The 138,071-nt window shown below is 54.2% G+C and overlaps 3 protein-coding genes and 1 long non-coding RNA gene across 8 annotated transcripts; 2 read left to right on the plus strand and 2 right to left on the minus strand.

Annotated features, from left to right (window-relative positions):
• The first annotated feature begins 4,434 nt into the window (after window positions 1–4,434).
• MYO7B (myosin VIIB) lies at window positions 4,435–76,408 on the plus strand. Of its 2 annotated transcripts, XM_060015739.1 has the most exons (47): window positions 4,435–4,452; window positions 10,234–10,347; window positions 11,371–11,523; window positions 13,427–13,611; window positions 18,069–18,190; window positions 19,199–19,341; window positions 21,476–21,589; window positions 23,625–23,778; window positions 26,229–26,305; window positions 27,388–27,507; window positions 27,796–27,938; window positions 31,864–32,074; window positions 32,698–32,833; window positions 35,944–36,107; window positions 38,671–38,808; window positions 40,605–40,757; window positions 41,334–41,432; window positions 43,081–43,175; window positions 46,050–46,134; window positions 47,735–47,953; window positions 48,793–48,963; window positions 49,829–50,038; window positions 50,173–50,340; window positions 53,315–53,392; window positions 53,541–53,668; window positions 57,730–57,856; window positions 59,906–60,025; window positions 60,408–60,581; window positions 61,169–61,396; window positions 62,692–62,859; window positions 65,939–66,056; window positions 66,144–66,270; window positions 67,329–67,507; window positions 68,484–68,665; window positions 69,486–69,616; window positions 69,934–70,091; window positions 70,250–70,403; window positions 70,921–71,076; window positions 71,936–72,041; window positions 72,826–72,939; window positions 73,161–73,248; window positions 74,144–74,250; window positions 74,744–74,929; window positions 75,156–75,272; window positions 75,490–75,573; window positions 75,758–75,877; window positions 76,289–76,408. In XM_060015739.1, exons 1-47 carry the CDS (start codon window positions 4,435–4,437, stop codon window positions 76,388–76,390), a joined length of 6,444 nt encoding a protein of 2,147 aa, XP_059871722.1. In that variant the 3' UTR covers window positions 76,391–76,408. The 2 variants fall into 2 exon arrangements, with proteins under 2 accessions (XP_059871722.1, XP_059871723.1); XM_060015740.1 differs by lacking the exon at window positions 53,315–53,392.
• Window positions 76,409–77,208: 800 nt separating this feature from the next.
• Window positions 77,209–112,552, minus strand: LIMS2 (LIM zinc finger domain containing 2). Of its 4 annotated transcripts, none has more exons than XM_060016980.1 (11): window positions 112,370–112,552; window positions 93,991–94,150; window positions 91,720–91,786; window positions 91,436–91,556; window positions 81,331–81,480; window positions 80,554–80,704; window positions 80,186–80,386; window positions 79,576–79,668; window positions 78,938–78,986; window positions 78,697–78,772; window positions 77,209–78,052 (listed from the first exon to the last, which is right to left on the minus strand). In XM_060016980.1, the coding sequence occupies exons 1-11, from the start codon at window positions 112,378–112,380 to the stop codon at window positions 77,905–77,907; spliced, it is 1,227 nt and encodes a 408-aa protein (XP_059872963.1). In that variant the 5' UTR covers window positions 112,381–112,552; the 3' UTR covers window positions 77,209–77,904. The 4 variants fall into 4 exon arrangements, with proteins under 4 accessions (XP_059872963.1, XP_059872964.1, XP_059872962.1 ...); XM_060016981.1 differs by lacking the exon at window positions 112,370–112,552 and adding an exon at window positions 100,075–100,414; XM_060016979.1 differs by lacking the exon at window positions 112,370–112,552 and adding an exon at window positions 99,247–100,006.
• On the minus strand, window positions 82,026–84,494 carry LOC132428704 (uncharacterized). The gene is made up of 3 exons (XR_009520180.1): window positions 83,555–84,494; window positions 83,351–83,436; window positions 82,026–82,141 (listed from the first exon to the last, which is right to left on the minus strand). It is a non-coding gene; the product is annotated as an uncharacterized lncRNA (long non-coding RNA).
• On the plus strand, window positions 84,446–91,429 carry GPR17 (G protein-coupled receptor 17). Its single transcript, XM_060016978.1, has 2 exons — window positions 84,446–84,488; window positions 87,547–91,429. The coding sequence occupies exon 2, from the start codon at window positions 87,612–87,614 to the stop codon at window positions 88,629–88,631; it is 1,020 nt and encodes a 339-aa protein (XP_059872961.1). The 5' UTR covers window positions 84,446–84,488; window positions 87,547–87,611; the 3' UTR covers window positions 88,632–91,429.
• Window positions 112,553–138,071: the final 25,519 nt, after the last annotated feature.

The following is a 138,071-nucleotide window of genomic DNA, read 5'->3' on the forward strand; positions in this document are numbered from 1 at the left end:
AGTGCAAAAAGTCAAAGACAGGATTTCTGTCTTTTGTTTCATTCCCTCCTGTCCTTCCAACTTTCTTCTCTCATATCAGCTATTTTCAGGACACTAGGACCGTAGCCCCTGGCAGTTCTGGAATCACATTTCAGAACTTTGCAACTAGAGAAGAAAACTAATCCCCAGCTTCAATTCAGAACATCTCAGAGAAAGCCCTTTCTTGGATTGCATGCCATCTTTGAGGTACCATGATTCATGGTTCCTATCAGAAACATTTTGGACAAAGGGAGGAGAATTTCCCCCAAAAGAAAATAGGGGACGGCACATCAGGCAGACAAAAACAACCAGCATCTCCCTCAGACACCAAGAGATCAAGGTGAGGGAAAGGGCCCTGGGAGGAGATTGAGGGGACCCCCTAAAGCAAAGGAATGACAGGGAAGTGTAGTCCTGCAGAAGCCAAGGGGGCGTGCTCAGGGAACAGGACATGGCTGAAAAAGTCCTGCCATGGACTTGGGCAATGTTAGCCCTGGAGGGGTCGCTGCAGCGTTTGTGGGTACGTGTGTGTGACCCAAGGCTTGGGAAGGCATGAAGGGTGAGATAGTGGAGGCAGCATCATGGGGCAACTCTTTCAGGCAGTTCAGCTGTGGAATAGAAACAAGAGGAGGGCAATAGCTGGAGGCGGTCATGAGGCCAAGAAAATTCATTTTAAGATAGACAAAACTTGGATCTCTATACAGGGAGGAAAACCAGAAGAGTAAGAAAGAATGAAGATGTGAGAGGGAGGGGTAATTGTATTAGTTATCTACTGCTGCATAACAAATTACTCCAAGATTTTGCGGCTTAAAATGACAAATATTTATTTCCTCACCCAATTTCTGAAATCCAAGAACAGCTTATCTGGGTGGTTCTGGGCCAGGAACACTCACATGGTTTATATTCATTTTCTAGGGTTCATTTATATTCAGCTTCTGGAGCTGGAAGTCTCAGACCGAAGATGTTGGCAGGGGTGGTTCTTCCCAAGGCCCCTCTCCTTGGCTTGCAGACAGTTACCCTCTTGCTGCTTTGTCCTCGTATGACCATCCCTCTGCATGTACAGCTCTGGTATTTCTTCCTCTTCTTACAAGGATATCAGTAATGTTGGATTACGTCCCACCCTCACAGCTTCAGTTTAACTTCACCACCTCTTCAAAAGGGCTTTATCCTCAAATACAGTTCCATTGTGAGGTACTGAGGGTTAGGACTTTCAACACATGAACTTGGAGAGAGGTTCACAATTCAACCCATAACAAGGTTGCAGTCAAGACGTTGGCTGGAGCTCTGGTCATATGAAGCCTTGACCACGGCTGGAAGATCTGCTTTCAAGATCACTGGCTGTTGACTGGAGACCTGAGTTCCTCACCACATGGGTCCTCCCTGGGGCTGCTTGAGTATCCTCATGACACGGCAGCAAGTTCCCCCAGGCCGAGTGATCTCAGACAGAGCAAAGAGGAGGACACAGAGCCTTTTATGGACTAGTCTCAGAAGCTATACTCCATCACTCCGACCTCATTCTAGTTGTTAGAAGGGAGTCACTAAACCCACATCCACAGTAGGGAGAATGAGTCTCCGTATTTGGAAGGGAGCAGTGTCAAAGAACTTGTGGGAGTATTTTAACCACCAGAGTAATCGATAAAGCAAAAGCCCTGATGGAGGAGGCCAGAGAGGGCAGGGCTGGAAGGGTTAGCGTGGGGCTGTCAGGGGGCCCCTTCCCCTGGGCAGTCCCTTAAATGTTCTCAGATATAGGGAAAGGCAGGGAGTGGGCAGAGCTGGAAGCTGAGGGTGATTTTTCTCTCTTTTTTCAATGACACAGATCAAGGTGTTCTGCAGAGTGAGTAGTGGGAGGGAGATTTGAAATAAGAGTGTCGTTGGGTTTTTTTTCCCAGAAAGAGCTGACCAGGGCCCACTCAAGTGTCCCTGAACATTTCTAAGGTCGTAGGGGAGGTGCTGGCCCCTGTCGTCAGGATGGTGTGACCCATCCTTGGTGGGCTCAGCTTGGTACTGGGACTTTGCAAGGTACAAGGAGGAGTCAACAACATTCACAAGACAAGGGTGGACCAGAGGGGGCCACATGGAGTGCAGCTTACCGTACTTTATTTTTGTATTCCGTTTATGGGTACTTATAAAACCATTCTGTTCCAGAAAAGATGTAAGTCAGTTTCCAGGCAGGTTGGGATAGAAACGAAGCTCGGATGCCTGGTTGATAGAATGGAGAGAAAAGCAAGGGCTGAGGGGTCGTGATGAAATGAGGGAACAGTTGGCCATGGGCAGAGGGCCTGGTGCTGGCCTGGGGTGTGGCTGGAGGGTGGCAGCTGGAGGACATGGCTTCTGAAGTGGAGAAGTTCTGGGACACAGGAAGACCAGGGCCAGTCGTGGGGGAGTGGAGGTCAGTGGAGTCTGGGGACCAGAGGAGTGGGAGTCCAGAACACTTGGCAGGTCCATCCCCCAGGGATGGCAGGACTGGTGGGGGGCACCTATGGGACACATCCTGGTGTCTGGAGAGGGATTATGTCCATGGAGGTCAGTGCCATGGGTGAGGGGGTAGAGGGTGACAGAGCTAAAGAACGTGGGTGAGCCTCAGATTCCTACCTGGGGTGGAGGAGTGAGGGGACAGAACCACAGTGGGGAGCAAGAGGCAGGCAATGCCCTCTGCGTCTTTCCCACCCACCACCTCATTGCAGTATGTGAGGCGCAGAGATGGACCAGCCTCCCCTTGAAAGAGCAGTAGCCTCAGACCCTTAAAAAGGAATCTCAATCTGATTACTACCGCCTTTTACATCGTAGGCACTCAACAAATGCTAGGAGGAGTAGATCGCCATAAACATATAAATGCTCACACACGAAAGAAAAATTGGAATAAGAAAATTCTTTGTCCAGCAGAACAGAGTGGCAAAGCTTCTCTGTCACATTCACCCACTACCTACACCTCCCAGCTTGGTCTGCTCAACCCAAATGTGCTGGCCCCTCACATCCTTTGCACTTTTCCCTCTGCCCTTGCTAAAGTTGCAGCATCCCTAGAGAATCGCTCCCCCCTCCCTTTTATTTTGGTCTCGCGTCTTGCAAGATCTCAGTTCCCTGACCAGGGATTGGACCCGGGCCACGACAGTGAAAGCCCTGAATCCTAACCACTAGGCGACCAGGGAACTCCCGAGAAGGCCCCTCTTTCCTTCCACTGTGAATTCTTACAAATCTGGCAAAGCCATTGTCAAAGGACATCCTCTCCAAGGGCTTCGTTCTCTGTTTCACTGAACAACTATTTCCTGGGTCCCTCCTTGGAGCAAGTCTGTGTTAGAAGCAGGGAGCATATGATGAACAAAAAAGCCAGTACCTGCCTCCCGCTGCTCAGTGGGGCAAGGCTGGGGATGGGTGGGGCTCCTCCTTGAGATCAGGGCCTCCACCCTCCCCTCCCTCCCCTCCCTCCCTCCCCTCCCTCCCTCCCTCCCTCCCCTCCCCTCCCCCACCTGCTGGCAGCTACACAGGCCTGTCTGTGTGCTCCCAGGGCACCAGGGAGGCCGCCAGGTGCTGCGGACAGGTTTGAAAGGAGGCAGGTCCAGGTTGAATTCCCAGCTGTGCTACTGATCAACGGGTCACCTTTCCTTTGTTGAGTCCCATGAGTGAAATGGGGGGTATCTGTGTTTTGGGGGTGTCCGTGAGGTTTATTTATTTATTCTTGGCTGCCTTGGGTCTTTGTTGCTGTGTGCGGGCTTTCTCTAGTTGCGGCGAGCAGGAGCTACTCTTCGTTGCGGTGCGCGGCTTCTCATCGTGGTGGCTTCTCTTGTTGCGGAGCACGGGCTCTAGGTGCACAGGCTTCAGTAGCTGTGGCTCGAAGGTTCTAGAGCGCAGGCTCAGTAGTTGTGGCGCACGGGCTCAGTTGCTCCGCGGCATGTGGGATCTTCCCGGACCAGGGCTCGAACCCGTGTCCCCTTCATTGACAGGTGGATTCTTAACCACTGCGCCACCGGGGAAGCCCCTGTCCGTGAGGTTTAGATCAAGTATGTTGTGTCTCTAGTTCTGCTGGCTGCTTCCCTCAGCACTCCGTGTGGTGTAGGGTGATGACTGGTATTCCCGGATGTCTGACCAGACACAGCTTGAGCTTCTGGACGGCAGGGATGGTGTCCTAGGGATGTTCAGAACCACCGCACTCCCAGTTGAGCCCAGTGCCAAGTGCAAAATAGACGTTCAGTAAAGATGAGATAGGATGGATGAAGCTGAGGGCGTCTCCTCTCACACTTGCGGTGGGACCATGGCTCATCCGTCCATTCATTGAAGAGTCATTTCTCGGCCCCATGCCAGGCGCTCAGAGCCACGCTGATGAACACACGTGGCTCCTGCCCTCCAGGGCTCCAACTCAGGGCCACAAGGACTGACATTCTGCTTTCTCTCTGCACACAGGTTGTCAGGAGTGGCTGCCTCAGGATGTCGGGCTTGAGACTGGTAAGAATGGCATCTCTTCCGTCGAGGGGTTGTTCGTGGGAGTTGCCACAGGCTGAGTCAAATCACTCCCAAGGAAAGAAGAAGAGAAGCAATGAGACCCTATAAGGAGAATACCGGAGACAGGGAGTTTGGAGGAAAGAGACAGATTGTATTACCTAAAGAAAATGACCTTGGCCAACCTTTGGGCTTTGGCAGGGGGACCACACTTGCACAGTAATCCCTCACTTATATTCAGGGCTTAAAATGTCCTGACAAAACACACTACAATATATAAACTAGGTAACCAACAAGGACCTACTGTATAGCACAGGGAACTATACTCAGTATCTTGTAGTAACCTATAATGGAAGAGAATGTAAAAAAAGAATATATATATATATGTATAACTGAATCACTTTGCTATACACCTGAAACTAACACAACATTGTAAATCAACTATATTTCAATAAAAATTTTAAAAATAGAATAAAATGAAAAATAAAAGAACAGAAAAAAAAATGTCTTGACAGGGTATTTCTCATTGGTTGGATCCTTCATTTATCTAAGTAAAGGCAGCACAGAGGCATCTGTAGGCCCATCTTTTCTATGGGAAGAGAAGACATGGCAGGTGGGCACATGGGATCAGGGCACAGCGCCCATTTCAGCCAATGTCCAGAAGAGCCAGCCCACCTCGGAAGACTGAGGATCAGGTCTCCCGGAAGTGGATTCTTCATGGCCTTGGGTCTTTGAGTTTCCTTGTAGTAATTTCTGTCTCAGGCTGGGGAAGGAACTTTCTGCATCATGGGTAGCAGCCAGTTGTCAGGTATTTCTTATCACAAAGAACAAGGAAGGTCACGTAGATCTCTGCTTTCTGTAATTCCTCCTCTGTTTCTTGAATCTCAACATAGACTTTACTTTCTTTGCAGCTGATAGCTTCTGCTTTATCTCTTCTCACTCACTCTTCTCCTGATTCAGCTGTTTCTGCACAGTCATCTTTTTCTTCCAATAGAGTTCATGAAGCAGCTCTATTTTCTGCGCTCGGCTTCTCATTTATTTCCTAGGAGAGCTTTGGTCAAATGCAGTGAACAAAAGTCATGTTCTAGCTCTTTTGTTTATCTTTCCAGCTCATGTTGGCCTGACACCTTATCATTAAGTGTGGACTGGAAATGGTCTTTCTCTTTTTCATCTCTGGTTAATATCAAGTTCACTGTGAGATACCCATCATCTGTCTTTTTATTTATTTATGTATGTATTCATTTATTTATTGGCTGCGTCGGGTCTTCGACGCACGCGGGATCTTCGTTGAGGCATGCGGGATCTTCCGCCGTGGCGTGCAGGCTTCTCTCTAGTTGTGGCGTGCGGGTTTTCTCTTCTCTAGTTGTGGTACACAGGCTCCAGGGAACGTGGGCTCTGTAGTTATGGTGCGCGGGTTCCAGAGCGCGTGGGCTCTGTAGTCTTCGGCACGTGGGCTCTCTAGTTGAGGTGCGCAAGCTCAGTAGTTGTGGCACTTGGGCTTAGCTGCCCCGTGGCATGTGGGATCTTAGTTCCCTGACCAAGGATCAAACCTGTATCCCCAGCATTGGAAGGTGAATTCTTTACCACTGGACCACGAGGGAAGTTCCCATCATCTGTCTTTGACTGATAATCTTCTCTCTTTGGTAATCTGCCCGCTGTTTCAGCTGCATGCCGCAATTTTCACACTGGAATTTTATCCTTGTTGTAAGAAAGCTTTTCTAGGTCTCTGAGGTTCCTGATGTGATTCAATTAGTTCACTGAATCTAGTATGTTTCTCAGGCTGGTCTTCTGCATCCTGTGGCAGCTGTTCCTTACTGTTCTTTTTCATTTCGCTTTTAGTTTTATTAAGTTGTTTTGGGCACACAGTTTGAAGAATCAGTCCCCCACTTCCTCTTCCAGAGAGGTGACCACCTCGACCTTCTAGTCGATTCATTGATACTTCCCTCTGTGTCTCTAAAGGACATGTGTACAGGGCTGTTTGAGTTTTCGGTTCCAGGCAGCACCTATTACTGACTTCCCACTAGGTGAGAAGGGCCTTAGCTCCTTGTCCCTAACGCCCGCCCACAGCACTCATATTGTCTCTCCTTCCTCCCGAAATTGTTAAATCCTAGCTTTCATTAGATCTACATACAGAGTTTACCTGTTTTATCTAAGAAAATGTTCCTCTCAAACGAAATTACGGTTACGGGGGGAAGTGACAGGGGTGGGGAAGGATAGTTAGGGAGTTTGGGACTGACATGTACATACTGCTATATTTAAAACAGATAACCAACAAGGACCTACTGTAGAGCACAGGGAACTCTGCTCCATATTATATAACAACCTAAACGGGAAAAGAATTTGAAAAAGAAGAGATACATGTATATACATAACTGAATCACTTTGCTGTACACCTGAAACTAACACCACATTATTTTTTTGTTGTTTTTGTTTTTATTTTTGGCTGCATCGGGTCTTAGTTGCGGCACGCAGGGTCCTCGTTGAGGCACGCAGGATCTTTCTTTGTAGCACGTGGGCTCTTCGTTGTGGTGTGTGGGCTTCTCTCTAATTGTGGCCTGTGGGTTTTCTCTTCTCTAGTTGTGGTGCACAGGCTCCAGGGTGCGTGGGCTCTGTAGTTGTGGCTTATGGGTTCCAGAGCACATGGGCTCTGTAGTTTGTGGCATGTGCACTCTAGTTGAGGCACTAGAGCTCAGTAGTTGTGGCATACGGGGTTAGATGCCCCATGGCATGTGGGATCTTAGTTCCCTGACCAAGGATCGAACCCCCGTCCCCTGCGTTGGAAGGTGAATTCTTCACCACTGTACCACCAGGGAAGTCCCTAACACAACATTGTTAATCAGCTATACTCCAATATAAAATAAAAAGTTTAAAAAAAGAAAGAAAGAAAATGTTCCTCTCGACTGAGCCCTGTAATGTATTGTAAATGCTGTGCTTCCCTTTGCTAGACTTTGTAATTGTCCTTCTGCCCTATCTGCTTTGTTTTCTCTGTACTTATGACGACATAACCTTCCCCCGACACCCGCCCCCCAGCTTTCTCCCAGATATGTCAATGTCCTCTCAAAATGATTCATCTGGGAGTTCAATCAGTTTCATCCTCAGGAAGAAGTTTCTGCCAGCGTTGCGGAGGCCGTATGTAAACCGGCATCTTCTACTTCTGAGGCACACATCTCAGAATTGTCCTGGGGTCTCCTTCACAACCACCCTGAAGATTTCTTTCACCTCTCCTTTGCACTGAATCCCTTTTCTTGGACCCAAGGTTCTTCTCTCTCTTGGTTTACTCCCTTGTTTTGATCAAGCACAACCTGTAATAGCTTCCTGAGAAAGGGTACATATGAAGTATTTTTAACAACTTGCATGTCTGAAAATATGTTTATTCACATTTGAATGTCAGCTGGGCATAGGATTCCATACTAGATGTAATTTTCCCTGAGAACTGTGAAGACATGTACTCCTTCTGGTTTCCAGCCTTGCTATGGAGAAGGTGGACAACATTTTAATTCTTGAGCCTTTGTATAAAACTTATTTTTCTCTCTGAAAGCCTTTATGATCTTTTCTTTGTCCCAAGTATTTTGAAATTTCTTGATGTGTGTGTTGGTGTGGACCTATATTCATTCTTTGCACTGTTGACTGAAGTTTGTCCCCTAATCGTTTTTTTCCAAAAGGCTTATGGGAAAATATTGTATCTTCAATAATGTTTGTTATCTTTATACTGGAAAGACAATTTGGCTGGGTAAAAAAATTATTGGATTTTTTTTTCTGTTTTTTTTTATTGTGGTAAAAAATATAACATTCAATTTACCATCTTAACCATTTTTAAGTGTACATTTCAGTATTGTTACGTATATTCACGTTGTTGTGCAACAGAGAACATTTTCATCTTGCACACTTGAAACTCTATACTCATTAAACACTATGTTCCTTCCGTCCTCCTCCAGCCCCTGACGACCACCTTTCTACTTTCTGTTTCTATGATTTTGACTACTTTAGATACTTTCCATGAGTGGAATCATACAGCATGTGTCCTTCTGTGACTGGCTTCTCTTGCTCAGCATAATGTCCTTGAGGTCCATCCACACTGTCGCACATGACAGGATTCCCTTCTTTTTTAAGGCTGCATAATATTCCATGCTGTGTAGTATTCATTGTGCTATATCATTTTATATAAGGCACTTGAGTATCCATGGATTTTGGTATCTGCAGGGGCTCCTGGAATCCATCCCCCAAGTACTTTTAGGGATGACTGCATGTACTACATTTTTGTTTATTTGTTCATCTGCCAATGGACATTTGGGTTGCTTTTACTGCTTGGCTATTTTGAATAACGCTGCAATGAACATGGGAATGCAAATACGTCTTTGATATCCTGCTTTGAATTTCTTTGGATATTTACCCAGAAGTGGGATTGCTGGATCATATGGTAATTCTATTTTTAATTTACTGAGGAAGCTTCATACTGTTTTCCCCAGTGGCTGCACCATTTTACATTCCCACCAACAGTGTACAAGGGTTCCAATGTCTCTACATCCTCAATAACACTTGTTGTTTTCTGTACTTTTTTATAATGGCCATCCTAACAGCTGTATTGCTCTCTCCCTGAGATCTTTGTAGGAGATGTTCGGCCCTCGTATATGATTTGAATTTGTCCTGAATTATCTCCTTATAAGTGAACTTGTCTTTTTGTCTGCCTACCCCTCAAAAAATTATTTCTTAATTTTTTAGTCCAATACCTTTATGTCCTAGCGTTGATTTTTCTTTGTCATTATTTCAAAGAAATTATGGTGTGTCTTCAATCCATAGATTCAAGGCTTCATTAATTTCTTGAAAGTTGTCTTGAATTTTATATTTAAGTAATTTTTCTGGTTTTTCCCCCGATTTTCTTCTTTGTGCACTTCAATTATTAGTATTTTTGTCCGCCTTCCATATCTATCCTTTTTTTCCTAATCCTAACTTTGAAAATTTCTCTGTCATTTTGCTCTTTTCTCCTCCTGTCTTCTATGATCTTTACTACGATTTTAGCAAGTGCTTATTCCCCTGTTGTTGCTTCCAGTTTTGCTTTCACCTCTGGCCCATGTTTACTTCTTTTCCTCCCTTTCTTTCTTGAGCTCTGCCAGTTCACGTCCCATCCTTTTCAGTTGTCTCGGCGTCTAATTTCTGAGCCCTCGTGCCTCAGCTCTACACCTCAATAAGTTTTTTGGAAATCATGGTGAGATACTTGGTCACAACTTTCCACTGCTCTGCGGCAGTTCGTTTCCCCCTGGTGAGTGTTATTCCCCTGCTCATTTCCTCCTTTTGAATGTCAGTATATTTGCATGTGGGTCTCTGCTTGTTCCTTTGGGATTCCTCCTCTTTGAGCAGGGTGAACTTTCCTGGATTAGAAAGAGGTTCATGTGGGTCAATGCCATGCTGCAGGCCAGGCACAAACCTAGTGAGATTTTAGTCTTTGTCTTTCCCCAGCCAGCGGGTTTGGGTGCTACAGGGCTATTCGCAGGGCAAAGACTCTCTTTTTGCACCTCACAGAGAGATACTTTCCTGCAAAAAGCTGGGCCGGGGAAGCTTCCCCTGCCACCTCCCATTAACTTCCCGGCAAGAGTGAGAAAGGGCTGGGAGCAGGGTAGGAGAGAGGGAAGAAGAAAAAGAAAAAGGAGGAGGAGGGGAAGGGGGAGAGAGCATGGCTCAGCCAGCGTGGGATCTCTTGGTTGGAAGGGACACCCCCCGGGGAGGTAAGTCCTGAGCAGGAAGGGGAAGGTGGATCAAGCGTCTGACCACCGACTCCTCTCTGCTCTCCAGGGCGACCACGTGTGGCTGAACTTCACCTCTGCTGACAAGACCAGCGTGCCCATCGGGGGCGTCATCAAAGAGACAAAGCCTGGCAAGATCTTGGTTGAAGATGATGACTACAAGGTCAGTATGGCCTCGCTCTCCTGAGGGGCTCAGCCTTCTCAGCCCCATCCCCCCACCCCTCCTGGGCCCCGAGCCCCCTCCCTTCTCTGGTGCTGCCCCCAGCACCAGGGATTCCAGAGCCCAAGTCAGGGACCCATGTGGCAGGACAGACTACAGGGAAGTCCCGTCGTGGTGAACGTTGTGTGTCTGTCTTGGGAACTGCTCCTATAGGGAAGAAGCAGGGAGTGTGTTGGCAGATGGAAAATTAGGACTATTAGGGGACCAGGAAAGCGTGAAGTGGGAAACGGGCTGTGATAGAGAGAGGGGGAGGGCAGGAAGATTGTTTGCAAAGTAAAGGAAGCTGAGCAGGAAGGACAGGAGGAGGGAGGGAAAGGTGAGAAGGATGCCTGGAGGGGAGGCCCTGGAATGTGAGATGGAGGAAGCCCAGCTCACGCTGAGCAGAACAGCCCAGAAGAGAGAGTAGGAAGCTCAGGGTGACCTGCTGGGAAGCGAGCTCCGTCCCCTGGGGGGCTGGGGAGCAGCAGGGGAGCGACAGTGGAGAAGGGCATGCAGAGTGAGGGGTCCAGCTGGTCATTTAAGTCCTCCTTGGGCAACCCTCTTTGCTGAGGTGCTTCAAAGTGAAGCATGTGGAGACTTCGCCTCCAAGGAGAAAATTCTAGACTGTGACCTGTGAGCCCCACAGATTGGAAGCCAGTCAAATGTTAACAATAATACCTTCTATTTGCAAAATGACGTCATGCCATTTAAAGAACACTTTCACTTGCACTCTTTTATTCCAACCATCTGTGAGGCTCCCCAGCTGCAAACGGCCCCTGACCCCAATCACTGACCCTCAGTGCACACTGACCCTCGGCCCTGGACGTGTGCTGACTCCAGCCTCGGATTGAGCCGATCCCTTGACCTTCACCACAGACCAAAGCCGGCCAGGTGCCGGCCACCAGATCGTCTGATCCATTGAGGACGTGGGGGACAGGTTGGCCCAGGACAACCCCCGCTCAGGAAAGCCTGTGCCCTTTGTTCCAGGAACACTGGATCCGAGCAGAGGACCTTGGCACCCTCAGCCCCATGCACCCCAACTCTGCTCAGGGCGTGGATGACATGATCCTCCTGGGGGACCTGAACGAGGCGGGCATGGTGCACAACCTCCTGATCCGCTACCGGCAGCACAAGATCTACGTGAGTCCCTCCTGGCCACATGGGGCCCCCTGGTGTGCTGGGGCCACACGTGCTGACTTGGCTGGGGAAGCAAACTATGCCCCGGGCACACCTGGCTCAGTCCCTACTCCCCACGCCCTCATAGCATGAGAATGCTCATCGATCTCTGCTCCCCAGTCTGAAAGAAGCAGGGGGATAAAGCCTTCAAGCGTACAGAAAGCTGACATGCAGCATGCCAGCTCAGTACCCGGCACATAGGAGGCACTCAATTACTGCTGCCTCTTCGCTCCTCTGTGGCTGAGCGGAAGGCCTGCTCTGATGGCCGAGGGGACTGAAGGCCATGGGGCGTAGTCTTCTGCCTGGTTCCTTCCTAGGTATGTGGCAGAGACAGGGTCACCAGGCAGAAGACCTCTGCCCTCCTATGAAGTAAGTTGCGTGATGACCAGGAGGGCCGCGTAGGTAAATGCGGGTCCTTCTCCCAAAGCCTAGCGGTGGATGGGAGGGTCTCATCCCTGTTCTAATGCAGACCTCCCAAGGGAGGTGGTATTCCAACACTGACACCGGCCCTGCCGTGAGTGGGTGTGACCCGGGGAAGTCACCACCTGCCTGGGCTTCTCAGAGGGAGGTGGCTCATTGACCTCTGACCAGCCCTGATGCTGGGATGCTCAGAGGAGTGGGAGAGTGAGCAGGGGCCCCCGAATAGAGGGCTGGGCTGGGAGAGGAGAAGGAGGAGACCCTCGGGAAGGAGATGGGGATGGGGCACTCTGAGTCCACTTTGGATGAGTGAGCCTCAGATGCTGGGACCAAAACCAGCGATTATCCAAGTTGAACGGCAGCTTATCTTTTCCAAAGAGCTTATGCTTGCATTCTTTTATCTGGTGGTTGTCATAGTCCCGAGCCAGAGAGATTATCCTCTCCCTTCCTAAAATGAAAACGAAGACACGACTTCATGACAAGTCATGAAAACATGACTGTTGAGGTGGCCGTCCCCGTCCCAACCCAGAGGGGCAGGCAGGCCCAGTGGAGGCTCCAGAGGAGTGGGAGGGTCCAGGAGGGGTCCAGGAGGGCTACTGTGGTGGCCCAGCCTCACGGAGGCCCCTGTGAAAGGCAGGTGAAGACTTGCTTCATACATTCACTCCTTTTTTTTTTTTTTTTTTTGGCTGCGCTGGGTCTTCGTTGCTGCACGTGGGCTTTCTCTACCTGCAGCGAGCCACGGCTACTCTTCATTGCGGTGCGCAGGCTTCTCATTGCGGTGGCTTCTCTTGTTGCAGAGCACGGGCTCTAGGTGCACGGACTTCAGGAGTTGCAGCACGCTGGGCTCAGTAGTTGTGGTACACGGGCTTACTTGCTCCGTGGCATGTGGGATCTTCCCAGACCAGGGATCGAACCCGTGTCCCCTGCATTGGCAGGCAGATTCTTAACCACTGCTGTTTTTTTGCGGTACACAGGCCTCTCACTGTTGTGGCCTCTCCCGTTGCGGAGCACAGGCTCCGGATGCGCAGACCCAGCGGCCATGGCTCACGGGCGCAGCCGCTCCGCGGCATGTGGGATCCTCCCGGACCGGGGCACGAACCCATGTCCCCTGCATCAGCAGGCGGACTCTCAACCACTGTGCCACCAGGGAAGCCCCATTCAGTCCATTTTTATCAAGCCTCTTCTGAATACCAGACAGAGCGCCAAACATTAAGCACGACCACCTCATTTAACGCCCCTGTGAATGCACGCCTGCCTGGGAGCTCTCTTTCCTGGTGAAGGATCTGAGCTGCTGAGGGTCTCGTCTCTCGGTCCAGAATCAGACCCCGCCTCCCCGCCACAGTCAGCCAGCCCTGGTGGCCCTCGGGGGGTGGCATCCAAGGCCAAGATCAGGGCCAGGCAGCGTTGATCCTCAGAGTAGGGGTCACTAACCACCTTCTCCCTTCCCCAGACATACACAGGCTCCATCCTTGTGGCCGTGAACCCGTACCAGGCGCTGCCCCTCTACACCGTGGAGCAGGTGCAGCTGTACTACAAGCGCCACGTGGGTGAGCTGCCACCGCACATCTTTGCCATCGCAAACAACTGCTACTTCAACATGAAGCAGCACAAGATGGACCAGTGCTGCATTATCAGGTGAGGTCCTGGGCGGGCAGGTGGGCCAGACACTGCCTCCGAGCATCTCATAAAGGAGGGCGCATCTCCTCTCCCAAAACCTCTCCCGAGTAGTGTGTGACTTAGGGCCTCCCGTTCAACTGCAAACACCCCCCTTCACGGCCACAAAGTCCTTCTGAGGCTGCCTTCCGTCAGAACCTGCTCTTCCACTGTATCATCAGGGCCTGGACCGCCCCAGCCTTCTGTTAATATTTCCTGAGACAAGGAAGGAAGGGTGGGGATCGGTTGGTTTACAAATGGGACCCAAGATAGGCACTTGGGGTGCAAGGATCCAACAGGTGAGGCCCCTCAAAAACAACCTCAGGGAGACTTCCCTGGCAGTCCAGTGGTTAGGATTTTGCCTTCCAATGCAGGGGACATGGGTTCGATCCCTGGTTTGGAAGCTAAGATCCCACATGCCTCAGGGCCAAAAAAACAAAACATTACACAGAAGCAATATTGTAGAAAGTTCAAGAAGGACTTTAAAAATGGTTCACATCAAAAAATCTTAAAAAAAAAAACCCTCAGGGCAAGTCTCAGGGAGGACAGATCGCAGGTACTTGGGCCCAGAAGGGATGTGTCCCTCTCCAGTCCAGGTGATGCTGCTGCTTCAGAGACTCGGGCCTGGCCTGGCTTCTCTGCCTTCTGCCCTCCTGGTACCCATGGAAGGGAGGCAGAGCGGGAAAGAAAGCGGGGAGAGGGAATTTGGCTCCAGGACACCTTGCTTAGTTCTCTAGTAGAGTCATCCATTCACTCAGTCACTCATGCATTTGTTCATTCATCCACTCATCCATCCATTCACCCATTCATTCACTCATTCATTCATTCATTCGAGGTTCTTTTGTGCTCCAATTCTGTCTCCTGTCCTGTCCTAACATGAGGAGACAGCAGCAAAGGAAAGGGACTAAAATCCCTGCCTTGTGGACCTTACATTCTAGAAGAGGAGACAGGCAATAAACAAGCGAATTGTTTCAGCGGGTAATAAGAACTTTGAAGGAAAATACTGCAGGGAAAGAGGAGAAAGAGAGTGATGGGGCCGCTGCTTTAACTCCTCTTGTCTTTTAACCCTCCTACTAGCTTTGTATGTGGTTGACTTACTACCTTTACTGTATATTTACCTTTAACCATGAGCGTTCTTCCTGTCATGATTTTCATGTGTCTAGTAGTGGCCTTTTCTTTTTTGCTTAGAGAACTCCCTTTAACATTTTTTGTAAAGCTGGTTTGGTGGTGCAGAATTCCTTTAGCTTTTGCTTGTCTGTAAAGCTTTTGATCTCTCCGTCAGATCTGAATGAGAGCCTTGCTGGGTAGAGCATTCTTGGTTGTATGTCTTCCCTTTCCTCACTTCAAATATACTGTGCCACCCCCTCTGGCCTGCAGAGTTTCTGCTGGAAAGTCAGCTGACAGCCGTATGGGAGTTCCCTTGTATGTTACTTGTTGCTTTTCCCTTGCTGCTTTTAATATCTTCTCATCCCATTATCATTTTAATGACAATGTGTCTTGGTGTGGCCCTCACTGGTTGATCCTGCTTGGGTCTCTCAGTGCTTCTTGGACCTGGATGTGTGTTTCCTCTCCCAGATTAGGGAAATTTTCAGCTATCATGCCTTCAAATATGTTTTCTGCCCCTTTCTCTCTTCCCCTTCTGAGACCCTTGTAATGTGAACGTTAATATGCTTGATGTGGTCCCAGATTAAACTGCCCTCATTTCTTTTCATTCTTTTTCCTGTTGAGCATCAGTGATTTCCACTACTCTGTCTTCCAGCTTCCTGATCCATGTCTCTGTATCATCTGATCTACTGCTGTTCCTTCTAGTGCATCTAGCTGATGGGTGGGGCCAGTTCCCGCCATGGCTAGCTGCAGGGCCTGGGGTGTCCCAAATCTGGCTTCGGCCTGTTGGTGAGGGGGGCTGGATCTCAGGGTGTCCTGGGGCTATTGCTGGCTCACTGTGGACAGAACTGGGTTCCCAAGGTGTCTCAGAGTTGGTGTCAACCTGCTGGTAGGCAGGGCCCGGGGATTTCCAAGGTTGGTGTTGGCCTGTTGGTGGGTGTGGGCTGGTCCCAGGGGTCCTGAGGTTAGTGCCGGCTCACTGGTGGGTGAGGCTGGGTTCCAGGTCCTCTGGTGGACAGAGCCAGGTCCTAGGGCAGCTGTCTGGGGGGTCTTAAGGCAGCCTCCTGCTGGTGGGTGGGGCTGTGTCCCCACCTAGCAGTTGCTTGGCCTGAGATGTCCCAGCACTGGCAGCAACAGGCTGTTGACGTCTTGGCACTAAAGAGCTCGAGGGAGGATTCCACAATGGCACCCCCCAGCCCCAGTGTCCACTTGCTCAACAAGCTCCCCAAACGGCTGCCACCAGTGTCCGTGTCCCCAGGGGGAGCTGCAGTTACCCCTTGCCTTCGGGAGACTCTCCGAGATCAGCAGGTCTGGCCCAGCCTCCTTTCAAATCACTGCTTCTGCCCCAGGCAAGCAGTGTGAGGTTTTGTGTGTGCCCTGCAGGAGGGGAGTCTCTATCCCCCACAGCTCTCTGGCTCTTCTTAAAGTAGGTCCCATGGGCCTTCAAAGGCAAACATCGTGAGGGTTTGTCTTCCTGGTTCAGGAGCCCAGTGCGGGGCTCAGACCCCTCTCTCCTTGGGGAGAACCTCTATAATTGTAATTATTCTTCCACTCGTGGGTCACCTACCTGGGGGTATGGGTCTTGACTGTACTGCATCTCTGCCCCTCCTACCATCTCATTGCGGTTCCTTCTTTGTTGTTGTTGGTTTAGTTGTTTTTTTGTTTTTGAGTTGATATAATTTAACTGTGAACTAAATGTATTTTATTCTTTAAACATAATGCCATTTAACATTTAGTCCCAAGACAATTAAGCAAATATTTTTGTTTGTTTTGTTTTGTTGTTGTTGTTGTTTTGGGGTTTTTGTCTTTTTAATTTTATTAGAGTTGATTTACAATGTTGTGTTAGTTTCAGGTGTACAGCAAAGTGATTTAGTTATACATACACATATATACATTCTTTTTCAGATTCTTTTCTCATGTAGGTTATCACAGAATATTGAGTCCAGTTCCCTGTGCTGTGATTCCTTCTTTATGTATTTAGTTAAAGAATTTCTTTTCCTCTAGTCGTCCAGTTTTTTCATCAATAATTTCTCTGTAAATAGTTGTAATTTGGGGGGACTTCCCTGGTGGTCCAGTGGTAAAGAATCCACCTTACAATGCAGGGGACGTGGGTTCGATCCCTGGTCAGGGAACTAAGATCCCACATGCCGCGGAGCAACTAAGCCCGCGCGTCACAACTACTGAGTTCACGCGCCTCAACTAGAGAGGCTGTGTGCCACACACTACAGAGCCCACGCGCCCTGGAGCTCAAGCACCACAACTAGAGAGAGAAAATCTGCCCACCACAACTAGAGAGAAGCCTGTGAGCCACAAAGAAAGATCCCACATGCCTCAACGAAGATCCCGCGTGCCGCAGCTAAGACCCGACACAGCCAAAAATAAAATAAATAAATAAATAATGAATAAATCTTTTAAACAAATAAACAGTTGTAATTTTGGGGGGCTCATGGCAGGAGGCAAGCTCAGGGTCCTCAAGGTCCTTCGCTAGCACTATCTTGACCACTGCACTGCCCTAAAATATGAAAAAAACTGGCTTTCATATTTTACCATTATGAAATTAATATATATTCACTATGAAAATTTTAGAAAATTTCAGAAAAATATTCTCAGCAAAAATATTGCCAGACATTTTTGGAAGAAAAAGCTTCCTCTACCCACTTGGTTAAAATTTGACTGAATACTGCCTACATTTACCACTTCACTTCACTAGTAAGCGTTGCTCGTGTGACTGCAGGCTCTGTGCAGACCTGGACTAAGTGGCTGCACAATGTTCTCTGACTGGATGGACTGTAACTAATTTCCCCCATTTTTGTTGCTTCCCATGTAATCGCAATGATAAATAAATAACACTTCAATGAGCAGGAAGCTTTGTGGAGAAGGCTTTTTCTGATTTTAGGAGTCTTTCCTTAGACTAATGGCGGAATAATTCTGAAGCGTTTTGATACCTATGCCAGACTGCTTTCCCAAAAGGCTCATGCAGTTCCCCCTCTGGCCAGCATGAGCTCACCGCTCACAGAGAGAACGTTATTATCAGGGCATCGCATCACCTGGTCTTATTCATTCATGGAGTTACTGAACACTGTGCCAGGGACCCTGGAATGAACCACATACAACCATACCTGCATAGTCGAGCAGGAAAGATGAACACACTAATAAACTAACACAGAGTAGGCAGGGGACGTCAGGGAGAACGCAGTGGGATTTCTGCACAGGGAGAGAGCATCCTTGTTCAGACCGGCCCAGAAAGCGGGCATGTGATGGGTCTGCAGGAGAGCTGACAGGTGTTGAAAACTAGTTGTTCTACTGACTGACGTTCCTGCATGCCCTCTTTGCAGTGGCGAGTCTGGAGCAGGGAAAACAGAGACCACCAAGCTCATCCTGCAGTTCCTGGCCACCATCAGCAGCCAGCATTCGTGGATTGAGCAGCAGGTCCTGGAGGCCAACCCCATCCTGGAAGGTATGCAGTCACCCACGGGACCAACCTCCTTTCCAGGACCTGTGGGCTGGCACCTTCCTGCCAGGGGGTGCCTGTGGGGAAGGGCAGGATAAGCCATACTCTTTTAGCGACTTCTCAGGATTTCAAAAGGGCTCCAAGGGACTTCCCTGGCTGTCCAGTGGTTAGGACTCTGCGCTCGTACTGCAGGGGAAGCGGGTTCGATCCCTGGTCAGGGAACTAAGATCCCACATGTCGCGCAATGCAACCAAAAACTAAAAAATAAGGGTTCCAAGATGAAATCAATTTGCGAAATGCTGGGAATGGATTATTGATACATGGAAGGATCCCAAAGGCATTCTACGGTTAAGAGTAGACAGATCCTCTATTCTTTCCAATTATGTGTGCAGGAGAGGATGTGTGTGCAAAGGATCTCTCTTAATGCAGTCACATCATAAAACCCTGCAGAAACGGCTCTATGGAATGTACTTTGGATCGTGCTGCAGCCCAAATGCCATCTGGTCTAAGCTCCTCATCTGCGCTCTGACCCGTGCCAGCTCTTGCCACTCTCTCTGCGAGCTTGCCCTCTCTAACCCAGCCTCCACCCTACAGCCTGAGCAATCTTTCTAAAATGTAAATCAGCCTCCACACTCCCTCAGAAGGTTTCCCCCTTCCCCCGTCACCTGTGGGACTAATGCCAAACTTCTCAGCTTGGCATTCAAGGCTCTGCGCTACTTGGCTCCGCCTGCTAACGGTTCCATCCATCTTCCACTGCTTTCCTCCTGTATCCTATGGTCCAGCCGAATTTCCCTCCCTGGAAGCACACCCCATGCTTCCTGACCTCCGAACCTTTAGCTGCACTTTGCCTTCCTCTTAGCGAACCCTTGGCTGCCGCCACTGTCCAGTGTAATCCTACCCATCCTTCGAGTCTGGGCTTGGCCACCTCCTCTGAGAAGCCTTCCCAGAGGATCCCAGTAAAAGTAAATTTTCTCTTCTCTGCTCCCGTCATGGGCATCATCCGTCGGCCCTCAGCCTTCGGAAATGCCAAGACGATCCGAAACGACAACTCAAGCCGCTTTGGGAAGTACATCGACATCTACTTCAACTCCAGTGGGGTGATTGAGGGGGCGTGCATCGAGCAATTTCTCCTGGAGAAATCCCGGGTCTGCCGGCAGGTAAGGCCTCTGCCTGCTGCACTGGTCCTGGTGGAACCTCCTCCCACCCCAGGATGGGAGTCAGGGGATTGGGGAGGCTTCCAAGAGGGGTCCCTTCCATCACTCTCACCCCTCCTTTCCTCCGCCCCAGACTCCCATAGGCCTTAGCTTGCTGTCATTGAACCCTGGTCCAAGACGGGCCAAGGACCCTTAGAATAGGATAATGATGGTCCTTCCCCAATATTCAAGGAAATGATTTATTCAAGGATTTTCTCTTTCGAATTTTCCATCTGTATAGTTGGCCTCATCCTTTGGTGCTTACTACTCTTCACCTCTACTAGAATTAATTCTGAGGCCAGGCCAGTCCCCATCTGGGGGTGGATGTATCATCAGGTGTGCTGGGGCCCCTGGCAGGAGGACCTAGATGACACTGTCCAAAAGACCACCTGCAGGAAATGAGGCAGCATGTGGTCTGTGTCGTCAACACAGGACCTTGTACTCGCAGGGGCCCGGTCTCGGTTTGATGCTTTGTCGTTGCCATCTTGAAATTCTTAATAACTCTTTAGCAAGAAGCCCCATGCTTTCATTTCGCACTGCGCCCCACAAGTCAAGGAGACAGTCCTGGGTAACAAGGAACCCAAAGTGTGGCAGCCACATCGGCTGAGTTAACACGGCTTTGTTGGGGGTAAGGTGCTCTCTCATATGATGGTATAACCCCTAACACGTGTGTGCACGAGCGCACACGTACCACACACACACGATGTTTCAGATTGGGGATATGCCACCAAAGGGACTGGCGCTGTGTGTTAGGACAGACAGACACCTGGGCAAGCTGAAGAAGGAAGCTCACCTTTAGTGACCCCCACCTGGTGCCAGGTGTTTCCCCTGCATAATCTCATTAGACCTTCACAACAACCATGAGAGACGGGTCTCTTTCTCCCCATTGTAGAGATGAAGAAACTGAGTCCAGGTAAGTTAAGTCACTTACCCAGGGTCACAGAACTAGTAGAAGGTAGTCTCTCCGACTCCAAAGTTTGCCCTTTCCAGAAGCCTGTAATTCTTCGCACGGTGGTTGGTGAATTCAGAGAATTTGTTCCTCAAAGAGGTACCCCAGAATGGACAGGAGACTTCTAGAGCAGATCAGAGACAAGTCCTGTCCATGAGAAGATTAAAAAATCTTGGCATATCTATACTGTGGAATGCTGGGTCAGCTAAAAGGCTGAGGAGGTGGGTCTGTGTCAGTGTAGACAGACGGCTAAGAGACCCGTTTAGGTGAAAAAAAGAGGAAGCTGAAGAACAACAAGTATGTTCTTGCCTAAAAAATAAACTTTTTATAGATATACTCTAAGTAAATACATTAGTGATGTCTGCAAAGGAACACAGACCATCAAACTGTTCTGAGGAGGTCATTTGAGGAGTGGCAAGTTGGGGCAGAAAGAAACTCACCCTTTAACACTCTATACTTGGAATTTCACAACGGGGATGTGAAATAAAGTTTAAAAATAATGTTTAGGGCTTCCCTGGTGGCACAGTGGTTGAGAGTCCGCCTGCCGATGCAGGGGACACGGGTTCGTGCCCCAGTCCGGGAAGATCCCACCTGCCACGGAGCGGCTGGGCCCGTGAGCCATGGCCGCTGAGCCTGCGCGTCCGGAGCCTGTGCTCCGCAACGGGAGAGGCCACAGCAGTGAGAGGAACGCGTACCGCAAAAATAATAATAATAATAATAATGTTTAAAAATGCAGAGGCCCAGCTAGGTAAACCTGTGGATGCCAGGTCCTGGGGGTCACAAGGTGAATAGGAAGGCTTCACCGTAGACTGTAAAGAGTCCGGGGTTCTGAGTCAGAGGGCCCGGGTCTGAATCTGGACTCGCTGCCTCACCTGTGACTCCGGGCTGCAAGGAGCGGTCAGGATGCAGGGAAGCCCCGGGGACTGACGAGTTCCAAGGGCAAGGTGGCCTTTCCACGCAGAACAGTCAGGATGAGCTGGCCTTGGAGGAGGACAGCGACCAGGCATGGCCATCCCTCAGGTCAATGCCGGAGCGCTACCCGCTGAGGAAGAAGGAAGCTGGGACAGGGGTGGGGGCAGGAGACAGTCCTGAGGCCCCGTAGCCTCAGGCGTGATGCTTACAAGCTCCCTGGAACTCCCTCCCCACCAGGCCCCGGAGGAGCGGAACTACCACATCTTCTACGGCATGCTCATGGGCATGAGCGCAGAGGAGAAGGACCTGCTGTGCCTGGGCGCGCCCTCCGAGTACCACTACCTGACCATGGTGAGGCCCGCCCTGCGCCTTCCCTCCTCCCCCCTCCCCTTCCCACCCTGCCCCCGCCCTGCCCTGCCTCTCCCTTCCCCTTCCCCCCTCCCCTTCCTACCCTTTCCCTCCTCTCCCTGCCCCGCCTCTCCCTTCCCCTCCCCCTCCCCTTCCTGCCCCTTCCCTCCTCTCCCTGCCCCGCCTCTCCCTGCCCCTCCTCTCCCTTCCCCTTCCCCCCTCCCCTTCCTACTCCTTCCCTCCTCTCCCCTCCCCTCTTCTCCCTGCCTCTCCTCTCCCCTCCCGCCTCTCCCTTCCCTTCCTCTCCCCACCCCGCCTCTCAGTAACAGTGAGGAAGACGGAAGAAGGGCCGCCTCCTGCTCAACGCTTGGTTTACAGCCTCATAAAAGCCCAAACTGTGGTCGGGCCCCTGGGCAGGGACTGAGGACTCCCCTTTTCCATTCTCCACTCCAGCCCTCCTGTGTTTGGCATCCACTTTACGGCCATCAGAGGCTTACCCTTGTCCGTGTGCTTCCTTGTTTCCTACTGAACCCATGGTCCCGCCCCACAAGCCTCAACTTTCTTTGGTCCCTATGGACAGAAGGCTCTGAAACCCTCGTTTCATTCCACTCACCGTCCTCGTAGGTGCCGCTAGAACTTGAGCTCCAGGAGAGCAGGGGCCTTGCTCGCTGCATCCCCATGCACGAACAGTGTAGCACAGGCAGCCATCAGGCTCACCTTGCTGCTGAGGGAATGAATGAAACCCACGTCTTGACCCTGTGTCCTGCCTAAGCCCTCTCTCCTGAGTCTCTGCCTGGAGGCCTTCATCATCTCTTGCCTAGACCATGGTGCTAGCTTCCTCCTGGGTCCCCCCCCTCTCTCCAGACTTGACCCCAATCTATCATCCAGCCCGAGACCTCCCACAGAGCAAGTCTGACAGACCACGTCTCTCATTACAGCTCTTCAGGGGCTCCTTGTGTCTCCTCGGCAAGGTTTCCAAGTCCCTCCAGATCCCACCATCCACCAACCTTTCCCCCTCAACGGCGACGCCAGGCTCCATGCAGTTTCCACCCGTGCCTCCCACCTCACTGCCCAGCTCTGGCCGTTTCTCCCCTGTGCTGCTGCGCAGCTCAGCCTGAGGGACCGCTCAGATGCCTCCTCCAGGAAGCCTTTCCCCAGCTCCCAGGAGGCCGGCCCAGCCCGCTTTGGTCTCAGCGCCTGTAACAGCCTATGACCCCGCCATTCTCTTTGTGCCTCCCCTCCTGGGTGCAAGAGCACCCAGGGCAGGGCCTGGTCTCTCCATTTCTGAATTCCCAACAAATAGCCCAGGGGCTGGCACACAGTGAGCCTTGGAAGGTGTTTGTTAAAGGAACGAACCCGTGATGTTCCCGCCCCCCACCACCACCACCAGAGGGTGAGGCAGGCGTTACCACGGATGGCTGACAAATAGAGGCTCAGAGAAGCCTAATGACTTGGCCGTGGCCACACAACTGTCAGGCTACCATAGCACGCTGCGTCTGTGTCACCACCGTTCCGCCTCTGTGTATTTTCTTTTTCTTTTTTAAAAATATTTATGTATTTATTTATTTTTGGCTGATTTGGGTCTTTGTTGCCGTGCACGGGCTTTCTCTAGTTGTGGCGAGCGGGGGCTACTCTTCATTGCGGTGCGCGGGCTTCTCATTGTGGTGGCTTCTCTTGTTGCAGAGCACGGGCTCTAGGCGCGCGGGCTTCAGTAGTTGTGGCACGCAGGCTCAGTAGTTGTGGCACACGGGCTTAGCTGCTCTGCGGCACGTGGGATCTTCCCCGACCAGGGCGCGAACCCATGTCCCCCTGCATTGGCAGGTGGATTCCTAACCACTGCGCCACCAGGGAAGCCCTTCTGCGTGTTTTTTGAGCTTGGGCCTCCAGGTGGCCCCTTGGGATCCACCCAGAGCCAGTGCAGGATCACTTACCAGGGCCCTTTGGCTGAATCCCTGATGCACCCCTGCCTTGCTGGCCCTACAGTGGAGGAGGTAGGGTGTGGGGTGGCCTCAGAAACCTGATGGGCCCGATCTTGCAGGGGAACTGTACCTCCTGTGAGGGGCTCAATGATGCCAAGGACTATGCCCACGTCCGCTCAGCCATGAAGATCCTCATGTTCTCCGACTCCGAGAACTGGGACCTCAGCAAGCTGCTGGCCGCCATTCTCCACCTGGGGAATGTGGAGTTCATGGGTAATGCTGTTTCCACCCAGAGTACACCCCCTGGGGAGGAAGAATGGGGAGACTGGGACAGAGGAGGAAAAAATCCCTGCGGGTCCTCACCCAAAGGACCCACCAAAGTCACGGCATCTTGGAAAAGTACATTGAAAATTTTAGCTATGATTTTGGAGGCCTTGTGGGGTTAGGGGGAAGATGCCAAAGCTTAGGGCCCTCCAAAGGTGAAGACTCTGATCAGTCACCCCCCACTTTTGGCTGGGAACACAAAGGGCGAACCAGAGCAAGCAAAGCCCCGCGTGAACTTACAGACCAGTTTGTAGGCGTCCAGTTGGTCTGCGGATTAAGGTGTCCTGGCTTGCTAGTGCCTCCAAGCGCCTGAGTGACAGAGTTGCTGACAAGCCTCTGTGGAAGAAAATAGCATCAACCTAGATCCCAAATTATTCCTTTAAACAGTTTCAAACACAACATCCAGCGTGCCTCCAAAAATAAACAAGAACAAGGAAATGAGATACCATGAGCGAGAATCAGCAGACATGATAGACAATAGAAACAGAGCCACGTAGATTTCAGAGAGTGGAATTACTGAGTGCGGACCACGAAGCAGCTATGCTTGCTTTGTTCAAGAAAAGAAAGAACCAAGCTTGAAAATTTAGACAGGGAACTGGAAACTATAAAAAAGTGACATTACAGATTTTAAAAGGAACCACATAGAAATTCTAAAGTAAAAAAAAAAAAAAAAACCAAAAACACCAAAATGAACTCAATGGATGAGTTTAACGGCCAGATTTTTTTTAATATATATTTTTTAAATTATTTATTTATTCATTTATTTATTTTTGGCTGCATTGGGTCTTCATTGTGGTGTGCGGGCTTCTCACTGCGGTGACTTCTCTTGTTGCAGAGCACAGGCTCTAGGCACGCAGGCTTCAGTAGTTGTGGCACGTGGGCTCAGTAGTTGTGGCGCACAGGCTTAGTTGCTCCACAGCATGTGGGATCTTCCCAGGCCAGGGCTCGAACCTGTGTCCCCTGCATTGGCAGGTGGATTCTTAACCACTGCACCACCAGGGAAGTCCCTAACGGCCAGTTTTATAATGTGAAAAAGGAGGAAATGTCAGAAGAAACTGTGTGTACAGCATGGAGAGATAAAAAGATGGAAAATATAAAAGAGAGAGTAGAAGACCTAGAAGATACAGTGAGAAGATGTAGTACACATTTGATTCGAGTTCTAAAGGAAAAGAGAAGGATGGGGCATACACAACATTTGAAGAGATTGTGGCTGGCTTTAGATCTAATGAAAGACACCAATTCATAGAGCCGTGAGGAAAAGATGGACTTTGCAATAAACTGTTCTAGAGCGATTGGGTATTCATATAGAAAACATGAACTTGAACCACTGTCTCACAGGATATGAGGAAATCTACTCCAGGCAAGTTGTAGCTAGGTGACCATGTAATGAACCAGACGTGGGTGCTGACGAGCAGGGGGCTTCAGGTCATGGAAGAGAATCAAATGTGGTATTGAAGAAATGAAGCCAAGTGAAAGAATACAGACAATTATAGATCACACTTACACAAAATTTTAAAACAGGTAAAATTAAATGCTACAAAGGAATGCAGGTGGTTAGATGACACACAGGTAAACAGGTAAAAGTAAATGCTGTTTAGGGATTCATATGTAGGTAGTAAAAAGATAAAGAGAAAATAGGGAACTGGTTTCCATGGAGGTCAGGAGAATACTGCCTCTTGTGGAGGAACTGGTCTGAGCAGGAAAGGATGTAGGAGGCTCCGGGTGTTAGCGAGGCTCTGGGTTTTGGCTTCAGTGGTCGTTACACAATGTTGACTTAATAATTATCCGTTATAACATGCCCTTGGATTTTATGCATTTTAAAAAATCTGTATGCTTTATTTTACAATTTTTTAAAGTTTAAAAAAGAAAACAAATACAGAAACAGCATTCCTTCCTCCCCCAGCTCAGCAGCCCTAAGGTGGAGGGACCCAAAAGGGGGAGACTTGAACTAGGAGGTGGGTCAGGAGACTTGCAACAGAGCTGGGCCCGGCTTCCAACCACTCCTCCTCTCAGCTCCGTGCTTGTTTGACCAAACGAATGAACACGCCTAGGTTTCTATGGACAGCAGAGTGGATGGAAGGGGACTGATGGCTGATTTTCTCCCTCAGTAGACCCCACATGCCCCACCAGCACCTTCTCCCTCCAATAACTTCAAACTCCCCTTTGCATCAGGGTCCCGATCTCAGCAGAGGGGGACATACCCTGTTAACAGTAGTTACAGCTAAGGTGTTGATAGGTCCCCAGGGAGGCCTCGGCTCTCAGAGGGGGTACTGGGAGAGGCAGTGCTTCCCTCCTGGGGACGGTTGTCTCTAAGTGTGCATCTGGGGCTGCCTTCCTGAGGCCTCTGTCCCATCACTTCAGGCCAATTTGCCTCTCAGGGTCATTGCTTCTCTCTGCAGCTACGGTCTTCGAGAACCTGGACTCCTCTGATGTGATGGAGACGCCCGCCTTTCCCACCGTGATGAAGTTACTGGAGGTGACTGGGCTGTTATGTCCGCCAACTTCCATTTTCGTGAGGAGCCCCGGGGGTCTGGGCTGACAGCCCTTCCCAGGCTCTAGTTCCTTCCTCCTACCCCTCTCCCAGGCTCTCCGCTCACCCCCTGAGCTCCCTCGTGGAGCGTTGCAGGCCCTGGGGGTAGGAATCAGGGTGGGGCCGTGGAGCTAACCATTAACCAAGTCCCGGAAATGATCAGTTTGACTTGAACGTGTGTTTCTTCCCTTTTCCCTGACCCTCCTGCTCTTCTGTGGCCTTCACTCAACTTTCCACCCCACCCAGACCCCAGGCTCTCCCCACTCACACAATCTGATGTCCTTACATCAGAAGGTCCCTGCCCCGTGTCCTGGTCCCCGAGGCTTCTCCATGAGTTGTGCTATTCTGGGCAGGTGGAATGTGCTCAGACCATTCACCCTACAGGTTATTAAGGAGACCACATAGAGCGTTGACTTGGAGGATGAGCGATGGGGCATTGTCATGTCCTCCACATCACACCCCGCTGGCAGGTCCAGTGGAAAATTAATAGAATCAGAAGGGGTGGGGGAAGCAATCACATTAGGTGGGCATGTTTTGCTCCTAATGTTCTTCATGTGATTCAGGGTTCTCAGAAACCTTCCATTTTTGCTGATTCAGTCTTCCCCGCATGGTGGGAGGGACTCCATCCAGACTCGTCTTGCTCCCTTGGGTCTTCAGCCTCCAGGCAGGAGTGGCGTCAGCTGGGGCGTATCCAGATGTCAATGGCCGGGCCTCAGAGCCCTTCCTTCCCACTGTTTCCCAGGGTCCACCCAATGGTGGACCCAGCCGCAGGAGACCAGCACAGGACTGGTCAACCAAGCAGCCAGCATGCTCGGGGCCCACCCAGCTTGTGCATCCTTCCCCAACACTGATACCCCAGTGCTCAGACTGACCCTGGACCGGGCCCTGCCCAGCATCCTGACTCTGGCCCTAGTCACAGGCATCTCCTACCCTCAGGCCTTGGGCGTAGGGTATTTGGTCATAAGACAAGGTGTTGGCGCCAGGCCCTGCTCAGTCAGCTGTGATGCCAGCCCCCACCCGCCTTCCAGGTGAAGGACCAGGAACTCCGAAACTGTCTGATCAAACACTCCATCATCATCCGTGGGGAGTTTGTCACCAGGCCCCTGAACATCTCCCAGGCTGCAGACCGGAGGGATGCCTTCGTCAAGGTGCAGCGCTGCGGGAAAAGGGGCCCGCGTGTCAACCTGTTGAGCCTTGTGGGTGGACAGCAGGGAAGGGCAGAGATAGCTGGGCAAGTCCCAACTCTGCCGGTCACCTGCCTGGTGACGGTGGGCTGCCTAGTCTCTCCAGGGTGGTTTCTTACCTTAAAGTAGGGATGATCTCCTTGAGTAGGTCCATGAGATCCAGTGTGCCTGCAGCCTTTCCAGGTGAACTGGAAAGGGGCAACCTTCCTCTTGTACATCATAGCCTGTGGGCTCTACCCCATGTCTCCACAGGGCATCTATGGGCACCTCTTCCTGTGGATTCTCAAGAAAATCAACGCCGCAATTTTCACCCCACCTGCTCAGGACCCCAAAAACGTGCGAAGGACCATCGGCCTCCTGGACATATTTGGTTTTGAAAATTTCCAGAAAAATAGGTATGGAGATCGGTGCACCTGCTTTTGGAAAATGGAAGATAAGCTTAGCTCTTCTCTGAGCCAGCTGGAGGGTAGCTACTCCTCCCCCTCTGGGCTAGGAGCAGGACCTCTCACCTCCGCTCACAGAAACCAGGGTGAGTCCCTCAGCAAGACTAGGGCTTTCCTCAGTGAGGTGGTCCGTGCGCATCCCCTGGCACCCACAACATGTCTAGAAAAAGCCACATAACTTAAAGCATCCCTGAGAGTCAGGCTAAAAGCACCTCAGCATTCATCACCCCTCTTGAGCCATCCACTCTCCTCATGAACTAGAGTGAATCATCACATGTGGTTAGGGTGAAAATGGAAATCAGTAACACTGATGCAACTGCATCTAGGTGGGATATCATACTGGGTAATGGGGTTTGTGGCCCATCACCGACTCTTCAGTTTGGCAGGGGTAAGGTGAGGCAGGACACTTCTGATCCAGTGTCCCAGTCTGGAGGCTGAAGATCTGGAGGCAGGAGGCAGTTCAGAGAAGTAATTCCCAGCTGAGACTGTGATGAAGGCTGGGAGTGGGGGTAGAGAGGGGTGGTGAGGGGAGCCAGGCAGTGGGGCCAGATGAGGACAGGTGTTGCTCTGGGGCATTATCCGGGGGCTGGAGGACGAGGAAATGAGGACTGGGAACAAGCAAGCAGGAAGCGTCCTACATGCGTGACCTAGCTTACCCAGGTGAGCCTGGTTCATTTAAAGGGATGGGCTGGATGGAGCCTAGAGTTGGTCCTATTACCGAACTGAATTCAGGTCTGCTCACCCAGTGTGCAGCAAAGCCAATCTACTGACACTGGGCTATAGTGAAGGAAAACACAGCATTTATTGCAGGGTCAGGCAAGGAGAATGGGCAGCTCATGCTCAAAACACAAACTCCTTGATGACTTTCAGGGAAAGTTTTTTAAAGGCAACTTTAGGGGTGAGGATCACAGGGTACGTGGTCAGCTTGTGGACTTTCTTCTGATTGGTTGGTGGTGAGGTAATGGGGTGAAGTTTCAGGTAGCTTAATCATCAATCTTCTGGTTCCAACCAGTCTGGGGTCTACATACTTGTGGTCAGCGTGTAGTCACCGTCCTCCACCTGGGCAGGGGTCTTAGTTTCTGTAGAAGAACTCAAAGAGATGCATCAGATTGTTATGTGTACCCCTTGAGGAAGAACTAGGACTCTGTTTTATCGTTGCATTATTGTTTCTTGACTGCATTTCCTCACTTCCCTAATTAGTAACTGCTTGAGTCTGCTCTTTGGAACTCAGGGATGGCCTAGGAGACTAAAGCCTTTCTCTACAAACAAGAAACGGGGGACGCAGGGGGGCTTTTGTACCCAGGAGGGTCCCTCAGGGTCCTGCTTGGTTTCAGTTCCAAGTGGAGGCCTCTGGGCACTATTAGAGGAGCCAAGGGGCTGTCCTGACCTTGGCATGCCCCTGCCTGAGGCCCTACCTCCAGCTGAAGTTTGAGAAGGTCCCTTTGTTGCAGGAAGGGGGACCGCTTCCAGAGCCCAAGTGTGGGCCCTTGTCTAACACTTAGAAATGAATTGTCCAAGGAGACACATGTGCTGACAAAGAAAGAGACTTTATTGGGAAGAGGTGCCCGGGTGGAGAGCAGGAGGCTAAGGGAACCCAGGAGAACTGCTCTGCCACATGGCTCGCAGTCTCAGGTTTTATGGTGATGGGGTTAGTTTCCGGGTTGTCTCTGGCCAATCACTCTGACTCAGGGTCCTTCCTGGTGGCGCACACATCGCTCAGCCAAGATGGATTCCAGCGAGAAGGATTCTGGGAGGTTGGTAGGACATATGGACTGGTGTCTCCTCTCTCTTTTGACCTTTCCCGAATTCTTCCGGTTGGTGGTAGCTTGTTAGTTCCACATTCCTTACCAGGACCTCCTGTTTAAGATAACTCATGCAAGTGGTTACTCTCGGGCCTGGCCAGGGCGGGCAGTTTCGGTCAGTGGTTTCCCTAACAACTTGGCCAGGATTGTCAAGATACAAGCCATTCCGAGTGCAAGCACACGGGGGTGACAGCCTCCCAGGACCAGCTCTCTGCAGGCAGGTGGGATGGGGTAGGGCTGGCAGAACTCAGCCCAACGTGATGCAAACTCTAAGTAAACTAAAAAGTGATTCTGATCATTGGTTTCTGGCCCTGAGAGGGGCCGTTGAGCAGAGCAAGCACACTGTTGGACCCTGTGAGGTGGATGAGTAGTTGGTTGTAGGGGATCTGGGCCACGAGCTGGGTTTGCGACAGGGCTGCAGTCCGGGGGCCACAGGGAGGAGCAGGGCCAGGTCACTCGCAGCACCCAGTCACTGGCCCGACCGGGTTCACCGAGTGCTCTTGTCGACTGAAAAAAAGTGCACAACCTCAAAGCTGAGAGTCATGTTTTATTCAGTGGACATTCTTAGGACTTGAAGCCCAGGAGACAGCGTCTCAAATAACTCTGAGAAAACTGCTCCGAGGAGGTGAGGGGGGTCCCAAGGCATATAAAAGTTTTGCAACAGAAGGCAGGTAGTTGGAACATCAAAAGATTATCGTTAATTAAAGAAAGTCGGACATCCCAAGTTAAGGCATTTAGTGCTTTTCTGTGTATGGGAAGATGCAGGAGTCTGGGCTCGTTGAAATCATTCCTTTGATACGCACCTCAGCTCTCTGGGGCCAGGATCCTGTGCTTCTCATCCTGAGTCTCCTCCGGGTGCAGGGTGCATCGTTGCGGGTGGCTGCAGTCTGATGACTGCTAGCTAGATGGTGGTCATTCCTTGTCTCCATCCTGAGTTCCCTCAGGGCTCGTAGCTGTGACACCCTTTGTTTACTGATATGACAGGCAGCATTCTTAGTCCACACTCTGCAGGCAGTGTGTTAACTCTCTTGGGTTAACAGACCTCGAACAACGAGTCCCGGGTACCATGCGGCTTTGCATAAATGGGCAACCCATCCTGAAAAAGAAATGCCTAAGTGAGACCCAGAGGGTGAGCAGACCAAGCAGGTCAGAGGAAGGAGGGGAGGGGCTCACACGTGTGAAGAAGTCTCGGAGGTAAGGAGGGGCCAGTTGCCTTCCCAGCATTGTGAGAAGTCCACGGTGCCCCTCAGCCGCTCCCTGGCAGAGACGGGCAGGCTTTCTACTGTGTCACTGTCTGTCTGGATCCCAACAGTGGGCACCCAGATCCACGAGGGTTCGAAGTAGGGGGAGAGCGGGATCAGATGTGCTCCCTATGGTGGCTGTGGAGGGTGACTGGGGGGTGAGGCTGGAGGCAGGGAGAGCCATGAGGACGCTGTCACCGTGCTCCAGGGTAGGAAGAAGGGTGGCCTGGATTAAGGTAGCAGCAGTGGCGGTGAAAAGAAGTAAACAGGTCTGTGTTGGAGGAAGCGTGGACCAGACATTGGCAACTGACTGGAACTGGGGAGGAGGGAGAGAGGGGTGTCAGGCATGACGGGCTGGTTTCTGACCTGAGCTAGGGGCGGTAAGTGGCGGACCCATTTCCCAAGGTGGGGAACCCGGGAGGGAGAACAGGTTGGGAGGATTGGGGTGGGGGTAGGGAGTGTGTCTGGTTGATGCAAAGGAGCCCAGCCAGAAACTCATCTTAATACCAAAGCCACTGCCCAAGGCTGCTCGGGTGGCTACAGGACACTTGGTCCCCCAGGGATTGTCTCCGTGTCAGGATAGGCAGGCCTGGCAGAGGAGCGCAGGGGACCGGAGGGAGACAAAGGCGGGGGCCTGATGATACACAAGCCCCCTCATTTCTCTGAGTCTGTTTGCTGTGGGGTGGAGGAGGGGATGGAGGCGGAGGTAGAAGAAGAGGGAGGCTGTGTGTCAGCGTGCGCATGTGTTTGGGGATGTGCAGCTGTGTGCCAGTGGCCGGCTGCAGCAGCGATCGAGCCAACCCTTTCCCGCCCGGGGTGGCCCTGTCCCCACAGCTTCGAGCAGCTCTGCATCAACCTGGCTAACGAGCACCTGCAGCAGCTCTTCGTGCAGCACGTGTTCACCATGGAGCAGGAAGAATACCGCACCGAGTGCATCCCCTGGGACTACATCCACTACAACGACAACCTGCCCACGCTGGACCTGCTGGCCCTCAAGCCCTTGAGCATCATCTCCCTCCTGGACGAAGAGAGCCGCTTCCCACAGGTGCACCCCTGGGCCCGCCGCCCCTCGGGTGGAGACCCCACACGTGGGAAACTCCAGGGCTGCTGGAACCTCTGCCGGGAGTCAGCAGACAAGCCCCAGCCTTCCAGCCTTCCTCTCCTTCAAGGCCTCCTGCAGGGAGGCACCTGACTCTACCCTCACTCCCACTCCCCAGAATGCATTATTTAGATTCAAGAACACACCCCAAGAGGGGGCTTGTTCAGCCTTGTAGGTCAAGGGCTGCAGAGGGTTCAAGACAAGGAAACACTTTCATTCTCACTTTGGAGGACTCTGCCTGTCCTTGGGGAGATGGATTCTCAAAGGTAGTCAGGAAGAGCTGTGATCTACGGAAGGGAGAAGCTCTGGTCCCTGGGCAGTTGTAGGGAAGGGTAGAGCAGGACGCTGGCAGTGAGGATCGCCCGACCCAGTCTCTACTCCCGCCTCTGTCCTCGCTCACCGCAACAAGCTGCCGCCACCTGGGCATCCGTTTGCTGTCTGTAGAAAGGCCCTCAGTCATTCAGTTGTTTTGCCCCCTTGAGGGAGCCCCTGAGACCTGGGAGTGTGCCAGCTGACCTCCCAGTGGCTGGACTCTGGGACCTCAGCCCATAGGGTGTCCGTTCTTCCAGGGGACAGACATCACCTTGCTGCAAAAACTGAAGAACATCCATGCCAACAACAAGGTCTTCCTGCAGCCCAAGAACATCCACGATGCCCGATTTGGCATCGCCCACTTTGCCGGCGAGGTGTACTACCAGGCAGAAGGTGGGTGCAGCTCCTCTCCACAGCCCCTTTCTTCTAAATCCCGAGCACTCCAGGGAGGCCAAGGAAAGAAGGCTGAGGGGACTAGGTCATTTTGCAGAACCAGCAATGGGACAGAGGGAATGGAATGGACCAGGCATGTTTGTTTGTGTTTTGTTTTGTGGGTAATAGTTCTATTGAGAGATAATTCACATACCGTAGAATTCAGCCATTTGAAGTCTACAACTCAATGGTTTTTAGTATATTCACAGAATTATGCAGCTGTTGCCACAATTTTTTAACTTTTCCATCACCCCAGAAGAAACGCCCATTAGCGGTCATTCCTCATTTCACCCCAGTCCTAGGCAACCACTGATTTCTGTCTCTATGGACTTGCCTGTTTCGGACATTTCACATAAACGGAATCGTACACCATGTGGCCTTTGTGACTGGCTTCTCTCACTTGTCATAATGTTTTCATGGTTCTTCCACGTTGTAGCATGTGTCCGTACGTGTGCAAATATTTTCTCCTATTCTGTGGGATATCTTTTCACCCTCTTGGTAGGGAAAGTGTATACGCTGAGATAAGGTCAGGCATGGTTTTGCCTTTGTCCAAGACAAAGATGTCGGCAGGACTGGTTCCTTCTGATGTCTCTCTTCTGGCATCTTTATTGTCTCTGGGTCCTAATCTCTTCTTCTTCTTTTTTTTTTAATAAATTTATTTATTTTTATTTTTGGCTGTGTGGGGTCTTCGTTGCTGCACGCGGGCTTTCTCTAGTTGCGGCGAGCAGGAACTGCTCTTCGTTGCGGCGCGCAGGCTTCTCATTGCCGTGGCTTCTCGTTGCGAAGCACGGGCTCTCCACGCACAGTCTTCAGTAGTTGTGGCGCACAGGCTCAGTAGTTGTGGCACAAGGGCTTAGTTGCTCTGCCGCATTTGGGATCTTCCCAGCCCAGGGCTTGAACCCGTGTCCCCTGCATTGGCAGGCGGATTCTTAACCACTGTGCCACCAGGGAAGTCCCTTATCTCCTCTTCTTATACGACACCAGTCAGACTGGATTAGGGCCCACTCTAACAGCCTCATTTTATCTTAATTATCTCTTTAAAGGCCCTTCTCTCCACATATAGTCACATTCTGAGGTACTGGAGGTTAGGGCTTCAACATATGGATTTTGGGGGCAAACAGCTCAGCCCATACATTGCCCTCCCTGATTTCTGGAGGCTCAGTCCTTAGGCTGGAGGGCCCTCTGGCCCTAGAAAGTCCTTCCAAGGCCCCAGAACAGGGCTGGTAGAGGGGCCCTGGGGTTCCCAGGCCCTCAGGGTCTCCTTAGTGAGTGACAGACATGCTTCGTTCTTAAACCTACTCTGTCCAAGCACACACATATGCTCACACGCATGTGCGCACAATGCCTATGGGCACACATTCATTTCCAAGACGAGTGCAGTTTAAACTTATGATGAAGAGGGAAATATGTCTCAGGACCTCATAACCAGTAAGTTCCCCCTGCCCCATCCTTGAAGTCAGGAAGCCAAATGGTGTTTAATTTCTTTCGTTTCCCCGTTTTGGGCTTCCAGGAAGAGCAAAGCAGCTTCTGTCCCCACGCTGCTTCCACAGGGGCGTTTTGAAGTGGCCGTTCCTGCACAGACCGGCCAGCTGGGAAGGGTGGGCCTCCAGGTGGGAGTGCCCAGTCCTCTCCAGACTGCAAGCTGCCTGGACGTGGCCAGGTTGCCAGATTTTCAGGGATTATGAGGGGTGGGGAGGTTTCTGTACTTTCTCCTTTTCCTTCTCTTCTTCTTTTGGCCCCTTTATGTAAACACGCAGTTGCCTCGATCATACTTGCCCAGGGTCCACAGAAATTCAGAGCCCTGATGAGAGCCTGCTGGCACTGCCCTCGGCGAGGTCTAAACTGCACATGGAATGGACACTCCGTCTGCTGTGCTGCTAGTGGGTTCCTGGGTGTATGTGGCAGTGACAGTGGTGGCTGGGATTGCTGGGATGTTGAGGGGCATGGACTCGGTCTTGCCCGTGGTCCACCCGGGGAGCCGTGGCTGGTGGAGCAGATGGGAAGTCCTCAGGCCACCCCTGAGCCAGGTGACAGGACGGAAGGGAGCCCCAAGGAGGGCCTCTCGCCCCACTTGTGGCACAGGAGAGCCTCCTGGAGTAGATGACGGTTGAGCTGGCCTGAAGCACAAACCAGAGTTGGCCTGGGTGGGACGGGAGGGTAGAGGGCCCCAGAGAGCTCGTGGAGGCTGCAGGCCCCCCTGGAAGAGATGAAACCCCCTGGGGGGGGGACACAGGGCCTGGGGGAGAGATGAGGTTTCCCTGGGGTAGGGTGCAGGCCCCAGGGGAGAGAGGAGGGAGAAGGCAGGCACTGGCAGCAGAAGAGCAGAGGAAAGGTAAGAGGGGTGACGGGCGATGTGCCCTCTCAGGAAGGTCCCTGGGGGCAGAGGGGCCAGGCAGGCAGGGAGGGGCAGGGGGCGGGCAGGCTAATCAGGCGGAAGGACTGGTGGCGGCTTGGATGGGGGCGGCAGTGGGGATGGGGGCTAGTGCCGGCCGCGGGATGTGGCTGTGGCCGTGACACCGCCCGGCGCTGGTCCCCGGTGATGGGGGCAGGCCTGGAGGGGTGGCCTGCGGGACTCCTGTCGCACCGCGCCCGAGCTGGGTGGGGGACTCTGCTTCCCCATGTAGAGAAATAACTGAGGACATGGAAGGAGACGTGCCCCATGAGTCCCCCCGGCAAGCTGGGTGCGTGCGAAAAAGCCAGAACTGCAAGCAGTCCTGAGTGCTTTGGGCGCTGATCCATGAAATGTCCTCAGTATAATCAGAATAATGGGAACACAAGGAAATGTCCTTGCGTTGCTTTTGCGTTCGAGGACGAAACAGGGCACTTCTTAAGAAAGCCCACCGTTAATCAGTAAAGCATATCTGGCTGCTTCGGTATTTCTGGAATGTTGAGAAAACAAGTCTTAAGATGTAAACATAGGTAAAGCTTAAATAAAAGCCCCCACAGCAGGACGAGAGGGCGCTGTATCGCCTGAGAGAGCAGCAGCCCTCTACTGTTGTGTTTCTGCACAATTCATCTCGTGTGGTGAGCTTACTTTCAACCCTGACATAAGAAACTACAACGCCCTGCAGGCTTCCTGGAGAAGAATCGGGACGTGCTGAGCACGGACATCCTCGCCCTGGTCCACTCCTCCCGGAACGAGTTCCTGCGGGAGATATTCGGGCTGCAGTCCTCGGAGCACAAGCGGGGCCGAGGGACCATCGTCCGGGTGACGGCAGGCAGCCAGCTCTTCAAGGTGGGCTCGGTGGCCCTGCCCAGCCGGGGGCCTGGGTTCTCGGGTCGGGAATCCTCAGGCGGGGGGCAGAGGTGACTGAAAACGGGGAGAGGGGCTTCAGGGGCAGCGGGCGGGGCGGGGTTGGGGGAACGGGACTCCGCCTGCTTCCCAGTGAGCGGTGGACTCTAGACGGCCCACCTGCTTTGGCTTCTCTTGTTTCTTTCTCTATCTGTCTCTGTGTGTGTTTTGTGTGGTGTGTGTCATGTGGTGTGTGTGTGTGGTGTGTTTGTCATGTGGTGCGTGTGTGTGTGGTATGTGGGGGGGGTGTGTGTGTGTGTGTGGTATATGGTGTGTGTGTGGTATGTGGTGTGTGTGTATGTGGTATGTGGTGTGTGTGTGTGGTAAGTGGTATGTGGTGTGTGTGTGGTATCTGTTGTGTTGTGGTGTGTGTGTGTGTGGTATCTGATGTGTGTGTGTGTGTGTGTGTGTGGTATCTGGTGCGTGTGTGTGGTGTGTGTGTGTGTGCGTGTGGTATGTGGTGTGTGTGGTATGTGTGGTGTGATGTGTGTGTATGGTATGTGTGGTGTGTGTGTGTGTGGTATGTGGCGTGTGCGTGTGGTATATGGTATGTGGTGTGTGTGTGGTGTGATGTGTGTGTGGTATGTGGTATGTGGCGTGTGCGTGTGGTATGTGGTGTGTGTGGTATGTGGGGTGTGTGTGTGTGTGGTATGTGGTGTGTGTGATGTGTGTGTGGTATGTGGTGTGTAGTGTGTGTGGTGTATGTGCGTGTGTGTGTGGTATGTGATATGTGGTATGTGGTGTGTGTGGTGTGTGTGTGTGTGTGGTGTGTGTGGGGTATGTGGTGTGTGTGGTGTGTGTGGGGTATGTGGTGTGTGTGTGGTATGTGGTGTGTGTGTGGTATGTGGTATGTTGTGTGTGTGTGTGGTATGTGGTGTGTGTGTGTGGTATGTGGTATGTGGTGTGTGGTGTGTGTGTGTGTGTGTGTGTGGTGTGTGTGGTATGTGGTGTGTGTGTGTGGTATGTGGGGTGTGTGTGTGGTATGTGGTGTGTGTGTGGTATGTGGTGTGTAGCGTGTGTGGTGTGTGTGTGTGTGTGTGCTATGTGGTGTGTGTGTGTGTGTGTGTGTGGTGTGTGTGTGGTATGTGGTGTATGTGTGGTATGTGGTATGTGGTGTGTGTGTGTGGTATGTGGTATGTGTGTGGTATGTGGTGTGTGTGTGTGGTATGTGGTGTGTATGTGTGGTGTGTGTGGTGTGTGGTGTGTGTCTGTGTGTGTGTGTGTGTGTGTGTGCGTGGTGTGGTGGCAGCAGCACTGAGGCTCCTGGCCAGGGAGGTGGGCAGCAGAGAGCCCCAGGTGCTCCTCAGAGCAGCCTAGGACGCCCCAGCAGGGTGCGGGTCTGCGCACCCCCAGCAGCCATGCCTTCACCCCTGCACAGTGACTGTTCCAGAAAAGCCCTGTGAGTCACCTGGCGAGGAGCTCCCCCACGCCCAGGCAGGGAGATGAGGCCGGCTCAGGGGCTCAGGAACTGTGGGTGCAGCAGAGGACACCCCTTGTCCTCTCCCCTGCATGCTGCACAGTCAGCTCTGGCCACACTGAGGTGCCCTTGACCTCTCATCATCCCAATCCCCACCTCTACTCCTGAGGCTTTAGCGCCCAGGGCCCGCAGCACAGCCACGTGCAGAGCCAGCCCAGGGGGGCACCAGGGAGCCGCGAGGCTGTGCAGGAATTGCCCAGGTCTGGAACCAGGCGGAGCTGGGCCAGACCCTCTGCATTCACAGAGCCAGCCTGGACGTCACAGCGGAGGCCGGAGCACAGCCTACTCCTGGCCCTGTGGGGACACCAGAGCATGTCCCACAGGTTTCAGGGAACAGAATGACAGTGGAGGGAAATGCACATTATTTTATAAGCCAGGACAACAGGAAAATGCTACCCATCGTCATTAGGCCCGCCAGTGATCGCATCCTGCTTTCAGAGGTGTTAAGTGGTGAGCTCGTGTCTCCAGACTGATGCAATTTGGCAGTACACACTCGAGAACATTCGACCTTGGAAAGGTTTGATCAAGGAGCATTGTCCAAGGCCAGCATTGCACAAAAACACACGCTACTCTTGGCCCGGGGCTTGGGCTCTTGTTTTCTCTTGCATCCATCATTTTAATACATGTATTTTAAAACTGTATACATTTACTATAATGCTTACAGTGTACAGTATAAAACATTCAAAAAAAGCATATAAAACCGATACAAACACTGAAAATGTAGAATGGTGAGGTAAAGCATTCGCTCCTCACCCTGGTGCATCATCTGTGCGCCCCACTTGGGGGGCCCCACCCCTAGACAGGAGGTTTGCCCTGTCTTACTTGGCTCTGGGTCCCCAGTGTCTAGCTGGGCACCTGCACACGTAGGCACTTGGGGAACCTGTGCTAGATGAATGAATGAGCGATTGGATGAATGTAGCCCTGCCCACCTGCGGGACCTCGGCAGAAGCCCTCACTGTGCCATGGGTCAGCTGTGCCCCAGGCCAAGCTCCCCAGCCCCCCACCTGTGCCCTGTGCTTTTGCCTGCAGTCTGCAGACTCCAGCAAGCGGCCCTCCACCTTGGCGGGCCAGTTCAAGCAGTCCCTGGACCAGCTGATGAAAATCCTGACCAACCGCCAGCCCTACTTCATCCGCTGCATCAAACCCAATGAGTACAAGAAGCCACTGGTAATGCGGGGAGGGAGAAGGCCTCTACTGGATGAGTCTGATGGCATCTGGGGTCATGTCACTCACTCCCCGCACGAGTGTCTGGGCAGCTTTAGAGCTAACTGCCCCCATTTTACAGATGTGGGTACTGAGGCAAGGTGACCAGTCTATGCCATTTGAAGGTCTGTGACCTTCAGGGCTTTGGATCACCCGGACCTCAACTGTCTCAGCCCTGCCATTCGCCTGCCATTGGCCAGGTGTGTTGCTTCTCTGAGCCTCAGTTTTCTCTTCCTTAAATTCAGGACCTGCCTACCTGCAGGCGGCAGCAAGGATTGCACATGACGTTTTTGCCACATCTGCATACGTAAACCACACTCCATAAGGGGCAGCAACCAGTACTGTGATTTTAGAGACTGACACCAACTGCTGGTCACCGAGACCTGAGGCCATGCAGCCCTTGGAAGGCGGCTTTATCTGCTTATGTGTGGGGCGGGGCGAGAGCCTGCTGCCTGCCCAGCCCCTGACACGTGGGCTTGGGAATCCCACCCAGAGGCTGCAAATACAGGACTCCAGAAACTCGGAGATGCCATCTGAGAGGAGATAACATGATTAAAAAAAAAAAATCTTAAGAAAAGAAATAATATTACATTAAATGGGGTGCCTTTTTGAAAAGTATAAAATCATATGAAATTCAGGCTGGCCCAGGAGATCCAAAGTGTGTCTTCCTTAAAGGCACAATGCACAGATGTTAGAGAGTAACTGTGCTCCCAGAGGTCCTCTACCCACGCCCACAGGTGGGGGCCTGAGGGTCATTCTCAGGTCTTGTGGGTGCCCCCGGCTGAGACATTTCTGGGAGTTGGTAGCTGCTGTGCGGGTGTAGGGGAACCCAGGCTGAGGGGCCAGGAAGGCTCAAGGTAGGAACCCTGGCTCAGCCACTCAGGAGCGTGGCCCTGAGCCTCAGGCAGCTGGTCTCTAAGTTGGAGCTGAGTGCCACACCAGGTAGGGCTGTTGTAAAGATTAAAGGCAAAGCACAGGCCCACCGGAAATAATACATGGGAGCTAAGGAGTTGCCCAGAACTAACTACTGTGCGGCCCTAGATGCCACAGGCAGTTGCCTCTGTGGCCCTCTGTGTTTCCAGGTGTTGGTGGGCTTGCCGGATTGGAGGGCTTGCCCCTAGTCCCCAGACACTCCTGGTTGGAGGTGGAGGGGGGCTCTCGAGGGTCCCAGGCATGCAGAGTCTTGGGGCCATGGCTGAGACCCCATACCCCTGTGCAAAGCATCGTGGCCAAGCTCCTGTCCAAATACCCATCTCTGGAGGATGGACAGACTAAGTTTAGAATATTTTCTGACTCAAAGTAGGAAAGGTACTTATTCCTTCCACTAGAGTGTGAGAGGCACGATGGAGGCCCAGCCCGAAGGACTGCAGGGGCACCGGTCACCCCGACACAGGCAAAGCCAGAAGGAAGCCGTGTTCTTTGGCACCGTTGCTTGGGGGCGCTTCAAAAAATGTTAAATGTGGCATATATGCAAAAACACTTCGATACTCCTCATACTTTGCATATTCTGAAAATGCGGGAAGCATCTGGTGTTCTTGTGGATGTCCCAGTTCGTATGTTATCGACTGTTGAGCTCCTCGGAAAATACTTCCAGGACTTTGCAGCGACTTCAACCAAATATCTCCCTTCAAAACAGAACGTTCATGAAACCAAGCGTTTGCTTGGTTCTCCTGCATCTGGTGGACAGCCGAAGGGTTGGTGGCAGGGAGGTCCGGAAGGGGGAGGCCCGCGCCATCAGCCCCTCTCCTCTGCGCCCGCAGCTCTTCAACCGGGAGCTATGCATCTGGCAGCTGCGCTACTCAGGCATGATGGAGACGGTGCACATCCGCAAGTCCGGATTCCCCATCCGCTACTCGTTCGAGGAGTTCTCGCAGAGGTTCTGCGTCCTGCTGCCCAGCGCCGCGCGCAGGGAGGTGTGTGTCCCCGCAGCCCGGCACACGGGCCCCGAGAGGCGGCGTGCGCATCCGCAGAACCCAGCCGCCTCTGGGCGCCCACACGGCCGCCGTTCCAAGCGGGCTGCCCACCTGATGCCCAGGGCCCCTCCCTGGACTCCAAGCTTTGAAATGACCCCCGTTCCTGCTTCCCTTCTCTAGACGAGGCTAGCGGCTGAATATGTTCCTTCTAGGAGCATCCGCAGTTAAAAGCAAACACTCTCTTTTACGTGGCAGAATGTCACAGAGATGATAAGTGGCCAGGGAGCAGGACACTTCCTGCTTCCTAGCCTTCCCCGAACACTCAGCCATCCTGAAGTTTGGGCTGCCTGTGTCCAACGGCCACACTGAGGCCCCAGGCCCTACAAGGTGTGGTGGCCTCTTGGGCCCCTGGGCCCCACCCTTGATCCAGGGTGCCCAGTGCCTGTGCCCCTGCCCAGGAGCCCCTGACGGCGCCCTCTGTGGGAGCAGAAGGACCCCGCTCCCTAGGAAGCCCCCGAGGAGGGACCTCAGGCTCCGGCGTGACTCCACAGAGCCAGTCCTGTTTCTCTTCGGCAGCTTCGGGGCAAGTTTCGCCAGATGACCCTGCGCATCGCCGAAAGCAGGCTGGGCACAGACAAAGACTGGAAAATGGGAAAGACCAAAATTTTCCTGAAGGTGAGACCCTGAACGTGCTGGTCCTCAGCCTCCGGAAGCCTGTGTGGCTGGTCTGGTGCCCGTGGGCGCCTGCGCCGTGCGTGGCCCCTGCCCTCAAGAAAGCCACGCTAGGGAGGAAGGGAGGAGGGCGCCACGGGGAGAGCACGGCCGTGAAAGCCCGGGGGCTTCTCAGAGGAGGACATTTAGGGCAAGGCCTGAGGAGAAGGAGGGACTGCCTCCAAGCCACCGCGGGAGAGCAAGAAGGAGCTGAGGGAGGTCTCCCACTGTCCCGGAGCACAGCCCTTCAGGCCCGGGGCCACAGTCTGCAGTCAGACCTGGGGAAGCCCCGCCCCTGCCTCCCTGGAGAGGCGGGGCTTCAGGCAGGAGGCAGTGTGCCCCCTCCCCCCATGACAGCTCCTTGGCCGGCCAGTACAAGCAGCACCATCTCCCACCTCCCACCTCCCTCGCCATCAACTCACAGGGAAGCTCAAGGTCACGCAGAGCCACAGGGAGAGAACCTCTGTGTCTCCTAGCCTCACACGACTTGGGCAGGTCAGCAGGGCGAGAAAGAGAAGATCAGGGCTAGAATCAGGGCTCTGCCAGCCGGCCCCGCACCCCACCTCGTCCCCACTGCCCTTCCTGAGGCCTCCACTCTCTCCTCCTCCCCCGTAGAGCCTGCCCAAACGTCCTTGTCTGTCCTCCCAGCCCCAGCTCTCCAGTCGGTCTGTCCGTCTGTCCATGCGTTAGTCAGGTCTGCCTGTGCTGGGACTCTGGGGCTTGACAGGAAGGAAGAAGCAGAGGGGCTTCAGACCCCACTGGGGAGGTGAGGCTGGCAGAGGGAAGAGGTCTGGAGAGTCCCAGGGCCGCTGCCCAGGAGGGTGCGGTATGGAGAGGGGGGTCAGCGTGGATGGATGGCCAAGGAGGAGAGGTGAGTGCCCGCCCCTCCATCCCTCCCCCTCCCTGGCTGCTCCCTGAGGCCACAGTCGGGGGTCTAGTCCATCTCTGTGTCCCCAGGGCCCACCCAGGCACACGCAGAGACCCAGTGCTTGCTTGATGCAAGACTGATGGGGGCAGGAAGGGCCACCAAGCCCCTGGCCTCTGCTCATCACTTACCAAAGGGCCGTGCTGCGCTCTACTCTGCAAAAACAGTCCCTTCCTTCTGGGCCCGGGATCCAGGGGGAGCAGGGAGGTGGGCCAGGGAAAGTCACCGCTCAGGGATGAATACGGCTCATGACCTCAACACTCTGAATTCTATGCAAAGGCTGGAATTCATGTTTATATGGAAACAAGCATGCATCTGTATTACAGCTGAAGGAGCGTTGCACATGAATTTGGGGAAATAAAATACAGCTTTGGGGAAATGTTTTGCCCCCTCTTGGGTTCTCCAGAGCAGAAGTGAAATTTCCCAGATCGAATCAACAGAAGAAAGAACTAAAATGGGAAGTTCTTGGATTGGGGCTGGGGATGTAGCTGCGGTTCTCTGCTCTGAGCCACATCGGTGGCAGCATGAGGGCCCCTGCCCCTGCCCGCCCTCCTAGGAGCCCCCCTTCCCCTGCCCGCCCTCCTAGGAGCCGTGTGGGAAGAGTCTGAGACACCCTGACTTCTGGCTGCAGGTGGGCGAGTAGGGGTGAGGCAGGGCAGCTGCATGATGAGATCTCTCCCATCCCAGGAAAACCAGGAAACCCTGCTGGCGGTACAGAGGAGCCAGGCCCTGGACAAGGCTGCAGTCAGCATCCAGAGAGTCCTGCGGGGCTACAGATACAGGTGCCTGCCCTGCCCCCTCCCAGCCCATACACCCACCCACCATGTACCCCCCAAGGGCCACATGTTCCCGCTGGTCCCCCTCTCGGGGTAACCGAGGCAGAAGCACTGTCGGGACCTCCTGACCAGGGACGCTGCAGCCTGTGTTGCCCAGAGAATTCTAATACATTATTTGAATCTTTGGGGTGGAGGGCAAACTCCACCACGGAAGCAAGAGCCCAGTGAAGCGTCAGCTCTGGTTTCGACTATATCTCGGCGTTCTCCTTCAGTTGTCTTAGAGAATGTATGGGTTTGGTTTTATGAGGTGGCTGGTTTTGGAGAGAAGGAAAGAACTGTCTTTGACTCAGTTCCCTGGTCAGTAAGAAGATAACGCTTGAATTTCAGTGCAGGTTCAGTAAATCAGCCATATTACCGCCTCCCTCCCCCTCACCACGTCCAGGGGGCTCAGCAGGTCCCATGGTGCCATTCCCTGCTATCCTGTCGGCCTGTTGCCAACCATAGGAAGGCCTGGAAACCCAGATAGGACAAAATGCGAGAAAGTGGCTGAGCCACGGGAATAGCGGCCATGGGCACCAGCAAGCAGGGTCATGAGGCGGGGAGGTGTGGCTTAGAAGGCCATACAGGTTCAGGATTCCCCAGTGGTCTCCACTGCCATTGTTGGGGGTGAGCTCATTACTACCCATCAAGGATGACTTCCTACACAACCCAGGTGAGGGTGGATGTCTAGGCTTTCCACTGGGAATCTTCTGGTGTAGGTGGGGGAACCACAGTTGTTTACATGGTGTTTCACTGGAGTAGACTTGGTTATTATCTAAAAGTTTTCTGCCTTGCTAAACTGCCCCTTTCTTGATCCTTTCGGTAGAGAGAAGCCTTTTCTTGGGGTCTTTCTGGTCTGTGCCCCTTGTCATTTCTGGATTGCCTACTTCTTCAACTCCTAGTCTGGGGTATGTGAGGCAAAAAGAAATCCAGAGAAGTTACCACCGTGTCTGAGATCCTTAGCTGGTCTTCCTTCTTCTCTCCATCTTTCAGAGTCTTCTTAATGTTTCTTTTATATAATGTCTAGGGGGTTTTAGTTGTAGTTAACAGGAGGAGTAAGGGAAAGTATGTCTACTCCGTCTTCCCAGAAGTGATCACCATTGGTAATTAATGGTGTTCTTGCTGTTCTGGCCAATGCAATTTGACAAGAAATTTAAAGAAAATATAGAAATCAGGGTTCTTCAACTCCAACATTATTGACATTTTGCTTGGATAACTTTTTGTTATAGGGGGCTGTCCTGGGCCCCTGGGCGGGATGTTTAGCAACATCTGAACTCTACTCCCTAGATGCCAGTAGCATCCTCCTCCCCAACCCCCGGTCATGGCAACCAAAAATGTGTCTAGACATTGCCAAATGTGCCTGGGGGGCAGAATCACCCCCAGTTGAGAACCACTGGTATAAATATTAGAAAGGAAACAAATTCTCTTCATTTTTAGATAACTCAGTTGTTTACTTTGGCTTTATATTAGAATCATCATGTGAGTGTGTGTGTGTGTGTGTGTGTGTGTGTGTGTGTACACGCACCAAAAAATATTGAATAGACAGATATACAAATATATATTGTCCACCCATCAACAAAGATTCTGACTTAATTGGACTGGACGGCACCCAGGCATCAATAAATATTGAAGTTCTCCAGATGATTTTTTTCTTGTTCTTTTTTGTTTGTTTGTTTTGGTTTTTGGTTTTTGTCCCCCAGTTTTATTGAGATATAATTGACTTACAGTACTGTACAGGTTTAAGGTGTACCACATAATGATCTGACTTATACATATCATGAAACGGTTACCACAATAAGTTTAGTGAACATCCACCATCGCATACAGATGCAGAAACAAAAGAAAACAATATTTTTTTCCTTGTGATGGAAATCCTTCTTAGGGTTTACTCTTTTAATAACTTTTATATATACCATAGAGCAGTGCTAACTATAGTCATCATGTTGTACATTACATCCCTAGTACTTAATCTTATAACTGGAAGTTTGAACATTTTGACCACCTTCATCCAATTCCCCCTCCCCCAGCTCCCCGAAGATGATTTTTAATATGATTGAGATCTACTGTCCTAAACCTAAGAAAATACCCTGAAAAATTATTAGAAGTGTTAAGAAAACTCAGTTAAGTGTGGGAGAAAAGGTACATCCCTATGCACCTCTGACTCCCCAGAGGCGAGGTTTCAGGTTACCTCCTCCAGTTTTCAGCCCTCGTTCCTCCGTGTGGAGGGAGCAGTCTGCTGGAGCTTGCCAGGCTGCCTGGGTCTGGGGGCAGCCCTCTGCTTTGACCTGCCCCCAGAGAGGAGCTCTGGTCCTGAGACTTCTGACCTGATTTCTGGTAAACCCCTGGGCTGGTGGCCAGAGGAGGGGGCAGAGTCTGACAACGAAGAAAAAGTTGGAAATGGGTTTTATCCCTTCAGAGATCTTTGGGGGAAATGAGGAAATTTACTCTCCTCGCTCTAAAAACTGGACGGTCCTCGGGAATTCCCTGGAGGTCCAGTGGTTAGGACTCCTCGCTTCCACTTCAGGGGGCACAGATTCAATCCCTGGTTGGGGAACTAAGATCCCGCAAGCTGTGTGGCGTGGCCAAAAAAAATAAAGAAAAAAAAAAAGAAAAAAGATCAATTTAAATAAATAAATAAGAACTGAACTGTCCTCATTCACAAATTTAGTTGTTGGCAGTAGATTTTAAGTTCCTAACCTGTCTGTCTTTCAGCCTATAAAGGCTTCTGGAAAAGAAATATTGTAGGCATTCATTTCCTCTCTTCCTTCAAAATCAGTTTTTCCCCCCAAAGGCTTTAAAATGTCTGTGGTTGTTACCACTGACTTGCATTTCCGCTTGTAGGAAGGAGTTCCTAAGGCAGAGGCGGGCAGCTGTGACCCTCCAGGCCTGGTGGAGAGGCAACTACATCCGGAGGAACTTCAAGCTGGTAAGACACTCACGTGGGAGGCGGAGCCTGCAGGAGCAGCCGTCCAATTAGAAACGAATGTGGACGTTTGTTTGTGACTGTGAGAGCTGGGGCAGGAAGCATCCCACCAGCCACAGGCACGATCCAGACCTCAGCACCCCACACACTCTTCTTAGCATAGCGTCAGGTCACACAGTTTGCAGGTTTCAAAGCGTTCTCCTGCAGAATTGGGGGCATCTCCAGGGCTAGAATGAGATGACCTGCTCTGAAATTAGATGGTGGCTTTTTTTCCCAATTTCCAGGCAACAGAATAAGTTAATGGATTGATTATTTTCTGTTTCAAGCATTTTTTCCTCATTTTTTCCTCGACCCCAGGCACTGCTAACGAGTGTCTGCGCAACAAGCAAACCAGAGCAACCGTGTCCTGTGGGGCCTGTTTGACTGCTTGCCTTGGTCATGGCTGCGACTGTGATTGGGACATGCCGTGGTCACGTCAGCAAAACTGACCCACACCTGTCCTCATTCCGTGCTCACAAGGGCACATTGGCAACTGACATGGATGGAAAGGCTCCTTGGGGCCTGTTGCTCTGTGTGCGTCATTTTATTTTTTTTCCTAAATTTCTTAGGCGTAGTTTTTTTTTTAATACATTTATTTATTTTATTTATTTATTTTTGGCTGGGTTGGGTCTTCGTTGCTGCGCACGGGCTTTCTCCAGCCGTGGCTCGCGGGCTCTAGAGCGCCGGCTCAGTAGTTGTGGTGCACGGGCTTAGCTGCTCCGCGGCATGTGGGATCTTCCCGGACCGGGGCTCGAACCCGTGTCCCCTGCATTGGCAGGCGGATTCTTAACCACTGCGCCACCAGGGAAGTCCCCATTTTATTTATTATTAAGCCAACGCTGTATGCCGAGGAACCGAGGCATAGAGAAATTCATTTCCCCAAGAGCACGCAGTCAGTAAGCAGCAGAGCTGGAGTTGGGAGGTGTGTCTGTGTGACTTCCAAACCTGTAAGATGAAGCATGACCCCTCACACCTGGCAGCCGTTAGGCTGGTCTTTCAGAAGCCAACAGGAGCCATCCCAGAGGCTTAGGGACTGCTGTGACCTAGGGTGTGTTTGCAGCATAGAAGCAGGTACTCATAGTTTATCATTTCCTCTTTATTTTCAAGATCCCTGAGGGATTAGCTTGATGGAGCCGGCCATAGGCCTCCACACAGGTACTCCAGCTCCACACAAGCTGGCTGGACTTGGCGGCAGGTGTGAAAAGCAAGGCCTCTGGAATCGTATCACTCATGTGACACGCAAACCAGTTCTCTGTTACTGGTAGAACTCCCAGGAAACTACTTTATTATTGACACCATTTAAAAAGACTTCGTTAGCACTAATTTGATGCCAGGCTCTGTTCTAACTGCTTTACAAGTGTGACTAACTCATTTAATATGCTTGTACTCACAGGCACATACAATTTTAGCACTAGCGCTTATGCCGTAAAGCAGGTAACTGTAAAGCTAATTTGTGAGGACACCTTGCCCCTTGCTCTCTGTCCCCTCGGGAAGGCCTTTCTCTGCTCTGTGCCCTGCTGGGCCCAGGCCTCTCTGTGAGTGCCCGTCCTTCTTGCCTCCGCAGATCCTCCTGGGTTTTGAGCGTCTGCAGGCCATTACCCGGAGCCACCTGCTGGCAAAGCAGTACCAGGACATGCGGCAGAGGATGGTCCAGCTGCAAGCCCTCTGCAGGGGCTACCTGGTGCGCCAGCAGGTCCAGGCCAAGAGGAGGGCAGTGGTGGTCATCCAGGCGTACGCCAGGGGCGCAGCTGTCCGGCGGAACTTCCGGCGGCAGAAAGCCAATGTAGGTGGTCACTGCCCTCTCGGGCAGATGGGAGGTGGCTGGGCCCAGGTGAGGGAGGGTAGGCGGAAGGAATGGGCAGCAACATAGGGCTCTCGCCAGACACTTCTGCCCCCTCCAGGTCCAAAAATACCAAGAAATACCAAGAGGAGCCTTCAAGAGAGTCCTGGCAAGAGAGGTGGGAGGGCAGGGAACAGGGGAGCGGCGCCGAGATGCATATCCCTGCGTTTTGAAATTTCACCCTTGCGTGATCCCATTTCCTCCATTCGGAGAGCATCTGAGACTCTGCCTCACTCCTCAGAACTTGCTCATTTGGCAGTGGTGATAAGGAAAGAGGGCCTAGGATGAAGTCTTCCCCTGCTCCGTAGATGAAAATGGGTCCACGGGGCACAGTGCTAGTACAGTGGCCAGAGCAGGAAAGAGTGCAGAGCCCCAGACACGTCAGCAGCGTGTTCCTGCCCCCACGTGGCCCCGGACGGGCCACAGACCAGGGCAGGCCCAGGGCCCCCTCCCAGGGGAGCCTTGGTACTCTTTGTGAAGGGACCAGGTGGGCCTGAGTGGGTTTTGCAGCTAGGTTCTGGGGGTGTTCGGGCTTTGGCGTGGTACCCTGTGTGGACAAGCAAGCACCCCCCCTCTCGGGACCTCTAATTATCCGCTGGGAAAGGAGAAGCCCAGGCTGGTGGATCTCCAGTCCCTGTCGCTTTTAAAACCTAGGATTTTAGAGGGAAATGTATTGATTTGGACAAATATGGCAGGAGGGAGGAGGTTTATTTGGCTCCCGGGAGGGGCTTGCCCCAGCCGGGCCTGTGCTAACCGTGGCCCCCCCCGGGGTGTCTGTGCAGGAGCCGCTGGTCATCCCTGCTGCAGAGCAGAAAAGCCCAAGCGCCGTCCCCAGCAGGAAGCGTAAGTCCATCTACGACACTGTCACCGACACGGAGATGGTGGAACAGGTGTTCGGCTTCCTGCCTTCCCTGATGGGCGGGCCGGAAGGCCAGGCCACACCGCACGTCGAGGTAAGATAGGCTCTGCCGGCCCAGCAGCGAGGGGGGCTGTGTCTAGGGGCCAACCTCTAGGCTTTCCTGAAAAGCCAAGACTCAGCTCGGGGAGCCGATGGAGTAGGTAGGTGTTGAAGTGAGTTCTGCGGTCCTGGGCGAAGATGCAGGGAAAACAGGAGCTAGGGTCTCTGTGGTCAAACCCTTTCAAGTTGAGCAGGTTTCTTACCTGCAAGACTTCCTAGAGCCTTTACTGCGCGAATGTCATTGGACTTTCAATCGGGCAGCGTTTCCCGCGTGCGTTTGGCCCCCGTCACAGAGCACGTCACTGCCGCTCTGCAGTATGTGACCTGGGGACCCGAGGTAGAAAACGCACGGCAGGAGGAGGGTGTGTCTGATTTGGGGGCAGCTCCGGAGCTGTCCCGTTGACTCGCACCGCATCTTGCTCTGGGCCAGTGACCTAGGGGCCCCCCAAGGTGCTCCTGCCTCCCCCTCCCCCCGCCCAGGCTCCCCCCCCCACCAACACAAATCATCTGTGCAGTGTGGCCAGCCCGGCCCCCCTCCACTGGAGGAGCATTTGACAGAAGCAAGCAGGAAGCGGGTGGGGAGTGGGGGGTGTCTGGAGAGCCCAGGTCTGCAGGCAGAGGGTGCCAGATACCTGGGGCTTTCACACCGAGGCCTGCCCAGCACCCGGCAGCCCACCAGGGGCCCACCGAGGGTGAGGGTCGGGGAGGTCCCCAACACAAGGGGCAGTGGATAATTCTGCACCCCGTCAATAACCAGACAGACCCTTCTTGGGGCTCCCTGGCCCCCAAAGATGCACACGCTGCCAGGTCACATCTGAAAGGACAGCAGACCCTTGTCCCTCTCTCTCACTGGCACCCAGGATCTGGAAGAGAGGACCCAGCAGCTACCCGAGGTTGACCTGGACACGGTCCCCATGATGGAGGAGCCCGAGGAGGACGCAGATGGCCTGGCCGAGTACACCTTCCCCAAGTTCGCCGTGACCTACTTTCAGAAATCAGCCAGCCACACACACATCCGGCAGCCCCTCCGATACCCTCTGCTTTACCACGAGGAGGATGCCGACTGCTCGGTACCTGGTTCTCTGGTTTCTAGTGGCTCAGGCCTCCCCCTGGTTCAGCGGGAACCAGGCACAGACGGGGTTCTGTGGGCTCCCCGCTGCGTGGAGCTGGCTTCCAGCTGGGCACTCTGTCCCCGTCTCCCCAGGCCGCCCTGGCTGTGTGGAACATCATCCTGAGGTTCATGGGTGACATCCCGGAGCCCGTGCTCTTTGCCAGGAACACCCTGCGTGGTGGCTCGGTGATGCCGCAGACCCATGACACCCCGGGCAGGGAGAGCGGCGCCCAGCCTCCGGCACACGGCGGATCCACACAGGTGCGCAGTGGGCGGGGGCACAAAGGGCGTACTCCCTTCCGGGGTCCCCAGGCCCCGGAAGCTGGACTGGAAGGGGGAGGCAAGACGTGGAGTGAGCATCGCCTGCTGGACCCAGGGGCCCCCGAGGCTTTTCAGTCTTGAATGGCGCTCAGGAACTCACGAGTCAGGCATCACACCCAGGACTTTGTGAATTCATACAGTCATCATAGGAGAGGATCTCCCAGGTTCTGAACACTGGGCTTGACCTGAACATTGGACAGTAATACTAACAACAGATGTTATGACTGACTGGCGACGTGCTATGTGCCAGTTGCTTGTCTTCAGTTAATTTCCAGTGGAGCCATCCCTACAAGGTAGGGATCATTAAGTTTATTGTAGCTAGAGAAACTGAGAAGTGAAGTGACTTGCCCCAGATCACAGTGAATACGTGTGACACAGCTGGGCTTTGAATCCATTCTGCTGAATTCAGAGACCAAATTCCTTACCCATGTTCTGCCCTGTCCTCTGATGGAAGGTTAATTCACATCCATGTTTGGTCAGAAGTCCTTCCTAAAGCCCTGGTTTCATGATGTCATCTTAGTGGAATTAACCAAAATAGTCCAAAGGAATGACACAGCAGTGATAGCACTCGGGCCCACCAGCATTAGGAGTCCCACGATTGCCTATGATTCTGACACCAGTTCCAATGTATGTGGACTTTTCCCCACACCAAGACTTCTCAGTACCAGCTGGGTGTCCTTCCATTCAACTCAATCCTGACACTATCTGTCTGGAGATAGCGTCTGATTCCACAGATGAAGGGCTCCATCCTTCAAGATGGCCCCTGCTTCAGCACAAGTCCAGATTGTTCCTCATTTGCTGACCCACTGGCTATAATCAGAGGTTCCCACGACACCCTCCTTGGGTTTAATTTGCGAGAGTGGCTCAGAGAATTCGGAGCAATATTTTACTTACTACATTACTGGTTTATTATAAAAGGATACAACTCAGAACAGCCAGATGGGAGAGAGGCATAGGGCATGGTGTGGGGAAAGATTAAGACGCTTCTATGGGGAATTCCCAGGTGGTCCAGTGGTTAGGACTCCATACTTTCACTGCCGAGGGCCTGGGTTCAATCGCTGGTCGGGAAACTAAGATCCCACAAGCCACACGGTGCAGCCAAAAAATAAATAATAAATAATAGGGAAAAAAAAAGCAGCTTCCATGTCCTCTCCAGGCACCACTCTCGCTAAATCTCCAAGTGGTCACCAACCTGGAAGCTCTCTGAACCCTGTTCTTTTGGGGTTTTCCGCAGGCCTCATTACATAGATACGATGGATGAAATCATTGGCCGCTGAGCCAGCTGAACTCAATCTCCCGCCCCTCCCCCCTCCCCTTGTCCCCTGGCAACCAGACCCACCCTTAGGTGCTTTCCAAAAGTCACCTCATTAACATAAAAAGACACCTTTATCATAGGAAATTCCAAGGGTTTTAGGAGCTCTGTGCCAGTAATGGGGACAAAGACCAAATACATATTTCTTATTAGAAATCACAGTATCACAGTGCCCCATACCTCAGCTCAGATAGCTGTGAGGTCCTGTGTGCAGACCAACTGCATAGACGTCTAAGGGAGTCTGCAGCCTGGCATCACGTGGCCAGATCTGGTCCAGGGGTTACATGGAAGTTGCCCAAACTCAAGCCCTGACTCCCTGACCTCTAGAGATGTGGGCTCTGCAGAGTGTAATAGTCATTCATTGCTGTGTAACAAATTACCCCTTAAATTTGACAGCTTGAAACAGCCCACATTCGTTATCTCAGACAGTTTTTGAGGGTCAGGAACAGCTTAGCTGGTTAGTTCGGGCTCAAGGTCTCTGGTGAGGTTGCAGTCAAGCTGTCATCTCCAAGCTCGACTGGGGCTATGGGATCTGCTTCCAAATGGCTCCCTCACATAGCTGCTGGCAGGAGACCTCAGCTCTGGCCACCTGGGCCTCTCCGTGGTGCTGCCCGAGTGTTCTCACATATGCTTCCTCCACAATGAGTGACCTCAGAGAGACAGCAGGAAGGAAGCTTCAATGCCTGCATGCCACGGTGGGTGAGAATGTCAGGAGGCAAGGGCCACTGGGGGCCACCTTGGAGGCTGGCCACCTCTCAGGGAGGGGATGCTGGGAGGTGGTCCAGCCACTGGCACCTCTGGAAGGTGAGCACAGGGAGGACTGGCTTCCCAGAGGTCAGATCTCGAATGTTCCTTCCTGCACACTTATTAAGCACCCACTGTGTGCCCCCCGAGGAGGAGCAGTGGGCTGAGTGAGCCTTGCCCACCCTCGCCCGCCAGCCTACCATGTTTTATGTTTGTCCCCTGTGTGGCAAACCAGTTTTAGCCCAGCCAGAAGCTGGTGCCCAGCCCTGGACCCGGTCCCACATTGAGCTCTAATTTTGGCAGGAACTTCTCATGACACCATCAGGACAGGGTGTGACCCCTGCCTAAGGAGACCAGCAGATCACGATGGCTGGGGGCAGACCCCTCCCCACCCAGACCAGGCCCCGCAGCTTAGAATCTTCTCATCTCTGGGAAAGCCCTACCTTGCAGTGGGTGGAGTGTATTCCAATTCATCCACCAAATTGTCACAGAGAATGACCATAGCCTGGGGCTGTCCTGGGCACCTGGGCTCAGACCCAGCCCGCTTGGCTGGCGAGAGGTCCAAGCTTTGGAATCAGGACAGTCCTGAGCCCTCCCAGAGGGCGGGTGACTGGCCGAGCAGCTTTTGTCCAGTTTCTCACTTTCCCTCGCCTGTTTCCTCACTCAGCTGTGAGGATGGCAATGCACACCTGTCAGTGTTGCACAGCTCGGTCAAGATGAGGGGCTGCTCGGCGCTTTGTCAATCGGCTGGGAAATGGCTGGGGGATCTGGAGACTAGCCCCACCCTAGGCACTGTTGGGTCAGATTGGGAGGTGCTACCCCAGCTCACCATCCCTCAAGAACTGTCTCCATCCACAGAGGCCCAACCTCAGGGACAGAGGGACCAAGGACATCTCCTCCATGAAGCTGAAGCAGTCCTCCAGGGTCACGGGCCAGGTGAGCCCAGGGACAGGGGACCTGGGCCTGTTCCCAGCTCTGCCGCCCGCTGGCTGGCCTGCGGCAGCATTCCAGGCTTCCGCCCGGTTTCCTCCTTTGCAAATGGGAAGAATCTCAGCTGTCCTGACTGCCGCCTTTGGGTTTCAAGGTGGCCAGCCAGCTGAATATCAGGGAAGAGGCATTTGATCCTGACGAACCCATCTCAGACCGACCCATGTCCAATCTGGAGAAAGTGCAGTTCATTGTGGGTTATGCCATCCTGCGGCCCAGCCTCAGGTCAGTCCCCACCCCCGTCGCACCCCATTCAGAACATGGGACCCCTCATTGGCTCTCAGCCCATGGCTGCAGCCCTGTCCTGCTCCCTACCCTGGGGCCTGCAGCCTGGGTCTCAGGACAGCAGACGTTATCATCAAGGGTTCTCTGTTTGCTCTGGGTTAAAACCCCTGGGTGAAACCCAGTTTTAGGAAGACAAATTCATCATGGGCTGGTGATTCATTTGATAACCAGCTTTAATGCAAGTCCATTTAAATGGGCAAGTCCCTCATTTATGTTATATATATTTTACTTTATATACAATTTGCTTTACAGGAATTGTGTTTTTATAGAAATTTAAAGAACCATGTATACTGCTTTCAGGGACAGACTACTGTATCTCAAGGGTTCACATATTTTAAGTTATTATTTTTAACCAAATTGGGGGAATTTGGGGCATTATTTCTTCAAATGTTTTTTTCTACTTCATTCTCTCTCTCTTTTCCTTTGAACTCTAATTAAACCTATGGAAGACTTTTATATTATCCCTCACATCCCTGAGGGTCTGTTCATCCCTGCTTTCTTTTTTTCTCTTCTGTTCTTCAGATTGGATAGTTTCTATTAATCTATCTTCACATTCACTGATTTTTCTTTGGTCTTCCCCAGTCTGCTATTATACCCATCCAACATTTTTTTAAAATTTCAGATGTTATATTTTTCAATCCTAGAGTTTGCAATTGGTTCTTTTTTATAGTTTCTGTTTCTCTGCCAAGATATCCTGTTTGTTCATTCACTATGAGCATAGTGTCCTTTACATCTCTGAGCACAGTTATGGTAGTTTTTAAACCTTTTCTGATAAATCCAATATCTGGTTCATCTTGGGGCCAGTTTCCACTGATTGCCTTTTCTCTTGAGAATGGTCATGTTTTCCTGTTTCCTCATATGTCCAGTACCTGACTGTTATTTTCTTAGAAATCTAGTACTTCGGGGTTGTATCCTAGACATTTGGGGATGATATGTTTAGAGACTCTGGAATCTGTTGTATTCCTTCAGAGAGTGTTGACTTTTCATTTTGGCAGACAATTAACTTGGGTGGATTCAAACTCTGCCTCCCTTTGGTGAGCAGCACCTGGAAACCCTGTTCAGTTATTTTAGCCTTTGCTAGACTACCTGGAGTCTTCCCCACACATGTGTAGATCAGGGTGAGCCAGAGATTCAGGAAGATTGTATATGCAAAATGTAGGACTCCTCTTCTTTGGCTGTCTTCATTACAGGATTTCTCTTTTCACTTTCAACTGCTGTGGGTACCCAAACTCTGTCTTCTGGTTCTTCAAGCCAGTAAGACTAGCGTTTTAGCTGCCTGCATGACACTAACATGGCAACTCTTCCAACTTAGTTGGTTCTACTGGTAATTCTCTCATGGTTAGTCCTCACTGGCCACCACACCCTCCAACATGGCAGACCCATATAAGATGATTGTGGGTTCTTCAGATACCCTGTAGGCACTTCCGCACAGTCCTGACCCCAGCTGGGGCCAACACTGTCTCAGGGACCCCTTGAGGTTCTCTGTCATCTCTAGACCCTAATGGAACATACCACAGCCTCTTAACCACTGGGACCCTCTGGAACGATGGTTGGCCTGCTTGTGTGGATCCCAGCAAGATGCCTGAAGCCCAGCTCCTTCCATGGCCTCCTCTTGGTCAACCGACACCCATCCACGCTTGCCCCACCAAACTGTACAAGTGCAGTTCTCAGCTCTTGACTGTTCTTTCTCCATCTTGCCCATCAAGGGTGGCTTAGACTTCTCTAGCAGGAAGCAGACACTAGTCTCTTGTTCATGGAGACCCCCAACTTGTATCTCCAGGGGACACAAACGAAGCACTCTCAAGAGCTCTGTCGTCATGCCCCATTCCAGTACCCTGGGGTGGTCCAATGGGCTGCTGGGGCTCATCATGCCTCAGATGGGGAGTGAGATGGGTCCCGTCTCTAGCAGACGGTCCCCATCTCCATTAGCAGTTCTCCTGGGTCCCCCCTCACTCCCCCTCACTTAGATGTAGTGAAGATGAGCCAGAGATCTCTCTACTCCCATGAAGTTGCTTCCAGGAATCACCTTTCAAATTTCTCACCTTCCTTTATGCAGGCTGGAGATGGCGTGTGGCTGGACTGGTTCTGCCATCTTTTAGTAAATCCTACAAGAGAGTATCTCTTTAGAATATTGAGTATTATCATCTGTTTATCCTTGGCTTTGGACTCTTAGCCAAATTCCAAGACAAAGCAAATGCCCCACTTCACATCCAGCCACACGTTTGATAAATGTTTATTAAGTACCTGCTCAGGGCCAGGCCCTGGCCTGTGGGCTGGGGATGTAGAGATGAAGGCAACGTGTCTCTTCCTCAAGGAGCCCATCCTTTAGTTGGGGAGCATGGGAGGACCCGGAGACCCACAATAACTGCCTGTGCTAAGGTGGTGATCCAGTGGGGGTGCCAAAAAAGAGTAGGGCCAGGTGGGGTGGGAAGGAGGAGGGGTGTTCGCTAGACAGAGGGAGAGGGTGATCAGGGTCACAGAGTTCTGAAACAGCCTGAGGGTCTGGAATTCCAGATGATTTGTCCCAGCTGGGGCCCGGAGTTTGAATTCAATCCTTAGAGCACAGGGAAAAGCTTTAAGAGTAGACCATGATCATAGATGACTTCCAGAAAGATCTTCCTGGCAATGACATGGAGGGATGGAGCCTGGGGGTGGGAGGCCAGGAGAGGGCTGCTGCAGAGCTGATGAGGGAGCCCAGGGAGCAGAAGTGGAGAGCAGGGGACAGAGAAATTTTCCAGGAGACAGATAATAGGATGTGGTGGCTGATGGGTGGAGTCTGGGGTGGCCCCCAGATTTCCCATCTGGGAGAGTGGTTGATGGCAGTGCCTGCAGAGGCTGCAGAAGGAGGAGGTCTGCTGGGACTGACTGTACTGGCCCAGGAAAGCTGGCCGTGCACATCTCCTCTGAACTCTGTGGTCAGCAACGTGACATTGGTAGCTTGAAATCAGCACTGGTGGGAATATTTACACCACAGAAATTGGCAAATGCAATGAATTTCAGGGCTCTTTCCCCCAGTAGAGTTGGTTGTTAAACATTTAGGAGCATACCGCTGTGTAATTAGGGGAAAGATGCTGGTCTCTGGATGTGTGAGGTTGGAGAGGCTAATGTGACACTTTTATAAGTCGATAGAGGCTTGAGTCAGCAGGGAAGAGTGGAGGAAAGCCCCTTCCCCAAGAGGACACAGAGAAGAGAGGCTCATGAACCTGTGGGAATGGGAACTGATCAGGAGGTGAGGAGTTGAGGGGTTCTCCCTTGAAGTCCCCACTCTCCTCCCTGCAGTGGCGGGGTGGGGGGTGCTGCATTCAGGGGAAGGGGGAGGACCTCTAGGCAGAGGGAAAGGTTTGAAATAACTGTGAGGTTGGGGAAAGGAACAGATCAGATTGGGCTGATCTACTAGGAGCAGGGCTTTGGCTGGAGACCCCTCGGCCCTCCCTGTAGCTGTGACCCACAGCTGGAGGGTCAAGGTGCTGTGAGCAGAGTGGGTGAGGGCGGGAGCAAAGGCCCAAGGGGCCGAGATGACTGACTGGGAGGACAGAGGGCTGAGGTCTTGGGAAGACAGGAAACAAGGGCTATCAGGAACGGGGGTGCAGAGGGACTTCCCTGGTGGTCCAGTGGTTAAGACTCCACGCTCCCAATGCAGGGGGCCCGGGTTCGATCCCTGCTCAGGAACTAGGTTCCGTGTGCCGCAACTAAGACGCAGCACAGCCAAATAAATAAATAAATATTAAGGGAAAAGAAAAAAGGAGTGGGGCTACAGAGCCCACTGGGGAGACATTGGAGGGAGCACAGTCCTGGGAGATGACAGGGTCCACGGTGGGCCTGGATGTGAGGAGGTGAGGGTGTGCAGCAAAAGCAATTGGAGGCGAGGAGGCTGGAGGTCCCCCTGCAAACATGTCTGCCCCTAGGGGTGCAGAAGGAGCTGTGTGCCCCTGTGCCCCGTTCTCCTCTTCTCCCCCAGAGCCAGCCCCCTGCCTGGCCTCCCAGCGCTCCGTGTCTTTTAGGGACGAGATTTACTGCCAGATCTGCAAGCAGCTCTCGGAGAACTACAAAACAAGCAGCCTGGCCCGGGGCTGGATCCTGCTTGGCCTGTGCCTGGGCTGCTTCCCGCCCTCCGAAAGGTTCATGAAGGTGGGAAGGGCCGGGGGCAGGGGCTGAAGGCGGGGGCAGCACGGGTGGGCCCGGGGCCCTGGAGCAGGTCCAGACATCCTGACGCATGCATGGCCCAGGTCTCCTGCTACTGCAGGCCAGGATGGGTATCAGTGCCTGGGCTTCTTTGAGGCTCAGTTTCCCGTCTGCAAAAAAGGATGCTCCTTCCAACCTCTAATCAGGATCTGCAGAGTCATCTTACCTGGGCTCAGTCACCAGGAGACAATGAGACAATCAATGGGTGCAGTGGGCATTGAAAAGGCAAAGGGGTCTGAGGAGTGAGCACCAACCAGAGATTGGCTGCAGCGTCTCTCTCTAGGCCTTATAACTAACAAGGGAGGTGCTTTCAAGTGTTGGAGGCCCCAGCCTTTGCTACTCTAATATACCTTTCGGTTCTGATGATAAAAGTAATATGTAGGGGGCTTCCCTGGTGGCGCAGTGGTTGAGAGTCCACCTGCTGATGCAGGGGACAGGGTTCGTGCCCTGGTCCAGGAAGATCCCACATGCCGCGGAGCGGCTGGGCCCGTGAGCCATGGCCACTGAGTCTGCGCGTCCAGAGCCTGTGCTCTGCAACAGGAGAGGCCACAACAGTGAGAGGCCCGCGTACCGCAAAAAAATATATATATATGTAGGATATGAAGAAAATCTAGAAAGAAAATAAAAGTCATCCCCACACCCAGAGGTAACTTCCATTACAATTCCTGGCCTTTTGTGGTGTGATAGGGTCATACTTGGAATCACATAGAAAACAATATCACTACCTCTTGTCCCTTCAGGGACAGCAGGAAGTGTGGTCACCCTGGCCATCTGCCCTAGGCCCTGGGCCACCCTTGACACCAGTAAACCCTTGCAGGCTGCATCTCCTCAAAGAATCTCTCTGAGAGACAAAAAAGTTTTCAATGCCTTGTTTCAGCATCCTATCAAACATATTTTGAACATCGGCTCTCCTGCAGCTTTCACTTATCTTATGTGTCTTCTCGTGTCATAAACTGTTCCCAAATGGCAGTGCTAATGCCATCTGTTAGTGCTGTCCCAGCGCGTATTTCACTCATTGATGGACATTTAGGATCCATCTTCCAATTGCCCATCACCATAAACACCACTATGATTAAAAACTATAGGGACTTCCCTGGTGGCACAGTGGTTAAGAATCCGCCTGCCAAAGCTGGGGACATGGGTTCGAGCCCTGGTCCGGGAAGATCCCACATGCCGCGGAGCAGCTAAGCCCCTGCGCCACAACTACTGAGCCTGTGCTCTAGAGACAGCAAACCACAACTACTGAGCCCACGCACCACAACTACTGAAGCCCATGCGCCCTAGATCCCATGCACCACAACTACTGAGCCTGCATGCCACAGCTCCTGCAACCCGCATGCACTAGGGCCTGCGTGCCATGACTACTGAGCCCACGTGCTGCAACTACTGAAGCCCGCGTGCCTAGATCCCGTGCTCTGCAACAAGAGAAGCCACCGCAATGAGAAGCCCGCGCATCGCAACGAAGTGTAGCCCCTGCTCGCCACAACTAGAGAAAGCCCACGTACAGCAACGAAGACCCAATGCAGCCAAAAGACTAAATAAATTTAAAAAATGAAAAGCAAAAAACCTATATATCTCCCTTTATCATAGGTTTGAATTATTAAGTCGAAGAGTGTACTTTTTAAACTATGTACTATTTAAAACATATTGACAAATGACTCCTCAGAAATGCCGTGCAATTGATATTTCTTCTCACAGTGTGAGAGCCCCATGTCAATGCACCTTTGCCAACACTATTATCATTTTTATTTTCATTTAAAAATTTTTTCCAGTTTTACTGAAATATAATTGACATATAACATTGTTCAAGTGTAGGGTGTACAGTGTAGTGATTTTAGATAGGTGTGTATTGCAGAATGATTGCCAAGTAAGGTTAGTTAACACATCCAACATCCATAGTTACAATTAGTATCACAGTTTCTAGAATCTGGACAGTAAGTAGAAAGTGTCCTCTATTCTAAGTGTCTTCGTCCCCTTCCCTTTCTCGCCCACCAGTATCTGCTGAACTTCATTGGTCAAGGGCCAGTCGGCTACGGGCCCTTCTGTGCTGAGCGCCTGAGACGCACCTGTGCCAACGGGGTGCGCACGGAGCCGCCCTCCTGGCTGGAGCTGCAGGTAGGGGCGAGAGACGGTCCATGTGGGGTGGTGCCAGCCGTCATGGCTCTTCCAGCTCATGGGGCTGCCGGCAGGAAGTGTGCACTCCGGGCCCGTCCACCGCCTTCTGTGCCTGTGGTCCCTGGGCGCGGCCCTGGCCCAGTCTGTCAGTTCAGTAGCAGATGCCCGTTGGCCAGGACTTTTGTTAACTCCCTGCCGAACCGGGTGGGGCTTCAGAAGGCTCCTCCCCCTGGAACCCACAGGGATGAGCCAGCAGGGGCAGCGTGTTGAGAAGAGGGGATGGTGGACCGGCCTCCCATCCCAGGGTTCCGGGAGCACCAGCGCCGGCAGCTGAGTCCAGGAGCCTCCCGGGTAGAGGACCTGAGTCTTCGTCTGTCCCCAGGCGGTCAAGTCCAAGAAGCGCGTCCCGATCCATGTGACCTTGGCGACTGGAGAGAGCCTGACCGTCTCGGTGGACTCAGCCTCGACGTCTCGGGAAGTCTGCCTGCACATCGCCCACAAGCAGGGCCTCAGCGACCACGTGGGCTTTTCCCTGCAGGTTGCCGTGTACGACAAGGTACTGGCCAGGGGGTCCCATCCACCACCCGCCTATCAGCCTAGCCACCGCTCGCCTTGCCGGCTGCCAAACAGATACGAACACAAACTCCCGCTCACAGACATGCCTCCTAACCAGGCAACGTGCCCTCCTGCCCCAACACTCATGCGCTCAGCCCAGTGGCTGTATCTCGGCCCCAGACGGTGTCACAGGCACACTGGTAGGTCCCCCCCCACATCCTGCTCCAAGCCCCCCACGCTGGGAGCTCAGACTCCCATGTAGCAGTGCGGAGGTCACACCAGCACTGCCCCACCTGAACCCCACATCGTCGCCCCCCCAGATGCCCTGACGCCCATGCCCACAGCCTCAGACCGAGACGTGCTCACGCCAACCAACCAATCAGTGTTCCGACCCCATCACGTGGGCATGTGCCGCCTGTGGGCGGGGCGGGCAGGGGGACAGTGTTGGGGGGGTGATTGACAGTCCACGCCACGTGGGGAGGAGTCCCTCGGGCGTCCAGCGGGCTCTTGTCCTCCGTGTGCCAAGGGCAGGTGGGGCAGCCTGACATGCAGCAGTCACTCACCCCTGCCGCCCGATTCTGGCCTCAGTTCTGGTCCCTGGGCAGCGGGCGCGACCACGTGATGGACGCCGTGGCCCAGTGTGAGCAGCTGGCTCGGGAGAGGGGCGAGAGCGAGCGCCAGACGCCCTGGCGCCTCTACTTCCGGAAGGAGTTCTTCACCCCGTGGCATGACTCCCGGGAGGACCCGGTCAGCACCCGCCTCATTTACCACCAAGTCCTCCACGGAGTCCGGTCCGGCGAGTACAGCTTCGAGAAGGTGAGGGGACCGCGGCCGTCAGGGCCCTGAAGACCCACCCATCAGACAGCCTGAGGAAGCGCCCTGTTCCAGCGCAGGGGTGGCGGAGACAGAGCAAGGGCAGCTGGGCTGCGGCCACCAGGGATGGCCGTGGGGAGCTGGAGGGCAGGCGGCCAGGGGAGAGGAGCGGGCCCGGGGGTGCGTCCGCCAGTGCAGGTCCCTGGGCCCCTCTGGGCGCAGCTGTCCCTGCCCGGCCGCCTCCATCTCTTCCCTCAGCCATAGGTTTGCTCAAGCCGCTGGGGTTTGGGGCACCTGCAGCAGGTGGGGAAGCCCTCCCATCAGCCCCGAGCCCACCTGGCCTCACCACGGCAGCTGCTTATGGGGCAGCAGGGCCTGGGGGTCAAGAACATGGCCTTGGAGCCCCAGCACTTGAGTTCAGGTCCCACCTGTGCCTCTTCCTGGCAGTGTGACCTTGGAACTTCAGGTCACCTCTCTGAGCCTCTGGCCCTCACCTGGAAAGTGCAGAGTCATCTGAGCTTTCTGTATGTTTGTGAGACTCGAGGGAAGGGAGCTTGTGCACCGGAAGCCCTAGGGCAGCACTGCACCTGTTCGGTGGGTGCAGACCTCCCGGGCCTGAATCAGAGGATGTTGCCCTGGAGGGTCGGAGGCAGCCATGGCAGCCCTGGAGGCCTGCCTGGAATGGGGCAGTGGGCAGGGAGAGTCAGGGGTGAGGGGAAAAGGGGGCCCGGAGGGCAGGCAGCTGGGTGGCCGGGCAAGGTTCTGGTCTCCTGGGAAGCCCTGGGCTGCTTGGAGCAGGAATCCTGCTCTGTGCTGTGCATGCTGGGGTCTTACACAGGCTTCCACCCACATGAGCCCTGCAGAGGCCATACAGGGGTGGCCACTGGTCACCTTTGCTCAGTGAGGACTGGGGGAGACAGGGTGAAGGCCTCGCCCACACTCACCCCACTCAGACAGCAGTGTTTGGGGCTCCACCCAGGCCTCAGAGCTCCCTCCCACACATTCTCTGGCTCCGGAGGGCTGAGAGAGGGGCACAGGGGATCCCCCCTTGTCCTCAGGCAGAGGCCCCGCAGGGCTCAGGCCAAGGCTGCCGGGAGGTCCCTGCCTGCCAGCCGGAGCCCAGCCCGCGTCGGGGCCCAGTCGGGGCCCGCGGAGGTTCTGCTGTGTTGGGGGAGGGGCAGGTCCTGCCTAGCGGAGGTGGCTGGTCACCTCTGCTGCGCCGGGGCGAGAGCGTCCTGGGGGAGGGTGGGCTCTCAACGCCCCCCCTCCCCCCGCTGTGTGTCCCCCGGGCTGTGCAGGAGAAAGAGCTGGTGCAACTGCTGGCCCAGTGCTGCGCCGTGCAGCTCGGCGCCTCGGTGAGGAGCCAGGCCGTCCAGGAGCTGCTGCCCAGCTGTGTCCCCCCCAAGCTCTACAGGACCAAGCCCCCAGAGAAGTGGGCCAGCCTGGTCACCGCCGCCCTCGCCGAGGTCAGCTCCCCAGAGCCTGTGCACTCGGGCTGTGCAGCTCTTTATGGGGGCCCTGGGGGCCCTGGGGTGTGTAGAGCGGGTGGAGACCCCGTGACGAGTCCCCACTCATGGGGGGTTGGGAGACTAACTTGCCGCTCAGCAGAGCCCTGTCTCTTCAGGTTTAAAGAGTCTCGCTCAGGTCCACTCCCTCTGACAGGCCCGTTCCGTCTTCCCTCCTCCTTCCACGGTGGCATCCTGCCATAGCTCAGGGCAGCTCAGCCCTGCACTGGTCTCCACTGCAGTGTTGGGCTGGGCCCTGGCCTTCCGGCGCGGGAGGGCATCCCCAGCTGCTGACCGCGAACGAACCCTTGCCTCGGCACCAGTCCCGCCCTGTGAGGCCCCATCCTGGCCCCAAGCCTTACGGTGTCCCCTTGCTGGGCCCTGTGTGCCCGGGGCTGGCTCTGGACAGCAGGGAGGGCTGCCCCTCTTCTACCCCTGCTTGGTCAGCCCGCACCAAGTGCAGGCGGCTCCCGGAGGCTCACAGCCTCGTCCCCTAGCCTCTACCTGCACCTCCCAACACCCACTCATGTTCTCGGGATCACCCGCACCAGCGGAGGTTTCTGCTTCTCCTAAACTTCCACCCCAAGAAGGGACAAAGACAGGCTGCCTGATTCAGTCCCCCTGTCTCTCTTCCCCTCCCCACAGGGCTGTCCCAAACCCGGCCCTCTGTCAGAGTCTCCTTCCTCATAGGGTGCTTTGCTCTGCAGCGTGGCCTGAGGGTGCAAAGGCATCTCTGAGGACCTGGCGGGCTGGTGCAGCTGCTGCAGGAGCGCTGTGCACGGGGGGTTACTGAGGATACAAGCCTTTGGTTAATGCCTCCCCTGCATTAACTTGCACTGGGGGCCAAGAAAGAACACGACAAGCAGTGGGAAATACGAAGGCAACATGGCGCTTGTCTGTCAGGGGTTGAGAGCCCAGTGGCAGGGGGATAAGCCCCGGGGGAGTGGCAGCAGGGGCCATCCGAGTGCGGAGAAGGGCAGGGAGGATGACCAAGCAACACGCTTTCCATTCTGGCAACACAGGAGGAGGTGCTCAAAGTGGGTCCGTAGACAAGGGTCCTGTACGCCTGCGGCAGGGGTTGCAGCTTGGTCTTTCCTGCTCTTCGTGTGTCACAGTGCACAGCCCTTAGGAAAGGCTCTAAGAAGTCCTGCAGGACAGAAGCCTGATTGTCTTACCCAATGTTCCCCGCACAAGCTTGACCGCATATGCTCTGTTCCACAAGGCAGTGGCTAGCATCCCTTGGGGACAATCCTTGAACGGGAATTTGGGGAAGCAAACCCTGTTGGTTGTTCCTGTTGTTTCCCAGCCTGAGTGGATGTGTTTACAGGGGAGAGACCATGGACGTTTTAGGGCTAGTACGAGACGGAGGGGAACGAGAGATGCACACAACCCCAGATGAACATGAGTGAGAAGTGGCTTCGTAATTTGGGAAGGGGGAGTTGGGGTGAGAGTAAAGAATTAGGAAATTCACACCACACTTTTTCCAAAGTGGACATAGTTTCACTGATTTTTTTCCATTAAACACTTAAAACCTGGGCATTACCAAATAAACCAGAAAATACAGACAAATACAAAAACAACAGGGAAATCACCCATAATGTCACATCAAAGAGCTCATCCCTCTTAAGCTTGTGACATGTGTCCTTCTAGACTGCCTTATTCACATGTACACAATGGAGACATGCATATGATTGGAGTGAGAGAAACACGCCTTTTTTTTTTTGGCTGTGTTGGGTCTTCGTTGCTGCACATGGGCTTTCTCTAGTTACGGCGAGCGGGGGCTACTCTTCCTTGCAGTGCGCAGGCTTCTCATTGCGGTGGCTTCTCTTGTTGCGGAGCACGGGCTCTAGGCACGCGGGCTTCAGTAGTTGTGGCACACGGGCTTAGTAGCTGCGGCTCACGGGCTTTAGAGCGCAGGCTCAGTAGTTGTGGCACACAGGCATAGTTGCTCCGAGGCATGTGGGATCTTCCTGGACCAGGGCTCGAAGCCGTGTCCCCTGCATTGACAGGCGGATTCTTAACCACTGCACCACTAGGGAAGCCCAAAACATACCTTTTTAAAAAATAAAAATAGGATTATCATTAGATAACTTTAAAACATGCTTCTTTACTTCACTTAATAGTTTGCGGCCCTACTTCTGTGTCACTAAATACCGATCTCTGTTTTGAAGGGCTGCATAGTACTGTATTCATGAGTTACAATTCACTTTACTGATTCCTACTGATGAATGGTAAGGTCATGCCTCATGTTTCACTGTTAAAACAGCAAGGTGAACCTCTTTGTAGATACACCTTTTCTACGTTTGCCAGTTATTTCATCAGGATCGATTTCTAGAAAAGGGATTTCGGAGCGTGTGACTGTTCTAAAATCCCTGACACCCGTCGCATACTGCCAGGTCTCAGGTGGGATGTATCAGCTTACATCCCCCAGTCCAGTACCTGAATGTTACCCAACCACCTTTTAAAGTAGGAACCAGAGAAATGACATTTTATTCAGCAAATTAACAAGAAAGCTCAGTTGGGTGTTACAGGCAGCGATGAGCACAGAGCAGTGAGATGGGGAGAGGAAAGGGTGAAGGTGGGGGAAAGCCGAGGACCCTGAAAGACGCCTCCCGAATGTGCAGACGAAGAGCTCCGCAGAAGAGAGGCAGAGGGGCACCGGCAACACACAGACACACACACCGTGGCTGGCCTTGGGCACGGGGCAACATGCAGCCCCTTGAGGCCAGTGTTGGCGAGAGACGGGGGCCTGCAGACAGGGGCCCGCAGACACCTGCACGTGACCCTCACAGGCTTCCAGGCTGAGGCAGGAGCCTGGCCCTACAGCCTCTGGAGCTCTGATGCTGAGGAGGGGAAAGCCTCCCTTCCTTCTCAAGACCGCCCGCCAGAGCCTCCCACCCAGCCCTCGCCGGCACTGGCCTGCCTTTAGGCAGAGGCTTCCCAGAATGATCCAGCAAATGAGCACCCTGGGCGCTGGGTGAGCAGTTAGGTGGGGGATGATGAGCGATGGAGGTGACACGTCACCATGTCCTCCGAGCAGGCACCATACACCCAGAAGCAGACGACGCCGCTGGCCGTGCAAGAGCAGGTGGTGAACACCGCCTGCCTGAAGTGGCCGCTGCTCTTCTCCCGGCTATTTGAAGTCACCACACTCTCAGGTAACGGTGTCTGACCGGGTACGAGGGTGCCGCTGGGCCCACACCTCGGGCCAGCCCAGGCTTCACACTTCTGTCTCCTTCCGCCAGGCCCCCGACTGCCCAAGACTCAGCTGATCTTGGCTGTTAACTGGAAGGGGCTGTACTTCCTGGACCAGAAGGAGAAGGTGCTCCTAGAACTCTCTTTCCTGGAGGTCATAAGCCTGATCACCAACAGGTGGGTGCCCTGAGGGAAGAGGCCCCAGATCTCTCTCTCCCCACAACCTCAGCCCTTGGGGGCTCCAGGAGAGACAGGGAGAGGAGGAGGGACATCGTCCCTGGGAGCCCGGCTGGCTCATACCACGTCACACGCGTGGTGTGATGGCCGCTGGATCGGGACCCAGCTTCCACTGTCCCAGGGCCAGCACTGTGCACATCACGCATTGCCTTCTCAGGCTTCCTTTAGAACGCAGCCCCCCTGGAAAGGGGCACATAAGCTTGCAGCCTCCAGGCTGTACGTTCACTTACAGGCTCCTTCCCTTCTCACGGGGCGGGGGAAGCACTCACTCGGAGGTACCAGCCGTCTGGGAGAGGGAGCGAGGGACAGGGCTGCGTGTGCAGGGCACACAGCAGCAGGAGGGCGGCCTTGCACGCCTGGTGGGACCTCGGATGCCCTGTCCCTGTGCTCTCCACGGCTCTCACCTTCTGAGAAGGCCTCCATGCCCTTCGGGAAGGCCTGCTTGTGCCCTGCCAGAGCCCCTGTTTGGTTAAAGCACAGCCCGGTGTGGCCACTGTGGTCAATACCAGTGTGTGCAGGGCGCAGGCTGGCCACCACTTACTGAGGCTGACCGTGCTGGGTGCTCTCTGCCATGCCAGTAAGTCCCCCCAGCACCCCCAGTCTGCAGATAAATAAACGGAAGCACATAGAGGCTGGGTAGCTCGCCCAAGCTCACCCAGGCTGGCGCTCCATCTCAGCGCCACCGTTCTTTGCGGTGGCCCTCCATGCTGGCCACCACCTTGCCTGCCCGGAGCTGACCCCACAGACTGGGGCTCAATACCACCACTGCGTTTGGAGCCCATGGGAGCCTAAGCTCTGGCCCACCTGCCCACACACACAGCGGGGCCTGGGACCGGGGCAGACCTGCTCTCAGCCCCTGGCCCTGCCATGGCTCTGGACTCGATGCTCGGTTTCTTCATCTGTAACTCAGGCGGGTCACCCCGCCCAGGCTGTCGAGGGGCTGACCCAGGGGGAGGGTGGAGTAGACCTCTGGTCACATTGCCCCCTTTCCCCCTCAGGGAGGCCCAGGGTGGGCAGAGGCTGGTGCTCTTGACGCTGCACGAAGAGGAGTTCAAGTTCAGGTCCCCCAGCAGCGTGGCCATCGCCGAGCTGGTGGCCATGTTTCTGGAGGGCTTGAAGGAGAGGTCCGTGTTCGCCATGGCCCTGCAGGACAGGAAGGCCACAGATACCCAGCCAGGTGGGGAGGGGACCCGGTGAAGGTGGGTGGCTTGCTCGTGCCAGGTCCCGGTGGTGACGTGGCAGGCGGGGCACAAGGACTCGAGCAGAGAGAGGGAGAGAGGCCACCAAGCCCTCGGGGGGCAGCGGTAGGCAAGGCCTTCCCACGTGCAAGATGAGGAGAGTCCAGGAGGGGTCTCAAACCCTCCAAAGTGAAGTGCGCTGAAGGCTGTCCTCGTGCTGGAAGCGTGGGGAGGGCCAGCGCCCTCACCTGCAGAGAACAGCTGGGCCACCCGCCCGTGCCTTGCATACCATCCCCACAGCTGCCCTGTTGTCCCATTTTACAGGCAAGGACTGGAGGCTCAGAGAAGGGACACAACTTGTCCAGGGCCACACAGCTCAGGAGGGGGGTTGGGGGCGGGGTGAGCCCGGGCAGTCGAGTCCTCGGCCACGGCTTCCCTGAGCACGGCTGGAAATCAGGCTTCAGGAGGGAGGTAGCAGGGGAGGGCTGTGCACAGGGTCTTAAGTGCAGTAAGAAACGTCAGCGGAAGCTTTGCCCCTGGGGCCCATTCCATCCTCACAACAGCCCCAGGAGGGAGGGATGACTTTCTTCATTTTACAGTTGAGGAAACAGGCTCAGAGAGGTCACCCAGCTCCCGGGCAGGCTTGGTGACCGCCAGCTGGTATTCTGTTCCCTTGGTCCACCTGCCTCCCGGCTTGCGAGCCATCTCCTTGTCAGGCGTCTGAGCAGGTCTCCCCAGCTCCTGCCACCCCAGGCTCTGTGCCTGTCCAGGCCCCCTGAGGGCCAGAGCTCTGGGAATCCCACCACCAGCTCACTGTCAGGGTGGCCTTGGGCCCACTGCTCTGCATCTGCGTTTCCCCACCGGTCAAAGGAGATGGCCCACAGGGTGCCAGCCCAGCCTGTGGCCTCCGCTGAGCCCTTGGGAAACGGCATCTTCTCTGCCCCGTGTGTGTGTCCGTGTGACCTGGATTTGTAGAGGATGCCGCCCTCCTGCCCTTCAAGAAGGGGGACTTGCTGATCCTGACAGAGAAGCAGGGGCTGCTGACCTCTGAGAACTGGACCCTGGCCCAGAATGACAGGACCAAGAAGACGGGGCTGGTGCCCACGGCCTGCGTCTACACCATCCCAACGGTCACCAAGCCCTCGGCAGAGCTGCTGGTAACTCATGCTCCCCTGCCCTCAGCTGGGTACCCGTGGGCACCTGGGGAAGTGGCCGAGATGCCCGGCCTGGGGTCCTAGCTCAGGGGCCCGGGACCCACCTCACGGATCCCGGGCAATCACGTCAGCTCTGCCGGCCCCATCGTCCTTCTGGGGTGACGGAGAGGCAGGAAGTGCTTGTGCAGTGAGTGCCTGGTGCAGCGCTCGGCATTTAGTAGGTGCTCAATCAGTGGGCATTCCTTCCACCCCTCCCACCAGGGACTGTCCTGGGGATGCATCCGTCCTCGTCTCAGCCACATTTAAACCCTGACCCGGGGGGCCACCCCACCCCGGCGCCCAAGACCAGCCCCCCAGGGGGACAGGACAGACAGGCCTTCCAGCGTGCATGTATTGAGCGCCAACTGCGTGCCCCTCGCCTGCAGTACAGGATTGAACACAGTAGTGTCCCCGCCCTCAAGGAGCACTGGGACGAATGACGACTTGATGGCAAGCGAACGGAGTGCCACCAAGGAGGAGTACCTGTTGTTATGGGAGCAGATCCTAGGGCGGGGGTCTGCCCTGTCTGGGAAGCCATCCCTGAGGGACTGGCACTTGTGCTGAGGCCGGAAGCAGTGGGCCTGAGAGCCCGCTTAAGGGAAGGGAAACAGGCTCAGAGACACTGAGTCACTGATCCTGGGTCACACAGCAGGTGACACAAGAAGGGTAGACCCAGGCCTATCCAGCCCCGTGGTCCGGCCCCTCCCGAGTCTCTGAGGCAACTAGGCTAGGAGGAGCTAGTGGGCAGGGGCTCCTGGACACCCACAGACCCGTGCCCTCACAGAGCTTGCTGGCCATGCCACCAGAGAAGCGGAAGCTGGCAGCCCAGGAGGGGCGGCCCGCAGAGCCGGCCCCCGAGGAGCAGCCTGAGGAGAAGCTGCACACCTTGGAGGAATTCTCCTATGAGTTTTTTAGGTGACTGCCCTGCCCACCCCCAGAACCCACCCCAAGCAGCCTCGCTCTCCGCTCCCCGGGGGCTGGAGGCCATGAAAGCAGGTGCGCTGCCCGCCTGGCCTCTCTGGGCAGGGAGGGGACCCTCTGACCCTCCCCCCACCACCCCGTTTCTGAGCTGAGAGCTGTGGGCACAGAGGGCATCCCCGTGGAGACCTGCACCGGAGCCCGGGGCTCTCTTGCCACTTTGTGCGTGGGGCTCATGGTGGGGAGGGGACAGAGAGGGGCACGGGCAGAGGAGGCGTGAGGAGGGCCCTCACCCCCGCCTCGATCCCTGACAGGGTCCCGGAGAAGGAGACGGTCAGCAGAGCCGTGCTGCCCCTGGCCCGGCCCCGGGGCCGCCTGTGGGCCCACTCAGCCGAGCCGCTGCGGCAGCCTCTGCTCCGGCGCGTCCACGCCGACGCCGAGCTGCGGGATGTCGCCTGTCGGATCTTCATTGATATCCTTTCCCGGCCAGCCTGCCCCAGCCCCGCAGCCCGCCCGCCAGGGGGCCGGATCTCCCAGGGCACAGCGCTGCCCCGGGGTCCGCGCGGGCCTAGGCTCGGGGGTCAGCGGTGACAGGCAGCCCCGCCGGCGCATTCTCCTTGACGGCTGCACCCGTCCTCAGGTACATGGGCGACTACCCCTCTCGGAAGGCCTGGACCTCCCTGGAGCTCACCGACCAGATCTTCTCGGCGGCCCTGCAGGAGGCGGCCCTGCAGGACGAGGTTTACTGCCAGATCCTGAAGCAGCTGACGCACAACACCAACAGGTCTGCGGGGACCAGGGAGGGGCAGAGGGCACCGCACGCGCGGGTTGCCATGCCCAGGGCCCCCTCAGGCCTCGCCCCAGCCCCCGAGGCTGTGTCCACTGTTCAGAGGGGGAGGCGGCCCCTCATAAGGGCGACCCTCGCAGTAACGGTGGGAAGGTTGGGACCCGGTGTGTCCCTGACTTCCTGGGCTGGCCAGAGCCGGGGGTGGGGGTGGGGGAGGCAGACCTGCCCTGGGCCCTGCCTCTCCCCCTCTCTCCTTTGTCTCCTGGGCAGGCCCTAGCCTCTCTAAACCTCAGCGCCCTACTCCACAAAATGGGCACGATAGCATCCCCTCCCCTTCTCGTGGGCAGGGAAGCCGGTGGCATTGGCAGCAGGGCAGCGGCTGCCTTGCCCAGGGCCTCAGGCAGGCCTCAGCTCATAGCATAAATCCTACAAAGCCCCATCTCCCCGAGGTGCCTGGCTGGCCCCGGCTTCCGGGAGGGGGCCCTCCCGGGCTGACCGGCACTTCCATCTGCAGGCACAGCGAGGAGCGGGGCTGGCAGCTGCTGTGGCTCTGCACCGGCCTCTTCCCGCCTGGCAAGGCGCTGCTGCCCCACGCCCAGAAATTCATAGACACACGGAGAAGGAAGGTGCTGGCCCCCGACTGCAGCCGCCGCATCCAGAGGGTCCTGAGGTGAGCCTGACAGCTCCGAGGCCCCCGGGAATGTCGGCTTGGGGATGCCGGGGGGCCCCGCAGGTCCTCCAGGAGCTCATGGTCCAGTGCGGACACCCGCCAGTGGAGCCAGACTCGGCTTCCTTTCTAGAAGCTGGTGTCAGTTTGTGGAGGCGGGACCAGGTCCCAGCAGCCGGGGAGGAAGATGGAGAGTGAGGCCCCAGAGGGTTGCAGGGTGGCCAGGCTGGTCAGTGGAGGTTTCTGGCCATGAGCTCCTCCTGCCCCTGTGGCTGCCTGTCCAGGGCAGAGAAGGAACTACCCTGAGGCCAGAGGAGGACCTTGATGTCCCCAGCCACCTGTGTGTCCCCCTAGCCCAGCCCACAGTAGTTGAGCTCAGACCCATCCCTGCCAGCCCATCCTGCAGTTCTTCCCTGGCTCTGCCTGCCCTCCAGCCCTGGCTTGGTCTCCTGTGTCTATGCAAGAGGGTGGGGTGACCTGGTGAGCAGACGTGACAGTGAGTGGCAGCCTGGGTCGCAGTGGGGAAGGTGGGTGTCCCCATCCCCAACCCCCTGCCCAGCTGTGTGGGAATGAGAACATGACTCACCCTGCCTACTGGTGCCGGGCCCAGGACCCCTGGCCAGCCTGGGTCCCTTCCCCATGTGTGTCCTCAGAACCTCGGGGCACCTGGGAGTGAGGCCAGGCTGGCCACTGCTGCCTCCTCTAGGCCATGTGCCCAGCACCGCAGGCAGGGCAGCCCCCCAGAACGGCGGTGGTCTCGGGGTTGGCTTCTGTTTTGTACCTGGCACAGAGCTTAGCTTAGAGGCTGGGCCCAGGTGAGGGTGTCGGGTGGCATGTGCAGCACGTGCACTGTCTGCTCCAGGACGGGGCCCCGGAAGCAGCCCCCGCACCAGGTGGAGGTGGAGGCCATGGAGCAGAACGTCTCCCGCATGTGCCACAAGATCTGCTTGCCCAACAACACGAGCGAGGTGAGGCCCTGCGCCCCCCGGGGACCCGCAGCTGGAGCAAGGTCCCTCCCCACGGGGGTCACCCGAGGAGAACCGGGAGACACCGCCCGACACGGCTGTTTCCAATATAGAGTGGATGGTCTCCCCTTCAGCGCTCTCCTAGCCCTGCCCCGTCTCCCCCGAAACTACCGCTTCGCCCCACCCCAGTCCCCATGAGCATGAACTGAGTGCTGGGCGCCCTCAGGTGCTCCGGGCCACACAGGGGAGGGATGGGCCCCGCGGAGGCTGGAGTGCAGTCGGGAGTCTGGACGTCCCAAAGGTGTGGGGGGCATTCCAGGCTGGGCACAAGGGAGAAGAGGCCACAGGGCTGGGGGCCCCTCAGGCTTCCGACCCAGCCCCGGGACATGGTGAGCAAGGGCCGCCATGGGGTGCCTGCGGACAGACCCCAGTCGGCCTCTGGGGACGGCGGAGGGGACAGGTGGGAGGCGGGAGACCCTCGGCCAAGGGGCAGCAGTGGAGCGAGGGCGCCCTCACAGCCCTCCCCAAGCGGACTGTGGCCTTGACGAAGTTCCCGCAGTATGGCTGCAGGCTCTCAGAGCAAGTTCAAAAGGCTGGGACTCTTGGGACCCCAAGACAGCGCGCCCTGTGACCCAACAGCGCATACATCCGGCCAGGTTTCCAGAGGGGGAGTCTTGCCCTTCTCAGGACAGGGCAGGCGCGACCCCAGCCCCAGTCAGCAGGCTGTTGAGGGTCACCCCGGCCCGAGCCGCGTCCTGAGACGTTCCCCTGCCCCCTCTCTGCCCAGATGGTGCAGGTGGGCACCAACACCCGGGTGCGGGAGGTGTGCGACAGCATCGCCGCCCGGCTACAGCTCGCCTCCTGGGAGGGCTGCAGCCTCTTCATCAAGATCGCGGACAAGGTGCGCGGCCCAGCAGGCCAGGGGCCTGGAGGGAGGGCGGGCGGGCGGGCGGAGGTCTCCCACGTGCGCTGGGCCAGGCCCCCCGCGGCACACAGGGTGAAGGGACGTAGGCAGGAGGGGTCGGAGCCCCAGTGCGGCACCTAGCCTCCCAGGCCAGAGATGGGTCCCTGGATGCCGCACACCTGCATGCCTCCCTGTGCCCTCCTCTCCACCCGGCCCAGGTCATCAGCCAGAAGGAGGGAGACTTCTTCTTTGACTCCTTGAGGCAGGTGGCCGACTGGGTGAAGAAGAACAAGCCCCAGAAGGAAGGTGAGGGGAGGGCTCTGTGGGGCAGGCTGGGGCCAGGAAGGAGGGGAGGGGCCGGGAGGTAGGGGTGGGGCGGGGAAGGAGGGGAGCGGCGGGGCCGGCAAAGAGGGGAGGGGCGGGGAAGGAGGTGTGGGGCAGGCAAGGAGGGGTGGGGACGGGAAGGAGGAGTGGGACGGGGAAAGAAGGGAGGGGCGGGGAAGGAGGGGAGGGGCGGGGCCGGGAAGGAGCGGAGGGGCGGGGAAGGAGGGGTGGGGCCGGGAAGGAGGGGAGGGGCCGGGAAGGAGGGGTGGGGCCGGGAAGGAGGGGTGGGGCCGGGAAGGAGGGGAGGGGCCGGGAAGGGGAGGGGCCGGGAGGCCGGGAAGGAGAGGTGGGGCGGGGAAGGGGCGTTGCAGGGATGTGAGGCGGGGCAGGGCTTGTCTGACTCCTGGGCCAGGGTCAGGCGGCTCCCCGGGCCACTCCTGCATGGCTATGCCCATTCATTTATTCATTTATTCTCATTCCCCTTCATGTTCCCTGGGTCATGGGTAGGCCAGGCCTGGGGCCAGGCGGTCAGGCCCTGCCCCTGGAGCTCTCCCAACTCCGGCAGGGGCCGGGCATGCGGCAGGCCTAGAACACATGGCGGGACTGCGGGGTGATGGAGGGTGCATGGGGGCAGAGAGGGCGGAACGGGGCCTGACCCCACGGGGAGATCCGCGAATGCTGCTGGAAGAGGGGGCTTCCACACTCATCTTGAGGGATGAGGAAGAGCTGGGGCCCAGGGAGGAAGAGGCATGGAGGCTGTCCAGCTGGGGAGGCCGCAGTAACAAACAGCGGCGATGCGAGGGGCCAAGGGGCAGGGTGCGGGGGTGGCGGGCAGCGCCCCGGGCCTGGCTTGGTGCTCACTGCCGCCTCTATCCAGGGGCTGCTGTGACGCTCTCCTACCAGGTGTACTTCATGCGGAAACTGTGGCTCAGCGTGGCCCCAGGGAGAGATGTGAAGGCAGACACCATACTCCATTACCATCAGGTACCCGGGCCGCCCCTCCTGGTGGGCACCCCTCCTGGGGCCACCCTCGCTCCAGCCCACACCTGCCCTGAGAGTGGAGCTCAGCCGCCTCGCCCCTGGGCACCCAGCTCCCGCCCAGGGCCTCACTGTGGGCTCGCCGCGCCCCTGAGGGTTCTGGAGCCAGGAGGAGAAGGACAGCGGCATCTGGAGACAGCGGCCGCACCATCACCTGCAGCATGCCTGCCTGCCTGCCTGCCGGGGCGGGGAGGTGCGCAGAGGGTCCTGCAGCCCGTGGAGCACTGGCCCTTGCCCTGAAGGGGTAGAGCAGGCCTCGGCCTCCACGGCAAGACAGCAGGGAGCCCTGCCTCCATTCAGTGGCCTTCCCTCTGCTGGACACCTTACCCTGATGACCTTAGCTTTTTGCAGCCTCGGTTTCCTGGATGGGGGCGGGCTACTACATGAGCATGAAGCCGGGCGTGGCTGCAGCCTGAAGTCCAGTTTGTCCTTCACCCAGGAGCTGCCCAAGTACCTGCGTGGGTTCCACAAGTGCTCACAGGAGGATGCCGTCCACCTGGCAGGCCTCATCTACAAGGCCCAGTTTGGCAATGACCGGTCCCAGTTAGCTAGCATGCCCAAGGTCCTGAGAGAACTCGTGCCTGAGAACCTCACACGTCTGATGTCCTCAGAGGAATGGAAGAAGGTCTTTGGCAGGGGCTGGGGAGGGGCCCCTCGGCTGCTGTCCCCACAGGGACCCCGCCCAGGTGCCACCGTGGGGGGTGGCCTGGGTCCGCTGTAGCACCTTCCCCGCGCTGTCCACGGCCTCAGGCAGTAGCTGCCGCTCTGGGCCAGGACCTCGGGGCCTTGTGTGGCAGCCCGGTCGGGCAGTGACCTCCACTCAGGCCCTCACTAGCCCTTGCTTCCCCCAGCGCATCCTCCTGGCCTGTGACAAGCACAGGGACATGACAGTGGAGGAGACCAAGGTGGCCTTCCTGAAGTGGATCTGCCGGTGGCCCACCTTCGGGTCTGCCTTCTTCGAGGTGAAGGTAGGCCGCGCCCCAAGCCCGGCCATCCTGGCCACGCAGGCCCCGCCCGGCTCTGGCCCCAGCAGCCTGAGCTTCTCCCCAAATCACGCCACGGGCAGGGCCAGCGGCCAGGTCTGGGGGAGCAAGTGTGCACATGTATGCGTGCGTGCGTCTCGGGGAGGGGCCGCCTGGCCTCCCAGGCTGGGCTGTGATCACTGTGACCCCCCTCCCTCCCCAGCAAACCTCGGAGCCCTCCTACCCGGACATCATCCTCATCGCCATCAACCGGCACGGGGTTCTGCTCATCCACCCCAAGACCAAGGTAGTGGCAGGACCCCGGGGACTGCGCCAGGGTCCTTGGGCCCCTGCGCAGCTGGGGCTGCCCTCCTGGGCTCCCACACATGGCCCCATGGGCTCTGGAGGACCCCGGGCAGCAGCTCAGACTCAGGGCCCCTGGGCCGTCTGGGCTTTGATTGGCTTCTACCCACCGCCCACTGTGCCCCCAGGACCTGCTCACCACCTACCCCTTCACCAAGATTGCCAGCTGGAGCAGCGGCAGTACTTACTTCCACATGGTGCTGGGGAGCCTGGGCCGGGGCAGCCGCCTGCTGTGTGAGACCTCTCTGGTGAGCCCGAGGCCCGGGGGCCTTCTCCCAGCCCAGACACGAGGGACCCAGAGGCTCCGGACACTGGGTTTCCCCGACCCTGACCCAACCCCCTGGCCACCAGGCGAGTTGCTCCCTGGGAGGACGTGGCCCCCATGCCTGGGGTGGGCAGGCCAGGCTGGGCCAGCGGAGGAAGGAGGTGCAGCTCAGGAAGGGCTGGGCGTGTCACCCAGGGGGGCAACAAGGCCTGGCAGGGGGGCCTGTGGTCCCAGGGAGGGAAGGGGACTCGGGGCCCAGCCGCAGGAGCCCTGTTTCTCTCTTCACGCCCTGCCCGGTGTGTCACTGAGGCAGAGGTTGGGCCCCGCAAGCTCTGGCCCAAGCCCCGCTTAGCTGTACCCCTCAGACTCCGACCCCACCCTTCCCCCCGTCCAGGGCTACAAGATGGACGACCTGCTGACCTCGTACGTGCAGCAGCTGCTGAGCACCGTGAACAAGCAGCGGGAGCCCCGGACCTCAGTCCCGGCCAGTCCCTAGCAGTGGGGCCTCGTGCCCATTCAGCCTCCCTCTGCAATCGGAGGGTCCTGGCGGTACTTCCCGAGGACCTGCCCTCTGGTGGCAGCCTTTCAAGTCACCCTCTCCCCAGAACCCCCAGCACCACCACCCTGTGGCACCCCAGGGCCCCCCCCACCGGGTGCTGACTCTGAGGGCCAAAGGGCAGGGCCGGGACTGGCAGGCCTCCAGGCCGACGGACGGATGGCGGGGAGGACTCCCCCCCAGGAATGTTCAATAAAAGTTCTGCAGAACAGTGGGGAGTGTGTCAGCGAGAGACGAGGGTCGGGTTGGGGCTCGGGTGGGCAGCAGGTCCAGCAAAGGCTTCCTTCCAGAGAAAGCAAAAAGCACTGCGGCCCGTCCAGGCCCAGCAAAGGACAGCTCCGTCCTCATGGTGTGACTTCCTTCGTGTCTCCCTCCTCCCTTTCCTTCCACCCCCACCCCTTCCCTTCCTCCGCCTCAGACTGCAGAGACGCTTTCTACCGGCCCCTCTGCACACCTTTCCTCCTTCCCCCGCCCGGCACCGGACACGGGCTGCCGCCAGGAGGGTCTGCTGGAGGTGGCTGCTGGCTTCGCTGCCCCGAGGGCGGAGCTGCACGCGGGGCCTCGGAGCCTGGGCTGGGCGCCCACGGCCCCCGCCAGCCCTGTCGGAGCCTGTCCTCCGACTCCACCCACCGGGCCAGGCTTCAAGGACTGAGGGTTTCTGTCGGCAGCCTGGCCCTGGGATGCCTGTCTGGTCTGGCGTCTGTCTCCCTAACCCTGCGGCGGCATATCCGCTGCAATGTCACAAACCACGCAAGCGCTGGGGTCGTGTAGAAAAGCCTTCATTCGTTGTGCAAGTGTGAGTCCCAACACCAGGGTCCCACGCTGTCCTCCCCGGAGGGCAGGAATGAGCCGCCCACCAGAGCCCACCACCTCCTGGCCCCAGGCTGCACCGGGGAGTCAGCGGGTGCCCTGGCGGCGGGGCAAGCGGGGGCCCTCCCGCTGCTGCGTGGGCTGAAGAAGCGGGACTCGCCGGCCTGGCCTGGGCACGAGGCTCCTGCTTGGCTGAGCACGTGCGTGGTCGGGGGACTGCAGGGTGGCTCCCCGGGGGCGCCCACCCACATGGCCCTGGGGTCCGGGCGGCCGCCTGGCCGTGGACTGCACCTGTGCCACGGGGGGCGGAGGCTGGCCAAGCTGCCACAGAATGCGAGCCACGAGGCCTTCTGCGGGGATGGGACAGGTCAGGACAGGCCGGCCCAGGTGACCCTGGCCCTACTTGCTTCTGTCCCTGGAAGACCTCGGGCCGAAGCTGTGGACGAGGATGTGTCACAGGCTTGCCACGCCCAGGCCCCTGCCCCGTGGCCTCTGGCCTCGTGGAAGGAGGGAGGGGAGGGACAGGACGCCTTGGGGGGGATGCTGAGTGGAGAGACGGCAGGGAGAAGCCGCAGGTTCGGGCAGCGGGGGGGGGCGGCGAAGCAGGGGGAGCAGGAGGACGATGCGGGCGGCGGGCGGGCCTCTCAGGCGGGCTGGAGGCCCGCGGACTTGGGCTGCGCCCTGCGGGCTGCCAGCTCCGACAGCTTCTTCAGCCGCTTCTTCAGCTCCAGCGGGAACTTCTCGTAGCACCTCTTACACACGGGCTTCATGTCGAACTCCACAAACTTGTTCCTGCAGAGGAGGGGCAGCGGCCAGGAGAGCCGGGGTCTCCTCGGACCCCCAGGCCAGAGCCCACCACCTCCCCTACCCCAGCCTGTCCCCCCCCCCCAGCCGGCCAGGTCCGGGGGGCACCTTCTGGCCGGACGCCATGGGAGATGAGGAGACGGGCCTCCAAGCCTCCCTTTCTGCCTAGAGACTTCTCTGGAATGCTGAAACTCCAGAACCTTCCCTCTTGTCCTCAGACGCCGGGCCGCACCTCACCTCACCTCACTGCTCCAGCTGTCCTTCCCCTCTCAGCCTCCTAGGTGAGGTCTGGCTCCTTTGGCTCTGAGCGTGTTTCCTGCTCCCTGAGCCGGAGTGTCCTTCCCTCCCCAGAGGCCGGCGCCCTTCCGAGTGCGGAGGCTAGTGTGACTCTTCCTCCCACCATGCCCCGGGGGGGCCCCTGGACCTGCCTTCTCGGGGCTGGGGCTGCCCCTGCTCCCACTGCACCCCCAGGGCCTGATAACAGTGGTCGTTCAGGGAGGGTCGGACGAAGGCTAGAGCCCGTGGCAAGCCGACTCCAACGTGAGCCCCTGACGGGCTCCGGGGTGGGGGGGGACGCCCTGCAGGTCTCTGCCCTCCTCGGCCCCCGACCCCTGGAAGCCAGCACGACTTACTTCAGGGTGAGCCGGCTGTTGCAGGTAGAACAGGAGAAGCAGTGCACACACCAGGCCTTGTTGAGGGCCGACACCACTGTGAGGGGCAGATGGGGGCTTAGCGGCCGCCCCCCAGGCCAGCCAGAGGCCCAGCTGTGCACACGGAGGGCCAGCTGGGCACGCAGCTGCAGGACCCACAGCCCAGAGAGTGCGGGGGAACGGGGCCTGGGGCAGGAAGGGGGCACAGGGACAGGGGCCTTACCATCGCCCTCGATCACGTGGCTGCAGGTGTAGCAGACGTCCCCAAAGAGCTGTGGACAGAGCGGGTGTTAAACATGCTGCAGGCATTCATGCCCCAAGCTCAGAGCCAGGAGTGTGGTCCCCACCCGCCCCCCGAAGGGCAGCTCTCAGCAGCCACCTGGGCCTCCTGCCAGGGCACAGCCTCAGGCCCGAGGGCCCATCAGAACTCCCCTCTGGGAAAGACAGCAGGTGGAGGCATTGCTCCCCCTAAGGCCCCTCTGCTCCCGCCCGTGTCCTGAGAAGTGTGGGCAAGGCAGTAACCCTGTCCTCTGTGCCAGAAAGGCTGGGCAGCTTCGCCAAGCCTGGCAGGGGGGAGGAGATGGTAGTATATGTCACCCCAAGAGCCCAGGACTTAACACTGCCATCTCATTCAGTGCCCGGGGCAGGCCTGGGCCACAAGGCACGTTTCTCAAATGGGGACGCTGAGGCCCAGAGGGCTGCCCCGGTCCCGAGACCCTGAGCTCACAAGCCTGGCCTCAGCACCCACGGCGGGGCCCCGGGGGCCGCCCCGTGTCCTCTCCTGCCATGCACACAGCCGCCTTCCCAGCCCGCGCCCTGCCGGCTCCCCGCAGCTCCTGCCTCCCCTGTCCCGGGCCCTACCTGGTTGTAGTGGGTCTCACAGTAGGCCAGGCCCTTCTTCTCATAGTGCCGGTGCCCCAGGAACGGCTTCTCACACTTGGCACAGACAAAGTGCTGGGGTGGGGGGTGGGGGTGCAGGGAGGGCAGCGTCAGGCCTGGAGCGACCTCCCAGCACACAGCCAGGAAGCAGAGGCTGGTGGGTGGGGGGCCTCGCTGGGCTGACACCTCCACGGACTGCTCCTGGCCAGCAGACCCCACTCCTTCCCTGATGCCCGGTGGCGCTGCATCCTCCCCGGGCCCACGGGGCACCCTCGGCCCCCGTGTCGGGGCCGGCGAGGTGCCCGGGCCGTGGCGGGTTGCACCGCCTGCCTCTGGTGCACACCTCTACAGGCCCAGAGTCACCGGGCACACCTTCCGCCCGTGGAGGCCGTGGCGTGTGAGGATTCACCCTCCCCCGGGGGGCCGGGGGCTGTGCCAGGACCCTCGCCAAGAGGCCGCCCAGGGCAGAGACTGTGGGACACAGAGCTGGCCCGGTCACAGGCTTGCACGCCTCCCTGCCAGGTGGTGTCCCTACGGCCATCAGAGCCCCCGGCGCAGGGGTGAGTGTTCCCGGACAGCCAGTCGGACACACCTGAGCACCTCGCCTGCAGGTGGGCCGGACACGCAGCCGCTTCCGCCAACCGCAATCCCACAGGGCACCCCGGGCCAGTGTCCCCAAGGTGTTCTCATGACTTTGGAATCCTCTAGAAGGCCAGGATGGGGAGGGAGGGAGGGGGTGTGCCTGCCCAGCCAGGGCCTGTGGGCTCAAGTCTGCCGGGTCCCGTGCACAGACCTGTCCCAGACCAGGGGTGAGAAGGGATAGCACCTACGAGGAAGGTCCCCGCTGGGAGCCGGCCACATGGCCTGGGGGCTGGAGGGCGTGTGGAGGGGCTTCGGGGCCAGGCTGGCTGGGGACGGGAGCCGGGGCGCCCACCTGCTGTCCGGGCTGGCCTCGCTCACCTCCACGTGCCACTGCTTGCCCAGCGCGTTGACCACACGGCCCTCGATGGGCCGGCGGCAGGCCCCGCAGATGGGGACACCCATCTTGTCGTGGCAGGGCAGGCAGTAGAGCTCGCCCTTCAGCTCGCGGGCCTCTGCAGTCAGCTCCTTCCTGGAAGACAGCGTGAAGCCCCCAGGTGACCGCCCTGCCCTTCCGTGGCCTGTCGTGCTGGGAGGGTCACCCCAGCCCCTCCAGCGCCAGGGAAGCAGCTTCCTGAGACACACCGCCACCTCCACCCCCCACCAGCTCGGTCCCAGCAGAGCACCCGCCCGGAGCAGGCGTGGCTTTCATCTCTGCTCTCTTTGGAGACTTCCTGTGCCCCAGACGGGCCCCAGGGCACAGGATTCCCGCCCGGCCCTTGCAGAAGGCGGCCTGTGTCCGGCACAGATCTGTTCCCTGGGCCCCCGCCCTCCAGACCAGACTGGGCGTCTGGGACCAGCACGAGGGCATGGCTCCGTGGCCTCTCCTTCCTCCCTCATCCGCTCCACCTCACGCTCACCCTCCGCACCTGGGATTCCCTCCTCTCGGCTTCACCGGCGGCGGGGGTGGGGGGCAGCCCTCCCTCACCCACGAGTCCCTCCCGGACCCATTCTACCTGCCCCTGCACCCCACTCTCCGGACGCCCCTCTCTGCCCCGCTGGTGTTCCCCTCCCGCCCCATCACTGCCCCGGGGCGGCCGGCCCACCTCCACCCGGCTCTCCCCTTTCCCGGCCAGCCGGGCCCGGCTGTGCACCTACCCACAGTGGGTGCAGCTGAAGTGGTCTGGGTGGTAGGCGTCGTTCCTGAACATGAGGGGCTGCTCGTCGATGACCAGGTGGCAGCGCTGACAGACGTACTTGCCCAGGCCCTTGGCCTTCTCACGGTTGTGGCAGGGTCGGCACAGGTGCCTGTGAGGAGTGAGGTGGGGGTCAGGGGCAGAGCCACTCTTCCTGCCCGGGCACCCTGGGCCACCTCCCTGGAGAAGACGCCCCCCGGCCCCCGCCCGCAGCTTGAACGAACGCCTGCTGGGAAGCCTCGGGGGGCTCAGCTCGGTGGTCCAGAAAAGCAAGCTAACAGTCCTGTGGCCGGGAAGGCCACGGGTGCACCCTCTAAAAGGAGCCTCTGCACGGGGCAAAGACCAGGAGGAAACACAGCAGCATGCCGTGTTTGGACAGTACGGCAAATGTGGTGTTTTTCTTCTTTACGCTTTTTCTGAGCCTAGGACATCGTGTGTGGACGAGAGCAGACACTTCATGGGCATTTGCTGAAAATTTCATTTTATTTTTCAAATGTCTTTTAACACACACGAGTGACCGTATAGTGACTTTCGTGCCCAGCCCAGGGGCCAAGGAGTGCCAGGCCCGTTGGGCCTGCACGCCTGCTTCCTCAGGGGTCGGCCCGACAAAGAGGAACCCGGACGTCTACAGGCTCTCTCTGTCTCCAAAGACAAGTGCAGCTGTGTCAGATGGAGGCCCCCAGACCCAGGAACTGTCATTACAGAGTCTTTTTTGTAAAGACCTCAGAGTAATTTCTGATGTTACTCCCTCCATTGGGCCACAGCTGCGGTCTCTACCGAGAGAGAGAAATCAACATGGTTTCTGTTTCCTTGGGCCTCAAAGGCGGCAGGAATTTAGATTCAGGGTCCCCGGGCGAAGTTGCACAAAGGCCCCAGTGCACTGCTCCCATCCCCCACCTGCCACCCCGTCTGCAAGTGCTCTCAGCATCCGGGCCCTCCTTCCCTCCCTTTCCAGGTCCCCAACCCACTCTCACCAGCCTCCCGGCCACCTGATACCGGTGCGGGCCTCTTTTAGAGGCAGGTCAGGGAGTCCACTTAAGAGAGTAACTCTCAGGAACCCCCAAGCAGGTGTGGTGGGCAGACCCTAGGTGCCAGGGCAGCCGACTCCATGGCCTTGACCGCAGTGCCTCCTACCGCGTTCGGGTCTGGACTGCCCTGTGCTTGCCCTGAGTGTGTCCTAGCTCCCCGGGGTGAAGGGCAAGGGGCCCGAGGGAGTGCCCAGCAGCCACCTGCTAAGCTGCTGACCAGCTCCCAGCTGTGCTCTTATGGACCCCGTGTGCCCCACACAGGGCAGCGGCTCAGGACACGTCTTCTGAGGCGTAAGCGGGTGAATGATTGTAAAAGACAAGAAGGGAAGGACGGCGGGCGTCATCGCCCACGACGACGTGGCCACCGAGACTGGAAGGTCGTCTCCTGGCCTGGGACCCCCAGCTCACTCTACCGGCCCAGGGGCCACAGACGTGGCCTGTGGCTACAGTCCCCATCTCCCTTCCGTCCCCAGATCCCTGAAGCCCAGCGGGCTCTCCCCGCCCCACTCTCCCCCAGACACCCCGTGCCCCAGCCCCATCCCAGGCCTCCTGCCATGGCGGGGCCACTCCCACCGCCTGCCGCCTGCTGTCTCTGCCACAGACAGGGCATTTATTCCCTACAACCCCACTCCAATCCTGGTGACTCGTCTTTAGCAGTAGGACAACATGCAACCCATACGGAACGGTTTTTGTTTCCAAGATATAGAAATTAGTGCAACTCCTCAAAATTCTGTCGCAACGGTCAGTGCCCTTAAAACCACTGCCATCAGTCACCCGACAGAAGCCAGCCAGACTCCCACATTTCAAGTCACCGTGAGCCAGTTCTCCCAGACAGCCACCCCGGGCCACAGCGGGGAGGGGGGCCGCACACCCCACCGGCTCCCAGGCATGACAGAACTGAGCAGTCCCGCTCTCTTGACGGAACCCCAGACGGGAAACGTCTTTTCAACACACCTGATCCCAGCGCCAGATCTAAAGGCAACCCGCAGAATTTTTTCCCAGGTAGAATGAAGATGGAACCTAAGAATTTTACCACTGAGCTGCAACAGAAGAGAACAAAACACACACGCATACAGCCTGAGTTTTAGAGTGACGCACGCTTGAGTCCAAATGTGGGCTCGGCCACCCCACTGGTTTGTCGTGGGCCAGTTACCTCACCTCTCTGAGTCCCAGTTTCCCCGTCTGTAATATGGGCAGTGATCCCAAGTGCACGGGTTTGTGCGAAAGAATTTCAGACTTGTGGCAGGTACTTCCCAGGGATGGCTGTGTACATCTTTCAACGTTGTAACTGAAAAGTTTTCCCAGACTCCCAGGAGGAGCTGTGGGGCAGGTGGGCGGCGGGCCGCAGCGACCCTCTTCCCAGGCTTCCCGTCCAGAGGAGGAGCCCACACAGGCGAGGGCCAGGCCTCCGGGTCCCCACAGGCACAGACAGCGCCCCATTATGAGGCAGCCTGCAGCTGCGCCCCGCTCGAGATAAAGGCCGCGATTTATTCCGCACACCCAAACGGGGCCCCATTATACGGGGCAGGACACAAGGACCCTAAGCAAGTGTCCTGAAAGGGTCCCCTCTCATCGGACCGAACAAGACTCCTTGGCCTCCCACCCTCCCCATTCACGAGACCCCCCTCTGCCGATGGCCAGTGCGGGCTTGGGCGCCCAGGCCCGTTGCCATGGCGGCCAGCCCCTCCCTGGCCCCCTCCCCGCCTCCCAGGAAATGACTCTGATCTGAAACGTCCTGTTGTGTCTGTCGGTCCCAGCCAGGCCTCCCACCCGGCCGGCGCCCACTCTGCGGCTTCGAAGACGGTCGCACACTCGGCCTCTGTGCCGCTCGGTGGCCCAGCTGGGGGCGGGGGGTGGGGGGACGGCTGGGACACACTGGAATATTCACGGCCCAGCGGCAGCAGAGGCAGCCAGAGGAGTGGCCCACCACACAGGGGACCCCTCAGGAATGAAGTGGCCTTTCAGGGCCCCGAGGGGCTGCAGCCTCGCCTCCCCTCCTTAAATAGCCAGCCGGCCTCCACCACAGCTGCGCGGAGCCCACCACCCACCCACAGGCTGCAGCCCACCTGCCGCCCCAGACCCGCCGACAGAGGTAAGGGCAGGGCCTGGCGGGGCGGGCGGGGAGCTCAGGCCCAGCAGAGGCGGAGGCAGAGCAGGGAAGTGACGCGAGCCCAGCCCCAGCCCCAGCCCCGAGACGCCTCTCTGCGGTCGGGCTCCGACCTACTTATCCAGGCCGCCCCGGTCTGAATGAGAGCAGCGCACAGGCAGTGTTCCTGTCTCCCTGTCGGGGCTTTTAAAGGAAGAGTGAGCGCCCGGCCTGCGGTCCCACGGCTGCAGTGACAGCCCCCGTGCCCCTCACCTCGAGCCAGGCGGCTCCGGGAGGGGCCAGAGGAGGAGTCGGGAGGGAGAGGTGCTGGCGGCCGATGCCCGGGAGACGGCCACCCCCCGCCACCAGGCCCGCCCACGTCCCCTCTGCGGAGGCCAAGTCCTGCGCCTGACCCACGGCCAGCCGGGGCCCCAGGGGGAGGGGAGAGGAACCCCGGCAAAGCAGAAGCGAGCCTGAAAGAATTCTGAAGCCAAGTCTGCACCCCCGGAGAGAGAGCACGGCACACGCAGCCTTCAGGGCGGGGAGGCGGAGGGCACGGGGCGGGAGCAGAAAGCCAGGCGCTGGCCCGCCCCCCAGGTGCCACCTGTGCGGGCACGCGGGGCCCACGCTCGGTTCGCTGCTCTGCCGTCACCATTGTGCTGCTTTTTGAACAAGGGGTGGTGCCAACAGTATCGATGGTCCTCGGGCCAGGCCCCCGTGGGAGCCGCTGAGCCAGGGAGGAAACTCCAGCACGAGCTCTAGCAGCCGGGAGCTGTCAGCCTCCCCGAGAAAGGCACGTGGAGGTGTTGGCTGTCCCCGCCGGGTCTTCCTGACCTGACTTCCTACTCCAAGGCCGTCGCCCGGCCAAGTGCCCCTGGGCAAGTTAGCTGATGCTAAGCCTCCGTTTCCTCATCTGTAAAATGAGGCAACTGACGCCTGCCCCTCAGGACTGGTGTGCGGTGTCCGGGCAGGCCCGCCGCCTCATGCCGGCCAGAGGAGGTGGTCAGTACCTGGAAGTGGCCCTGACGGAGGGGCCGGGTGACGACTGCACCGCCGCGGGGCACAGCCCGAGGTCAGCCCAGAGCGGAGGGCACCCAGCTCAGCCCCTCCCCAGCCCCAGGTTTGCAACAGGACCCCTCCCTCACTTGGCCTCCAGACCACCCCCCTCAAGTCACACACACCTGGACCAACAGGCAATAACCCCTGTAGTAGAATTTCAGGCAGCCTGAGCCACTCTGGAGCCAGGAGACATCATCTGGGCAGGGGAACGGCCCTGGACCCCTTCAATAATTAAAATGTGACACGATCGGGCAAGCGCCCGCCCTCGGCTTGAGGACGACGGGCCAGATGCTCTCTGCCACTCACCCGCGGCCATCTGTGGTGGTTAACGAGGCACGAAGCTGCTGCCGGCCCGACAGCCCCTCGTCCCCGCCGTCTGGACCACCCTCCCTCCCTCTACTGTGGGAACCCGTGCCTGGGGACGGCACCCAGCCTCCTCCTCAGGGCTGACGCGCCCATGCCCATGGGGCACCTGTCAGCCCTGCCAGGGCATGAAAGGGGAGGGCTAAGAAGCTTGCAGGCAACCTGCTCCGGGTCCTGTGGCTCGGCCGGGACGCAACGCCGCGCAGGCTGCCCCGCTTCCTGCTGCTTCCCGCCTCTCCTGCCCCCCTGCAGCCCAACCGCACAGGCAGGGAGTGGAGGTGTTGGGGGGCGGGGCTTCAGGGGAGCCCCAGAAGCTGCGCTGCAGGCAGGGGCGCGCGAGGCTGAAACCGAGCCCAGCTCGGGACTGTGGACTGTGTGGGGTGTGGACAGAGGGCGCTCTGGCCCGGCTGTCCTGCCTTCTCCTGCCCACACCCCCGGGTCCCAGGCCTGGCGAGGGAGGCGGGCTGTTAGGGACCTTCCCTCTCCTTTGTGGATCTCCCGAGTTGACCAAAATCAAAATAGGAACCTGTGACTCTGTCTGCTGGGGCGGCAGCAAGGGTCACCCACTCAGACCTGGGGTCGGCAGACAGAAATGGCTTGTTAGCAAGGCCAGTAGGGCTCCGAGCTGCACGGCCCCTCAGGTGTAGGTAAACCAGGCGGGCGAGGCCAGGCGGAGACAGGCCGCCTCCCTGGGCCCCGGGCCTCTCCGGGGCTGCAGATCTTGGCCAGAAAACCCTGGCAGGTCTCTCTACCTCTGGGAGAAATGGCTCTTCCTCTCCTGGGAAAGAATCCGCCTCTTGGTAGTTCAACTACCCTGGGTGGTCAAATACCCCCTGCAGGCCTGGGGCCCAAGGGCTTTCTAAACCACAGGTCTCCACTCGCTAAGATGCCTACCGTGGGGCCGGTGGGCTAAGTCCAGAAAGTTCAAGAGACCTTGGGACCCAGGCCCGGATGGCCTTCAGGTGCCGGCAGACAGAGCAGGCCTCTGCCCTCCCTGACACTGACACTGCATTCCCAGCCAGGCCCTCCTGTGGCGGGTGGCGGGTGCCGGGAGAACTGGGGAAGCCGGTGGGCGGGCGGGTCAGGGAGGGGTGCGCAGGGTTCTCCCGAGGCTGCGGAGAAGATGGCCGAGCTCTACGCACGGGGCCCTCAGGAACAGGTGACCCGCCCATCCACCCATGAGAAGTGGGGCTCAGGGGCCCCATGCACCCCGCCCCTCAGACAGCACACAGGGGAAAGGGACAGAAAACATGGGGCTCCGCCCCCCGCCCTCGCACCCCCCAGAGCCTCAGACAGACGGGTCACCACGCTCTCCCTGTGGTGCTGACTCCATCCCCCAGGCCTGAGAGGTGGCCTTCCGGATCACCAGGGTCCAACCAGGGCCTTCACATGCCCTGTAGGGACGTGGCTGCACAGTGGGGAGCCGGCCCCAGCAGCAGCTTAGCACCCAGTCCCTGGTTTTGGTTTTGCTTCCTGCTGAAGTTCAGAGAGCCTGTGATGCCTGCCCACCCCCAGATGGACCCAGGAGGTGTCCTCAGTGGCCCCCGAGGCAATGCCGAGCGTGGAACAGGGTCGGGGTCGGCAGGCACCGCAGGCTTCCGAGGGCTCACGTCTGCAGAGGGTGACGCCCCGCCGGTCGCAGGCTCTCCGGGGCCTGTCTGCTTGTTCCCTCCAGGCTCAGCGCCGGGCTCTCCCTCCAGCCAAAGCATGAATGGCCTCGAGGTGGCTTCCCCAGGCCTGATGGCCAACTCCTCCCTGGCCCCCACGGAGCAATGTGGCCAAGAGACACCACTGGAGAACGTCCTCTTTGCCTCCTTCTACCTCCTGGATTTCATCCTGGCTTTTGTTGGCAACTCCCTGGCCCTGTGGCTCTTCGTCCGGGACCACAAGTCCGGCACCCCTGCCAACGTGTTCCTGATGCACCTGGCCGTGGCCGACCTGTCCTGCGTGCTGGTCCTGCCCACCCGCCTTGTCTACCACTTCTCAGGGAGCCACTGGCCGTTTGGGGAGATCCCGTGCCGGCTCACCGGCTTCCTCTTCTACCTCAACATGTACGCCAGCATCTACTTTCTCACCTGCATCAGCGCTGACCGCTTCCTGGCCATCGTGCACCCCGTCAAGTCCCTCAAGCTCCGCAGGCCCCTCCACGCCCACCTGGCCTGCGCCTTCCTCTGGGTGATGGTGGCCGTGGCCATGGCCCCGCTGCTGGTGAGCCCACAGACGGTGCGGACCAACCGCACGGTGGTCTGCCTGCAGCTGTACAGGGAGAAGGCCTCGCAGCACGCCTTTGCGTCTCTGGCTGTGGCCTTCACCTTCCCGTTCGTCACCACGGTCACCTGCTACCTGCTCATCATCCGCAGCCTGCGGCAGGGCCCGCGCGTGGAGCGGCGCCTCAAGAACAAGGCGGTGCGCATGATCGCCGCCGTGCTGGCCATCTTCCTCGTCTGCTTCGTGCCCTACCACGTCCACCGCTCCGTCTACGTGCTGCGGTACCGCGGCCACCGCGCCTCGTGCGCCGCCCAGCGCGCGCTGGCGCTCGGCAACCGCATCACGTCCTGCCTCAGCAGCCTCAACGGCGCTCTCGACCCCATCATGTACTTCTTCGTGGCCGAGAAGTTCCGAGACGCCCTGTGCAGCCTGCTGTGTGGCAAGAGGCTCCCGGGGCCGCCCCCCAGCGCCGACGGGAAGACCAACGAGAGCTCGCTGAGCGCCAGGTCGGAGCTGTGAGCCGGGGGCCACCGGTCTGAGCACCGCCTCGTCCACAAGGACCGGCCCTCAGACTCACCACCAAGGAGGAGCCCGCCTCCGTCCCAGCGGCCCCGAGAAAACACACTGCAGGCTCAGCGGGCCGCCACCACCTGCTCCGAGGCCCGAACTCGTCACCCGGCGCTGAGTCCTGTCTTCTCTGCCACGCAAATCCCTGAACGGGGAGCACAGAAGGGACCAGACGGCCACCCCCCTGCGGAGACTGGCCCTGCTCACTCACAGCTACAAGACACTCAGCAACGTCACCCCCTGCTGAGGGGGCAAGGAGGCCAGAAACATTCCCTGAACAATGAGCGTCTTTCTCTCCCAAGGGCCGCCTGCGAGGTTCCCAGCCTCCTTCCCCCGACAGAAACGCGCTGCGGTGAAGCTTTGCAGAGAGGATGCCGGAGACAGCTGCAAACGGCCCACGGGAAGAGGGGGCACTGGAAGCTGGGCGGGGGCGGGGGGGGGAGTCTAAAGGTTTTCTCTCAAGTGCAAGGTGCTTTGAGGTCCCTTTGTGGCACCTTTGCCAAAGGACTCTGCATTTAGGGGACACAAGCTATACATTAGAACCCAACACTGGAAGCACATTTCAGGGTGGTCGCCAGGTGACAGCCAGCAACACGGGCGGGGCCCGTGAGGCACATCAGCTCTCCATCCCTCCCGCCAGAAACCCACACACAGACCCGCAGGCGCCCGACAACCCCCAGGGCTTCTCAGCAGCTGCCCGGTCCCTCCCGGGTCCCCGTGGAACACACACTATGGGTGGACGGCCACAGGGAGCTGAGCCTTGTCGCCGCCGGGGGGCGGGGAGGGCAAGGCCCAACCTGCGAACCCGGCTCCCACCAACCCAGACCCAGCAGGGGCAGAGCCCCACTCCTTCCCAAGAGGCTTCCACCAGTCCCGGCGGGCCAAGCTTTGAGCCGTTTTGCTTATAGGGTGGCCTGATCGCCCTCACCGGTCCTTTCTTGTACTTGATTACACTGACCATAAACATAACTGTACTTGAATAACTGAAGGTTATTCTGTTTGGTTAACACAACTCCCTCCCCAGAACTTTTCTTCCCTCTGACCCAAGAATGGCAAAGCGGAGGCAAAGGCAGCAGTGTGGACTGTGGTTCTGGTGGCCCTACGGTGGGCCTGCCCCGCGCAGACTCTGAAGTTCTGCCCCGTGGGCTTCAGAGCGCCGACCTGGGCTGGAGGGTGTGCGTAGGGCCCCCGCACTCCTTTCATCACAGTGATACTTTACTTTCCTGAGCACGTCCAGCCTCTTCCGGATTTTTCCAGCAGAGCACCGGAGTAGGGGTCCCAGCGTGAGCTGCGGCTCAGGCCCACACCCGGCAGGTGACCCCACGGACCAGCATGGGACCCCCCCCCCGCCCCGCTGCACTGTCTACCCCCCGATGGTCTCTCAGATCCGCACCCAATACCCAGGCTGCTACTGAGTGCTCTGCAGACACCAAGACGGACAACACGCGTCTCTGGTGGCGCAGGCAGATGGGCGAGACCACGACGGCAGCGTCAGGAAGGGGTGCTCGACAGGCACCAGAGAATGTGACAAGTGCCCAGACGGGAGGGCATGGGAGATGGACAGCTAGGGCGCTGCGAATGAGGCAGGCCTGCTCTTCCCTGAGGCCTGGCTGTCGGCAGAGGGGAAACTCGGAGTCGGTTGGTTGGTTGGGCTCCGTGGCATTTGGGGTGCCCTCTGGGCACCAAGTGGAGCTGGCACGTGGGCAGTGGGGTACTCTGGGAGAGGTCTGGGGTGGAGGCGGACATCTGGACTGCCCAGCACACACTCACCATGTGAGGCCCCGGGACTTTGGGCCCGGTGCAGAACCCCAGAGGAGCCCAACGTGGAGAGACGGGTGGAGGAAAGTGAGCCAGGAGAGGAGAGGGGCAGCGCAGCCGTGAAGTAGGGGGAAACTCCCAGAACACGGGGGCCTGGGTGCCCAGAGAGGAGCGGGGGCTGCCGTGAAGGCCGCGGAGACACCGACCAGCCTGGGCGATGGGGAGCAGACGGGAGGACGCGGCTGGTGGGCTGGGGAGGGCTGCAGGCAATCGCTGTGGAAAGAAGGCTCAGAGGGTGCTTTGAACCCTGGGGGCCACCAAGCCTGAGCCCTTAGAAAGGGAGAGAGAGCGGACCAGAGCCATGAGCCCCTGCTGGAGAGGGTGTGGGGGGTGAGCAGGGCTTTGGGGTGCAGGGACACAGCCCCCACTCTGACAAGGCAGGGGGGCAGCACAGATGCCGGGCGGCAGGGGTGCCCATCCGTCGGGGAGGGGGAGGGAAGGTCCTGGCTGTGGGTGTGATGGTGCAGGGACAGTGGGGGGTCGGGTAGGAGGCGGGGAGAAAAGAGCAAGTCTTCGTGGAAGGTGACAGCTTAGCCTGCTGAGGAAACCTGGGCCCCAGCTGAGTGCTGTCCCTCCAGCAGTGCTCGTGGGGCGTGAGGACGGCGGTGGACGGCCGGGGCCAGCACTGGGGGTGGCCGGGCAGGCAGGAACTTGACTCAAAGCTCCTCATCCTTCCGCTGCACCAACTTGGGCCGCTTGGGCACCCGCTTGGGCCGCCTTCCTCCTTGCTGTATGCTGTCAGCCTGCTCCCAGGAACAGCCTCGAGCCTGGGGTGGCCCCCGACTCACCATCCCTCACTCTCTCCAGGCTCCGTCCTCACCCGTACACTGGACAGGGCTCTCCCGTCCACCTCGCAGGGACAGGGCCGCACGGCAGCCCCATCCGCAGCCTGCAGCGCCTGGACCGGGCCTGGACCCGTGATGAGGGGCCCATCTCACCTGCCGGCGTTCTTCACGAAGCCCAGGTCGGCCAGCTCCACGTCGCACAGCTCGCAGCGGAAGCACCCGGGGTGCCAGTTGTTGTTCATGGCCTTGATGACGCGGCCGATGATGAACTCGCCTGGAGGAGAGAGGTTCCTGCTCGCCTCGTGCCCTGCCCCTCCGCGGGCCCCTCCCAGAGCCGGGAGGGTGGCGCCCGTGGGAGCCCAGGGCCGATGCTCTGAGGGGCAGAGCTCTCTGCCCACCCGCCTCCCAGGCAGCGCCGAGGCCTGTGCGGCCCTTACCGCAGGTCCTGCAGCATGGAGCGAACAGCATCTGGAAGTCGTGTTCGCAGTACTTCCGCCCTTCGAGCTGCAAACGGGGCCAGCAGACAGAGGACAAGGAAGGCACTGTCATCCCCCGAGCTGCGCTGGCCCGTCTGCTGGGTGAGGACCTGCCCTCGGGGACGCTGGACAAACACCCCACTTTGTGCACCTGCTACCACCACAGGAAGCTGGGGGGGGCGGTGCGGGGAGGAATTCCAGACAGTGAGCTGCCGTGCAAGGCCTGGAGATGGAACGGGACTGGCCTGTTCGACTTGGGGAGAGTGCAAAGCGCGGGGCCTCGAAGAAGCCGGCAACTCAGCAAGGCCAGCCCCGCAAAGGGCCACGGCTGCTTGCAGAAGATCTCGGCCCTGCTGGTCTCAGGAACGAGCTGAGGGCTGGGGGCGGAACGTCAGGCTAGGGAGGGCGGGGATCGAGTTTGACTTCTGTGTGTCCCTTGGCCCTGTTTCCTGTGTGAGAAGTCCATTCCCCCAGCGGCCACAAAAGACCCAGGGAAGGGACACAGAAGGAGGGACACAGGAAGGGGGGCAAGGGAGTCCTGCAGCCGCTGTCCCCATCTGTCTGGGCAAGGAGGGCCCTCACACTGGCCCCAAGTGTGGCCCCAAGAAAGCCCCTGCTTTCTTCTCCCTAGATAATTGTATTTGGTTTTCCCCTGTTCTCTAAAATGAGTGTCTTATTAAGCTGCACCTGGCTAGAGCCCTAGCCAGTGACCTTCAGAGGCGGCAGGAATTTAAACTGTCGTAGGCACATCCACAGCGCCCTGCCCACATCTCCCCTCCCCCCACCCCCGCCTCCATCATCGGCCAGCATTTCCCAGGAGGCACCACAGGCAACAGCAACTCCTACTCTGCCAGGCAGATCACACACCCCACAGCCATCTACCAGCCCGTCCCATCAGCTTGGAAATCTATCCAGCCTCTGAGCACTGCCCTGGTGTGCTGGTAAACATTTCACAACTGGCTCTGAGGCTGCCTTGTAGCGTTTGCCGATTTCTATGGTATAAATATTCCCACCCGTGGTCAATTTCAAGCTACCAACAGACCTCCGCATGGAGCTGAGAAGAGACGTCAGTAGCCACCACGGTACGGTGTTTCCAGCACACAGGCATAATAACAAATCATAACCTCAAAGGCATAGCTGATCGTGAAATGTAATAAAGTAATTAGGAAGTGGTGAGTTTTGAGTATCTGTTACCTTTGTTGTTTTTTTTAATTAATTTTTATTGGAGTATAGTTGCTTTACCATGTTGTGTTTCTACTGTACAGCAAAACGAATGTTACCTTTGTTTTTAATACAGTTTTATCTCATTGTATGTTTATATCATTTAACTTTTAGTAATGGCTGTGTTTAACAACTGGCTTGCAAGGCTGCTGAAAATTTAACGATCTGCTCTTGTGACCCAGTGCAGCCCAGTGTAGGCCCCTTCGCTTCCATCTGGATTACCGAAATAATCAGCTTCTGGTCCCACCTGTTCTCCTAGCTTCTGTCCCCGCCGCACACAGTCTCTCCTCAGCATAGCAACCAGAGGTCCTTCTCTAAGGTCAGACAGACGATGTGACCCCTCCCCTCCAGACCCTGCAGTGGCTGCTGCCCCTCCCAGGAGGAAAGCCTGAGGCCCCACGAAGGCCCACGGGGCCAAGCAAATCTGCCTCCCCACTCTCATCTTCTTCTGTTCCCTCTCCTTTGCTCTGCTTCCATCACACCGGCCCCCCACTGCTCCTCAAATACCTGCGTGCTCCAACCTCAGGGCCTTTTTGCCCTTGCTGTGCCCTCTGCCGAGAGCTCTTCCTGCAGGTACACGCTGCTCTCTCACCTCCTTCAGGTCTGCTCAGACATTCCCTTCCCTGATCACCACCCCGCCTCCCCTGAGATGCCTTACAACCAGAGCACTTAGCGCCATCTGGTACACGGGGGTTACGTTTACTGCATGACCCCAGGGAGGGTTAAGTGCCACCACGGCAGGGCGTTTGCCCCCCAGGGCCCCCCAGCGTCTGCCCAGAGGTGACAGGATGAACGGCGACTCTCCTTCAGCACCCACGGCCACCAGGAGAACACTGTTCACATCTCACAGGTAAGGGATGGGCCCCGAGGTGGCCAGCAAGGTCCTCAAGGAGCACCGCTCGGCTTGAGGGCTGGCGTGTCTGCCTCATTCTTCACAAGAGGACCACGGCCAGGCGTGGCCCACAGGCTGCCCGAGGGCAGAGCCTGAGCGGGGTCCGGGAGCACGCTCACCTCGTAGAAGAGCCCGTCGGGGAAGGGCCGGAAGCACTGCGCGCACACGAAGCAGTGCTCGTGGTACAGCTCGCCGCTGCTGTTGACAATCCTCTCGGCGGGGGCGAAGCGGGCCTGACAGCGCTGGCACACGGCATTGGCCAAGGCGTTGGACATGTTACTGGGCGGGAAGAAGGAACGGGCAGGTCAGGGCCTGGGGGCCGCACTCGATGGACACGCTTTCTGGGGTGAAGACAGCGCTGTGCTCACCCCGGGTCGGCCTTGGCCCCGCAGGGACTGAGCCACGCAGGCGGGGCCACGCTGCCCGGCACCGGCTTGGGTCACCCATCCCTGCAGCCACCTTGTGCCTCGGGCACGTTGGGTGCCAGCGCCTGCCAGGCCACGGTGGCCTTCCCAGGTGGCAACCCTGCGCGGCCAGCGCAGCACCTCCATCTCCCAGGTGGACAAGCGGAGGCCTGGAGAGAGTGACCCGCCCACCACCAGGGCCACGGTGGGCGGGGGCGAAGCCTACATCAGAACCGGTCCCCCGCCTGACTCTGGGGCCCCAACCTTCCCCCACACCCTGCAGCCCCCGGTGCCCTACACAGGGGCTCAGGCGCAGGCCCGGCCGTCGCCGGGCTCACGCCGGCCAGAGCAGTCACGGCTCAAGTCCGTTGCTCTCACTCACAGGGCGGCCGGGGCTGGCCCTCGCTCTCCAGGCCCAGACGCCCAGCCGTGGAAGGACCCTAATCACGGCCGTGGCCACGGGTTACAGGCTGTTAGATGACGGACACACAAGCTTTCAGCGGGGTGCCCGGCCCACTGTAAGCCCACAGCGGATGGCGCTGTGCTTGTCAGTGTCACTGACCGGGCCCCCAGGCTGCTCAGTCACGGTGCTGGGCCGTCTCTCGAGGTGTCAGGGACACTCGGCAGACACAGGGGAGTGGCTCGGGGTTTACACACGTATTTAATCCCCGAGGCCACCCTGCTTTCCTAAGGCTCAGAGGGGTTAAGTAACTTGCCCAAAGTCACAGAGCAGATGACAGCGTCCAGATTTGAACACAGATTGGTCCGACTTCAATGGCTCTTTCCCCTGCACCACGACTTAGTTTCAAATCACCTGCACCCCCAAAACATATAACCACCCTACCATGGGGAAGGTGAGATTGTGAATATTGGGGATGGGAGCAGAGTGGGGAGCGGACCTCCTCATCCACAGAGGGCAACTGCTGTCCCCGGGGAAGCGGCAGACATCCCGCCGGGAGGCGTGGAATCCGAGCTAAACTACAGGGGAAATGGCCACACAGACAGATGTGTGCTGGCTCCAGGCTGGGGCCCCAAGGCTCAGGCCGGAGGAGCCTGGCTGTCCGCCCCGACAGTCTCTACAAACGCCCAGCACCCTGCTGCCTGTGCCTTCGGCTACAAGGGCGGCAAAGAGATTTTGTCTCGTGTCAACTGGGTGCGCACAGAAGGTCAGGCTCAGTGAGGAGAGATGTAACCAGTTGGCAACATCGCGTAGACGCGTGCGCTGGCACGCGGCACGTCTCCTGAGAACATCTCTTCAGCCTGTTCCGCCTCCCGGGATGCAGAAGCCCACCCCTCCCTCACGGCCACAGCACAGGGAGGAGAATTCTCAAGCGAGCAATGCTCGTGCTGGGGTCCCTAGGCGCGATGAGCCCAGGAGGTGGGCGAGGGCTCTGCCTGTCAGGGGTCTAGGTGTGGACAGCGGGTCTAGCGGAGGGCCGCTGCCACGTGGACACGGTCTGGAAGCCGGGCTGGGGCACTCTCTGCGCTGTTGGAGGAGCCCTCGCGGCAAGGGCAGGGCCGGCAGGCCCCTTGGCAAGCCTTGCCAGGCAAGTGCACCTCTGCATGCCTCTGCCTGCCCCCAGGTTACTTGGGGGACCAAAGCCGTCTCCTGCACCCATATTTAAGCCAAAGGGGCAAGGAGGCAGGACAGTGGCAGGAGGGATGGGCAGAGCCCAAGATGACAGGGAGGCTCTGCACAGTGGCCACCACCCTCCTTTCCAGCTCCCTGCTGATCGCCACGAGGCGATCGGTACCAGTCGCCATGGGCTGGGCTGGACTCTGTCAGCACAGGCATGGTTTCCTGTCCCAAGAACACTGTGAACCTGGAGGCCTTGTTCTCCCCAAACACACATACCCAAGGTGGCTGGGAGGAAGTTCCAGTGCCTGGCCATGAACAAGACCTTGGCAGGTCTTGGAGTAGTCAGAAGTCAACAGGAAATCCTGTGACTCTTGAGCCTGGAATTCCCCACTGAAAGGACCCAGAAAATGAAGCCAAAACAAGAATTCAAGCGCAGCCCCAGGCTTCCAGACTGTTCCAGACCTCTGGACCCTAACCAAGCGAGTGCACAGCAGGCCCATCTTCGGTTTGCCTCTCCAGAACTCCGGCCTCCCCGCAGGGCAGACGTTCGGGGACTGCGTCTCCACGCTGTCACCACAGCAGCCGGCCCCCAAAAGAGCAGCTGGCCCTTCACTGGTCTGGGTCTAGTTCCCTGGCTGGGTCCCTGGGAGTCTCAGGTCAAGGATTCTGCCGTCTGTCCCCGACACACCTCGCAATAAGCCCCGGCACAGACGGGTGGGGTGCGGGGGTGACCACCTCCCCCCTGCCCCACCAGCTGCCCCAGCCCAGGTCTCGGGTGCACCAGTTGCACCCCCGGCGTCACTTCTGTGGCTGCGTCCCCACGGCCCCTGCTCCGGACCGCAGAGAACACCCCAGCTCACTGGCCGAAGGCAGACAGATGGGCCGACGTGCTCATGTGCTGGACAGCTGGCCCACAGGCCCGTCAGAGAAAATGCCAGCTGTCCCCTGCAGGAGGAGGCCGCTCTGGGCTCCACTCCGCGAGGTTAAACCCTGACAGCCCTAGCCCCCAGCTGTGCACCTGGAAGAAGGCGCCAGCTCCTCGGGGCCTCATTTCCTCATCTGCAAAGAGGTCCCCAGAGGAGCAGGACCAGCCCCGCAGAGCTGAAGCGAAGAACTCGCTGCCTGCAGCGTAGGTACAGCGCGTGGAGCACAGGGCCTGGCAGGCCAAGCGCTGGATACAGAGTGGTTGCTGCCGGCAGCTCAGGGACCCCACCACCACCCCCCCCACCCCCCACCCCCCGCTGCCCCAGCCCAGCAGCGCTCCCTGCAAGGACAAAGGAGGGAGACGCGCATGCTACATCCTCCTTCGCACATTCCGCCCGAGAGCCTGCCCGGTTACCTGCAGGGAGACACCGCCGCCCTGCCCCGGCTGGACAGCACACAAACACTGCCGAGGGCACGGCCACCACCTAGAGGCCAAACCCCAGAGCTGAGGGGCGGGGGGGGGGCACACCTGTGCTCCCGAGCAGGGGCCATGGGGATGCCGTCACAGAAGTGCCCGCTCCCTGAGACGGGCTGGGGCAGTCGGTGGGGCAGGAGGGAGGTGGTCACTCCCACCTACCCTGTACCCTTCTCCAACCCTCCGTGGCACCCCAAAGGCTCTCAGTCTTGACAGCCAACGCAAGCCTATTTGTTGCAAGACGTCACTGAGCTCTAGCCTGGGGTGGGCTGGAGGGAGTCCTCTCCGAGCCAGGTCCTCGGGAGGGGAGGTTGCTGGTTCCAGATAAGGAAACTGACGTGCAGAGAGGGTCAGAAGCCTGCTGAGGTCACACGGGGTTGGACCCGTGCTCTCTCGTCCCCTCAGCTCCTGGTGGCATCACACAGGCATGACCGTTCACGACTGCTTTTTCAACAGCCCCAGACCATCCCCCACTCCAGTCTCCCACCCACCAGAGCCTAGAAAGCCAGCGTGAGGGCCCAGGAACAGGCAGGGGCTGGCCACAGGGGGCCTTTGCGCACTCGAGGGTGAGTCCGTGTCGCTGAGGCCAGGTGATCCCGCAGTCAGTCACAAGCCAGAAGCTCAAAGAAATACCAAGCTGAGGTTAGCACATGAACGCATGTGCGTGCGCGTGTACACGGGACTTTCCTGAGGCCTGATCTTCGCTGCCAGCCCTGCCCTCCTTTCATCCGGCTCGAGTTCTTGAGCTGCATCCATACAGCGCCGCCAGCCTCCAGCTTGGCCTCTGGCCCATCAGGGCCCTGGTCGCCCACTCCCGGCTCACTCCACAGACGCCCACGGTCACCCAGAGGCCAACCGGTGAGGGTTCCCGTTCACTCAGGTAAGTCACTTGGCCTCCCGCGCTCCAGATTCCCCACTGGAGCAGTGGGCTTGTCCAGTGCCCATCCCGGTGTGGCCCCTGGTGAGGGACCTGAGACACGGATGCAGGTGCAAGCCCGGCTACAACAGGTATCCCGCGGGTGGCCCTCTGCAGCCTCTGCTCCCTGCCCCCCACCTGACGGCCTCCCAGACACCTTTGAGGGCTCAACCCTCAGCCCGGCTCCGGAAGGCTGCCCTGGCCATGCGCGCACCGTGAGCACACAGTGGGGCGCACGTTTACCGCGGAGCATCAGCCTCTGGGTTCGCTCTCCTCCCGCAGCCTCCAGGCTGCCCACCTCTGTGACTGCTGCTCTGTCTCCTCCCTGAATCCCCACCCCCTCCTTGCAAACCCCATGTCCTTCCCGCAGCTCCTCCCCCACGCCTCCGGGGGTCCCACCTGCTATTTTGATGCCGAAGACCCCAAGCCCACAGCCCTCACCGCTCTCACTCCCTGCAACTTCGACATGTCCAGGAGCCCCTCCTCCAGCCCCACCCTCACTCCGGGGGGCTCCACTATCTAAGTGCCCCCTCAGGTCCTCCCCACCCCAGGCTAACTCATCCTCGAGATGCCCTGAGGTCCATCCCGTACCCACAGGTTCCCCCTCCCAGTCCCAAAGGAAGCTCTCCTCATTGCCTCACTGGCAGTTCTCCCCGGGATAAAGCAGTTCAGGCTTCAGAGTCAGTCCACCCTGGCTTCAAGTCACAGCTTAGCCATTTTTTGGATGGGTGATGTCCAGCGCGTTCCCTGACCACCCAGGGTGCTCATCTAGAAAGCGGCCAGAAAGCGATCCGAGTCTGAAAGCGGTCGTGGAGGTTACCTCGGGCAACTTATCTGAGCGCCCCATCCTCAGCGCCCTGCCCAAGAGTGCTGATCCCAGGACAGCAAACCCGGCTGGATTAAGCCGCGCCCTGCCCCCCATGGCCGCCACGCCCGGCGCCGAACTCACGCCCGGGGCAGCCGGGCCGCCGCCGCCGCCGCCGTCGGAAGGGCCAGGCGGGTGTCCGAGGAAAGGCCCGCGGCGGCAGCTTTCCGGCCATTGTCTCCCGCACCCCCGCCCTGCCCCCGGCCACCTACCCGGGCGCGGCGGGCGGCGAGCTCTGCCGGTGCTGGCGCCGCCGGTAAAGCCCCGACGCGGCGAGCGCGCCCAGCCGGGCGGCCATGGCGCGGGCCTCCTCCTGCCGGCGCGTCGCGGGCCGCCTGCTCCGACCGGCCGTCGGACCCCAGCCTCGGAGGGCAGGTGCGGCGGCGGGCAGCCACCAACGGCCGGGCTGGGCCGCCGGACTCCCGGCGTGCGGGGGGCGCCTCGGCCCCCACCCCTCTGCACAGGAGCTCACGTTACGCACTGCGATCTCCAAAGGGCAGCAGAGTCAACTCCGAATAGAAAGGATATTGTTCCCGCGGCGGGGGCAGCACAGTGAAAGCTGAGGCTGGCAGGGTTGGGTCCAGGCTGGGGAGGGAACACGCTGGGAAGATCCCAAAGTGCACCGAGGTGAGAGGTCTAGTCCACAGTGGCAGGGCAGGATGCCTGGAGATCCCGGGTTGCCAGGAGCCTCCGAGGAAACCCTAAGCCCCCTGGACATGCTGACGATGGTACAGTCATCTGAGGAGGGCAGTATGGGACTGAGCCAGCTTAGGAATCCTACAGTCAAGAAGCCGATGAGGGATTCCCACACATGCCCACGTTTGCCTTGTTCCCTTCCCTGAGAACCTGCAGCCACCTGGGAGACCCAGACCAGGGCAGCCCGGCCCCTGGATCTGGCCAACAAATAACCATCCACCCCAAAAGGGGTCCACACTGTCAAAAGCTAGAGGGCAGGTAGCCCCCCAGCTCACCACGGCAAGCAGAAGCAGCAGCCTCCGATGGAAGACCACCGGAAAGGCAGCGTTTCCATGCCTTCTTACCTAAAGAGACTGGCGGGGTTACTGTGATCTAAGTGCAGACACCCGCGGCCAGCATCTCAGCTGTGGCCACTGCTGGCCAGGCAGGCACCACGCGCAGCGTTAAATAAGGATCCAGAGGACTCGCAGAAATCTATAACTTAGATTCCATTTCCCTGGAAAACCTTGCTAGCGGGATCAAGGAAGCGTGAGCAGGATCTTCCTCTGCCTTCCATCGTTCCAGGGCGCTGGGCCTCCAACACGGGGGCAGGAGGAAACTGAGGGGATCCATCGAGACTCAGAGGCCAGTCCCGGACACCGAGGAACACACGTCATCTAGTAAATCCAAACACGGGGCAGTAAGTACTCATTAACTACCCTGGGGGTCAACCCCCAAACACAGCCAGATGACTACGAACATTGGGTGCAGTACATAGTTTGTCAAAGCAGCTCAATTCCAAAGGTACCAAGCACTGATCAATTCAACAAATATTTTCTTAAAGGTGGCCCCAAGGTCTAAAGGGCAGAGAGAAGCTGAGCCTGGAACCAACAAGAAGGATCACCTCCCACCTGCTGATGTAGAGAGATGAATGCTTAAGAAAGCTAGTGTAGAGAGTTTTCTTAGAGCGGCTTCAAGTCGATGGCCTGGGGCCTAGGCCCCTCTTACCAGTGGGGGTGGAGGTACCAGTCACACTGGGATCCCCAGCCAGCATTCTGGCTCCAGAGAACACAGTTGCAAAAACACAGTCAGAATGATGTCAGCAAAAATGGCAGAATAAGGACCTCTGAAAGTTTGTCTTTCCATAAAAGCAATGAAAAAACTAGCAAGGAATGTCAGCATCACCTCTTTCAGAACTCTGTAAATTAACCAAAGACTTACAGTAACCCAGAGAGCAAGAAAAACTGCTGAGAAGACATACAGATGACCAACAGGTACGTGAAAATATGCTCAACGTCACTAATCATCAGGGAAATGCAAGTCAAAACCTCAAGGAGATATCACACCTGTCAGAAAGGCTATTATCGAAGGGCTTCCCTGGTGGCGCAGTGCTTGAGAGTCCGCCTGCCGGTGCAGGGGACACGGGTTCGTGCCCCGGTCCGGGAAGATCCCACATGCCGCGGAGCGGCTGGGCCCGTGAGCCATGGCCGCTGAGCCTGCGCGTCCGGAGCCTGTGCTCCTCAACAGGAGAGGCCACAACAGTGAGAGGCCCGCGTACCGCAAAAAAAAAAAAAGGCTATTATCAAAAAGACAAGAAATAACAAGTGTTGGTGAGGGTGTGGAGAAAAGGGAACCCTCTTGCACTGTTGTGGGAATGTAAATTGGTGCAACCACCATGAAAAACAGTATGGAGGTTCCTCAAAAAATTAAAAATAGAACTACCATATGATCCAGCAATTCCACTTCTGGGTATTTATCTGAAGAAAACAAAAACACTAATTTGAAAAGATATACACACCTCTATGTTCATTGCAGCATTATTTACAATAGCCAAAATATGGAAACAACCTAAGTGTCCATCAATGGATGAATGGATAAAGAAGCTGTGGTATATAAATGCAGTGGAATACTATGCAGCCATAAAAAAGAATGAAATCTTGCCATTTGAGAAAATATGGATGAAACTTGAGGCTATTGCGCTAAGTGAAATAAGTCAGACAGAGAAAGACACATACTGTGTGGTCACATTTATACTTGGAATTTTAAAAACAAAACAAAACAAAAAGCCCAGGTCAGATACAGAGAACAGATTGATGGTTGCCAGAGGTGGGGGTGCGGCGGATGGGTGAAATGGGTGAAGGGGGTCAAAGGATACAAACTTCTTTTTATAAGACAAATAAATCATGGGGATGTAACGTACAGCATGGTGACTATATACTGTATTTCATATTTGAAAGTTGCTAAGAGAATAAATCTAAAAAGTCCTCATCACAAGGAAAAAATTTTTTATAACTATGGTGTCTAGTTAACTAGATGTTAACTAGACTTATTGTGGTGATCATTTCTCAATATATACAAATATCAAATCATTATGTTGTACAGCTAAAACGAACATAATGTTGTATGTCAATTATACCTCAATAACAATAGATCAATTAAAAAAATAAGCAGCTGGGAGGGGGTTATAAAAGCTGAATCTTGGTAAGAACACCTCTTTGGTGTTTTCATTTACCCTAGTCCTTAATCCCCACTTCCTAACTCCATAGCTGCCTGGAAAAGTAACTGGCTGCATTCCCAGTAATGAGGGAGCAGAACAGGGTAGAAACTCTGTCAAAGCTTCATTCCCAAAGGAGAAAGACCTGGTCTTCCCTGGAAGATCCCACTTGAAAGGCTGGTTTTTATGTGACCTCACTCACACTTACCCAGTGCTCAGAGCCTCTCCTGGGGTGAGTTTTTCAAATGTGTTACTATCACAGCTACCTATGTATTACTATCATAGCTGCCGTTGTCACAGGCAAAGGGGACAGTTGGGAATAAGATGTCCTTAGGGGCTTCAAAAAGAACCGACATATTCCTGGGAATCTAGAAGGCCATGCGAATGCCCAGGGCTACGTGCATGCTCAGGAAAGTCCTTAGAAGGTCCTAAGCTCTCACTTCTGATGGACCTTTTGGGCTCTGTACAATCAGGAAGTGAAGACTAAGGCGGAGTTGTAAAATGCCTGGTTGGATGTTGAAACTGTGCCCCAACATACACTCAGAGCCTTCAGTAAAGGCTGGGAGACTTACTGGTTTCAGACATTCAAGAAAATCTCTGTCCAATCATTAGCTGACTACTAAACTAACCAGGCAGAGACTTCAGTGGCCACAAATGACAGAGATACAGACTTTACAGAATCTGTTCAGAAAACTCACTAAACAAACAATAAGCAGCAACAACAAACCCTGGGGAGTAGGGAGAATCTGGTTTCCAGAGCTGCCACATTATTTTATTTGAAAAGTCCTGTTCTCAGCAAAAATTATGATACATGCAAAGAAACAACAAAAAAAATGACCTAGACACATTAAAAAGAGAGCAATCAACAGAAACTGTCCCTGAGGAAGCCCAGATGTTAGACTTACTAGACAGACCTCAAATCATCTGATACAAACACGTTCAAAGAACTAAAGGAAGCCAGATCTAAAAAACTAAAGAAAAGTATGAAAATCTCTCACCAAATGGAGAATATCAATAAAGAGAGAGAAATTATAAAATGGGACCAAAAACAAATCCTAGAGTTGAAAAGAAATACTAAAGAGAGTCCTTCAGGATGAAATGAAAGGACACTAGACAATAATTCAAATCCACATGAAGAAATTAAGAGCAGGGACTTCCCTGGTGGTGCAGTGGCAGTTAGGAATCCGCCTGCCAGCATGGTGGGGACACAAATTCAATCCCTCATCCGGGAAGATCCCACATGCCTTGGAGCAACTAACCCTGTCCTCCACAACAACTGAGCCTGTGCTCTAGAGCCTGTGAGCCACAACTACTGAGCCCGTGGGCCACAACTACTGAAGCCTGCGAGCCTAGAGCCCGTGCTCCACAACAAGAGAAGCTACTGCAATGAGAAGCCTGAGCACTGCAACGAAGAGTAGCCCCTGCTCACCGCAACTAGAGAAAGCCCACACAGAGCAACGAAGACCGAATGCAGGAAAAAATAAATAGGGAAAAAAGAGAAGAACCTGTTAAATTATTTAAAAACAAAAAAGAAATTAAGAGCAGTAAAGGTAACCATAAGATAAATATAAAAGACAGTATAAATGTATTTTTTGTTTGTAAACCTTTTTTCCCATCTGGTTTAAAGATGACTGCATAATGAAATAATTTAACACAAAAGAAGGCAATGGTGTAGGAATTAAGAAACAAAAAAGATGTAAGACAAATAGAAAAAAATAGGAAAGTGGCAGATGTAAACCCCAGTTATCAGTAATTACATTACATATAAATGGATTAAACTTTCCAATTAAAAGTTTTTTGAACTTTTTTAAATGGATATTTTAAATGTGATCCAACTATATGCTTTCTACAAGAGGTTCACTTTAGATTCAAAAACACAAAAAGCTGAAAATAAAAGAATGGAAAAGATATACCATTCAAACAGCAAACAAAAGAGAACTGGAGTGGCTATACTATCAGACAAAATAGACTTCAAGGCAAAAATTGTTACAAGAGCAAAGAAGGAGATTTTATGATGATAAAAGAGTTAATCCATAAAGAAGAAATAACAAGTATAAACATATGCACCTAACAACAAAGCCCCAAAATACCTGAAGCAAAAATTGACAGAACTGAGAGAAAAATAGATAATTTAAAAATAATAGCTAGAGACTTCAATACTCCACTGTCAATAATGGATAGACCATTATATAGAAGCTAAGCAAGGATATAGAAAACATAAACAACACTATAAGCCAACTAGGCCTAAAAGACATCTATAGAACACTCCACCCAACAATAGCAGAATATACATTCTTCTTAAGGACACATGGAACATTCTCCAGGACAGACCATATATTAGGACATAAAACAAGCCTCAGGGCTTCCCTGGTGGTGCAGTGGTTGAGAGTCCGCCTGCTGATGCAGGGGACACGGGTTCGTGCCCCGGTCCGGGAAGATCCCACATGCCGCAGAACGGCTGGGCCCATGAGCCGTGGCCGCTGAACCTGTGCATCCGGAGCCTGTGCTCCACAATGGGAGAGGCCACAACAGTGAGAGACCCACGTACCGCAAAAAAAAAAAAAAAAAGCCTCAATAAATTTAAAATGATTGAGATCATAAGAAGCATATTCTCAGGCCACAGCAGAATAAAATTAAAATCAAACATAAAAGGAAAGTTAGTAAATTCACAAGTATATGGAAATTAAACAACATACTCCTAAAGAACCAATGAACCAAAGAAGAAAACACAAGGGAATTTAGGAAATACTTTGGAATGAATGAAATGGAAACACAACAGACCAAAATTTATTGGCTGAAGCTCAAGTGGTGCTCAATTTATAACCGTAAATATCTACAGTAAAAAAATCTCAATCAATAAGTTAACCTCCCATTTTAAGGAACTACAAACAGATTAGTAAACTAAACTCAAAGTAAGCAAATGGAGGAAATAATAAGGATTAGAGCAGAAATAAATCAGATAGAAACTAGAAAAAATAGAGAAAATCTATGAAACCAAAAGTTGGTTCATTGGTAAGATCATCAAAACTTAACAAATCTTTATCTAGTCTGACCAAGAAAAAAAGAGAACATTCAAATGACTAAAATTCAGAATGAAACAAGGGACTGAACTCAGAGAAATTTAAAGGATTGTAAGGAAATACTATGCACAATCATATGCCAACAAATTAAATAACCTAGTTGAAATGGACAAATTCCTAGAAAGACATAAATTACCCAAACTGACTCAAGAAGAAACAGAAAATCCAAATAGACCAGTAACAAGTACAGGGGATAGGTTAGTAATTAAAAAAAAAAGAAAAAGAAACTTCCCACAAAGAGGACCCCAGGACCAGATGGTTTTATTAGCGAATTTTATCAAATGTTTAAGTAGAATTAACACCAGTCCTTCACAAAAATCTTCCCAAAAATCAACCAAGAGGGAACACCCTAACTCAGTGAGGCCAGTATTGCCCTAATACCAACACCAGACAATGACATCACAAGAAAACTACAGATCGATATCCCTTATGAATACAGATGTCCTCAACAAAACTGAATCTAGAAGCCTATAACAAGTATTATACAACATGACCAAATGGGATTTATCTCAGGAAGATAAGGTTGTTTTAACATTAAAAAATTGATACAATACATCATATCAGTAGAATAAAGGGAAAACATCACATGATCATCTCAGTGAATGCAGAAAACACACTTGACAAAATCCAACACCTTTCATGATTAAAACAAAACAAAACAAAACAAAACTCAAGGATCTAGGAATAGAAGGGAATTTCTTCAAACTGCAAAAAAACCACAGCTAACATCATACTTAATTGTAAAAGACTGAAAGGTTTCCCTCTAAGGTCAAGAACAAGACAAGATATCCAGCCTTCTCATTTATTTTCAACATTGCACTGGAGGTTCTAGCAAAGACAACTAGGCAGGAAAAGAAAATGAAAGGCATCCAGATTGGAAAGAAGGAGTAAAACTATCTCTAATTGTGCATCACATTTTCTTATATATAGAAAACCCTAAAGAACTCCCCCCGGACACACACACACACACACACACACACACACACACACACACACACCCCTATTACAGCTAGTAAATTAATTCAGCAAGGTTGCAGGATAAAAAACAATATACAAAAAGTCACTAGCAATGAGCAATCTGAATATAAAATTAATAAAACAATTCCATTTTTAATAGCATCAAAAAGAAAAAATACGGGGCTTCCCTGGTGGCACAGTGGTTAAGAATCTGCCTGCCAATGCAGGGGACACAGGTTCCAGCCCTGGGCCAGGAAGATCCCACATGCGTGGAACAACTAAGCCCATGCACCACAACTACTGAGCCTGTGCTCTAGAGCCCGCAAACCACAACTACTGAAGCCTGTGCGCCTAGAGCCCGTGCTCTGCAACAAGAGAAGCCATCACAATGAGAAGCCCATGCACTGCAACGAAGAGTAGCCCCCGCTTGCTGCAACTAGAGAAAGCCTGTGCGCAGCAACGAAGGCCCAACGCAGCCAAAAATAAATAAATAAATAAGAAAAAATACTTAGAAATAAATTTAACCAAAGAAGTGTAAGCCTTATACACTGATAACTATGCAACATTGTTGAAAGAAATAAAAGAAGACCTAAATAAATGGAAAGGCATCCCATGTTCATGGATTAGAAAACCTAACATTGTTAAGATAGCAATACCTTCCCCCCCAAATGACCTATGGATTCAACACAATCCGAATCAAAATTCCAACTGCCTTTTTTATAGAAATGGGCAAACTAATCCTAAAATTCATATGGAAATAAATGCAAGGGACTCAGAATAGTTGTTCAAAACAACTTGAAAAAGAGCAAAGTCAGAGGACTCACATTTCCCAATTTCATAACTTACTACAGAGTTACAGTAATCAAAACAGTATGGTACTGGCATAAGGATAAGCACATACATCAGTGGAATCGGATTGAGAATTCAGAAATAATCCCATACATCCAGGGTCAATTGATTGTTGACAAGCCTGCCAAGACAATTCATTGAGGAAAGAATAGTCTTGTCAACAAATGATGCTAGAACCACTTAATAACCACATGAAAAAGAATGATTTTAAACCTCTACTTCAGGTCATATATACAAACTGACTCATAAAAAATAAATAAAAACTGACTCATAATGGATTGAAAACTGAAATATTAGAGTTAACACTAAAGAACTCCTAGAAAAAAACATAGGTATAAATCTCCATTGATTAGGTAACAGTTTCCTAGATACGAAGCCAAAAACTCAAGCCATCAAAAATAAATAGGTAAATAGGACTTCATCAAAATTTAAACTTTTGTGCATTGAAGGACACTATCAGGCAAGTTAAAAGGCAATCCACAGCAGAAAGTATTTGCAAATCACATATCTGACGAGTGTCTAATATCCAGAATACAAAAAGAACTCTTACAACCCAACAATAAAAAGAATCCAATTTTAAAATGGGTACAGAATTTGAGTAGACATTTCTCAAAGAAGATATACAAGTGGCCAATAAGCACCTGAAAAAGTGTCCAACATCACAAGTCACTAGGGAAATAAAAGTCAAAACTATAATGTGATACCACTCTACACCTACTGATGCGGATAATGATGTATTAATTAGGACGTGGAGAACTGGAACCCTCACACGTTCCTGGTGGGAATGTAAAAATTGTGCTATTACTTGGAAAACAGCTTGGCAATTCCTCAAAAAATTTAACACAGAGTTACTATGTGACTCAGCAATTCCACTCCTAGGTGTTTGCTCCAGAAAGTAGAAAATATATATAGGGATGTTCACAGCAGCATTATTCATAAGAGCCAAAACTGGAAACAATTCAAATGTCCACCACAGGTGAACATATAGACAAAACGTGGTATATCCATATAAGGGAATATTTGGCTAAAAAATGGAACAAAGTACTGATTCATATGACAACATAAATGAACCTTGAAAACATGATGCTAAATGAAAGAAGCCAGGCAAAAAAAAAAAAAAAAGTGACTTAATGTACGGTTCCATCTATGTGAAACGTCCAGAACAGGCAAATCTGCAGAGACGGAAAGCAGACTAGGAATTGCCAAGGGCTGGGGGAGGGGGGGGGAAATTGACTGCAAATGGGTTTCTTTTGGGAGTGATGAAACTGTTCTAGAATTAGTAGTGATGGTTGCATAACGTGGTGAATGTACTAAAAGCCACTGACCCGTACACTCTGAAACAGTGAATTTCATGGCATGGGATTCCTATCTCAAATGTTTAAGCAGCGCACACGTAGCGATGAATGCAACTATGTCACCTACTAGGGCAGAGACAAGGGCCAGGGCAGCCGCCAGCAAGGCATGAGATGGCGCTGCCTCTCCGGCTGGGTGGTTAGTGCCACCCCCAGGGGAGCCAGCGACACCACCACAAACAGCCTCTCCGCCAGAGTCAACCTCATTGGGGGACCGAAGACGACTCGCCCAGATCCTTTGCCTGAGATGATGAGTGGTGTATTCCAACCTTCTTGCCTCACGGGAAATTCGAGTAAATAGACATCACCAGAAATTCAGAAGATCGGAATAAACAGAGCAAGGAGCACAGTTCAGGGACCTCCCTCTGCCCCGCTCCCCACCTAGAAATGAAGCCCCCAGGAGGGTTTAAGTGAGAATCTGCGTGTGGTAGGTGGGAGCGGGGAGCAGCAGTGTCACCGGAGAGGCGGGCCAGCCGCTGTGCAGGGAACGCCTGGTGCCTCTCCACAGCGGTGTGCCGGGGCCACCCCGGGCCAGATCACACTGCTGACTGCTCAGTTTTCAGGAATTCCGTGAACTGCTTCACATCACGTGGGTAGCTTGAAGTGAGCCCAGGTAGAGGTGTTGTTATAGCACGGAACTGGGCACACACTACAGGTCAGGCCAGCCAGAGAGGGGAGTCTACACTAGAAGCAGAGGAAAAGGGAGGCGGTGAGGGGCCATGGGCGGGGCCCAGCCTGGGGCTCAGGCCTCAGCTGCACATCCCGTGTCACCTGCTTCCCACTGGGCTTAAACCCTTGACTCCATCACAGCCCCATGTGCTGTCCTGAGGGCTCTGGCTGCCACCCTAGCTGCACCTCGGCAGGTTCCTCTGCTGAGGGGGTCACTGGCCGTATTCCTGAGGAGGGTGGGGAGCAGCTGGGAGCACATCGGGGTCGGGGGAGGCTGGTAGGTGTGAGGAGAGGGCTCTAGCAGCCCCACTCTGCACCGCACCGAGCGTGGGACCCAGCTGCCATCTGGCAGCCTCTGCGGATGCCGGTCATGCGGTGGGTGGGACTTGGTGGGTAGGCCAAGCCACTGAGTCACACTGCTGCGAGCACCAGGTCCCAGGCTCCCTCTGGAAGACAGCTGCTGCCAGGCCAGGTCCCTGGGTAGGGGACATAACCCAGTCGGGCTTGAAAACCGGTGACGCCAAAGGCCCCTTCAGCTGGAACAAAGATGCGGTGTTTTTAAGGTCCGGAGTCCCCAGGGCTGCAGCTGGGGCTGAGCCTCTTCCCACAGCACAGCTGCTCCCTAGGCAACCACGCCCACGTTCCAGGCCTCATTCACTCTTCCGCCCTAGCTCAGCCCTCTCCCGGGCTGCAGGCCCTCATGTCCAGTCTCAGGGTTTGCCCCTAGACTCACCACAGCTCTTCGAATGCTTCATGGCCCAAACTAGCTCTGTGTCCACTCCCACACCTGCCACCACAAACTGGGCATCCTCTTCCTGGATCCGTCCTGGGTCCAGACTCCACCCCCCAGGTCCCCTGAGTCCGTCTATTCTTCTCCAGCCCCATGGCTGCCAAGCAGAGGCTCTCCCGTTTCTTGCCTCCTGGCCAGTCTCCTTCCCCTTCTCTTCCTCAGCAGCCCCAGGCATGGGGTGACATGCCTGGTCATGCATGTCACCCCAGGTCACTTCAGTGGCTCCCCACTGCCCTCCCTCTGGTCTCATCTGCTCCAGTCCCACGGAGGGCTGGCACTTTACGCCATTGGCAGGGACAGCCCCAGAAGGTGCATGAGGTGTACAAGGACAGGGTCGTTTCCAAAGGTCAGCCTGGTCTGGGCAGCAAGGGATGATGTGCGGAGAACCAGCATCCAGGTGTGAGAACTGCCCTGGCATCTCGTGGGGGCAGTGGAGGTGTGGAGGGCACGGTGGCGTGAAAATGAAACTTCACAGCTTCTGGGACAGGAAAAACCTCGCCCACCCCAAAGATTGAATGTCCATTGCTCTGCCAGCCTGGCCCCTATGCCTGTGTGGGGAGGGGAGGCTAGCCAGCCCTGGCATGGACGCCACATGTGGTAGGCAATCTTCAAAGGAGGGTGGAACACTGTGCTCACAGACCACTCACAGCTTGTGAAAAACAAATGAGCACGAGAATACACCACAAGAAAAGAAGAAAGCCACCAAAATGTTCCTGAGGGCATTTCTGAGGAGTGGAACTGCTGGTGTTTCCTTTCTTTCTTCTAATGTTTCTGTTACCTTTTTTGTTTCTGGGTTTTTCCAAACTCTCTAAGATGAGCAGTTTTACTTTCACAAGGAAAAACCCGACTCAGTGTTTTCCAAGGCTCACTCTGGTCCCTGTGTCACTTGACGACCAGCATCTTTCAGGCTCAGGGAGCCCGCTGGAGCCAGGCAGCAGCTGGGGCAGGCTGGCCTCTGCTCCCCCACCCCCACCCCCCCGCCTGCCTTCCCAGCTTCTCCTGCCGGGCTGCGTCTGGCTGACCCGACGGCCCCCTCTCCCTGGAAGACCCCCGGGACTCAGGGTTGAGAGGACTCCTGCTGAGGGAACAGAGGTGCGTCAGGGTTTCTGCCTCAACGCCCACCCGGGGAATCTGGGCAGAAGCTGCTACAGAAGCGGGCACCCTGCGGCTCTGCCCTACGATCTCTTCTGCGCCTGGAGAACCACCTGCCACGCATCCCACCCCCACCCCACCACCCATCTGTCGCTGCTCCTGATTCCGTCCCTGTCCTTCTCTCTCCCTTCTTTTCCCCGGAAGCTCTGAGGGTGTGGAGCGAGGCAGCCGCAGGGGCGCCCTGCGAGGGACCGGAGGACACGAGAGCACTAGGAGGGGTGAGCGCTGGAAGCTGGCTTTGTCCACAGACTTGGGTCGGGACAGGGGGTCTGGGAAGTGGGCAGCAAATCGCATATGAAGCACAGGACTCCCCAGGTGACAGGATCCGTGCTGGTTCCTGGGGCTGCCCTAAGACTCGGGGCCACAGCCTTAATAGCGATCAATGTGCCCCTGCAGGCTGGGTGACCGCCCTGCACATCACCTAGGTTTGGGTCCCCCACCCTGTCCCGAGTGGCCGCTCCCCACTCCTGGGCACTGCCTCTCCAAGCCCCTTTCCCCAGCAAAGCCACAGGGTGCCCTCCACCCTTCTGCCGAAGTCAAGGGGTGGTGAAGAAGAGCATCCTCCTCCCAGGGATTGGCTGGAAGGGGGCGCCCGGACCTCAGAGACCAGCCCCTCCCACCCAGCCGTGAGTCACGCACTTGTATCCAGCCACGTTCCAGAAAGGGCCGCAGAGGCCAACACTGGCCGGGAACTGGTGGACATGTGACTGGCCTGGTGAGTCACTCGGGCTCTGTGGCCTCAGTCACCCCATCTGTGCAATGGCCACAAGGGGTATGAGAGCAGAACCTGGGCCAGGCCTGGAGGAGTTTCCTGCCCCCAGCCTATCCCCGCGCAGCCTATGTTTGCGGGCAGTTCTGGCCAGGCCCCCAGACAGACCTTTTACCATTTTTACCATTCCTGGCTTACAGAAGGCTCCAGAGGTGAAGCCTCACAGGATCACACAGGGAAGCTGGTAGAAGCCAACAGCCTGGGTTTTGACGCCTTGCCCTTTAGTTGGTTGTGACCTTGAGCAAGTTCCCGCCCCTCTGAGCCCTGAGCCCCGGTTCTCCGGAGGGGGCGGGGCTCACGGCCCCGTCGTGCGGGGCAGGCGGTTCGGGGGACGGAACGGGCCCTTCACCTGTCGCTGTCAGGGGCCGGCGGGAGGGCGGGACGCGCGGGGCAGGGGCCGCTGACCTGACCGGCGCTGCCGCCCGGGAGCGGCCGAGGTGGAGGGGACGCGCGAGGCCGGCGTGCGGGAAGGGCTCCGGGCGTGCGGGGGGTCCTGTCGCGCAGCCCCCCTCCCTGGCCAGCGGCGCCCTCCGCCCGGGGGCAGTTACCTTCCCGTCATGGTGGCCGAGCGCGCCGAACCGGGACCGCCTCGGGACCCGCAGAGCCTCCGCCGCCGCCGCCGCCGCCCGCCGAGCGCCCTCCCGCAGGTCCGCGCGGAGCGAGGAGACGCCCAAAAAAGGCCGGGAGCCGCTCCGCCCGCCGCCCAGCCCGGCCCAGCCCAGCCCAGCCCGGCCCAGCCACCCGAGCAGGAGGTGGGGGCCGCGGCCGGAGAGCTGGGGAGGGGGGGGAGGAGCCCCGCCCACGAGGTGTGGGCGGGGGCGGGCGAGGCGCTGGGAGCCCAACGCTGGAGCGCTGGGAGGGGGGGCGCCGCGCCACCCGCGCCGCCTTGTCTCGGGGGACACGCGAGCTCGGCCTGCGGCGGGCGCGGGTCACGTCCTCCCCGCCGGCTTCGCCCGCCACCTCCCGGATTCCGGGCATAGCTTTCCTTTAAAAGGGAGGGAAGTTATAATAAACGCGAACGAGCCCCCTCGCCCCGCGGGGGCGCCCCACCCGGCGCTCCCCCTCCGCTGTCGCGGGCCGCCCTGGAACGCGAACACACGCAGGGGGTGGGAGGACGGTGGAGAGAGCGGCGCTGCTGAGACCACCTCCCTCCCCGCTGGCCCCCAAGCCCGGAGTGCCCGCTGCGGCCCCGGGCAGGAAAGGGGGTCACGTTCGCGCTTTAATTCCGCAGACGGATGTTTCTGGGCACCGACTCCCTCCCGGGGCACTGGGGACTCCCAGTCCACGCAGTCTCGCCTCCAGGGAGGTCAAGGTCGAGGGGCGCCCCTCGGAGTCAGGAGCCAGGTTCTGCATACTTAGATGCCAGGCCAGGAGATTACCTAGTGCCCTCCCCAGGAAATTACCATCTCATCCAAGTCTGTGAGCAGCCCCCTAACCCAGCAGAAGGTACTTTGTAAAGACAGACAAACGCCGAAGTTGGGGAGGAGGGCCAGGTACTACTCCTCCTGCCTATGATGAAGCGCTCGCTATTGGTAAGCTGAAGAGCCATTAAAGTGACCTGGCGATATAAAACCATTTAGGGAATCTATTCTGAGAAAAGTATTAAACAAACAAACAAAACAAAAACCTCACTCTGCCTAAAGGCAGATATTTCTAGCGGGGCTGTGGAGTGTAGCTCATAATTGGAGACGGCCCAAATGACACCGTCGGGGGGCGGGGGGAGGAGGCCCAAATGACACCGTCGGGGGGCGTGGGGGGGGTGGGCGGGCAGAACTGAGCAGCCTGGTCTATTAACCCGACTGAACGTCGCGCATTACTTCTTGGCAACAAAGACTGTCTAGAAATGGCCATGCAAAATAGCAACCTATGAATAAACGGGAATTCAGAAAGACGAATTGATACTACCATGCAGCCTTATATCTACAGAATAAGCTTGGAAAAGGCACCTGTTCCTAAGTAGCTGATATCTTGAAACTAGTGTGGTTTGCAGTTGTTCTTTTTGCGAACGTGTCTTAGCTGATTCACTGTAATTTGATGGTTAAGTGTAAAACGTGGATGATTTCTTGGGTCGTCTGCCTGTTGAGAGACAAATGCTTTCCATAACTGCGAACACAGAGAAGCAAGTGTGCTGGGGGCTGTGCACCAGAAATGGACTGGATGCTTAAGCAAATACTGGGGTCCTGTGGGAACCAAAGGGGATGAAAAGTAGACGGGAAAACACCAAAGGGACCTGCTGCCTACCTGTAGGGGATCCCATGCCTGCCCTCCAGCCTTCCAGCCTCCCTTTGTACCGTTGCTGAGCAGGAGACTATCTGCCTGTGGCCAAACCAGAGCCCTCTGCTGCTCACCCATCATCCGGAGTGCCTCTTCCCTGTGCCAGGGGCAAACTCAGCTGGGTGACGACTGTGGCACCGTTCAGCCCCACTGGAGACGTGGAGCCTCCAGGAGTCATGGGCCAGCCTCCTACAGTGCACCTACAGGTCAGATTTGCAAGAAAGAGCAGGCAGTTGCCTGGCAGTGGTTATTCAGATGTTCACTCACTCATCACCCCTTCATTCAAGACTGTTCATGGTATATCAGCACCAGGGGTACAGCTGTGAACAAGAGGACCTGGGCCAAGCTCTCACTGAGTTTAGCTGGGGGTGGGGAGAGACTGTAAACAAATAAACATGATTTTAGACAGGGACAAGTGCTGCAAAGAAAAGGCAGTGTGCGGGGCTGCTTTAGAGTGGAGGGGCGAGTGGAGGTGACGCTTGAATGAGGAAAGGAGTTGGCGGAAAAAACAGCAAGTGCTGGGTTTTTTTGTTTGTTTTTGCTTTTGTTTTTTGCTGCCCTGAGGTCAGAAAGAAGGTGGTCTGGAGAGCGGGAGGGCGGGGCATGGGGAATAAGGGAGAGGGTAGGGCCAGAGTGCAGGGGCGGAGTCTAAGCAAGGACGGACAAAACACTGACACCGGGCTTCCCTGGTGGCGCAGTGGTTGAGAGTCCGCCTGCCAATGCAGGGGACGCGGGTTCGTGCCCCGGTCCGGGAAGGTCCCACATGCCGCGGAGCGGCTGGGCCCGTGAGCCATGGTCGCTGAGCCTGCGCGTCCGGAGCCTGTGCTCCGCAACAGGAGAGACCACAACAGTGAGAGGCCCGCGTACAGCAAAAAAAAAAAAAAAAATTAAAAAAAAACACTGACACCAACATGGATGAAATCTCCACACATGACTCTGAGTGAAAGAAGCCTTACGCAGAAGAGCTCCTGCTCCGTTTATATCAAGCTCTACAGCAGAAAAACTAGCCAGTGGTGGAAAAAAGTCAGGATGGTGGCTGCCTCAGGGTGTGCGTGGGGGGCAAGGGTTGGCTGGAAAAGGACATGAAGAAACTTTTGGGGGTGATGATAATGTTCTATATCTTAATAGGGGCTTGGGTCACACAAGTGTATGCTTTTGTCAAAAATCATGAAATGTACAGTTAAGATTTGTGCATTTAATCTTGAGAAAGAAAAACAGAGCTGGAGGAATCAGGCTCCCTGACTTCAGACTATACTACAAAGCTACAGTAATGAAGACAGTATGTTACTGGCACAAAAACAGAAATATAGAGCAATGGAACAGGATAGTAAGCCCCGAGATAAACCCACGCACATATGGTCACCTTATCTTTGATAAAGGAGGCAAGAATATACAGTGGAGAAAGGACAGCCTCTTCAATAAGTGGTGCTGGGAAAACTGGACAGCTACATGTAAAAGAGTGAAATTAGAACACTCCCTAACACCATAGACAAAAATAAACTCAAAATGGAGTAAAGACCTAAATGTAAGGCCAGACACTATCAAACTCTTAGAGGAAAACATAGGCAGAACACTCTGTGACATAAATCACAGCAAGATCCTTTTTGACCCACCTCCTAGAGAAATGGAAATAAAAACAAAAATAAACAAATGGGACCTAATGAAACTTAAAAGCTTTTGCACAGCAAAGGAAACCATAAACACATGGTTGCACATCCCAGGGAAGGTAGTGAGGGAGTGGGCACTGTGAACCTGGAGCTCAGAGAGGTCCCATCTCTGCAAAGATGTGGAAGGTTTGGTGCAGATGGAGTTTCAACCCTGGGGCTCATGAGGTCACTGAAGGTGTCTGTGCTGAGCCAGGAGCCCTCCAAGGGTGAGAGGTCAGGGGACCAGGGAGTGAGGAGGAGAGGGGTGAGGTATCACAGAAGCCTGGAGGGTATGACTGCTCCCATGTGCAAGCTGCTCTGGTTGCAGGACAGGGAGGGACCTGGGTTTGGTGTCAAGAGCAGGCCAGTGCGTGTGAGGGGACCTGAGTCCAGCTGGAGGGGTGCGGTGGGACCCTGCAGCGTCCCACTCCTAGGAGCACTCCTCACTGTGGCCATGCAGACGGTGCTCCCCTGCAGTGGGACATGCAGCACCCTAGGGGGAGAATGGAGGTGACAGAGAACGTTATAACTGCTTGGAGAAATCCTGCTCTAGGGGAGCAGAGACGTGGGAGGGAGGGAGGGGGAAAGGGTGCAGTTCGGAGGCTGGGGTTTGACAGGGAGGGAGCCCCTGATGACACTCAGAAGTGAGGCGTGAATCACCCACTTAATGTGATGATTCAGAGCATGACAGATGAGGCTTTGAGACAGGCAAGGCTGAGCCACAAAGCAAGCAGTGGAGCGACACGGGAGCTGTCCTAGAAGGGAAGCGTGGGGTCCCCCCCGGGCGCAGGCTCCACACCTTCTGGGCATCTGTGAGCACCCCCTTCCCAGGGGTTTCCCTGGCTGCCCTGCCCATCCACCCTCTCACTCCCCACTCCAGCCCAGCTCCACACCTGAGCTAGCCCTGTGCCCAGGGGTCCCATGGTGGGGGGCTGGGGGTCATGGGGGCCAAAGGAGGGGTTGGGCCTCCCTCAACCAGCATGGCCTCATCAGTAGGCTGAGGAGAGTGGGAACTGGGGGTCTCCAGGTGCCTCGAGTGGCCTCTCTAGGCCAGGGTCCTTCCCCCATGTGGCAATGGGATGGAGAAGGAGGTCTCAGGGTCTCTCCTGCCATGGGCCTTCCCAGCAGGCAGGACGGGTGTCATGGCCCATGTGATGTGAGGGCCCCAGGGGTCTCTCGCCCTGCGTCTGGTCTGGGCATTTCCCTCTCAGGGTGTTGGGGGTGGTCAAGCACTGGTCCTCGTAGGGGAGGAATACATAACTGAAATTAGCCAGCTCTTTCGAGGGTAAAGTTTGTTCCAGAAGTGGCCTGCGAGAATCCCTGGGGAGGGCCAGGGAAGCACCTGGACTGTTCCAGCCGGAGCCTCTCCCCAGCCCAGGCTTCCCAGGCTGAGACATGAACAGCGGGCAGCACACCCACAGACACCAGAACATTTGTCATTTTGACAAATACATTTTTCCATTTTAAAATGTGAGCATGCCCTCAGAACACACCGTCTGACCAGCACAAAACGTCCTTACTTCTTCTTGGACCACGCAGCGCTCCATGAAATAAGCTGGTGGAATCGTAACCCACTAATTCTTGTAACACTTGTAGAACAAACAGAGAGACCCAGTGCCCTCCTTCAGGGTAAGGAGAACACAGGACCGCTTCACCACTCATGGCTCGGCGGCCTTTCCAGAGGCTGCCTGCCTTGCACTTGGAAGAGAAAAATGCATGTCACTCTTACCTTGGCTCTGGGGCGGACTTGACTCCCGAGTTTGGAACAAGAGTGGCCGGAGAACAGCCCCCAGCAGGCGTTCAGCAATGCCACATTTTTGCACTTCAAACATCATGGCCTCCGTCACCCGACAAGAAACCACCTGTGCACGGTGACCACAGAGTTCTTCACCTGCAGGGTCCCCAGCCTCTCCCTGCTTCTAAAAGCACCTTTCTTCCCTGCGCCGAGGTCTGTTTCACTTTCCCTTTTCCACGAGGACGACCAACCGCCAACCTCCCCATGGGAGCATCTCCATCCCGTGTGCAGAATAAAGACCGGCTGTGCCCACGCCCACCCACAGCCTGTCCATCCGTGGCCTGCCCAGCAGGAGGCCCAGCATCTGGCCAAGGTAAGCCGGGCATTCCCCCCCAGGGCTGGTCCCTCTCCCCCTTAGCGACATTAGCGTGACCACTTAGAAGGCATCAAGGGAATGGCAGGGAGAACCAGGAACAGGGCCCCACGCACATCTCCAGAGCAAAAAGCACCACTCGCTGGGCACCACGCAGCGTCTCTACCTCAGAGGGCTGAGTCGCCACCCGGCCTCGTCCTGCTGCTTCCATCGCCGAGCACCGCCCGCCACTTCTCTGGGGAAGAGCAGCTGCCTGGCCCTCCTGGCGTGGCCACGTGGAGAAGGCCTGGGCAGCCCCTGGGAGTGTCCAGTCACCACGGGGTACCCAGGCATTTCAGCCCCATCTCTCCCTGGACAGGAGGCTGGGCTGGAGCTGGCGCTGGGGCAGGAGGCCCTTCTGGGATGGGGAGAAGATGGAGGAAGCCGAGGAAGGAAGGGCTGGCCTCCCTGGGGAGGTGCCTGCTGGGCGGGCCATTGAAAGCCTATTCCCTGCCGGCCGGGAGCCAGGGCTGCAGAACAAATGGAGCGACAGCTGTCCTCTGAATTCAGAGGGGCCGGCAGAGGCGCAGCCGCCCCTGCTAAACTGAGCGTTCACTAAACTGGCTTCATGAGCCCCTGGGAAACCTGATGCTTAGAACAGGTACGCAGGCCAAAGCCACCCCGCGACAAGGGCACAAGAAGAGAGAACCTTCAACCACATGGAATAACCCAAGACCGCATACTAAGACACCTCCCTGCCAGTTACTGTTTCCCCGAGAAGGAAAGTCTCGAGATGATTCATGTCAAATCAGTTATAATCTTCTGCTATAAAACTTTCATTGTATTGGGAAATGCCCAGAAGTAGAAAGAAAGTAGAAAGAAGAAAAATTGAGTCGCACCGTCCAGGATGGGTGCTGACGGCACCTTTGTTCCAGTCTCACTTGGGCAGAGTTATTTGGTGATCTGCTTGCAGAGTTATCTTGTGCTCCTTTTGTGTTTGCAATTCCATGCTCTGTTTCTTCACGGCAGATGGCCGCACTGATGGGCACTGAGCAGGGCAGCCCCAGTCGTCCAGCTCTGGGCATCAGTCACACTGCGGAGTACCTAAATGCTGCTCCGGGATCTCCCTGGATTTGCGCTGCCGGCTAGGGGTGGGCCGGCATGCGTGTGCACCGCTCTCATGAGGATGACTGGTCTTCGTTTCTCAATCAAACGTTACACCCCTCGAGGTTGGAACTGTTGAACTTTCACACAACATAGCACCCAAGAGGGCCAGCTAGATCTAGAGCAGGCGCTCAGCCGTTTGCTGGAACCGGTGATGTTATACTGTGTTGACATGTTGTTTAAAGGGACTTGCCATCATGCTGTAAATATGCTAGACGCCACAATGTAAACTCTCCCAGAACAGACTCCTGCCCTGTTCGCTGCTCTACCCCCGGGACCAAGGACAGGGCTCTCTCTACTCAGAGAAGCTGCTCAGTAAATATTTGTTAAATGAACATTGTTTTAAACATTCTTGGTCAGTTTTATACACGTATGATGAGCTGCCTAATTGTAGAGTACATATCATACTCCTGTTGCTGAAAGCATCTCAAATATCATTTTACTCAACACATCAGTTCCTGAACTGAATTTGTAGAACTGAAAGAGTTTACACCCAAGGGAATCTATCATTCGAGGAAATCTTGATGGAAAGTATTCTTTGAAAAATGGAATCTGTTTGGAAATGCAATTAATGCTCAAAGTCATCTTACACATGCCGGACTTTCAAAGCTGTTCACTAGTCTGAGATTTGCCCCGGGAGAAGCCGGTCTGGGAACACCCCCAGCCCCGCCAAGGCACAGTAACTTTGACCAGCACTGATGCTACCCCATTCACTGACCAGCTACAGGGAGGCCCAAGGCCTCTGACCGGTGCCGCCCAGAGAAGCTGTAATTCCACCCGCGTGTCTGTCGATTAGGACCGAGTCCGTAAGGGTGGGGTCCAAGCACGAGCGCAAAGCAGAAATCAGCTGCACATCTTTTCCCCTGGGGCCACCCCCAGAGTTGTCTACGTGAAGACACTTGGAGCCCAAGGATTCTGCTGGGCAAGAAGGGTGCAGACACCTGGGACAAAAAGGGGCTGGGCCGGCATCTAATGGTTACGCTGAGGCTTAGAAACACTGTATCAAGTGGAAAAACCCACGCTCTGAAGGGCAGTGTGGCATCGTGGTTTGAAGAGTATAGACCATAGAGTCAGGCTACGTGGGTTCAGATACTGTCTCACACTTCCTGTGTGACGGACAACTGCTTCCCTGCTCTGAGCCACAGTCTCCTCACCTGTAAAACAGGGTTGATAACAATAGTCCTAATAAAGATTTTGTGGGGATTAAATAAACTCACATATGTAAATGGTTCTCAAAAGTATTGAGGATACCAAAGATAGTTTGGTACCAAGGATATACCAAGGTGGAGCAAGGATACTTTTATTTATGTGGGTTATATCTATCAATATTTACCATATTAGAAATTAAAATGAAAAAATTTTAATTAGTTATCAATTCATTTAAAAATCAATAAGAATGGGGACTTCCCTGGTGGTCCAGTGGTAAAGAATCCGCCTTCCAATGCAGGGGACGTGGGTTCAGTCCCTGGTTGGGGAACTAAGATCCCACATGCCCCGGGGCAACTAAGCCCGCGCGCCGCAACTACTGAGCTCGCGCGCCTCAGTGAGAGAGCCCGTGTGCCGCAAACTACAGAGCCCACACACCCTGGAGCCCACGCGCCACATCTAGAGAGAGAAAACCCACACGCCACAACTAGAGAGGAGCGTGGGTGCTGCAACACAAGATCCCGCGTGCCTCAACAAAAGATCCTGCGTGCTGCAACTAAGACCTGACGCAGATGAAAAAAAAAATTCAATAAGAACATTAGTACGTATTAACATGATACATGTTTATGAAAACTAACTATATTTTCCAAGACAAAAAATAATTACTAAGACTTCTATACCCAGCCAAGATGAAGTGGCAGGAACCAAACAAAATATGTAAAACAAGAGACAAAGTATATGAAACAATTGTTTTCAAGATACTGAACATTAGGATGGTGAACCCTAAGAGACAGAACAGACAAGTGAACAGTGATTGCCCCAGCTTACTGCCTGAAGAGCGCTCCCAGGCCCGAGCCTGGAGAAAAGGAACCCAGGCAGAGCTGAGAGAACTCCCTTAAGGAGATGCAGCAGAGAGCCCAGGGAGGCAGAGGCAGCTGGACTTCGTGGGACTGGATCCTGGGAAGGAGAAGGTTGCACAGAGAGAGAACTCCGAAGATCAGAGGGTCCGCCTCAGGCACTCAGCTGAGTGCTGACAAGCACGTGCATGTGAGAAACTACTCCCTCGGGGAAAACCACTGGAAATAGTGCGAGGAAACAGTGTCTGGTACCTTCACGGGGCCAAGAATAATGCCTATTTCCACCAGCCAGATTGAGAAATCCCAGGATGGAGGAACGTAAACTACCCAAACTGAACACAGAGGGATAGACTGAAAAAAATGTAGAGAACCCCAGGGAGCTGTAACACTATTACAGAATGGTAAAATGTCGACACTAGTGGACTGTGCATAGGTTATGTATATATGACTTTTTAGAGCAAGTACTAAAAAATCTATACAAAGAGTTACACCAAAAAACACTACAGATAAAGCAAAGTGGAATTCTAAAAATATGTTCAAGGGTAACACGGGGAGGCAGAATAAAAAGGAATGATACACACACAGCTTGGACATATCTCAAGAGCATTATGCTGGGTGAAAAAAAAAAGCCAGTCTTAAAAGATGACCTACTATGCAATTCATATAACATCTCTGAAATAACAAAGTTATGTTATAGAGAAGGAAAATAGTTTAGTGGTTGCCAGGGGTTAGGAATGGTTGGAGAGGGGGTAAGTGTGACTCTAAAGGAGTTTTCTGATCCATTAACATGGGTTGTCTCTCTATTTATTTAGATTTTATTTAATTTCACTGAACAATGTTTTGTAGTTTCCAGTGTACAAGTCTTGCCCTACTTTAGATAGTTTATTCCCAAGTATTTTATTCTTTTGGGTGTGATTGTAAATGCACTTGCTTTCTTAATTTCCTTTTCAGATATTTCCTTGTTAGTGTATAGAAATACAATTAAAATTTGTACACTGATCTTGTATCCAATAACCCTGCTGAACTTGTTTATTAATTCTAATAGTTTCATAGGGGATTCCTTAAGTTTTTCCACATAACAGATGTCATCTGCAAATATAGTTTCACTTCTTCCCTTCCAAACTTGTTGCTTTTTATTTATTTTTCTTGCCTATTTTCCCTGGCTGGAACCTCCAGTACACTGTTGAATAGAAATCTTGTTCTTGCTGTTAGCCTGAAAGTAGAGTCTTTCACCATTAAATATATTAGCTGTGTTTTGTAGACCTCTTTTATCATGCTGAGGAGTTTCCCTGTCTTGCTTCGTTGTTATATATGTTTTATCATGAAAGGGTGTTAGATTTTGTCAAATGCTTTTCTTGTATCTATTGAAAGGATCATGTCACTTTTGTCCTGTATTCTATTAATGTGGTGTGTTACATTGTTTGATGTTCATATATTATTCCAATCTTGCATTCCTGGGATAAATCCTAGGGTAATGGTGTGTAATCCTCTGTACATGTTGCTAGATTTGGTTTGCTAGTAATCAGCTGAGGATTTTTGTGTATATTCATGAGATGTTGGTCTGTGGTTTTCTTTGTTTTGTGATGTCTTTCTCTGGTTTTGATATCAAGTACCTGATCTCACAGTATGAGTTGGGAAGTGTCCCTTCCTCTTCTATTTTTGGAAGAGTTTGTGAAGGATTGGTGTTAATTCTTTAAACGTTTGGTAGAATTCCCCTGTAAAACTTCTGGTCCTGGGTTTTCCTTTGTGGGTAGCTTTTAAATTACTAATTCAATCTCTTTATTTGTTATGAGTCTTTTCAGATTTACTATATTTCCTTGAATTCGTTTTGGTAGTTTCTGTTTCTATGAACTTGTCCATTTCATCTAGATTATCTAATTTGTTGGTATAGAACTGTTCATAGTATTCTTTTTTTTTTGATATTTATTTGGTTGTGTGGGGACTTAGTTGTGGCAGGAGGGCTCCTTAGTTGTGGCATGTGAGCTCCTTAGTTGCAGCTCACCGGCTCCTTACTTGCGGCTCACTGGCTCCTTAGTTGTGGCACACAGGCTTCTTAGTTGTGGCATGCGAACTCTTAGTTGCGGCACGCATGTGGGATCTAGTTCCCTGATCAGCAATCGAACCCGGGCCCCCTGCATTGGGAGCATGGAGTCTTATCCACTGCACCACCAGGGAAGTCCCCCAGAGTATTCTCTCATAACCCTTTTATTTCTGTTAGCTTGATAGTGATTCCTTTCTTCTTTTTTTTTTTTTTTTTAGTTGTGGCATGCATCTTTTTTTTTCTTAGTTGCAGCATATGGACTTTCTTAGTTGTGGCATGTGGACTTCTTAGTTGTGGCATGCATGTGGGATCTAGTTACCTGACCAGGGATCAAACCCAGGCCCCCTGCATTGGGAACATGGAGTCTTACCCCCTGGACCACCAGAGAAGTCTTGTGATTCCTTTGTTTCATTTCTGATTTTAGTCGTGTGTGTGTGTGTGTGTGTGTGTGTCAGTTTAGCTAAAGGTTTATCAGTTTTGCTGATCTTTTTAAACTTTGGTTTCATTGACTTTTATTTTTCCATTCTCTATTTATTTCCACTTTGCTTTATTTTGTTTCCTTCCTTCTGCTTGCATTGGGTTTAGTTTTCTCATCTGTTTCTAATTTCTTAAGGTGAAAAGATAGGTTATTGATTTCAGATCTTTCTTCTTTTTTAACGTACACTTTAACAGGTACAAATCTCCCTCTTAGCACTGCTTTTCCTTCATCCCGTAAGTTTTTGTATATTTGTCTTCATTTTCATTCATCTCAGTGTATTTTCTAATTTCCTTTGTGATCTATTCTTTGACTCTTGTGTTCTTTAGGACTATGTTAATTTCCATATATTTGTAAATTTCCCAAATTTCCTTCTGTTATTGATTTCTAATTTCATTCCATGTTGTCAGAGAACATATTTTGTATGATATTAGTCATCTTAGATATTTTGAGGTTTGTTTTATTGGCCTAGCATATGATCTATCCTGGAGAATGTTTCATGTGCCCGTGAGAAGAATGTATATTTTGCTTTTTTGTTGTTGTCGTTGGCTGCACCATGCAGCATGTGGGGTCTTAGTTCCCTGACCAGTGATCAAACCCACATCCCTTGCATTGGAAGTGCAGAGTCTAAACCACTGGACGGCCAGGGAAACCCCTGTATTTTGTTTTTGTTAGGTGGAGTGGTCTGAAGATGTCTCCTTCCCTTCTCTGTGTTATTGTTATACACATTACATCCATATATATGATAAACCCAAGAACAAATTCTTATAATCCTTACTTTACGTAATCCTATGTCTTTTAAAGATTCTGTGAGAAGAAAGTGGAGTAATTATATATTTATAAAATTATACTAAACTTTTTTTAGCATTTCTGATTCTATTTTTCTTGTGGATTTGAGTTACCATCTGGTGTCATTACCTTATTCCAAAACAGCTTTGTTCCCACCTCCCTCCTCAGTGCTGTTATTGTCAGATAACATTTTGACAAAATTTCTATAAGTGAAAAGCCTAAGAATACAGTTACATACATATATCCTAGGTAATTACTTTTTAAACAAGAGAAGAAAAGAAGGGAAATATGCAATTATACTGTCTTTTGAAATTATCCATCTTTACTGACACTTTGTTTTTCACGTGGATTTGAATTACTATCTTGTGTCATTTGTTTTCAGTCTGAAGAACTTATTTTAGTACTTCTTATGTCAGGCTTGCTAGCAATATATTTTTTCAGGTTCCCTTAATTTTGAAATATCTTTATGTTTTGAAAGACAGTTTTGCTGGATATAGAATTCTTGGTTGACAGGATTTTACTTTAAGCACTTTGAATACCATCTTCTGGCCTCCATTGTTTCTGATGAGATGTCAGCTGTCAATCTTACATGTGATGAATTGTTTTCCTCTTGCTGTTTTTTAATATTTTCTCTTTATCTTTGACTTTCAATGTTGTGACTATGATATATCTCAGTGTGGATCTCTTTATGTTTATCTTACCTGAAGTTCCTTGTGCTTATTGGATGTACAGATTAATGTCTATGATCAAATTTGGGAAAATTTCAGCCATGACTCCTAATAATTTTTATGCCCCCTTTTCTCCCTTTTCTCCATTATGCATATGTTGGTGCACTAAATAGTGTCTCACATTAGTCTGAGGCTCTGATTATTTTTCTTGTTTTTCAGATTGCATTATCTCTATTGAACCCATCTTCAAGTTCACCAGTTCTTTCTTCTGCCAACTCAAATCTGTAGAAAGCCCCAATGAATTTTTCATTTTGGTTATTGTACCAGAATTTTCATCTCCAGAATTTTTATTTGGTTCTTTTATATAATTTCTCTTTATTGGTATTCTCTATCTGACGAGACATTGTCATCAAGTCTTCTTCTTTTTTTTTCTTTCTTTTTTTTTTGGCCACGCCACACGGCTTATGGGATCTTAGTTCCTGGACCAGGGATTGAACCCAGGCCATGACAGTGAAAGAGCTGAGCCCTACGGACTTCCCTGGTAGTCCAGTGAGTAAGACTCTGCACTCCAAATGCAGGGGGCCCGACTTCGATCCCTGATCAGGAAACTAGATCCCACATGCATGCCACAACTAAGAGTTTGCATGCCACAACTAAAGATCCCGCATGCCTCAACTAAGGAGCCTGCATGCTGCAACTAAGACCCAGCACAGCCTAAATAAATAAATAAATAAGAACCTGAGTCCTGATCACTGGACTGCCATTGAATTCCCAAGTCTTCTTTTAATTCTTTAAGCATGGTTTCCTTTAGTTCTTTGACAATATCTATAATGGTTGCTTCTTTTCCTATGTATGGGTCACACTTTACTGTTTTTTTGTGTGTGTCAAATAGTTTTTGTTGAAAACTGGATGTTTTAGATATTATACCAGCAACTCTGGATACCAATTCTCTCCATCCCCCAGGAATTGATGCTGTTCTTTGCTTGGTCATTTATTTGTTCAGTGACTTGCTGAACTAACTCTGTGAAGTCTATTTCCCCTGCAGTGTGAAGCTTCTGAGGTCCCTATTCAGATCTTGTCTTGCTTTTATATTTTAGTCTGGCTTCCCAGGGATCACCCCTGGGTCAGCATAAGCCACTTATTGGTCAATGGGTGTGCTTAAGCCCCCTTGAACAGTTATACTTTTTACCCTTTACCAGTGGGTGTATGTGTGGTTTGGATGCTGCTGTCACAGCTTGAGGATCTTTTTTTTTCTTGGCCTATGTTCCGCCAGAGACCAGTAGCTTGGATTGTCCCCATCTGATCCCTCCTAAGGATGTTCAGCCTTGGCCATGCACACAGTCTTCCAAACTCCTTTAACTTTTATGTTAAAGCCTGACTTTCTAGGCATTGCCTCTGCATGAAAGTAGCTTATTATTCAACTAGTGTTCGGTCAGAAGTTCTGCTTAAGGCCCTTGTGCCAAAGAGGCTTCCACATTGTGCTGAGTGTTTGTTCAGACTGGAAAGTGTTTCCAAGACTGCTCACATCCTGCTGTGATTGCCCCTAAGCGGGTGAAGCCTAATGCTTGTATACAGACTTCCTGACACCCATGGTTGACTGTGATCCCTGGTGAATTTTTCTTGGCTGTCTCTTTCCCTGGTTTTCTCTATCAAACTTCTGGTTGCTCTGCCGTTTTGCTTGTTGCTACTAGTATCATGGAGCTATGAGTGCCTTCTTAATCGCTCTCAACCAAAATCAACACCACCACCCTTAGCATGAAATTTTCCACCCTCTCCTCCAAGTAAAATCAGTCCCCCTCGGACAGAGCTGGAAGCTCTTAGTTCTTGTGGTCTGACTCTCCCCTGGAGAGAATCTCTGCACCACCACACAGGATCTAGGCTTAGGGACAGCAACCCACTTATCCTAAACTGAACATGTCTTCTCTAAAAGTGGGCTCTGGGCTAAGAGTAGCTCCTGGTCTTCTTGGCCTGCCCCTCTCGGTGTGGAACCTCCCCCCATAAGCAATCTGGGGTGGGGATTGCAGCCCCAGGATTCTCAGCCTGTGCACCTGGAGTAGAGCCTCTGCTCTACTGGTAGGGTCTGGGGGGGAGTCCCTCCTCTTCTTGCCTGCACCAAGTAGCGTCCCTGGAATACAGTTTCTGTAAGGTGGAGCCGACAGGGGAGGGAGTGGGTTGTAGCTCAGTTGCCAAAGAAATCTTACTGAGATTTAGGTTTTCTTGAATGAATGTTTCTCCATTTGCTGTATGCCCTTAGGACAATTTCCAGAGGCTTTTAATTATTCTTTTTAATCATTTTCTCCAGTTACATGGTTGTTTTGTTGGGGGGAGAGTCCACCATGCCCTTCACTCCAACATTCCAGAAGCAGATGCACTTCTGTGCTTTTTTACTGTATTTTCATCCAGCAATGTTGAATGCATAGGCTTTACTGGTCTCTCAGCTATTGTGCATATTTCTCTAGTCAAGACTGCCTGATAACTTAACCTGTAAGGTGTCCTAGCAGTTTTTTCATATCTAATTTTAAAAGATGGGAGATATAAATTTGGTCTTTCAAATATTTAAATCATTCAATTCCTTTAAATTCAGAATTATTGGTCTTAAAGTGATAATGCAACTTAAGCGGCACAGTAGTACTGAAAATGTTCTATTGCATAAGATACAACAAACTAAAGTAAGATTTTAGCACTGTGGAAGACAAAATGCACTGGACAGTTAAGGAGATGATTCTATTCAGCCTACTGCGCTAGGGAAAAGGGTTCAAAGAAGTGGAAGGGGGTCTGGGACTTTATAGAGGCAGATAAACAAGGGAGTCATGAAAAAGGGTGGAGGCAGGTCCAATCTGCAAGCACAGGGTGGTCCTTCACAATTAGCCATCTCCCAGAACATTAGGGGGTCAATGTGGTTATTCCCCTCAAATTTCAGTTGTTGCTGAACTCAGAGGCAATCATAAACCTCCTGTGCAGGTGAGGAAGGGCCTAAGTGTTTATATCTCAGGCATTCTTGTTGGCGTTTTGTAAAACCATTTGAACCATCTGTTGGAAGGTGGTGGAGAAGGTCAGTTCTTTCAGGGTCCTAGAGATCAGACTTCTTAAAAGAGGGAAACCTAAATGAAAAAGGAATATAAAAGCTGTATGAAAGTAAGAGCCCCAGATTGAATGCTGAAAGTACCTAGTCCAGCAGATTCTAAGAGATCAGTGGAGGAAAATCTTTCAGCTATGCAGCGGCACTGATTATTCAGCCTCTTAAAGCCCCCTTGTTAGATGTCAATGCTTTTGGTGATGCTGTTCACAGTCTTGGTTGCCTCCATACAGGGCATGTATGACCCGAGCCTTTGGCCCACCTGTCCAGGGAAATCCAGCTCATGAAATGTCTGCTGCAGCAATAACTCCTTCCAAATCTGTAACAAGTCACCAAGCTTCTCCAGATCCTGGAGAAATGGCCAGGCAATCCAGAGACCCAACAGGGATCTAGCTGGTCAGGCTTCAGCCTTAGTGATGCCAAGTTGGGTGGGAAGGAGGAAAACTGGAAACATTCATTTGGAGGGTTGTTGCCAGGTGCTGACACAAACTGGAAACACTGAAAATTCAGTAAGGTTTGACAATTTGGGAAAGGTAGCAGGGTCCAGTTCAATGTGCAAGTAGGTACCAAAACCGATTCTTCCAGTGTCAAGGAAGTCAATTAAATCTCTACCAGATAAGGGCTTCCCTGGTGGCGCAGTGATTAAGAATCCACCTGACAATGCAGGGGACACAGGTTCGAGCCCTGGTCTGGGAAGATCCCACATGCTGTGGAGCAACTAAACCCGTGCACCACAACTACTGAGCCTGCACTCTAGAGCCCGTGAGCCGCAACTACTGAGCCCACATGCCACAACTACTGAAGCCCATGTGCCTAGAGCCCATGCTGTGCAACGAGAAGCCACCACAATGAGAAGCCTGCGCACCTCAACGAAGAGTAGTCCCCGCTCACCGCAACTAGAGAAAGCCCGCGCACAGCAATAAAGACCCAACGCAGCCAAAATAAATAAATAAATATGTATATTTTTAAAAACCTTTACCGTATAAGACAAAGTTTGCACCTCCATCAGTTACCTACAATTTACAAAGGAAGTGCAAAGTGGCTCAAAGGCGATGAACAGGGCTGGAATCTGAATACCTAGAAGACTGTGCAGTGCATAGTTTTCTACTGAAACACAATTTTTGCTCTCAGGTCTCTAATCTCAAAGATACACTAATCTTGCCTGCAAAATAAGTCTGGTCTCATTAGATCTGGCCTGGTGTTTTCACAGATGCAGCAAGAATGGTAATTTACCTTAGGCCTTCTAAAGTTCGCTTTACTGGAAGTTTTCCTAAGGAATCTGAGTGCACTTTTTTTTTTTTTTTTTTTTTTTTGGCTGAGCTGGGTCTTTGTTGCTGTGCACAGGCTTTCTCTAGTTGTGGGGGTTACTCCTTGTTGCGGTGCGCCGGCTTCTCATTGCAGTGGCTGCTCTTGTTGCGGAGAGCAGGCTTTAGTGGTTGCAGTACACAGGGGCTCAGTAGTTGCGGTGCAGGGGCCATAGGGCACGTGGGCTTCAGTAGTTGCAGTACGCAGGCTCAGTACGTGTGGCGCATGGGGTTAGTTGCTCCACACGGCATGTGGAATCTTCCCAGATCAGGGATTGAACCTGTGTCCCCTGAATTGGCAGGAGGATTCTTAACCTCTGCACCACCAGGGAAGTCCTCAGAGTGCACTTTTTTTTTTGCGGTACGCGGGCCTCTCACTGCTGTGGCCTCTCCCATTGTGGAGCACAGGCTCTGGACGCGCAGGCTCAGCAGCCATGGTTCACGAGCCCAGCCGCTCCGCGGCATGTGGGATCTTCCCGGACCGGGGCACGAACCTGTGTACCCTGCATGGGCAGGCTGACTCCCAACCACTGCGCCACCAGGGAAGCCCCAGACTGCACTTTTAAAAAAGCTTCTTGAGGTCAGGAAACCAAGCAAAGAACCGCCACCAGATCTCACTGCGGTACCTATAGACTTAGGTGAATTCCTCTCTTCTCAGGGTTCCCAAGATATCTTAAGGTTCCTGGGCCTGCCAGGAAGTGACCTCCTTACTCACCTGTAAGGCTAGGAGACCTGTAAGCCAGGAAACAGGCTGCTGTTCCAAAGAGGGTTTTGTAAGCCTTGGCTCCATAAAGTCAACCTTAGCTTCTTAAAAGTGTCATATCTGGTTAAATGATCATCATGCTCAACGACGATATTCCAGGCAAGGCTTTGGTTCCATAACCAATATTTCCAGCTACATCCATTAACAAGGAAGACAATCTTACTGAATTTATTATAACAACTTATACTGCTATGAACTTAAGAGAACTCAGTAAGAGTTCCTACAGGTAGGAGTTCCTACCTGTACGGGTCAGGCAGGAAAAACAAGGTATTTTATAAACTGCACATTTCTGTTTATAAAATCATAGTCTACTACATTGTTATGAGTTGCAGATAACTTCAAAGAACAGAGGAAGGAGTTCCTTATATATCCAAATAATTTTCAGAAGTTAAAGACTGAATGAGAGTTCATTACAAGAATAGTGCAATTGACAAGGAAATCTGGTTATTTCTGCAGCATGCAAAACAATTAAGTCAACCCCCCCAATTTAGATAAAATAATTATATACAAAATTAGCCCTATTTTCAAAGAAGAATAAACAAGAACAAATGCTCTGTGATTTTCCAGGTATCCTCAGGGAAATTCAAAGTCAGTTTTAGGTGTAGAAGATACCCTGAAGGAACATCATTCTTAAATACGACATTCCAGGTGAGATTTTGGAAGTTTGTTACTTCATTTTATTATACATTTAGGATTCAATATGAGAACATAAAAATGAAAGTTATCAGATTTAAGATAGGAATCAAATCATGGGTGCCTGAGAAACAATATTTGGCTATTCATTTCAAAGTGACAATAAAACATTAAAAAAAATAGACGGTAATATGATTGCAAAGAACCTTAGCCCATTCTTAAATGAGAAACTCTGTTTTCTATTGATAAATAATCAAAGACATAATACATGAATATAAACCAAAGAAGGCTATTCTGGTCAGATACAGAATTTTTGTTGTCTAGATAGATTAAATAACAGAATAAGTGATCCTTTATGTTGTAGGTGAAGGTAATAACCAGTAAACCAAGGAGACAAGCCTATCAAATTGGGCAAACTTTGCCAAGATTTTAACTTCTCAAATTCAGGTATTATAAATCAAGGTGAATAAAATTCACTTCCAAACTTAGTCTTTCACTGCACTCTTTCATATTCCAGGACAAACACCGTACTCTAGACCAATCTCAAGGTGTCTTAGCTCATTCAGGCTGCTGTAACAAAACACCACAGACTATGTGGCTGACAAACAACAAGAACATGTTTCTCACAGTTCTAGAGGCTGGAAGTCCAAGATCAAGCGCCAGTGTGGCGTGGCGAGGGCCTTCGTCCGGGTGGCAGATTTCTCCTTATACATGCACATGACTGAAAGGGGTAGGGAGCTCCCTGGAGCCTCTTTTATAAGAGCACTCATACCACTCATGAGTTAAGCACCTCCCAAAGGCCCTACCTGCTAACACCATCATCTCTGGAGGACAGGATTTCAACATATGAATTTTAGGGGGGCATTTTCAGCCCATAGAACTGGAGGTCCACATGGTCAGAACTAATTCTATAATATTACTAAGATATTAACGTGCAATGTGTTCATTGCTCCTACTGTCAAATGAATCAGTGTGTGGCCTTACACCTCACAAAATGTAAGAAATGAGCGGAAGTGCGCATGTTCATTACAGACCCAAGGATACAGCCCTCTGTAGCAAATAAAAATAAGAAGCAAAAGAATGCAAAATTTAGGGACTTCCCTGGCGGTCCAGTGGTTAGGACTCGACACTTTCACTGCCAGGGCCTGGGTTTGATCCCTGGTCAGGGAACCAAGGCAAGCTGTGTGGCAAATACATAAATAAATAAATAAATAAATTATGCTTAGTAACAACGTTTCAGCATTCTCTTACTTGGAGATGATCTAGGTAGTTTTGCTTAATTAACTCAATACACTATAAGTACAAGGATTAAGTTACCTAAACATCTTGGCAATTATCTTCAAGAAAAGTAATTACTGTTGAAATAAAGTTTGTCAGAATAATGATTTGATTTGGTTAGATACAAACAGGTGTTTCATAATCTTCAACACTTAGTGTAAGTAATGCTAGCTTATTTGATCACTAAACCTGCATAAATTTAAGAAGAATATACCCAAGTAGAATAAAAATGTAAGCACTTAATGGTCAGAGAAGACATGGCTGTTTTTATTAAACCAAAAATATTAAGCTAGTCTCATTTGCCTAAATAATGTGAACTTATTCTTAAAACATTTCTGAGTTAATTTCTGTAAGAATGTATTTTTTCTTTCTGTTCTTTGAAAGTATTAGAAGTTCCCTTTCCTTAACTTCTGGAAATTTTAAGAATATTGCATTTATAAGGTGCTTATTTATCTCTAAGTCAATGAAAATAGAGCTCCTTTAATTTAAGCAATTTCATAATCTGATCCGGCAATACCACCCAGAGGTAGGAAAACATCACACACTCACATAATGAGAAGTCAAGGCCTTTCTGAATGACAGACACAGACCAAGAGCTTATAGCTCCAATTCTAAAATTTCAGCCCTGGGCAGCAGTCAACAGAGATGAACAGAATTCACTAGTCCACATCAAAGAGCTGTTCTCTTCCCAGTGGATACGAATCTTTAATTGATGAGCTCAAAGTAGATGAACAGAAAAGAGTAACAAACAAGACTTCCTGTCTTCTTTTTTTTTTTTTTTTTTTTTTTTTTTTTGCTGTACGCGGGCCTCTCACTGTTGTGGCCTCTCCCGTTGCGGAGCATAGGCTCCAGACACACAAGCTCAGCGGCCATGGCTCACGGGCCCAGCCGCTCCGCGGCACGTGGGATCTTCCCGGACCGGGGCACGAACCCGTGTCCCCTGCATCGGCAGGCGGACTCTCAACCACTGCGCCACCAGGGAAGCCCCCTGTCTTCTTTTACCCAACAGAGACCTGATCTCTATAACCCAACTGGTCAGACCATGAAACCAGGTGAGCACTCAAAAAGAATCAAAATAAAACCCTTCTGTGCTACTGATGGACACAGTCCAGAGTACAGGAGCAGAGGTCAGAAATACCATCGGTCCCAAATCTACAGTCAGGAATGAAGAGGCTCCCCAAGAGGGTGGAGGAAGCAGGGATCCAAGCACAGGCTTTGCTCCTGAACAAGTCACGGCACCAAAACTATCAAAGACAAAATGCACTTACAACTAAGGAGGTGGTTTCACTCGGGCTGCTATGCTGTTCATTAACGAGCAATGTCTCAAACAGGAAGGGGTCTAGGGTATTACAGAGGCAAGTGGAGAAGGGGTCATGGGGATGAGGGGTGGGAGGGGGCCCTGTCCCAGACATAAAGATTGGATTTGAGACACGGGGATCTCTCAACTGCCACTGCTTCCAGGAGCACAGGGCTCAGACAACGTTCAACGTGGTCAACATCTATAAAGCCAACGAAAAGAGAGCTTTTGTCATCTTTCCTTTGCTAATGTATAGTTTTGCCCAGTTCTACGGAGTTGACTCCTGTCTTGCAGAGAACAACTCTGCTATACGTCAGTTTCCCTTTTCTGGGATTTTTTTTTTTTTTTGGCCGTACCATGCGGCATGCAGGATGTCAGTTCCCTGACCAGGGATTGAACCCGGGCCACCACAGTGAAAGCCCAGAATCCTAACCACTCAAAAAGAAGGGAACTCCCTTTTTCAGCATCTTTAGATGTAGATGGTGCAACTGTAGGTTGAGAAAGCATGCCTCCTATTTTACAGTCAAAAATCCATCTTAAAATATAAAAAATTAGTATAAATACATTTTGTTTACTTGAGCATAAAATGCTAAATTCTAAATTAGTAACAGTTTTAGATAAAATGTAAATGTACAAAGGTTTCTGACACAATTTTTTTCAATAATACTGCAAAATAAGAAAACAATTTGTATGTACTTGTGTTCACTTAAGTTCAAGGAAAACGTCAGGATTTCACAGGCTATTAATTGGACAATAGTGAGATTACAGAGCCTGTGGCTGGTATACCGGAAGAGTCCTAGGAAGAGCACAGTACAAGGACTGAGACGAACTGAATTAACTGCTCTACGGTCACACATCCACACGCCCAAAGCCCCACCTCAGCAAGTCCTAGAACACACACACACACGCACTTCCCGAGCGCAGTCGCTGGCCGCGCAGCCCACTGGGTGCTCCTCTGCCCCTGGCTGGGCCGCGCCTCCGGCAGCTCTGCACCCCGGGGCTGTCCCAGCCGGGCACCGCCAACAGCCACACTGTCACGTCTTCTGCTCCCGTGTCCTGTCGGTGGCGGGCTGTGCTCCTGGTCCCCCGGCATCCTGTGCTCTCAGGCCCCCACACAGATCACCCTGCTTCTTCCGTGCCCACCGAGCCTGGGACACAGGGAGAACCGTGGGCCCCTTCCAGGTGACCAGGTCCCACCTCCACCCTGGGGCTCCGAGTGGGAAATGACCCCCAAGGTCCAGTCTTTGGGATCAGTGGGTGGAGGGACAGGCGGGGAGGGTTAAACCAGCACCCTGACCACCGCCCCTCTGAGCCCTCTGCTGGGCTACAGTCAGACCAAGCTGCAAGTGGCAAATAAGACATCCTGATGAATCCTTTGACAGCGGCAAGAGGTGCGGTGCACCAGGGCAGCTATGGTCACGGCCGGGCCACAGAAAGGGCGCTCACCTCAGCTGGAGTCTCCCCTCAGCCCTCCTTTGGGACTCGGCAGTGCCACCTCGCTGCCCCATGACACCCAACGAGGGCGCCGGTGCCCAGGGTGGCTACCCAAGGAAACAGCACAAGGATGTCTCTCAGGTTAAGCGAGCTGGACACACAAAGCCCTGCTCAACAGTGAGACACACTGTGATGGGCCCTCATTACGCACAAGGAACTCCTGTGTAGGAGGGCCTGCTTCCCTGGTTTCCCCCAGGGGAGGGCCCCGACTCAAGCAGCCTTGCCACGGAGCAGGCAGCGAGGTCTGCAGAGCTGAGCTGAGAAAACACTGTGTTCTCAGATCAGACTGCTCTGCCAGAACCCCTGTGGAAGAACAAGCCATCCCAGCCCAGACGCTCTGACTTTCACCAAAGCCTGACATTGCAGGCACTGTGGAACAAATGCTTCCGGTGCCCGCTGGTCACAGTGATAACCAAAATGCCCATGTTTCCAACGTGCTCCAAGCTGTGCTGTCCAATACAGAAGCCACTGGCCACATGTGGCTCTTATCAATTTGATCATATAATGATGCTATGTTATAATAAATTATATTTTATAAATTATGTTGATAATATAAGTTATACTATAAATATAATTCATTATAAATAATGAATTAAAATTTAAAATGAAGTTCTTCCAACTCACCAGCCACCTTTCAGGTTGCTCAAACTACATGTGGCTAATGGCTACAGAACTGAACATTCACCAAGAATCTCTCCCCATCAATTTACCAGTGGCATTTTTCACAGAACTAGAACAAAAAATTATACAATTTGTATGGAAACACAAAAGACCCTGAATAGCCAAAGCAATCTTGAAAAAGAAAAATGGAGCTGGAGGAATCAGGCTCCCCAACTTCAGACTACATTACAAAGCTACAGTAGTCAAGACAGTATGGTACTGGCACAAAAACGGAAATATAAATCAATGGTACAAGACAGAAAGCCCAGAGATAAAACCACACACCTATGGTCACCTAATCTATGACAAAGGAGACAAGAATATACATGGAGACAAGACAGCCTCTTCAATAAATGGTGCTGGGAAAACTGGACAACAACATGTAAATGAATGAAATTAGAACACTACCTAACACCGTATACAAAAATAAATTCAAAGTGGATTAAAAACCTAAATATAAGACTGGACACTATAAAACTCTTAGAGGAAAACATAGGAAAAACACTCTTTGACATAAATCACAGCAAGATCTTTTATGACCCACCTCCTAGAGTAATGAAAATAAAAACAAAAATAAGCTAATGGGACCTAATGAAACTTAAAAGGTTTTGCACAGCAAAGGAAACCATAAACAAGACCAAAAGACAACCCTCAGAATGGGAGAAAATATTTGCAAATGAAGAAAAGGACAAAGAATTAATCTCCAAAATATACAAACAGCTCATGCAGCTCAGTATCAAAAAACAAACAACCCAATCAAAAAATGGGCGGGAGACCTAAATAGACATTTCAGCAAAGAAGACATACAGATGGCCAAGAGGCACATGAAAAGATGCTCAACAGCACTAATTATTAGAGAAATGCAAATCAAAACTACAATGAGGTATCACCTCACACCAGTTAGAATGGGCATCATCAGAAAATCTACAAATAATAAATGCTGGAGAGGGTGCAGAGAAAAGGGAACCCTCTTGCACTGGTGGTGGGAATGTAAATTGGTACAGACACTATGGAGAACAGTAGGGAGGTTCCTTAAAAAACTAAAAATAGAACTACCATATGATCCAGCAATCCCACTACTGGGCATATACCCTGAGAAAACCAAAATTTAAAAAGACACATGTACCCCAATGTTCACTGCAGCTCTATTTACAATAGCCAGCACATGGAAACAATCTAAATGTCCATCGACAGATGAATGGATAAAGAAGATGTGGTACATATATATACACAATGGAATATTACTCAGCCATAAAGAGAAATGAAATTGGGTCATTTGTAGAGATGTGGATGAACCTAGTCTGTCATATAGAGTGAAGCCAGTCAGAAAGAGAAAAACAAATATCATATATTAACACATATATGTGGAATCTAGAAAAATGGTACAGATGAACCTATTTGCAAGGCAGGAATAGAAAGGCAGATGTAGAGAACAGACATGTGGACATGGGAGGGGGGAAGGGGAGGGTGGGATGAATTGGGAGATTAGATTTGACATAAATACACTACCATGTGTAAAACAGGTAGCTAGTGGGAACCTGCTGTATAGCACAGGGAGCTCAGCTCAGTGCTGTGGTGACCTAGATGGGTGGGATGGGGGGTGGGAGGGAGGTCCAAGAGGGAGGGGAGATATGTATACATACAGCTGATTCACTTCACTGCACAGCAGAAACTAACACAACATTGTAAAGCAATTATACTCCAATTAAAAAAAAAAATCTCTCCCCATCCTCAAGCCAAACTTACTGCTTGGACTCTGGCTTGACTCCCTGCTCTAGGCACTCCTGGCTCATAAATACAGCCCAGCCCAAACCTCAACAGACTCCCTTGTAGCTGCTACAGTTTGCTTTTCCCGAAATGCAATTCCTCTGCTATTCCCGAATAAGTTCAATTTCTGGTAACTTAAGCTTGCCTCGGTTTACCCCTTTATTTAGGGTGACACACGTGAGATAACAAATTGGAATGCATTTGAAAAAGCATACTGAAACCAAGCAGGACCCTTCCAGGGAGAGACCTCCCCATGTCTCCACTTCTTGTTTGTAGAAAAGCTTTAGCCTCCTAGGTGTTCCCCGAGTTCCAAAGAGCAAAGTGAGAAAATGAAGAAACAAAGGAAGCGGTCAAGCCAGACAAAATAGTAACAGTTTAGCCATAAAACAAAGTTGAGGACCTTTACCTTCTCAAGGGCTGTAGACAATATCCTGAACCATACCCTTGAGCTGTTTTGCAGACACTAAAACCTCCACTAGGTGGAGGAAGTTAACTGCATGCTCACCACCAGCACGTAGACCCCAGACCTGTTAGAACCAGAAGGCTGATGACTGAGATTCCTGAAACATCATCCTCTTGACCTCACCATCAACCAGAGAACTGTGCACAAGCTGATCATGCACCCTGTGACCCTCGCCCTCCCGCTGTCTTTAAAAGCTCTTCCCTGAAAGCCACTGGGGAGTGCGGGTCCTCTGAGCATGGTGCTGGGCGCCCTGCAATAAACGCTGCGCTTTCCTCCACCACAATCCAGTGTCAGTGGATTGGCTTTGCTCACATCGGGCAAGTGGAACCAAGTTTGGTTCAGGACCAACAGTAACTGCCAAGATCCAA

The sequence above is a fragment of the Delphinus delphis genome, chromosome 7 (assembly GCF_949987515.2).
Source record: "Delphinus delphis chromosome 7, mDelDel1.2, whole genome shotgun sequence".
Taxonomy (NCBI): Eukaryota; Metazoa; Chordata; class Mammalia; order Artiodactyla; family Delphinidae; genus Delphinus; species Delphinus delphis.

Coding starts and splice junctions, on each gene's coding strand:
- MYO7B (XM_060015739.1), top strand. Junction 48,964..49,828: donor AGGCCACACCGCACGTCGAG/GTAAGATAGGCT, acceptor ACTGGCACCCAG/GATCTGGAAGAGAGGACCCA. Junction 50,341..53,314: donor CACACGGCGGATCCACACAG/GTGCGCAGTGGG, acceptor CTCCATCCACAG/AGGCCCAACCTCAGGGACAG.
- GPR17 (XM_060016978.1), top strand. CDS start 87,612: ATGAATGGCCTCGAGGTGGCTTCCCCAGGCCTGATGGCCAACTCCTCC.
- LIMS2 (XM_060016979.1), bottom strand. CDS start 99,332: ATGGCCGCCCGGCTGGGCGCGCTCGCCGCGTCGGGGCTTTACCGGCGG. Junction 91,787..93,990: donor CCGACGGGCTCTTCTACGAG/GTGAGCGTGCTC, acceptor CCCCGTTTGCAG/CTCGAAGGGCGGAAGTACTG. Junction 81,481..91,435: donor TTCGTGAAGAACGCCGGCAG/GTGAGATGGGCC, acceptor CACTCCTCACAG/GCACCTGTGCCGACCCTGCC.